This window comes from Ictalurus furcatus, chromosome 1 (genome assembly GCF_023375685.1).
Source record: "Ictalurus furcatus strain D&B chromosome 1, Billie_1.0, whole genome shotgun sequence".
NCBI classification, from domain to species: Eukaryota; Metazoa; Chordata; class Actinopteri; order Siluriformes; family Ictaluridae; genus Ictalurus; species Ictalurus furcatus.
Window position 1 is genome coordinate 1,034,237 of NC_071255.1, and position 140,000 is coordinate 1,174,236.

Below are 140,000 nucleotides of genomic sequence, written 5' to 3' on the forward strand. Positions count from 1 at the left end.
TTTTCATTTCCACGTCGTCTCAGCTCACATGATTAACATGCGGTTCGAGAGCAGGCGAGGGGTTTACAGCGCTCTCACAACAGGAAGTGCGACTAGAGAGTGTAATGCAACCGTGCTGAGACCAGGACACGGGGACAATCCATTACTGACTCAGTGAAGGAGGTGTGGCCTCTGAGTGTTAGTCTCAGAGAAGGAGGCATGGCCTCTGTGTGTTAGTCTCAGTGAAGGAGGCGTGGCCTCTGTGTTAGTCTCAGTGAAGGAGGCGTGGCCTCTCTGTGTTAGTCTCAGTGAAGGAGGAGTGGCCTCTGTGTGTTGTTCTCAGTGAAGGAGGCGTGGCTTCTGTATTATTCTCAGTGAAGGAGGCGTGGCTTCTATGTATTATTCTCAGAGAAGGATGTGTGATCTCTGTGTGTTAGTATTAGTGAAGGAGGTATGGCCTCTGTATTGTTCTCAGTGAAGGGGGCGTGGCTTCTGTATTATTCTCAGTGAAAGAGGCGTGGCTTCTATGTATTATTCTCAGTGAAGGAGGCATGGCCTCTATGTATTATTCTCAGTGAAGGAGGTGTGGCCTCTGAGTGTTAGTCTCAGTTAAGGAGGCATGGCCTCTATGTATTATTCTCAGTGAAGGAGGCATGGCCTCTGTGTGTTGTTCTCAGTGAAGGAGGTGTGGCTTCTGTATTATTCTCAGTGAAGGAGGCGTGGCCTCATAATGTTACTTTCAGTGAAGGAGGTGTGGCCTTTGTGTGTTCGTCGCAGTAAATAAGGCGTGTGTGTTTGTTTTAATGAAGGAGGCATGGCTTCTATGTGTCACAGTGAAATAAGGCGTGGCCTCTGTGTGTCAGACTGAAGGAGGCGTGGCCTAGCACTCCTCAGCGCTAACACATCTGTGCATGGAACAGCTCCGTTTCCTATGAAATGGTTCACTTCTTCCATGCGTCAGATTTGGAGAGGAAGAGTCACACACCCCTAGCATGCGATAATCGTGTGTGATTTAATTAATTAGCTGAGCACATCTGTCACCGCTGGCTCACTTCCACATGGCTTTAATTCCACCGCTGCGTCCGGAGCCAGAGAAATCTGTCAGGAGATCAATAACCCAGTTACGACGTCTTCAGCGTGTCTGAGCCGCCGGACCATCTTTCAGGATTTTATATCACAGTTACTGAATGTGATCACAATTCATGGCTGTGTGTGTGTGTGTGTGTGTGTGTGTGTGTGTGTGTGTGTGTGTGTGTGTGTGTGTAGTCTTGCAGGTTATGTGGAAGCTCTGGCCTGTAGACTCGGCATGCAGATTCCCGACCTGAGTCCTAAACAGGCGGACATGTGGCAGACCCGAGTCAGCTCTCAGATGGTGAGTAATACATCACCGTCTCCATCATGTCCCTGCTCTACAGCCTCGTCATCGGCACGTCTGTCTTCATGGCACGGTTTATTTTTAACCATGCTGTCTGCACAACAGTGTTCTCTGAATGTCAAATTCTCGGTTAACAGATGATTTATTTTTATATAATTTACTGATTTCCTTCCAAACAAGTTGCAGAAGGCTGGTGTTTTTCAGTAAATCAGACTTTATTTTTGTAGTAGATTAAATACATGATAAAAATAGGAGGTCCTTCTCTCTGGAAAGATATATAAAATGTGTAACGGTAATATTTCATTTAATGAAAAATGCCTTTTAAAGGACGTCTTTATTGACCATTCCATTTATGGTTATTTGTGGGCGTGTCTTGACGTGCCTGGTTTCGGACAGTCAGAGCTCTGTATCTTACGGTTAATAAATGAAACTGAATAATTTATTAGCTTAAAATGAGCTAATGTCCGGCGTGAGTGGGGTTTTCATTAAAGCGCTCCGGTTTAACGTTGAAAAGGTCACTATGTTGGCATGGCAACCCTAACAGGTGAAGTCGATCATCACATACATCATCACCGGTGCTTTCGTCTTTGCCGGTCTGAGGAACAATCTTCATTTCACAACAATTGTGTTGCAGGGCAAAGCCATCGGAGTGGGAATCGGCTGCATCCTGGGAATGTTTCCTCTCTTCTTTTACAAAGACGACGAGAAGAAGAAGGAGGACGGAGCGCAGGACCCGCCTCCTCCTCCTCCTCCTCCTCCTCCTCCTCCTGACTCCGCCTCCAAGAGCGCATGATGGAGAACGGCGCTCCTCCCCGACGTCCTGTAAACGAAACGAACTGATCAAACCGCGAGCCGAGCTGCCGACCGCAGCGTATGTTCATCCACACGTATGCGCATGGTTTTCTTTAACCGCGTCCTTGTGCTGAAATTATTTTCAGTGATCCTGAAGTTCCTGAGAAACGAGAGCATGAAGGGAATCTTCAACCATTCTGCCTGCTTTTTTTTTTTTTTTTTTCAAATTGACTTAAAGTTGTTGTTTTTTTCCTCTTTCTAGAAATCCATCACTAATAATAAGCTGATTCGTCCATTTCCTCTCACATTCGCGATTCAGTTTTGATCTTTGTTCTTTTTGTCGCTATTCACATTTAGTGCGTTAACGTCTTTTTTTTTTTTTTTTTTTTTTGAGGACGTACAAAAGACGTTTTGTCGTCAGGCGTAAAGTCGACCAAAGAAGAGCAGTGAATTTACTCGACGTTTAAAGACGACGTGAAACACCAACCGTAACACGTTTTTATTCCTCTTCTTCTTCTTCAGTGTGGGGTTTGGGGATGGGGCGGGATTACGTGATTATTATTGCTTAATATTATTTTCCTTATTTGCACGTGCATGGTGATGTAACCCAAAAATAGTGTGAAAAAATCGTTTTTGTAAAGTTATTGCGTTTTGATGGAAGATTTTGGAAAACGTGGCGCACGGTGGCGTAGTGGTTAGCACGTTCGCCTCACACCGCCGGGGTTGGGCGTTCGATTCCTTGTGTGTGCGGAGTTTGCATGTTCTCCCCGTGCCGTGCTGTGGAGGTTTCCTCCCCCAGTCCAAAGACATGCATGGTAGGCTGATTGGCGTGTCCAAAGTGTCCATGGGTGTGTGAATGTGAATATTGCCCTGCGATGGATTGGCACCCCATCCAGGGTGTACCCCGCCTTGTGCCCCATGCTCTCTGGGATAGACTCCAGGTTCACCGCGACCCTGTAGGATAACCGCTATCGAAAATGGATGGATTTCGGAAAAACTAAAACTTTGTATTTTACGTGACACTTAATGAAAAATTAGTTTTTTAACATTTTTGTTGCGGCTTCATTTATTAACAGCGTTATACTTTTTTTTTTTCGCTTTCCTCCAGTTATTGAAATAGTTGAGTTGAAATCTCTGATTTCGTAATAACGCACTAACTCACAATTGTACGTATTTAACATCGTAACATGCGACGCACTCCCTCTCTCCTGACCGTCAGGGAACTTATTACAATATCAATATCAACAGTTTCACTTCTGCGCACATGCTGATGTCAATGGATTGAAATGGAACCGAATGTGAGTCAAATCCTTAGTTAATATCACGTCACTGGAGTGAGAACGCGGATTTTTACTCCCGGAAAAATACTGGATCAGCCTGTTACTTATTTAATCAGGCGTTTACTTCCGTGGGACAAAATATCATCTACTGCATCATCAGTGTACACTTTAATTGAAATAACTCAATATCTCTGTGCATCATAGACACTGGAAATCGGGACTTTATAAGAGTTTATGCTGTGTGTTTGAGTGTTTCATTTGGGAATCAGTTTAGATTTAGGAAAGCAGTTTAATCAGATCGACGTGATTTCTCCTCCGGGTCACTAGGGGGCAGCAATGAAGACTGAAAGAAGGAACTGTACAAAATGTGGGAATCTGAACAAGCGCCACGTATTGTTCTGAGTCAACGCACAAAAACACACACACACACACACACACACACGCACATTAAGCTAGCACATGCTGATTTACCTGAGTGACAGGTGTCCCAGGGGTCGACATGGGCGGAGCTTAAGACAATTGCAGATGTGACCGGCGTGATTTAGTGCTTAATATAAAATACTGTTTTGCACAGTATGGTACTTTAGCAAGAGTAGCTAAGCTTCGTTTCGCTTGGCTAACGTTAAGATCGTGACTTCAGCTAATAAACATTGTAAAGCTATTTAATTGCATCATTAAAATCAGTACAAAAGTTTCTCAGCAAGCTCGCTAATATTCAGCTACGTACAACGTCGCGCAGTGAGCCTGTGCAGTAAGCGTTATTATAATCAACCAGAAAGGGACTACGGATAATAAAAAACAAATACGTAAAGACGATTCATAAAATGGCGTTAGCTTTTGAGCAACAGAAATACAAAATGTATAGAGTTGGAAATGCGTTCAATATTTTCCCAAAACGCACTCCAAATTTAGAAGATTGGAAGAAGCAATGTTAGCCTCGGATAACTATTAGCTAACCGTTAGCATTTTTGCTGATCCGATGTTATACGATCGAGCCTGTGATTGGCAGATTGGCGAATTCAACTTAAGCTCCGCCCTCGTTAGCCAACCTCGCAGATTCAGGATATCCTTACGCACACTACATAGACACTTCATATACACTAGATGAGCATTCCGCAGACCTCAGGCATGCTTCTGTGTTATTACACGCCTTAATGCAGAGGCGATGTGACGAGAAAATCTTTATTTACACCCGTGATGATGTCGTCGTGATAAATGTGGCTTTAGCATGTTATAAATATATCTAGTTCTGTTATCACAGCATCACGACTACAAGCTGCAAAACTACACTGAAGGCTAAAATGCTAGCTGTAGCGTTCCAGTTAGAAAGCTAAGCTAGCTTAGGAAGGGTTTTTAAGTACTTATTTTGGCCAGAAAAGGTGTGTTTTTTGTTTTGTTTTGTTTTTTATCTCATAAGCTAAAAAAAATATTTTTTTGCTTAAATAAAACCGGTCCACAAGTTATTTAGCACGCTAGTTAATATTAGGCTAGCTGTTTCACTGTTTTGTTTTCACTAGGAAGCTAGCAAAAAGTATGCTAATGATTATAGTTTGCTCAAACAGTACAAAACGTCATTTATTTCTAAAACTCAAATGCTGCGAATCGCACTGAGTAAATAAAAAAGAACTATTTAAACGAATTAGCTATATGATTCAAATGCTAGTTAGACACGGTTAAATCTGTAGCGATCATGTGACCAAGTTCCACACAAATCCAAAAGATTTTCAGCCTTTGGTTTTAGTGAAACGTTCACCGTAGTATTAATACTGAATATTATTTGTTATGGTTTGATTGTGGTTGTGAGATAATGGGACTAAAATTAATTTAAGATTTTGGATTTTTTCGCACATCTCTCTCTCTCTCTCTCTCTCTCTCTCTCTCTCTCTCTCTCTCTGCACACTCGGTTAATCTGCATGTTACACTGATGTTTTTATTTCATGTTCGTTATTTATTTGTGTGTCAGTCATGAAATGCTGTTATGTTTTATTCAGAGCATATTGACCATGATTTAAAGAGATCAAAACTGCTCGAAATTGTGAAGTGTTGTCGGATGGCGTAACCGTGGCAACACCACGTCTCTTCATCGGAGATGGAACGAAGGTGTGCGGGATCTCTCTGACCTCTGTGACGTTACACTTACATTCGGGAACAAAGAAGGAAGCACAAGCGTTGAGAAGTGTGTGTGTGTGTGTGTGGGAGAGAGAGAGATTTGTGTTCATTAGTGATTTAATCAGAGACATCATTAGCTTGTAGTGACTATGCATTAAAGGTGAAAAACGCCACAGAATGTTTTTATACCTGCATGCTGAATTATTTATTAAACTTCTGAAAGGAGATAGAAATGTTTTTTCGATTATTTTATCTTGGAATGACTTCATCTGTAATTAAATTTCGAGATGACCTTCAGCCGCTCGTTTCCAGTTTAACTTTTTGGGCATCGTTGTAAAAGATACATTTGGCGGCAAAGAAGCAAGAGAGCTCGTCACCCAACGAACACCATGGCCACTGTGAAGCATGGTGGTGGCAGCATGGTGCTGCGCGGCCGCTTCCCTTCAGCTGGGACTGGGACTTCAGCTACGGATAAAATGCCTGTCTCTCTGTCCTAAAGAATTCAGAGGTTTCACAGCAACGTGGGTGATAAATAAATAATTCATTCATTTTAAAAAAATATAAAACTATGATTGCCACCACATCGACTCCAATATTATGGACAACTTTATGTTTATTAATAATATTCTTTGTAATGAATTTGTAATACTTCTGAGTATCTTCACAATTTACCTCACACGTAAAAGCTTTTAAGCGTCTATGAACACATTTAAGATTTTTCTTGTGTGTTATTGGTCAAGCTGGTAACTTAAAGAGCGAATAAAGAGACGCTGCTGAGAAAACGTGTACAGCTGCTGGAATGTAAGAAATGGTCATTGTTGGCAAATTGCTGTGGTATAAGAGGAATAAACCACTCGTTTTAAGGTTTGTAACGTACCATGATTTCAAATATTCTATTTCAGGATGTGTGTGAGTTTAATTAACTTCCTGTGATTTTCCTTCCTGCAGAAACAGCTGGACAAATATATCATATTTAAGGAAATGCTGTTGCTGACTCAGAGCTCAGTACTTGGTGGAAGCTGGTGTTTTAATTTGCGGAGCTGGGCGTCAGTCATGTTTACTGCGTGTTGATTGGTTGAGGTTTTGGCAGTGGGCGGGGCACAATCTCGTGTACAGGTGCAGTCACGTGGGCTTTTGATTGGCTAATTGTCATAGCGTCGGCTAACAGAAAATATACAAAGGGGCTGTAAAAGAAAACCAAAACTTTATATTGAATTATATTGCGTGCTCTGTGAGAGTTGTGTAGAGCTCTCATTGCTGTGGTGTTTCTGACTGCACTGAAGGTTATTTGATGTTTCTGCTCAGTGGAACATGTACAGCTACAGGTCTGGAATGTGACCTGAGCAGGAGAAGCAGCTCCACGCGTGTAATCCGGAGTTCGTGAAGGATTTCTCCGAGTTTGTGTTTGTGCCCCGGGGAAGCGTTAGGGACCGTCGCTAAAGTGCAGCATTAAAAAAAACGTGAAAATTTGAAAGCTTCAACCGCCTGAGTTGAGTTCCGTGAAGGAGCTGAGGCAAAGTTTAAAATCTTCAGTTATGTTTAAAGCTTATGCTTTAATGTTTGTTTGTTTGTTTGTTTGTTTGTTTGTTTTGTTTAAAGGGTCAAATGTTGTTTAAAACATGTCTAAAGGGTAAAACATTAAAAGGTTCAAACGTGTAGTTAGTTATGGTAGATATCTAATGCCACATGGTTGCTAGGTAGTTGCCATGGTATTCATGGTGGTTACAGTAGTGACTCAGTTGATTGTTGCTACACGGTTGCTCTGATATTCTAGAGGTTCGTTCGAGTTTGTTACTGTTATCCTAGCATCCCTTTTTTCCCTCTTGATACCAAACAAAAAACAACGCAAACTCCTCTGTTCATAAAACTATCCTGTAAGGTAGTTGTTAGGTGTTGAGAGGTTGCTCTCCTGGTGGTTCCTGTGTTTAACCCAGTTGTTGCTAGGTGGTTGCTAAGTGGTTGCTAAGTGGTTGCTATGCTGTCCTAACTGGTTTCTAGGGTGTTGCTGTCATAGTCTAGTTGGTTGCTATGGTACACCTATGGTGAACCTAGTTTGTTGCTAGGTGGTGACTATGATAATTCAGGTATTCCAAGTTTCACATGTGTAGCTAAAAGATACACCTAGGTCTGCACAGCCTTCTGAGTAAAAGTAAAAGCACCCCTATGTCTTTGTTCTGGAAAAAAGAACATGCTCTGTACCTTCTCCAGAATACATCCCAACCCTTATTTTGGAGATTTTCATGCGTTTGTGGTTGATTTACTTTTTCTGAATTGCTGCAGTTGTAATGCTGGGCTTTTATTTGTGGTTTGTCTTACATGTTTTTGTGAGTTTTCAGGAATCCTAAAGCTTTAATAAAACGCACGGTGTGTTGGGGTTATCCTGCTGGTCCTAACACTGTAGACTTTCTGTCTTTCCTTCTAGCTTTTGTATTCTTGTTTTGTGATGGATATGAATGATCAATTCCTCTGTCTGTCTCTCTGTCTGTCTCTGGTTTGTGTTGTAGCAGGTGTGTCTGTGTCTGGATGAAGGGGAATGAGTGGTGTGTGTTCACAGCAAGCAGGTTGCTAAAATAATTTGCTCCCCGGAAGGTGAGATGATGCACTAAAGTAAGTGTGTGTGTGTTTGTGTGTGTGTGTATGTGTGCATCAGCTACCTAATCAAAATGCATCTGTTCTATGCTTTGTGCACAGCCTCAAACCCCAACAGAAACTCCACACACATTCTGATGTTGAATATGAAATATTTTTCACATTTACATATCAAACACCATTTCATTATATTTCGGGATTTTACTGAGTGATGTTCTGGAGCTCGTAGCTCCAAACGCTTTTATTCACTCCACCCAGGGAGACAATCATTTAGCGTCTCAGGAGATTCCTCGTGGTGGTAAAATCCCAGCACACGCCGACGCAGCTCTTTAGAAAGAAGCGGAACATATTTTCACAGCATCGCCCCATCATCCTGGCATTAACTGGAATAGGGACTGACCTTTTAAAGCAGTAAAGTTATGTTGTTCAGGTCATCGCAGGTGAGAGTCATTATACATCCATTATTTGGTGCTTCATCTGGAGCATTTGGAGGGAAATGCTGCACTAAAGCCCAGATGAAACCCTTCTGGGGTGGTATATGGAGATTAATAGCAAATGGCTGGAGGCTGGAGGGCACCATGTAGGGTGTAGGAGGAATTATCGTTAATGAGCTTTATCCTGGTGTCCTAGTTTAGTTTATAATTTGATGATATAACATTAATAATTTGTGTGTGTGTGTGTGTGTGTTAAAAATAAAAGCCTGACATTTGCTATAGAATAAACATGAATTCATTAACATTTAAGCGAAGCACCGAGTCCATTGTCTGTATCCTCTGCCTAGGGCACTTTCTCTATTTTAAGTTCCAGTGACATTTCTGTGTTCCATTCAGCATGTAGTGCACTATATAGTGGCTATGGGTCACTGTAGTCACTATTTCATACCGTGCATCATGCACTTGTGTGTATATACAGTCTGGATAGCTTGTAATCCAATACATAAGGTGATAAACTGTAGAAGCTATTATTTCATGCCCTATGTAGTGCACCTAGATGGGCAGCTGACTCCTAAACGGACAAGTAGTGTAAAAGCCTTTGTTACATACCACTTGCAGTTTACTGGCATATAGGGAGATAAACTATAGAGACCTGATTCCCAAACGCTTCCTATAGCGCACGACGTGCACTAAGTTAAGTCTAGATGCCATTATTATGCATCCTATATAGTGCACTTTATATTACAAGTTAGGACCTGGCCCTAAATGACATCCCACTGTGTGTGTGTATATATACTATACTTCATAGGGCATAGGATGCATGGTGTAGTGCACTACAGGAAGTGGGAAATTGAGTCACTGGGAAACTGTGTCCTATTGGACATCTAGTGCACTATGTAAGGTGTAAGGCCACAATTCTGTACGCTTCTACATCTATATAATGAGTGAGGAGCCAAATCAATGTTGCTTGTGTGTATATAGTGCACTAAGTACACTTGTACCCTTTATAGTCCACTTGTATGGCAAGCAAGGAGCCAAGTCCCTATTAGATACGTGTCTAGTGCAGTAAGTAGTACATGTATACCCTTTATATAGGTAGCTAATTCCCAAATTGGATATGGAGTGCACTATGTAGGGTGTAAAAGGAGCATTTTAGTGCATTTGCGGATAGGGCTGCACGATTACGGCCAAAATGATCATCCTGATTATTTTGATCAATGTTGAGATCTCGATTATTTATCAGGATTATTAATTAATTTTAGTGACAATCTTTATTGCACTTTCACATTTATTAAGTTTTCTCATGCCACAATATAACATTCATTCAATCGTGGACAGTCAAAATCGTAATAGCGATCGATATTCGATTAATTGTGCAGCCCTCGTCTGTATGGAAGGAGTCAATGATATAAGAAATGTGTGTATTTGTTTAAAAAAAAAAAAAAAAAAAAAGAGGTTTATTTCAACTGAAATATTTTCATTTGAAAATACAACACACACACAGTCAAGAAAATCCTGTGAAATTATTTATCAAATTTTACTTCCTAAAGATCAGATAGGTCTTCTGAACTATCAGAGGAGGAAACTTGTCCTTAAACACGTTATTCTAAAAGTGCAATGTTACAATGTTTCTCTTTTTGTCATTGTAACCGGAAAAAAATTGAAAATAGAAACAATAAAAACTGACTAAAACACACTTTCTAACCACTCAACAGCTCCTCGAATTCACTTACAACCACGACACAAAATATCTTCCCCTGACTCTGTAACAGCTGACCAGTGGGGAGGCGTGGCCAGGACAAAACCTTCATCCTTTTAATCCGTTTAACTTAAAATTATTCACACACTGAAATACGTCTACAAATTAGTAGAATGTACTTCAATATTAGAGTAACGCACTCAAGCTTAAATAACTTAACAATTTAATTACAACATACTTAAGTAGATATGAAATCTGGGCTAACAGTGCAATATGATGTATGGGTTAAAGAATGAGCTTTCCCTGAAAAAGGTAGTTTTAGTCTCAGACAGTTAGAACTACAGAAATTTAATTTGGAGACGAGAGAGAGAGAGAGAGAAAGAGAGAGACCCCTAAGAGAGACTGGAAGGCAATAGATTTAAAAAAGATATAGTGCATTATAAGAGAACAAAGTCAGTGGTTCCCAAACTTTTTACAGTGGCGTACACACTCGGGGCTGTTACTGATGGGAAATCATCTAATGTGACCTGCATTTCTTCCACCAGTTTGAATATAGTGTCCAGGTTCTCTTTCTCCAGGTCGCTCGTCCCGGACTCTGGAACATCACCTGCTTTCCAGTATGGATCCTGATCGATCGGATGAGCGTATCCAACTGAGTAGTCCTGAGGAATGAGTGGGAAAATTCATAGTAATGTTATTTACACATCAAGGTTTTACTTTGAACTGTTTGACCTCCCAGAATTCCCTTCATACTGCAACATGTACCATCAAACCTTAACATGCCTACACTGGCTAAAATAACGCCACTAGCCATTTTTAGTGATCAGAACAGTACATAAACTTAAAAAGGGTTCTCAGTTCTCACAGGGTAATAGCCACAAGGAGAGTAGGAAGCAGCTGGTTGTTGAAAGCATGGCACTTTTGAATCCAAGAAGTCTGGGCTACAGCACTGATACACTGGGGGTGGGAAACACTGAAGGTTAATAAACCAGTCATTTCTTGGTAAGACATAAACAACACATCACTAAGAGAGATTATTCAGGAAGGATATTACATATAATACAGCTCCTGCAGCTCCTCTGCACAGTTTTTGTTCATTCTTTGCCTACTGTATTAAATAACATGTTGAAATGTCAATCTTTAAAGGTGAAAAAGTCCATTTGTTTTATTCCTGAGTTGTACAAATCACCTGGAAGATATGTAAAATGATAAACCATGAATAAGCCATACTAAAACAACGACAATGCATTAAGCTGTGTCTGCATCTGCTGCATAAAGCAACAGAATATGTTTGTTTTTTTAAAGCCCACCACACTGCCAAGCACCACGGGGTAATAATCACTCAATTAATGTGAAAACTGAGTTCATGCAAGGCATTGTGGGACTTCCTGCTTCTAGTTACAGACGAATGACATGAAGGACAATCATGTTCTGAAAATGGACTGTAAAGGTGTTATCTTAATTTTTATCTATTAAAAATGGATATTTGGGACAACAGACAGACAGACAGACAGACAGACACACACTGAAACTGTGAAACCAGGCTCCATCCTAAATTGCACACAATTAAACTACACGTCAGAATAATGCACTATATTACTGTATTTACTAAAGCAACGTGCAAATCGAATGCTTATACTAATTAAGGCTGATCTCACAACTATTATAAAGGGGACAAAAAGTATTAAATCATCATCACCTGGTGTGTAAAACCCGTACTGTGAGTGATGAGGCAGGACGCCCTGCTGCATGTGCATGACGCTGGAGGGAGGTGAAGTCAGAACGTCGCAGTCCTTCTCCTGCTGAGGGCCATTACAGGGATGGTGGTAAGGGGTTCCCTGATGTCCAAGCGAGACTGAACCTGAACAGATAGAGACAAGTCAAGTATTAATAAACTAAAACTACACATGATGACCGAGGCCACAAAGTTATCTAGCTGGTAATGTACTAGCAAAATGACTTTTCTACACATTCCTATATATGCATAATCTTTTTTTCAAGGCTAATGGATTTCTCTATCCAGTCTTTCAAAGGACATGGGCTAAAATGTTTCCAGATTTAAAGAATTCGCACAGTGGCGGAGAAACCTGTGGACTAGGGTTGAGGTGGGTTTCTTCCAGGTTCCAGGTTATAAGTGGAGTGTTTATGGTAAACTGGCACTGTGTGTGAACGAGTGTGTGAATGTGTGTGTGTGCACGGTGCTTTGTGAGGGATTGGCGTCCCATTCAGGATGCCCAGTTTTCTCAAGATAGGCCCTGGATCCGTCATGACCCTGACCAGGATAAAGTTGTTACTGAAATGAATGAATGAATATATTCTGTCTATTCTTTTGATCTGCTTGTTGAAACACTACCAACCTGTGTTCATTAAGGCTGAGGTTTCCTGCGGCGAATTCAGCATCGCATGATGGATACGTTTTGATTTCCTCCTGGGCACCTCTCTCCCGGCGAGCTTGGCCTTGTTGAGAGGCGTGAGTCGCTTTAGTTTGACTAGAAGCTCGGGCTTATCCCGTTTGAAGTACGGGTTGTGAAAGTGGTGCAGTTGGGCGTCAGTGGATGAGATGTTGGGTTGATTGTCTGAGACGTCAAAGTCTATGCGTTCTTTTCTGAAGCCGTACAGGTTCAGCTGGCGAACGAAACTGAGGAAGTCCGTCGTTCTGAAGTACTCGGTCACCTGCCTGGGTACTTGAAGCACTTCAGCTTCGAAGGGTAGCTGATTGACAAGTATTCCTTCCCCGCTGGCGTCCCACCAGATTGAGCGAATCTGAGGATCGTTCACCAAACGCCACAACTTGCCAGGGAACTGGTTGGGGTTGATCGAGGTGACAAACGTTGTTTCATCATTTTCCATACCAGCAAAAAAGATTTGTAGCCAGCTGGGTGAAAAAAAAAAGGAGACTGAATGTAACAATTACTCTCTAGCACTAACTAGATAGTAGGTGGCTAGCTAACACATAACACATTCATCTTCAGTAACAGCTGAAAATCACTGACAATAACAAGCTATAGCATTAATGTTCTCAAAATTGACCGTTAGAGTTGCCAAGCAACCTGGCCATAGCCTAAATAATCAAACAAAAACAGACCCAAAGTAATTTCTAAGAGCTACATGATGACATGTGAAATATTTCTTATATATGAGCACATACACCTGCTATGTGCTTCCTTTTGGGAGTTCTCTGATCCCTTATCGCTTCTCGGAGCCGTTAAAACTGGTCAGGAACCGTTACGCGCATGCACCGGACTCGAGCGTTTCAATTCAGGAGACTGGGCAGGTGGAGTGGCCGGGCAAAGTCATGAATATTCAATGAGCTCGCGTGTGTTTATCTAATCAGAGTAACCCGTGCCTGTGATGTTGTTCAATCCCACAGTAAAGTGCTGGTGTGTATTAACGTGTATCAGAAAAGAGTGACGACGCTATTCGTCATATTTTGTAGGAGAAACGGTGAACGTTTAGGTCAGCAGTGGCAAACATACCGCCCGCGGGGTAAAATAAATAAATAAATAAATAAAGCTTTAGGCCATAAATTATGACAAAATGTGCTAATATATAACTCTTCATTAGCAAACCAAAAATGTGAAGCTGTGGCCTTGTGGTGTCTCTCCAATGAATTTAGGGCTTTCACAGCAGCGGGGATGAATACTTATGAAATAACAACTATAATGTTTCATTTTAATGAATTGTGTTTTTAGTGTATTACGTATTATATATATATATATATATATATATATATATATATATACACACACATATATATATATATATATATATATATATATATATATATATATATATATATATAGTAGTGGTTCAGCACAAGCACTTCAGAGCACTCTCATTATTCTATCCTGCTTTATTCTATCCTGTATTAACCATCTTTCTGTAATAAACCTTTTTACCTTCAGAGGACGAGTCTGCGAGTGTTACCTAATTTCCACGACAACTTGACGTCTCCTGGCTGGACTGCGCGAGTCTTTCTGCTTTTCTGTACAACAGTAGCCTCACAGCTGACTGGTAGGAAACATCAAGAATTTAGAATTTAGAATTTGATGAAGTCATTGTGTATTGTTGCCTGTGTTAGGGCTGCATGATTATGGCCAAATTGATCATCCCGGTTATTTTGATCAATATTGAGATTTCGATTATTTATCAGGATTATTAATTGATTTTAGTGACAACATATTTTTATTGCATTTTCACATTTATTAAGTTTTCTCATGCCACAATGTAACACACGAGTAGGCATGAGAGAACTTGAGCTGGTCAATTATGACAGAATTTAGGAACATAGTGTGAACCACGACACATTAATTTACCTTCTGATAAACTAAATCTAATATTTCCAGTTCATTTTACAGACTGTATGCAAAAAACAACCATTAACCTGTTCACCTTGTAAACAAATACAATAAACCTCAATGTTCAGTGTTTGAAGTCTGCTCCTCTGAAATATATTTAAAGCTACACTATTAGCATGGGCGTAACCACGCATTCTTTGGGGGGGGGGGGGGTCGTGTTCTCCCAATGTAGAGGAAATACCAATCTGTCCCTCCAGTATACAGTACAAAATATTTTCTATATGTCCCCCTTTAATGAACCCTGCAAACGGATCTGTCTGTTCTTCATCTATTCTATTTATTTATGTCTATTCCTTTTCAATATATTTCCGTTTGTTAAGGAAAATAGGTGTAACCCCCCCCCCCCCGATTGTACACTTGGTTTCGCCCAAACTCAACACAAGTTGGTTGATATATTTGAGCAGCTCAGTCTGTCAGAAATGGAGACAGCAGGCAAGTGTAGAAAAGTACAGCAGAGGATACGAGCTTTTTTTCCAGACAGTAAGAAACTAGATTCCTAAATAGTAGGTAACTTTAGCTTAGTGTAGAAGGCATCATACCATGGCTTGGTTTGTTCGTAAGAACGTCAGTTAACTGTTGATATTTGCACACTCACGAAGTAGGCTAGGCTAACGCCAGGTCCAGTTTTTGACCATTAACGTTACATTCACGTGCACATCCTCCCGCCGAGTTTGCTGTGACAGACTGTTATAAATGCGAGTGAAAGTGAGGAAAGTTGCACAGCATTTCGTTCCTTTACACTACATTTGGGCTAAGGACAACTCCGTGATTTTACAGATATAAGGCTCAGCATAATGCTGAGGTGTGCTAGCTTAGCAACGAGAGAGATGGAACTAACATCTGAGTTGTGACCATATTGTAGTTCTCCATTCAGAACTAGTGATGGCAGTTTGTCTTTAGATTTAAGAAAAGAAAACTCCAGGACCCTTTACATAGCTAACGTTTCAGGTTACCACTATATATTGTTGTACATTTTATACCCTTATTACATAGCAAGCTAAACAGGATGATGAGATTAACATAATAAATGACACCAGTTACACAAACAGAATATTCAGGTGCGATTTCTTGCATTTTAGCACCATCTAGTGGGTCTTGTTGAAATAGAAGAATATTTGAGTAAATGAACCATTTCTTATGTTGATAGCGTTTTCTTGACTTTGTAAGAGATGAACCGGAAGTAGCCTGCTTGCATGTGTCTGTAAAGATTTTACATCTTTGTATCACATTCTTAGAAAATTTCCTAAAATGTTCTTCCCTTTGAACGCCTTTGCTTGGAGGCATCCGTGGGGAAATTGTATTTACAACATATATAGTCTTGAATTTAGTTTCATAGGTAGCCATCCTTTCTGAGTTTGTTTAAAAGTCGTGATTGCGTGTTTAAATGTTAATGGTTCATGCAGTTATGAGAGAATACGTTTACACACATACACACTGTGGCTGGGGATTTTCTTCACTGTCAGCGTGTGTAAAGCCCAAAGGAATAGATTCCTCATCATATTTGCACCTCTTTGATGTTTTTTTCTGTTAATTGCTGGTGAAGAAGAGATGGTGTTTCATCTTCAGATACACTGCTGTGTGTATCAGTGTGGACTGGGCTAGTAACACTGGGTACACTTACACTCGCTACAAATGCGGTGTTAGAGGGACCTGGGCCACTGCTATCAGAGGACTGTGGATCAATGGGGCTTGCTGTGGTTGGGGGCAGATATCTTTATATTTCTCCACTTTAATGTTATGAGCTATTACTTAACTTCATCACATATCCGTGTGCTGGTGAGAGAAGACCTGTGGTAAGATGCGCACTGATGCATGACTGAGAGTGGATGCAGTTTTGACCGTGAAAGACAGGATCATTTGATTGGATGTCATGTATTTGACCTTTAGAACATTGTAATTCTGCTGTTTGTACACTAGAGGGAGCACAAGTTTATTTTGCGGGGTGAGAACAACATGAATTAGAATTGTAATGTTATTTAGTGAGGCGAATTAAATGAACAGTAAATCTCAGCATTTTGCTCCCGTACCCCCTCAGTCACCACGCGTACCCCCATACGCGTACCACAGTTTGGGAACCACTGCAAGTCATAAATAAAAATTTTAACCAATAATTTCAAGTTAAACATTATTTCATTTGCTTGCTTTAAGAAATAAATGTTGTTGTTGTTTTTTTCCAGTTTCATTTTTATTGAACATTTCTGCTGAACATTTCTGCTGAACTAAACATTTCTGCTGAACATTTCTGTTGAACTAAACATTTCTGCTGAACATTTCTGCTGAAGATTTCTGCTGAACTAAACATTTCTGCTGAACATTTCTGCTGAACATTTCTGTTGAACATTTCTGCTGAACTAAACATTTCTGCTGAACATTTCTGCTGAACTAAACATTTCTGTTGAACATTTCTGCTGAACTAAACATTTCTGCTGAACATTTCTGTTGAACTAAACATTTCTGCTGAACATTGCTGAACATTTCAAGAAATAAATGAAGAAATAAATGTTTTTAAGCAAAATTATCTGCCAATAGAATACCTTTAATAATAATAATAATAATAATAATAATAATAATAATAAACCTTTAGTGATAAATTTACTGATTAATGATCATTTGCTGCCTATTTTGGTTATATCATATAAAATCAAATGATATTTGGATTCTAATTCAAAAATTTATCTCACATTGGAGATTTCCTGATCTCGAATATGTATGATCACATATTATCCTGCAACACTGTTGAATTCTTGAATCTGATTGGTCAGAAGGTGTTGATTCATTCATTGTGAGCAATATTCTTGTAAGGAATCATGCTGGACACACCGTGTCAGTGTGAAACACCAAGGCATGAGAACCTGGACATGAGAAGTAAAGCTTGTAATATTGCCTTTTTCTACCGGTTGCCTTTATCACAGTTTTAACAGCTCTGTGTTTGGATTGTTTTACATCCTGTTTCTAGGTCACCTTGTACAAAACTGTTGCCAATAGTAAGTAATAAATAAGATTTATAAACCTATTTCTAGACATTTTAATCATTTTCAAGTTGTACATTGTTTATTGCATTTGCTTCGTTTAAGAAAAAAAAAATTTGTTTTTAAGAAAATATGATGTGCCAATAGAATACTGAAAAAAATGGTGAAATGTACTGATCATTAAGGATCATTTGCTACCTATTTTCTGTTATATCGTATCAAAGGAATATACCTGGAAAGCGTCATGTGAACCAGTGTCAGGAAAAGGATTAAAGGCAACGTTTCCTGTCATTACATATTTATTTCAAAATAAAATGCACTCCCTAGTCAAGCTGTCTTATCAGGTCGCTACGGCAACTTCCGGGCATCAGCATCAGCCTGAATAAATAAAATATATAGAAAACACCAACATTAATGTTTCACATTACACAAAACATACAGTAGGGTGCGTCTCAATCAGCTCCCTAGATCCCTAGGTAGTGAATCAGTATATGGTGTACATGAGCTCGGGCACTGGTAAAGACCCTGACTGACTACACATTAGGACACTGATGACTCCATTTCCGGTAACATGACTATGTACTTGCGTTGTAAAACATCACCACTGGCACTTAACCTCAACATGCAGGACGGACATCTTTCTAACATTACATGTCATATTAATTTGTCTGTCATGGTACTTCAAGTAGGATCGTAGACTAGTTAGTAGATTTTTAAAAAATCATTAAAGTCGTTAGACTCAAATAAACAATATATAGAACGTCAAATAAAGTTAAAAATCGCTAACGTAAGTAATTATTTGAGAGCTACAACAATTTTCGTCCGCCATATTTTTCGAGCTGAGAGGCTTCTGAAAACATGATGTCATTTTCAGTAAGGGAAAATCTATGCTCCTTGGTTTTCGTGGTGCATTGTGGGATTTTTTAGGGAGCAAATGTCCCAGTGCACACTGGTAGGATTTCGCAATTGAGACAGCCCTTCAAATGGTCCACTCCCTGATCAGTGTCCTGACTATTGACCTATGGAGCTGATTGAGACGCACCCATAAACTCAAATCCATTACCTCACAAACAAATCTAGAAGCTTCTGATTGCAAATTCATGACAAGAAAAAAAAGTTTTGTTCAGTCCTGTGCTGATTATTTTAAAACAGGTGCAAGAACAGAAATGAGGAATGAATATAATGAATAATATGGATTAACAATGATGGCTACACACTGATTTACACTGCACACATTTTATGGTTACACTATGGTGTCAGTGTTTTTCTGTTCCTAATTCAGTTTTCCTGAAAGTCAAATCAAAATTGCATAAATTGTGCAAATAAACAGGTTAAGAAATGAAAAACTCCTGATAACTGGCCAAAGATTTTGGTGCATCACTACAGTTGAGTATTAAAAAACAACAAGAATTAACAGTGTGTGGTAGAAATGCTAAATGTTAGCATTTGGTATGATTTCTGATGAGTTTGATATGAGAACGTGAGATTTAAACCACATACTGTCACGATCTCCCCTTCTGGCAGCGCGCTTGGAGAGATGAGGGGGCGCTCGCATGCACGAGCTACGTGCACGAGTGCTCAGCGAGCGCATGCTCTTCGGATGTTGACAACCGTGACATTGTTTACTGTGGACACGTGCGTTTGTTTTGTTTCTGTTCTGTCTCCTCCCTGTTTTGTCATTGGTTGTTGTTTGGGGGTGTCTCTTTAATGTTATCAGCTGCCAGCGCTTAGCGCTGATGATATTGGGGATATATACCGCTCGTGTCCCTGTACACCTCGCGGAGTATTAGGGTAGATATAGTAGAGTTAGATACGTTGTTAATGTTCTGTTCCTTGATAGATTTAGTTAGTTTAAACTATAGATTAATTCATTTAGTCCCCGCTGGTGTTTCCGCTCCCAGTCCATAGTACTAGTTCATGTTTCTTGTTTTGTGTTGTGACCCTGTTTTCCGTGACCGCGACTCTGATTCCTGCTTTGCCCCGTTTACGCCTGTTTGCCGATCGCCCGACCCTTTGCCGGTCTTGACTACGTTTTTTGGATTACGATTTGGATTTGTCAGCCTGCCCTTAAATAAATACGTCTTTACCTGCTTCCGTACTCTACTCCCTTACGTCTCGCAACGTGACACATACAGAGCCCTCCACTAATATTGGCACCCTTGGTAAATATAAGCAAAGAAGGCTGAACAAAAGATCAAAAGGTTAAACAATGAAGACAAATTTTCACAGCATCCTTTGCTCATATTTACCAAGGGTACCATTATTACTGGAGGGCACTGTATGTTCTTGAACCATGTAAACAGGTCTTGGTCCTGGATTCAGACTATTGGACCTTATGGTACTACGGCAGCACTGACTACACTGTAAGCACAGATACACACTCAGGGCTGTTATTGATGGGAAATCATCTAATGTGACCTGCATTTCTTCCACCAGTTTGAATATAGTGTCCAGGTTCTCTTTCTCCAGGTCGCTCGTCCCGGACTCTGGAACATCACCTGCTTTCCAGTATGGATCCTGATCGATCGGATGAGCGTATCCAACTGAGTAGTCCTGAGGAATGAGTGGGAAAATTCATAGTAATGTTATTTACACATCAAGGTTTTACTTTGAACTGTTTGACCTCCCAGAATTCCCTTCATACTGCAACATGTACCATCAAACCTTAACATGCCTACACTGGCTAAAATAACGCCACTAGCCATTTTTAGTGATCAGAACAGTACATAAACTTAAAAAGGGTTCTCAGTTCTCACAGGGTAATAGCCACAAGGAGAGTAGGAAGCAGCTGGTTGTTGAAAGCATGGCACTTTTGAATCCAAGAAGTCTGGGCTACAGCACTGATACACTGGGGGTGGGAAACACTGAAGGTTAATAAACCAGTCATTTCTTGGTAAGACATAAACAACACATCACTAAGAGAGATTATTCAGGAAGGATATTACATATAATACAGCTCCTGCAGCTCCTCTGCACAGTTTTTGTTCATTCTTTGCCTACTGTATTAAATAACATGTTGAAATGTCAATCTTTAAAGGTGAAAAACTCCATTTGTTTTATTCCTGAGTTGTACAAATCACCTGGAAGATATGTAAAATGATAAACCATGAATAAGCCATACTAAAACAACAACAATGCATTAAGCTGTGTCTGCATCTGCTGCATAAACAACAGAATATGTTTGTTTTTTTAAAGCCCACCACACTGCCAAGCACCACGGGGTAATAATCACTCAATTAATGTGAAAACTGAGTTCATGCAAGGCATTGTGGGACTTCCTGCTTCTAGTTACAGACGAATGACATGAAGGACAATCATGTTCTGAAAATGGACTGTAAAGGTGTTGACACCCCGCTCCTGTACACTCCCACAGCCCTTTTTAATTTTATGCTGAGAAGTTTGAGCTGGTGAAAGGGGACACATTCCAGTAAAATATTAGTTGCTAGATAGATATTATTAGCTGTTAATAGATATTTAAATCCGGCATGCGCATGTTGTGTGCTTTTTATTTATTTATTTATTTATTTATTACAGCATTTATTTTCTATTCTAACTTTAGAACTATGTTGTTCAGGCATTAAACATATAACAGGTGTTCGAATGACTCGTTAGAAGACTCTGAATATCTGAATTATGCACTGAAGGTTTAATATCAAAACATAGAATTATATTGACTATCGGTTATCTTAATTTTTATCTATTAAAGATGGATATTTGGGACAATAGACAGACAGACAGACAGACACACACTGAAACTGTGAAACAATGGACCGGGCTCCATCCTAAATTGCACACAATTAAACTACACGTCAGAATAATGCACTATACTACTGTATTTACTAAAGTAACGTGCAAATCGAATGCTTATACTAATTAAGGCTGATCTCAAAACTATTATAAAGGGGACAAAAAGTATTAAATCATCATCACCTGGCGTGTAAAACCCGTACTGTGAGTGATGAGGCATGACGCCTTGCTGCATGTGCATGACGCTGGAGGGAGGTGCACTCGGCGAGTCCACTGGGAAGTGGTGGGACACAGGGACCGGCACAACGTTGTTAGTATTTAAAGTAACTGGAGAAGGATCACCATGGCCCACTACAAATACTTGGGAGGATTTGGACGTTCTGTCGCAGTCCTTCTCCTGCTGAGGGCCATTACAGGGATGGTGGTAAGGGGTTCCCTGATGTCCAAGCGAGACTGAACCTGAACAGATAGAGACAAGTCAAGTATTAATAAACTAAAACTACAGATGATGACCGAGGCCACAAACTTATCTAGCTGGTACTGTACAAGCAAAATGACTTTTCTACACATTCCTATATATGCATAATCTTTTTTTCAAGGCTAATGGATTTCTCTATCCAGTCTTTCAAAGGACATGGGCTAAAATGTTTCCAGATTTAAAGAATTCGCACAGTGGCGGAGAAACCTGTGGACTAGGGTTGAGGTGGGTTTCTTCCAGGTTCCAGGTTATAAGTGGAGTGTTTATGGTAAACTGGCACTGTGTGTGAACGAGTGTGTGAATGTGTGTGTGTGCACGGTGCTTTGTGAGGGATTGGCGTCCCATTCAGGATGCCCAGTTTTCTCAGGATAGGCCCTGGATCCGTCATGACCCTGACCAGGATAAAGTTGTTACTGAAATGAATGAATTAATATATTGTGTCTATTCTTTTGATCTGCTTGTTGAAACACTACCAACCTGTGTTCATTAAGGCTGAGGTTTCCTGCGGCGAATTCAGCATCGCATGATGGATACGTTTTGATTTCCTCCTGGGCACCTCTCTCCCGGCGAGCTTGGCCTTGTTGAGAGGCGTGAGTCGCTTTAGTTTGACTAGAAGCTCGGGCTTATCCCGTTTGAAGTACGGGTTGTGAAAGTGGTGCAGTTGGGCGTCAGTGGATGAGCTGTTGGGTTGATTGTCTGAGACGTCAAAGTCTATGCGTTCTTTTCTGAAGCCGTATAGGTTCAGCTGGCGAACGAAACTGATGAAGTCCGTCGTTCTGAAGTACTCGGTCACCTGCCTGGGTACTTGAAGCACTTCAGCTTCGAAGGGTAGCTGATTGACAAGTATTCCTTCCCCGCTGGCGTCCCACCAGATTGAGCGAATCTGAGGATCGTTCACCAAACGCCACAACTTGCCAGGGAACTGGTTGGGGTTGATCGAGGTGACAAACGTTGTTTCATCATTTTCCATACCAGCAAAAAAGATTTGTAGCCAGCTGGGTGAAAAAAAAGGAGACTGAATGTAACAATTGCTCTCTAGCACTAACTAGATAGTAGGTGGCTAGCTAACACATAACACATTCATCTTCAGTAACAGCTGAAAATCACTGACAATAACAAGCTATAGCATTAATGTTCTCAAAATTGATCGTTAGAGTTGCCAAGCAACCTGGCCATAGCCTAAATAATCAAACAAAAACAAACCCAAAGTAATTTCTAAGAGCTACATGATGACGTGTGAAATATTTCTTATATATGAGCACATACACCTGCTATGTGCTTCCTTTTGGGAGTTCTCTGATCCCTTATCGCTTCTCGGAGCCGTTAAAACTGGTCAGGAACCGTTACGCGCATGCACCGGACTCGAGCGTTTCAATTCAGGAGACTGGGCAGGTGGAGTGGCCGGGCAAAGTCATGAATATTCAATGAGCTCGCGTGTGTTTATCTAATCAGAGTAACCCGTGCCTGTGACCTCGTTCAATCCCACAGTAAAGTCTTGGTGTATTGTGACCACAGGCCGGCGGCCGGCGTACAGGAAACAAAGATCGCTGATCCCGCGACTGCCGCGGTGGTGCTGAAGAGACAGCTCCGCTTCAGCGCCACCAACGTTTTGGACGGACGGAGAGCACGTAGCGGAGGGGCGGGGCCGCCGACACACCCACGGCTCGTGAATGGTGCGCGGAAGAATTCCACCATCCAGCGGGCGAGGGGAGAGTATAAAAGGGCGATATTCCACTCGCAAGGGGGAGAGAAGTATCTTCGAGCGTGTGCGCAAGTTTCTGGAGTGGTTTAGGGGATTTTTGCGACGGGTGCATGTCTGATAATCGCTGTTGTGTGTTTTTTTTTGTTTCAGACGACTCCAACGCGAGTGTGGACTCCGCCCTCTGGCTGGAACCGCAGACGGCTGATCGCACTTCAATACACACACGCGCGCGCGCACCCGCACTCCCCTCACTACCCGATCGCACTTCAATACACACGCACACACACACGCGCGCGCACTCCCCTCACCACCCGATCGCACTTCAATACACACACACACGCGCGCGCGCGCGCGCACCCGCACTCCCCTCACCGACCGTCTTAAATAAAGATTTCTCCACGAGTAACACTAAGCGGCCTCCTGTGTATCTGTGCTCCGCCCCTAAATTCCCTACAGTATTAACGTGTATCAGAAAATAGTGACGACGCTATACGTCATGTTTTGTAGGAGAAACGGTGAACGTTTAGGTCAGCAGTGGCAAACATACCGCCTGCGGGGTAAAAAATAATAATAATAATAAAGCTTTAGGCCATAAATTATGACAAAATGTGCTAATATATAACTCTTCATTAGCAAACCAAAAATGTGAAGCTGTGGCCTTGTCTCTCTCCAATGAATTTAGGGCTTTCACAGCAACGGGGACGAATACTTATGAAATAACAACTATAATGTTTCATTTTAACAAAGTGTGTTTTTATTGTATTACGTATTATATATATATATATATATATATATATATATATATATATATATATATATATATATATATATATAGTAGTGGTTCAGCACAAGCACTTCAGAGCGCTCTCATTATTCTATCCTGCTTTATTCTATCCTGTATTAACCATCTTTCTGTAATAAACCTTTTTACCTTCAGAGGACGAGTCTCCGAGTGTTATCTAATTTCCACGACAACTTGACGTCTCCTGGCTGGACTGCGCGAGTCTTTCTGCTTTTCTGGACAACAGTAGCCTCACAACTGACTGGTAGGAAACATCAAGAATTTAGAATTTAGAATTTGATGAAGTCATTGTGTATTGTTGCCTGTGTTAGGGCTGCACGATTATGGCCAAAATGATCATCCCGATTATTTTGATCAATATTGAGATTTCGATTATTTATCAGGATTATTAATTGATTTTAGTGACAACATATTTTTGTCGCATTTTCACATTTATTAAGTTTTCTCATGCCACAATATAACACACGAGTAGGCATGAGAGAACTTGAGCTGGTCAATTATGACAGAATTTAGGAACATAGTGTGAACCACGACACATTAATTTACCTTCTGATAAACTAAATCTAATATTTCCAGTTCATTTTACAGACTGTATGCAAAAAACAACCGTTAACCTGTTTACCTTGTAAACAAATACAATAAACCTCAATGTTCAGTGTTTGAAGTCTGCTCCTCTTAAATATATTTAAAGCTACACTATTAGACATTTCCACTGTCATGGTTCTGGGCTGGAGTCAGTTCTCGAACCACTCTGTGTATATTGTGTATATATCTGAATAATCTCATATAGGATGTGATTGGGTGAGTTCATTTACCCGTCAGATGCAAAGCGCTTCAGTTTAATGGTGTTCATTAGGGATGCTCCGATCAGGATTTTTACAGATGATACCGATCCAGATACCAATCTTTTTTTATTTAAGCTTTATTCAGGAAGTCTATCATAAACAGTTAAATGTAAGCTCTCTGCTCATGGTCACTGTTAATTGAGTTAAAATAATAGCAATGAGAAATACTGTTGGTTAATTGATAAATAAACAGCATGAAATATTTATTTTTAAATATCTTAAACAATAAAGAGTCCTAATTAAAAGTAGACTAACACAAACATGATCCATGTTACGAAAAAGGCTAATAGCTTTCTAAGAAAATAGCGAATTAAGATTAATGTCAAATTGATATTAAATGCAACCCATAGTAATTAAACATTATTTCATTTCTCATTTTATTTATATTTAATGAAGTTATTATAATATCTATTTTTTTATATTAAATGATTTATTTATAACTAAGCACATTTTCTGTCTTTACATTTTAGTAGTTTTATTTTTGTTTGTTTATCAGTTTTAGATCGGTTCCCCAGTACAGTGTCCATGTCTGCTGATGATATTGTGTTTTGGGGGGATTGAATCAAAACATGGAAACTGGAGTAGACTTTTCTTTTGATATCTGGCAACCGTGAGTTTAAATGAAGTGAATTAGTTAGTGTACTGTATGTTTACAGACTGAACAGTTGCTAATATTGATTATGATTGGTGAGGAATTATTTAATAAAGAAGTTTGAATTAAACCCACCTTGTAGCGTTAGCATTATTATTAATTTACTCCGCGCGAAGCCACTGTGTCTACACAAGCAGGTGCAAGTTCAGGTCATTTTGCGGGATCAATAAAAGATGGCGGTTTGTGAGATCGGAGAGTTGACAGAAGCAGATGATGTACAGAGTTACTTGTCATCATAATGGCTTCTCTGCAGTATTTCCACACTTGTTGGGTTGACTGAGGAGATGAAAAGCAGTGTGAAAGTAACTGTTGCGCGGTGTAGATGCATTTTGGACTTCCTGTAGTTTTTATTCCGATTGTATTATACAACTCTGAACAGGTCACTCGCACCGGTGTAAATAAATATTTATTCACAGTCGCACAAAACACTTTTCAGTCACAAATGCGAGTGAAATGGTCGCACTGTAGAGCTCTGAGTTTATCTGCAAAGTTTTTTCCTGTTCGGCGTGATGAGGTTTAATGTCCCCGACAACCTCTGTAGTGCCATTTAACATCATGCTATTGTCATGATTTCCCCTCGTGCAGAGCGCTGGTGCTCGCAGCGAAGCTGGTAGCCCGAGGGTTAAAATGCTAACTCCGTTTCGGGGTTTTGGCACTACAAAATGACGTCATCCCTGCGCCGCTCTATGGTGATTGGCTGTAAGTTTAGGAAGCGCTTGATTTGATCTGCAGCGGAGTTTTCTAATAGCGGAGGATGAATTTTAAACATCAATATCGCAATCGATCATGTTCATTTAATCGTGGGCAGTCAAAATCGTAATCGCGATCGATATTCGATTAATTGTGCAGCCCTATTTGTGGAGGAATAAAGCTTTCTGTGTATGAAATATGACTCACTGGAGTTTAAAACACAAGTTCCTCTTTAACAAAGAGTGCAAATTGCTGCAGAATTGTAATTATGCTAACGAAGACACACGGCACACGGTCCGTTTCGGCATCGTTTCAATCATCACTGCAAATGATCATCGATTTACGCGCATTAGCATCACATAACTCCTGAAACAAGTCCCAGAGAAATGACCTGCTGTACTTTCACCCGCCTTTCATTTTCATTATTACAGTGAAGTGCTGCTGGGGGAGAAGTTTTAACAGTCACCCTGACACTCGTGGATCTCATTCATTCTGTTTTAATTCCAGCTCTGGGGTTTTCTCTGATGTGATCACCACCACACTGCTGTTTCTACAAATGAGTAAAGGCACAGCCATGATTCAGACCATGAATCCCCTCTAAATTCCCAAGATGAATTCTGCAAAACGTACAAACCTGAATAATTCTCTGTACTCTATATAAGTGCACTTTCTGAAGGTTCTAGCATCGAGTGTACACCTGTAGAACCCTCAACGCTGCTATCTGCTACAGTCTTTCTGTAAGGCCCAATTACATGGTACGCGTACTGTAGGAGCTCACTACTCAGTAACACAACTACTTGTGAGTCCGTAATCTGAACAGTCGGACGAGGGCTTCACCTGGACGTGGAGAACAAAACCACTAAAACACACCACCTGTTAGACAAGTGGCTCAGTGGTTTACACACGTGTCTATTGTGGCGTCAGACTGCAGTTCAAACCCACACACAGGTAGCGTGTTGCTGTTGGTTTCTCTTCTTTATGGTCACGCAGCTCTGTGGAAAAATTAATAAATAAATGTCCCAAAAAAAAGTGGTTGATCTCTAAGCACTGCTGGCTCACTGTGTGAGAAGTGTGTTTGTGAGTCATGGTGTCGCCTGTAGAGAGCGCATCTGTGGTTAAAATGAACTCAAGAAGAAATCCGCTCCATCTCATCTGAGGCTGGTCTCAAACCACAGCCCTCACAGAGTGCCACACAGTCTAACCAACACACCAACCGGGCTGATAGGTTCATGGGATGTTTATCAGGTTCTTATCTTTTTATATTTCACACATGGATTGATTAGAGTTTGATGTTTGGTTTAACTGTGGGTGGAAATTTTGAATTTGGGTCTCAACCACACACCACACAGACAGACGTAACACTTCATCACTGTCATTGTGACCAGGAGGAACCATGCAGGAACCAAGTTTAAGATTCTATGGCTGTCACATTGCGCCTCCTAGCCACTGCTGATTTTAAAGTTGTGGAATGGAATTGCAGTTCATTAGTAGTTTGTTTGTCTGGAAACATGATGATGATGATGATCAAATGTCCCTGAACAAACCCAGATTCAATCCTGAATTAGTATTTGTGACGTGTGAGAACTTTGTGCTGTTGAAAATATTAAAAAGAAACATTAGAGACCGAAGCAATATGTCTAATGAGATTTGACCTAATAGTGTCCATTAAATACCAATACTGAACAAAAAATGTAAAGACCTGATTCAGTTACAGATCCAGAATGTGTTCAGAGTGTAATTAGCTGAATTGTTGTATTTTAATGGAATATTTGCAGTTCTATACGGATAACGATAGAACTGTAGCTTCATTACAGATTTACAGACTACTAATCAGACTCCATTAAAAACAAATCAAGAACCACTAGAAGTCTGTAATGAGTTCTGTTACTTCTCTCCAGCAGTCTACTGACCTTCAAACCTTTTCAGGTGAAGGAGCACCTCACAGGTTGAAGCCTACAGTCAGTAGATACTGATTCAGTCTCTCTTAACGAGTCACTAAGATGAGTGAATCAGTAGGAAATGAGTCGTTTGTTTTGTTCGGTTGCCTTTGCACTCATCAGACCCCCAACAAACCGCCTCAAGCATTAGCTAATGATCAAATAACCTTGATTTATGATGATCAAACATCACAATTACACAGGCTTGTGATGTATATTTTATATGGCGTGGGTTTAAAGCGAACCTTTTAAAACGTAAACCATAAAATGATTCATTTGAATCTTTGGCTCATGACTGAGATTCTTCTGTCTCGTGTAGCAGATGATAAATGATTCGGTGAATCAATCTGAACGAATCGTTTAAATGGAGTCACTGAACCGACTTAAAAATGTCTAATATTGGGCCACTTCAAGCAGGTATAAGCACAAAATCAAGTACATTCGTGAAGACCATTAGCAGCTGTTAGCTAACGAGCTTACTGGCGTTTGGCTTGAAATCAACTACACTAATAGATATGGATTAAAATTCCTGTCAGGAATCCAGGTTAGCTGGCTTGCTAGCCACTCATAGCTCATTAAGACTCGGTCAAGAAGTGAATGAATCAAACTATAAAACAAACAACAACAAAACCCTAAATCATGAAGAAAGAAAAGTAATAAAAACATGAATAAAATAGAACAGAGTCGCCAGTTCTAGCATAAATTATTCCACCAAGTTTCAAGTGTTAGATGAAACTATGGTAGCAGTTAGCATGCAGCAGCAGTCATTTATAGAGATTCTTAATGAGTCATTCAGTTTGATTTATATTCTTTTATTAAGCTGTATTGGCAAGCATGAGTTCCGATACCATTTGCTTAAAGGCTACAGCAATATTAAACAGGTGAAGGTTAAAACAATCATCAGACATCGAGTGATTTATCAGGTAAAAGTAATAAAAATGATGTAGAACCTGTGTGCCGATGCAGTGAGCTGGGGCTGCCACCAGGGGACACTGTAATCCTGCATGTAGTTATCAGTGAATCTCATGACACTTAGCCTCTACAGTTTTCACTAATGTTTTCATCTATTTCACTGTTTTAATTATTTATTCAGAAATTTATGTAAAGGAATGAAACTTTTTAATTTGAAATACTTGTTAACTTAATCCAAATAAATGTTCAGTGATTGCTCATCACTAGATTCTAAAAACCAGCTTCATACACGAATGCAGCTCTACAGGTGTAAAAACGGTTTGTTTTCAAAACAATATATATTTACAGAATTGTTAAAGTACATCAATTGATGAATGAGTACGTTATAAACCCATAAAATTAATACGAGCGTTATTTTGTTCTGCATCATGTCCTAGCTGTACATTTAACCTGTTTAACTGTGTGCAAAAGCCAACAAATAAATAAAACAATCTGCAGTATTTACACTCCTAAATAAAAGTGGAAAGTGGAAATTAAATAATATGGGTGGGGTAATAAAATTAGGGGACATGGAAACACAGGAGAATTCCAGCTCTGTGATCCAGGTAACATGGCTGACTCCTGTCAGTGCATTATGGGTAATGCGCACACATCATCACCACTAAAACGGAGCCTGTGTGTCGAAGCATTTGAGGGAATTAAAAAAAAGAGTAGTAGGACAGAGTCTGAGAGAACCAGAGAGAAGGCAGGAGAAGCTGAGGACGTGTCAGAGTCCAGGCCAGTCGTCCTCCTGCGGCTCGGACCTGAAGGGCTCGGATCTGAAGGGCTCGGACCCGAAGGGATCACTGAAGAACGTCATGCAGGTGTCCGGCATGGAGAAAGCTGCACATTTCTCTGATAGCATGTTCACTGAGACGCCGTCGCACTCGAGAGTGCCGTCGACTTCTACAGCACAGGGTTTTTCTGAAACATCAGACATTATACACATTACAGCTTTCTTCCTTTCTGTACCTTCATTTCTTCCTTCCTTCATTTTTATGCTCTTATTCTACCTTTACTTCTTTCAACTGATTTCTTTATTTCTGTTCTTCCATCCTTAATTCTTTCATTTTCTTTCTTTCTATTTTACCATCATTTCTACCTTCTTTTTTATTATTGCTTGGTCTTTCTTTCCTTTCTTCTGTGTCATTTCCGTCTGTTGAAAAAAATATCTTTAGTTCCTACACCTCTCTTCTACCTTCACTCATTTTCTTTCTTTTTTAATATCTTTTCTTCCACCATATCTTTCTGCTTGTTTTTCCCTTCTTTCTTTCTTTCTTTCTTTCTTTCTTTCTTTCTTTCTTTCTTTCTTCCTATAGTACAATTTCTTTTTTTTTCTTTTTTTCTCTTCCTATAGTATAATTTCTTCCTGCTTTTATTTTTCTGCTTGTTCCTTTTTTCTCTCTCTCTGCTTCATTTGTTCTTTCATTTGTTTTCATCTATCTTCTTTCTTTCTTTCTTTCTTTCTATTTTACCATTCTTTCTTCCCTCTTTCATTTTCTTCTCTTTTTCTTTCATTCTTTGTTTCTTTAGTACAGTTTCTTCCTTCTTTTTTATTTTTCTGCCTGTTTCTTATCCTCTCTTCTTTCTTTCCTTTTATTTTCTTTTTCTTTCTTTCTTTCTATCATCCTTTCTTTCCTTCTGTCTATACTATCACTTCTAACCTCTTTCTCTAGTTATTTTTCTGCTCGTTCCTTTTTCTCTTGGCTTCTTTTTTCTTTGCTTCTTTTGTTCTCTTTCAATTCTGTTATCTGTCATCTTTGTTTTTTTCTTTTGTTCTTTGTTTCTTTCTCCACTTGTTCACTCTGTTTGCAGAGTTGAAGATTGTTATCGAGAGTATAAACTGCGTATAAAAGCTGAACCCGTGCTCTGAGAGAGAGGGGTGAAGACCATGAGCAGTTTTCACACGAGTGAATGTTTCCTGGAAGGTCGTGGTTCTGAACGCTTCAGTGACCTCGAGGCGATTCCTAGTGCATCACACGTCACTAGGACTTCCAGAGCAACAGAACGGGTCTCTTGTTGGTTAGTGTGACCTAAAACACGAGGAGGTGGGTCAGAGGAAACTGAGGGTGAGGGTTAGTTCCTCTCCTGCGGTGCGCATCAGCGTTCTCACACTTACACTTTCTTACTGCGACCTTAAATAACTTACTACAACTTACTAAAACCAACTTGCTGATTTAATTAACGGGTTTTCTGTATCCTAGATCACCGACGCGCGCGCGCGCGCGCGTGTGTGTTTGTGTGTGTGTGTGTGTGTGTGAGGGGGGTTTTAGATGAGTGTAAACTGCTGATCTACATAATGTATAGCACCCATGTCACATTCACACTCATTCTGAAACCTGCATGTTTCACACCACCCCTGCTGATACTTTAACTACCTAACTAACACCCACCCACACACACACACACACACACACACACACGATTAATATTTCCACTATATCTCCTTATTGTAAAATTCATTTTATAATGCTTTTTCATTACTTGATTGTGCAGCACTTTACGCTACAACAAGCTGCTCTGTAAATAAAAGTTTATTATTATTATTATTATTATTATAACTTTGGTACCCTGTGCAGGGTGTACCCCGCCTTGTGCCTGATGCTTCCTGGGATAGACTCCAGGTTCCCCGTGACCCTGAAAAGCATACGCGGTATAGAAGATGGATGGATGGATGGATGGATTATTATAACTCACTTTATTGTAAAGTTCAGAAACATGACTAACAGCGTTAGCGTTTGCGCTAGCACCTATTGTGTGTGGTTACTGAACACTAACAGTACTTCCTGCCAGCTCATTTCCTTTTCCTTAACGAAGACGAGGCCTTTATAGAAGACTGTAGACGGCGAAGGCGTAGAAGGCGCACCACGCAACAGCTTTTTTCTACACTGTACCCCAGATTTTGTAATGGAAATATTTTTTTTTTTTTACATCGCCTATACTAACCTACTTTTTAAACTTTTTTGTTGTTGTTGTTGTTTATTTAAGTGAGTACTGCATATGTAAATAAACAAGATTTAATATTTAAAGTGATTAAAAGTGAATAATAATCTGGGTTAATTCCGGGTCAGAACCTTGTTTCTGTTCATTATATTTTGAAACAAAGGAGACTCCAGTTCCAGTTCGTCCCAAAGGTGTGTTCAGTGGGGTTGAGGTCAGGGCTCGGTGCAGGACACTCGAGTTCTTCCAACCTTCACACACCACGTCGCCATGGAGCTCACTTTGTGCACTGTGTCGTGCTGGAACAGTGTTTGGGCCTCTTGGTTCTTAAGGAAATTGTAACGCTACAGTGTACAGAGACGTTCTATACACTCGTGTGCTTCAGACTTTGTGGTACCAGTTTGGGGAAGAACCACATGCAGGTATGATGGTCAAGGGTGCACATACTTTTGGCTGTATAGTGTATACCTATACCTTGCCAGCATAGATCAGTATCTCCAGAATTCTAGTCAGTTCGTGTTTACTTTCTTGATGTACGCTGTAAGCGCATGTCATTGTGAAGTCTTGCTGTTCTCTTGGGCTGAGGGAAGCCTGGGCCGTGTTTGCCCTGTCTGCGCTCTGCGTTCTGCGTTCTCGTGTATTTCCCTACCAGGTGAACCAGCGAGTGGCCCGGACTCAACCAAGCGTGCTAATACTTTAATCTCTGCAAAGATGTATTAAAATATGACTAAAACACAAGGTTTCTGGTTTTTTGGGTAACTGAATGTGAAATGGTGTTCCACCGGAGGTAAAGTGCAGTAGGTAGGGTCTACAGCACCCCTCTGTTATACCCGGTGTAGTGGGCAGCTACAGTGAATAAGAAGCTTAAGATGGCTCATTTTCACCTGGTCCAGTGGAAGATGTGTTAAAGCATCAAGAGAACAGTACTCTGATTTAATCAAATCCAGTCCAGTCAGAAGAAAGGAAAGTTGACGTTCTGAACCTCCTCCTCTTTTCTGAACTTCTTGTACTCCAGGAGTACCACAGAAGTACATGTTGTGTGTGTGTGTGTGTGTGTGTGTGTGTGTGTGTGTTCTTACTGTTGACAGTGAGTGATTCTAACTCTTGGCTTCCCGGATACTCGATGACGTCTGGAGGAAGAGCTGGCGGGACGAAATTCTGAAAATTCACTGGTGTGATCACTGATGACACACACACACACACACACACACACACACACACACACACAATGACAGAGTAATTATGTGTGTCTTGTTAACCAGTAATTCATTAGAATGAACACTGTGTGTGTGTGTGTGTGTGTGTGTGTGTGTGTGTGTGTGTGTGTGTGTGTGTTTCCTCCACTTGTAAACGGATTTCTGCACGGATGTGGTCTGGTATTGCTGCAGTGTTGTATGATCACTTTAAGCAATGTATTTTGTGTGTGTGTGTGTGTGTGTGTGTGTGTGTGTGTGTGTGTGTGTGTGTGTGTTTCCACATCCTGTATCGTATCTGCATGGTCAGCACAATCAGAACCTATTTAGTAAATGTCTCTAACTGTTACCATGCAACCTGAGTCATGTTTGGGTGATTGTAGCAAGTGTGTGAGTGAAGTTAATGCGTGTGAAGCGAGCGTGGTTAATGCGAGTGTAGTTATTGCGAGTGTAGCGCGTGTAGTTAATGCGAGTGTAGCGCGTGTGTGAGTGTAGTTAACGCATGATTACAGTGTGTGTGTGTGTAGTTAATGTGAGTGTGTGAGTGTAGTTAATGTGAGTGTAGCGAGGGTGTGTGTAGTTAATGCATGATTACAGTGTGTGTGTAGTTAATGTGAGTGTAGTTAATGTGAGTGTAGCGAGTGTGTGTGTGTAGTTAATGTGTGATTACAGTGTGTGTGTAGTTAATGTGAGTGTGTGAGTGTAGTTAATGTGAGTGTAGCGTGTGTGTGAGCGTATTTAATGCGAGTGTAGCGAGTGTGTGAGTGTAGTTAATGCGAGTGTAGCGTGCGTGTGAGCGTAGTTAATGTGAGTGTAGCGTGCGTGTGAGCGTAGTTAATGTGAGTGTGTGAGTGTAGTTAATGCGAGTGTATCGTGTGTGTGAGCGTAGTTAATGTGAGTGTGTGAGTGTAGTTAATGTGAGTGTGTGAGTGTAGTTAATGTGAGTGTGTGAGTGTAGTTAATGCGAGTGTAGCGTGCGTGTGAGCGTAGTTAATGTGAGTGTAGCGTGCGTGTGAGCGTAGTTAATGCGAGTGTAGCGTGTGTGTGAGTGTAGTTAATGTGAGTGTGTGAGTGTAGTTAATGTGAGTGTGTGAGTGTAGTTAATGTGAGTGTGTGAGTGTAGTTAATGTGAGTGTAGCGTGCGTGTGAGCGTAGTTAATGTGAGTGTGTGAGTGTAGTTAATGCGAGTGTAGCATGTGTGTGAGCGTAGTTAATGTGAGTGTGTGAGTGTAGTTAATGTGAGTGTGTGAGTGTAGTTAATGTGAGTGTGTGAGTGTAGTTAATGTGAGTGTAGCGTGTGTGTGAGCGTAGTTAATGTGAGTGTGTGAGTGTAGTTAATGTGAGTGTGTGAGTGTAGTTAATGTGAGTGTGTGAGTGTAGTTAATGTGAGTGTGTGAGTGTAGTTAATGTGAGTATAGCGTGTGTGAGCGTAGTTAATGTGAGTGTGTGAGTGTAGTTAATGCGAGTGTAGCATGTGTGTGAGCGTAGTTAATGTGAGTGTGTGAGTGTAGTTAATGTGAGTGTGTGAGTGTAGTTAATGTGAGTGTAGCGTGTGTGTGAGCGTAGTTAATGTGAGTGTGTGAGTGTAGTTAATGTGAGTGTGTGAGTGTAGTTAATGTGAGTGTGTGAGTGTAGTTAATGTGAGTGTGTGAGTGTAGTTAATGCGAGTGTAGCGTGTGTGTGAGCGTAGTTAATGTGAGTGTGTGAGTGTAGTTAATGTGAGTGTGTGAGTGTAGTTAATGTGAGTGTGTGAGTGTAGTTAATGTGAGTGTGTGAGTGTAGTTAATGTGAGTGTAGCGTGCGTGTGAGCGTAGTTAATGTGAGTGTGTGAGTGTAGTTAATGCGAGTGTAGCATGTGTGTGAGCGTAGTTAATGTGAGTGTGTGAGTGTAGTTAATGTGAGTGTGTGAGTGTAGTTAATGTGAGTGTGTGAGTGTAGTTAATGTGAGTGTAGCGTGTGTGTGAGCGTAGTTAATGTGAGTGTGTGAGTGTAGTTAATGTGAGTGTGTGAGTGTAGTTAATGTGAGTGTGTGAGTGTAGTTAATGTGAGTGTGTGAGTGTAGTTAATGCGAGTGTAGCGTGTGTGTGAGCGTAGTTAATGTGAGTGTGTGAGTGTAGTTAATGTGAGTGTGTGAGTGTAGTTAATGTGAGTGTGTGAGTGTAGTTAATGTGAGTGTGTGAGTGTAGTTAATGTGAGTATAGCGTGTGTGAGCGTAGTTAATGTGAGTGTGTGAGTGTAGTTAATGTGAGTGTGTGAGTGTAGTTAATGTGAGTGTAGCGTGTGTGTGAGCGTAGTTAATGTGAGTGTGTGAGTGTAGTTAATGTGAGTGTGTGAGTGTAGTTAATGTGAGTGTAGCGTGTGTGTGAGCGTATTTAATGCGAGTGTAGCGAGTGTGTGAGTGTAGTTAATGCGAGTGTAGCGAGTGTGTGAGCGTAGTTAATGTGTGATTACAGTGTGTGTGTGTGTGTGTGTGTGTGTGTGGTTCTAGCAAGTGTAATAACAGCGCTGGACCTAGTTTCTCACACACTGTGTATATTAATGTAATTGGGTTAAAGACTTAGCTGCTGTGACGTCACTACACACCACAGCGACACGAAACTAAACCACGCATCCAACGCACAACATACCGCACTCTCACATTGTATACAACACACATCAAAGCAAACCGAGAGGAAATGACACAAACTGGAACAATATTCAGTAAATCCACTACCAAACACCAAGACGTGCTAACACACACAAACACATGCTTATATACACGAACACACTCGAATACGCATCACACACTCCGAGTAAATAAATAAAAAATCTTTATGAATGAATTAAACTGACGGAGGTCTAGTCTCTCCGATTCCTCTGATGTAAGGAGGAGACTAATATATTTAATCATCTGTAATTATCTTTAAAATAAAGGCGTAACCACCGTGTGGCATCAGATTAAAGAAAATGCACATACACACAGATACATTCTCACACATCGCTGTTTTAAAATAAACGAGTGTTACCTGCTTTCCGTCTACGCTTAGACTTCACACAAACAACCCCAATAAAAATGAGGATGAGTGTCACGATTAGCCCCGCCCACAAACTAGCAGGAATCATCCAATGACAACCTATAAGCAGAAGTTAAAAAATAAAATAAAATAAAATAAAATGAAGCTTCAACATGTCTAGCATTTACAACGGCAAAATCATGTTTGGGGTTAATTTCAAAAAATTTTTTTTTTACTCACAAGACACAAAGTCTCCACATTTAGTGTCCCTTTCTGTCGTTCCTTCTGATAACACGGACCGGCCCAGATCCAAACACCTAGGACAGAACGCGGTCAAAACCACTAATCAGTCAGTAACCAGGGCAGAATAAACAGCGTGAATGTTTGTGTTTAATGGTCATGAGATGGAGAATGTTGGTCATTGATGGAGAATGTTGGTCATGTGATGGAGAATGTTGGTCGTTGATGGAGAATGTTGGTCATGTGATGGAGAATGTTGGTCGTTGGAGAATGTTGGTCGTTGGAGAATGTTGGTCATGTGATGGAGAATGTTGGTCGTTGATGGAGTATGTTGGTGTTTGATGGTGAATGATGGTGGTGTTTGATGGTGAATGGTGGTGGTGTTTGATGGTGAATGGTGGTGGTTGATGTAGTTTGTAGTGACTGTTGGTTTTGGTGGCCTTTCATAATGAATGATGTTTGATGGTGAACGATGGTGTTTCATGGTCTTTGACGGTGAATGTTGTATGTAGAATTGTGGGTTCTATGGCAAATGATGGCATTTGATGGTATCTCGTGGGAGGTGTGTGTGTGTGTGTGTGTATGTGTGATGTAGCTCTATTCACCAGGTGTGAGTGCGACAAGGTGTGACATAATCAGTCTCATTGTTGAAGGTTCCTGGAGGACAGGGCTTACACACTGTGTCATGTGTGCTGTTGGCTGAAGAACAAAAACAAATCACATCTCATTTTATTCAAACTGATTAGGTCAAGTCAGTGTTCATCATCATCATCAACATCATCATCATATCATCATCGTCGTCATATCATCATAATCATCATCATCATCATCAACATCATCAACATCATCATCATATCATCATCGTCGTCATATCATCATAATCATCATCATCATCATCAACATCATCAACATCATCATCATATCATCATCGTCGTCATATCATCATCATCAACATCATCAACATCATCATCATATCATCATCGTCGTCATATCATCATCATCAACATCATCAACATCATCATCATATCATCATCGTCGTCATATCATCATCATCATCATCATCATCATCATCACATCATCATGCAGTGAGATAAAAGTCCAGTATAAAGTAGAGTTTGTTAGATAAACATGTCGTCCTGCTGACTGAACTTTTGCTTTAAGTTGTTTCTCCACTCATCTGAGGTTCTCCTTAATAGTGGGTACTGTCTTCTGCTTTAACCCCAGTGTGGGATTTAACACCATGGAGGTGTGACCTGGCTTGAAACCGCTGAGGTTAACGTGTCAGAATGGAGTGGTAATTCAGCACTGATTTAGATTGTAAGCTAAACACTCTTTTCCTGCACAGTAGTCATCGATGAACCTTTTGAATGATGAGTCTAGTGAATTTAGTTGTGTGTGTGTGTGTGTGTGAGAGAGAGAGAGAGAGAGAGTGTGTGTGTGTGTGTGTGTATTAAACTCACGGCGAGCAGAAACTCCATGTCCTGGTGGGCAGCGGTGAACTGCCTCACATTTCTCGCAGTGATCTTCGACATTTCCAGAAGGTTGTGTGCAGTAGAAACCCTCCACACACCCACATTTTCTGTTACTTATTTCTGTGCAGTCCTTCGACGTTTGCAGATGATGGTCTAACAATTATTAACAATCATAGTAACAATTATTCAACACTCGCATGGTTATTATATTAATATAATCTGGCATGTTTAACTGTGTTAAATGTAATAACATTTTGAAATATTCTGCTTACATCATCACATTTTGCAGGTATAAGGTTTCTACTTCGCATGTGAAACGTGTCTGACAGCAGTATGTTACCTGTTAATAAACTCAGTTCTAATGACCGCTAGTTCTGAATCAGACCTGTTACACTTTTGGTAAACGGCATTGCAAAATATTATAATTTGTTCACTTGGTATCATTGAAAAGAAGTTATTATCTCTGCATGAAAAATAATTCAGAACGACTCGTATTTATAACGTACTGTTTTTTTTAATGCTTTCAAATATCTAAGGGGTTAGATGTAAACTCTGGTACACTAAATTAAATTAAAAAAGAAAATAACAAATAATGGAGAAAATGCCTTCTTATGTTGGTATGATGGTGTTTGGTGAAGAATGTTTGTGTGATGGTGTTTGGTGAAGAATGTTGGTGTATGATGGTGTTTGGTGAAGAATGTTGGTATGATGGGTGTTCGGTGAAGAATGTTGGTGTGATGGTGTTTGATGAAGAATGTTGGTGTATGATGGTGTTTGGTGAAGAATGTTGGTATGATGGGTGTTCGGTGAAGAATGTTGGTGTGATGGTGTTTGATGAAGAATGTTGGTGTATGATGGTGTTTGGTGAAGAATGTTGGTATGATGGGTGTTCGGTGAGGAAGGTTGGTATGATGGTGTTTGGTGAAGAATGTTGGTGTATGATGGTGTTTGGTGAAGAATGTTAGGGTCTGATGGTGTTTGGTGAAGAATGTTGGTGTGTGATGGTGTTTGGTGAAGAATGTTGGTGTGTGATGGTGTTTGGTGAAGAATGTTGGTGTATGATGGTGTTTGGTGAAGAATGTTGGTGTATGATGGTGTTTGGTGAAGAATGTTGATGTGATGGTGTTCGGTGAGGAAGGTTGGTATGATGGTGTTTGGTGAAGAAGGTTGGTGTGATGGTGTTTGGTGAAGAATGGTGGTGTATGATGGTGTTTGGTGAAGAATGTTAGGGTCTGATGGTATATGATGGTATATAATGTTGGTATGATGGTGTTTGGTGAAGAATGTTGGTGTATGATGGTGTTTGGTGAAGAATGTTGGTATGATGGTGTTTGGTGAAGAATGTTGGTATGATGGTGTTTGGTGAAGAATGTTGGTGTATGATGGTGTTTGGTGAAGAATGTTGGTATGATGGTGTTCGGTGAAGAATGTTGGTGTATGATGGGTGTTCGGTGATGAATGTTGATGTGATGGTGTTCGGTGAGGAAGGTTGGTATGATGGTGTTTGGTGAAGAAGGTTGGTGTTTGATGGTATGTAATAGAAATCTGTGTTTGGGTGAGGAGCATCAGTGTATGCTGAAATTTGGTGGTGAAACTTACGAGGGTCACATGATGTACATGCCAAGCAATTGTCTATATAATTCTCATTCTCTGTGAAGAAGCCATGAGCACATCTTTTACACTGTGTCTCTGAAGATTCATTACAGTGAGATGACATGTGTGTCCCTGGAACAGAGAGAGAAATAAACACACTTTGTATTATTATTTTGGTATTTTTAAGAAGAATCTGATTACTAGTCTCTTATTTCACTGTGGTTTTAAATACGTCACACTTCTTTATTACACACAATAACAACTTTAATCTGTTAATAACTGTGTACTATTGAAGATTATACAAGTTATGAGTTTGTTTCCAAAACAGAATGTTACAGCAGTGTTGTAGGAACATTTTATACATGTTATAAAACGTAAGAACATCTTCACAACAATCCAAAAACCCCAATCTGACGGTCTGAAAGTTTTACAGAGCGAACATTCCCGCGTGAGGAAACCTTCTGAGTAATGTAGAGTTGTTCGCTGGAGCACAGATTTCAAATGGACTTTTAATCATACTATTAAAGCACACACGTAGAGTATTATTTATGAATAATGATTCATAAATAATAGAGAGCAATTTTTAACAAATAAGTACTTTATACATCAGTGTGTTTTTTAATCTAAACAGTAAAATGTGTGAAAGTTATGTCCGTGTGAAAGTTATGTCCGTGTGAAAGTTATGTCTGTGTGAAAGTTATGTCCGTGTGAAAGTTATGTCTGTGTTCCAAACAGAAAGCTTTTGAGTTGTAGAGAGATTTAATGGGATCATGATGAATTAGTTTACAGAAGTTCTGTGTAAGAAATACAGAGATGTCTCGTACTCCGTTCATCACGCGGAATAGGAACATGAACCGTTTCTGATATTTTTCTGATCTATATATTCTGAGCCTCACCTTTTGGACATCTCTTGCAGCAGACACCGTTGTGTTCGTGTTGGTCCGGGGAACAGGTCGTCGTTAAAAGTTTTCGCATTATAAGGTTATTGAATTAAAAAAATTCAAACTGCGTCTCTCGTAATGTTCCTTCAAGCTCTGTGTTTGTGGTTTCTCTTTGTTCTAGAATTGGTTGCATTTGACGTGCTTTATGCCGTCTCTGTCACTTCCTCTGTCTCACGCTGATTGCATTATCCCGCCCTCTCTTTCGCTCTCTCTCTCTCTCTCTCTCTCTCTACATCTCACAGTTGAGAACATAGTCAAGAAGAAGGTGTGTATGATAGAGAGAGAGAGAGAGAGATGAAGAAAACCCAGAGGTCATATCTGTATGTCTAGCTGAACATAAAGAACCTCTGAAATCCTATTTTTAACACTTTCTTTTGTCCACTTCATCAGGATTTTTAAAAAGAAAAATGACTGATGTATGCAAACCAACCAACCTGCATACGAAACATAGAGATATTTGGGAGAATTTCTTCATTCCTAGCTTTCATTAGTGACCGACACTGCAGTAGGCCTCTCGCTGGATATTTATTAGTGGTTAGAACATTAAATAGTTAACTAAGAACAGAAGAAAAGCCGACAACAGTGTTACAGTAAATAGTTAGGGGTTTATACTGAACCACAGACCACAAAAACAGGAAGTAAGACAAAAATCCACCAGGGTGTCCAATTCCTCTTTTTGAACCTGCGTGTGTGTGTGTGTGTCTGTGTGCCTGTGTGTTTGTGTGTTTGTGTGTGTGTCTGTGTGTGTATCTGTGTGTGTGTGTGTGTGTGTGTGTCTGTGTCTGTGTGTCTGTGTGTGTGTGTGTGTCTGTGTGTGTGTGTCTGTGTGTGTGTGTCTGTGTGTGTGTGTGTGTGTGTGTGTGTGTGTATACTGCCCCCATCTGTGTTTCTGTGGTAGTACTTCTAATGTCTGTCGGCCGTTTCAAAGATTACTCTGTGAATATTTAAGGAGTATCCTTTTTAACTTTTAAAAGTGAATTTCCAAATAAAAGGAAGTGGGAATAATTACTCGTTGATGGAAAACACTGCCAACTTTATAGTGCAGGAATTTTAGGTTTTTGAGGACACTTATTAACCGAAAAACAAAACAAAAAAACCCTCCAGTTCAGTTTTGGAATCCATTACATTTATTTTTATGCGAGTGATAAATGCGTGGATAGTTAAACCTGAATGAGAAGATCATAGAGGATGTGTCGACGTCAACCATTACAGTGGATGGATGAATGGAACATTCAATAACGAGTGGAATCCTGGATGGATTTGGCATTGAGGTTGGAAAATGTCTAGCAGTAACGGTGAGGAATGCTACCAGTTTGACGTTAGATCATATCCTAAAAATCAGATGTGGCGAAAAAGGTTGATCGATTCAGTCTCACTGAGTCACAGAGTCCTGTTAAGCTGCTTTGTGATTATATCTACTCTTAACATTGAATCGAGAGGGCTTACTTAACGTATTTCATCCATTGCTAGTCTGGAGAAGAATGGGACCGTGGTATGGACAATAACGAGGAAGGAATGCTTTTTTTTTTGCTCCATGTACCGTTAAAGAACTTGGGGAAACTCAGGATGCTCTAGTGGAGAAGGTGAAGTTCAAAGGTTCAAGGAGATATCAGTGCCATAACATGTAAGACCAATTGTGTCACCATGCTGGTGAACCACTCGTTATGTGCATAGTGGTGGAAGTCTGGGGAATGGATGCTATCAGTGAAATATTGGGGTTTCTGGAATTTTAGGAAATCTCAGGCAACGTGATGCTGGTGGTTTTTCCGTTCCAGTAGGTTGTGGTGGTAAGCAAGATAACAGCAACTGAGGGTTTTGCAGAAGGAGCTACAGAGCAGGAGAAGAGTAGAATTGACTAAAATGGCCAGGAATTTAAGGAACACAACTGATGCAGGGAGATGGTGACCCCTGTGACGGTCTTCTCTCGTCCGGAAAAGGGTTTGGCTTGTTCACAGCTTTAGACATGATGTGAAGTAGCCTGGCCTTCTGTAGGAGATGCAAACACTTCTCGGTTTCTGGCTTGACAGAGGAGTCGTGTACCCTTTCAACCTGTTCATCTGGGTCTGAAGAACATTCCAGAACGTTCTCGGCAGTGCTGGATTTGACCGTGGTCTCAGAGGATCATGAAGAGATGTGACAAATGGTGAGGAAACCGAATTAATTCCGGGAACAAACAATGCTGTAGTGTGTGTTCCAGTGTCTCTGTGACAGCGCGTCATCATGTTGATCCTCCATGCTTTTTCTAGTAACTCCCAAATAATAAGAGCTTCAAGGCTAACATCAAACAGGATTGCAAGAATACGTTTGCGCTCCCATATTGACACAAAACATACCAAAAAAACCCCAAACAAACCCCAACCCATTATTCTGTGTAACTGGATGGCATTAGTGCTTTTGCAACATGAACCTCAAGCTTACAAACACAGCTGTGTACAAAAGTAACATCAGAAGGCAAAGAGTGAGGGGAAAAAAATCTTTGAAGTGGATAAAGCTGTAAGAAGACTGTTACTGGGCAACTGGTAAACATAATATAGCCAGTGATTGAGGCTAACAACTTAACTAGCTAGCATACAGCAGTGGACTGTAGAAACAAGATGGAACCATCCGAAACATCAACATTTACCTCAGATATGTTGATAAATTAGTAAGAAAAGACTCCATAAGTCAAATTACACTATAATTTCACTCAGCGTTGACCACTAACCCAAATTTAATGGATTCTGCCATTATTTAATACTGCAGAACAAATGCTTTAAGAGGCTGTTGCTAAGTGACAAGAAATACATGCACAGAGCATTTGCTGGTTAATGACAATGTTGGATACAGCCTTGAAGTCTTTTATACAGACAGTGTAAAGGGACGGAACCATGCAGAACATCAACATTTACCACAGACCTGTTGGTAAATTACTAAGAAAAGCTTCTGTGCTACTAAAATTGCACTTTTAGTTGTACATTTAAATTTAAATTATGGATGGCATGGACTACTAAGCTAAGCTTAATGGGTTTCTCCATACCGAGAAATGTCAATGTTGTGGCACGGGTGTTTTAATTCGTCCGTGTGACCTTAGCGCGCTAGCTAATGGTCGATTGAGAATGATAAAGAAGCTAGCTAGCTAGAACGTAGCCTTGAAGTCTTTTATACACTGTATAAAGACAGCGTGTCAGCAGAAATGAGACAGGATTGTCTGGAACATCAGCATTTACCTCAGAAATGGTGTTAAATTAGTAAGAATATATTTTTGTTCGATTGAAATTACAGTTAGCATCAACTTTTAACCCAGTTTAATGGGTGCGGTCATTCTGACTAGCTTCAATATTGTAGCACAAGTGTTTTGTACACTATTGTTAAGTTTGCTAATGATCGAGGTATACACTTTAGCTAGCTAGTTAGCGTGCATGTAGGCTCTAAATAGGATTTTCTACAGACAGTGACCATGGAAACAAGACAGAACTGTCCAGAACATCAACATTTACCTCAGATCTGTTAGTAAATTAGTGAGGAAAGACTCGGTTGAACTAAAATGAGATTTTAATTGCATTTAGCGTCGACTTTTCACTGGTTAAATCTGTAATCTTCTCATATACATGAACACATGGCTGCACTTGTATCTAGAATAAGAACAATAAATTAATTGTTCATTTGAAACCTCGCTTTATTTTTTTTATTCAAAAAGATATCTTTTAAAAAAAGGTAGCTCTCAAATGTTTTATCAAAAACTCAATGTTATACGCACACACTAAAATATATATATAAGATAAAACAAAGGCAACCTGAGTAAACACAAAATACAGTTTTTAAATGATAATGTTATTTCTTGAAACAAAAAGTTATCCAATAACAGCTGGGCCTGTGTGAAAATGTATTTGCCCCCATAGTTACTAATTCCCCAAATCTATGAAACTGCTTTCATAATGGGGTTCAGCTGGACTAGACACAACCAGGTCTGATTACTGCAAACCCTGTTCAATCACATCTACACTTAAATAGAACTTTCTCAACAGCAGGAAGTTGATTAAAAAGTCTTTGCTGCTTCAGGTCCTGGGTCCTCAGGGAAACATGAATTCTGCTCTCTACCAGAGAATCCTAAAGGAGAAGTTGAAACTCAAGCGTGACTGGATTCTGCAGCAAGACGATGATCCAAAGCGTAGGAGTAAATCTCCAGGTATCAGAAGTGTTTAGTTGCAGTTATTACTGCTAAAGGTGGCACAACCGGATTTTACGTTTAAGGGGGCAATTAGTTTTTCACACAGCTGATAGGTGTTGGATAAGTTTGTTTGCTTCAATAAAAATGTATGTTGAATTGCATTTGAAAATCTAAAAGTATTTAGTATGAGATATACACAACAACAGAAGAAATGAGAACGGGGGGCAAATACCTTTTCACAGCACTGTGGGGTTTTTTTTTGTTTGTTCGTTTTTTATATATAATAAATACATATTAGACATTAATGTATAATTAATACTCTGGTCCCTGTGTAATACCCCCAGTTTAAAGTTTTAAAAACACTTAGCAATGACACAATTAATATACTTAGTAAAGACGTGATGTGTCCATTTTGTCTTCATAACAGTTAGTGCAGCGTGGCATGATGATGCAGGGCTGTTTAGTCCTTTTTCAGACCTACAGTTTAGTCATCATCGTCCGTGAAGAGAGAGAGAGAGTGTGTGTGTGTGTGTGTGTGTGTGTGTTCATGAACCGCGAGTAAGGACACATTATGGCAGGCAGTTACGCTCTGGCCCAGCTCGCTTTGTCGGTCACACAGAGCGTCCTTTGTGCAGCCCTCATGCCATTGCAGTTTCACACACACACACACACACACACACACACACACACATGGCGAGGTATTTATTCTCCCTTCACGTTATTGTTGGAGTGCTGGGCATGGAGAGCAGGCCTCCTGGGTCTGTTGGGCAGGACGAGCACCGCCAGAATGCTAATGATGTGCACAAGGAAGTACATGGACCTGAAAAACAAAACAATTATTTACTTTTATTCCCCTCAAATATTCATTTAAAGTTTTCTAAAATCAATTCCACAGAGTTACACGGTTAACTCGTCTTCTACGCTGGTTCTGATGCCCAGATTTGGGTTTCGTTTCAAACCGGCTTTCTCAGTACCTCTGTGTAAAACCGATTCAGGTCGTGATGTCATGAAATGATGTAAATTAGTACAGAGTTACAGCGATTAACGAAACTTTTAGCTGCAAATGTTTGCCGGTGATGAATGGAGATGATGGTTGTCATGGCAACGTAAGTATATTCTGACAGGTTTAAATAAATCGGTGAGGATGTAACGAAGTGGCTAATTTGAGCTACTAGCACTTCGCTAGCTAAGTTATCTAAATCTAAATCTAGCAATGTTAGCTAATTTGCATATTCGTTTTCATTCCAAGATTCTGGTATTTTCTTCTTAAAAGAAATGTCACCCATGAATGTACCAGCTTGACGTAATAAACTAATTCTATATGCACACATGACATAATGATAACAGGCGCAATGTTTTTATAAAATGTTGTAAAATAATAATAATAATAATAATAATAATAATAATAATAATAAAAATAAAGACTCAGGTTTGAGATGAGGAATTAAACCCGAGCGTTGCTTGCCTGTAATAGATGATGGTCGGCTCCACGGCCAGCAGTAAGAACGGCATGACGGTGTAACAGATGGTCAACTGCGTCGCCGCCCAGGTGATGACATCATACGCCAGCTTGACGGCACGCGTGCGCAAGAAATGGTGGCGGAAATTCCTGCGGACCTGCCGACCACGACACACAGGAGAGTGTAGAAGTGAGTGTGTAGAAACATGCAGAATTTTTTGAAAAACTATAAAAATGATTTTTTTTTAAAAAACTCTCAAAATTAAGAACAATCAAGAATTGTGATGTCACTCAGGTGACTTGCCTGACCGTCTTATCGTTTAAACCATTTTGTGTTTAGGTCGTCGAAAAAGGGAAACAACAGACACGCAGACAGTGTGTGTGTGTGTGTGTGTGTGTGTGTGGACTCACAGCACGGGCGGTGAGTGTGATGGGGATGCCTGTGAGGAAGGTGAAGTAATATCCAGGGTAAACTCCGTGCCACAGCGCCGACAGTAGGAATGTCAATGGTGTCCGGAAATACGGCACACGATCGTAACACACACTATATATATATACACAAACACACACAGGATTAACATCATTAATAATAATAGTAATAAAAGTAATAGTAGTAGTAATAATAATAATAATAATAATAATAATAATAATGAGGAGAAGAATAGTTTGTACCTTTTGAGCCACACCCCTGTCTGAATGTTCCAGTTGTCTATGAATGATTTGAAGCTGGTCGCTGTCTGTTTATGGAAATAAAATGATGTACACACTCATTGTTTATCTGGCAGAGTGAAAAAGAAAGAAAGAAAAAAACCCAGGAACGTCGTCCAGCCAGATTATGAAAAAAAGTTTGAATCTGAAACCTTGTCTATCTTGCAGAACCCTACAATAAAGGGTTTTTCTTTGAGCTAAAAACCTTCAACTATATATAATAAAAAAAACAACCACTTGAAGATGTTGCGTGAGGATTGGGTACGATGGGCGACATCTTAACCGAGGTATAAACCAGCACTTTAGCTTTATCATCCATCATTGCTTTTAGCATGCTAGGATTCGCAAACAGGGACAACTCCTGTACTGTAGTCTGAGATGACTTAGATGTATGTGTGTGGCTTGCTAGTTAGCATTAGCTTGCTAGATACATTCGTGTTTTTGTCAGAAGACGGTTGCTAGGCTTTCTAATGATTGAGAATAATGATGTAGCTAGCTAGGAAATCCTTTACTCAAAGGGAATTATCCGGAACATCAACGTTTACCTCAGATGTGTTGGTAAATTAGAGAGGGGAAAAATATTCTGGTGAACTATAATTACATTATAAAGAGTTTCAAAGTGAAGGAACTCTGTTGCTAGATGACCAGGAAATACATACAGTGAGCATGAGCTAGCTAATTATTGAGGCTAATGGTTCAGCTAGCTAGAAGTCTTTTATACAGTGTAAACTAACAGTGGAAATGAGACAGAACCATCTGGAAAATCATCATTTACCTCAGGTGTGTTAGGTAAATTACTAAGAAATTACACTTCAATCACACTTAGCTTTTGGTGCTAACTTGCCAAAGCTTAAACAAGCGCTAATTAGCGTCAGCTTGCTAGCTATATTAGTCCTCTCAGTTGACGGTACAGAAGCTAAAAATTTTAAAAGGTCTAGCTGCATTTTTACGTCATAGTCTTTCTCGTATTTACATTTAGCTAGCAAGCTAACACTAACTAGCAAGCCACATATGTTGCCTAATATCAGCGAGTTAAATATAGATGAGAATGAATTTAGTGAGCTATAACCATAAAAATGACCATTATTCAAATTTCATGATGGGTGTGTCATTGGAGCAGATGGGCGTGTCATTAGGGACAGATAGGTGTGTCATTATGGGCAGATGGGCATGTCATTGGGGCAGATGGGAGTGTCATTGGGGCAGATGGGAGTGACATTGGGGCAGATGGGTGTGTCATTATGGGCATGTCATTGGGACAGATGGGCGTGTCACTGGGACATGTCAGTACAATATTTATAAATACACCTGCGTGCATAAAAGCGGAAATTATGTCCACGTGGGTCCTCAAAGACAAGCGCACGTTCCCATTTATGGCCTTTAAGCCACGCCCACTCAGAGCAGAGTCCATTTCCTTATATGGATTTAAAGACAAGTTCATATTTGTATTTATACTAGTGTTAGTGTATCCAATATTGTGAATGTTGTACATCACAATGTATTGTAAAACTTGCCTAATCGTGAACTTTAAATGAATGAATAAATAAATAAATGAATGAACTTGCCTCGATTTCCCAGATGTGGATGTTCGAGACGAGGTCCCAGGACACTCGGCCATTCTGGTCTAATCCTCTGATTCCGTATCCCGCTGCGTTATGGACTGCATCAGCTGAACAGAGGAACATCTCATACACTCAGACGGCATTGAGATGCACACCACACACCACACAAGTGGCCACATTGTGTAGCGACGTCACACCTACACACACTTATATTGTGTTCTTATAAAAGCCCCATTAAAACACCACGCCACTGCGCTAACAGTACCCGCTCTGAGTTAGCATTACTGAGTACACAATAGGAACAGTAACGAAGACTCGCCGAGAGTCCATGCGAAGTAGAACTTAGGCCGAGCCGCCTGGGTGGAGACGAAGGCGTACGCGAGCCTGCTGAGGAACGAGGCCTCGCTAATGAACTGCGGGTCCACGTTGTAGCCGATCGGGAACCTGCTGGTGATTGTGAAGTACCAGAAGAGGCAGCCGACACACACCATCAGCTTCTGACACACGGCTCTCTGTGGAGGGAGGAACAGACGTCCCGCTCATCGTACACATGCTAACAATCCTCACTTGCTTTACAGTGTAAAAGCAGTTAGGAATCACGGTACCCACAATGCACTGGGCTGTATAATGGTCAGACATGTTACACACAAAAAATTAGTGTGTGTGTGTGTGTGTGTGTGTGTGTGTGTGTGAATAAGACTTTGTCTCTCACCACAGGCGAGGGTTCCGCTTGTGCATCGTAGCCGTTGTGCTGCAGTTTGTGTCGGAGTTTGTTGTGCACGTTGTGTCCCTCGATGAACTCGGTGTAGTCGCCGTAGTTGCTGCACGGCCCCACAAGGATGCTCATGAAGTTCAGCGTGTAGCTCAGGTACTCCAGCAGTGACGGCCGGGTGCTGTGGCAAAAAAACGCACGCTAAATCGCATTAGCTTAACCTCGTCAAGCTAATCAGTTTAGCACTAACAGGCTAAACCTGACCTTACAGCAGCACTTTTCCACACAAACAATGTGAAACCTTACTGTAGTCACGGCTGATGGGTTTAGCAATAGCGGGCTAAAACGATAACTTTCATGCTAACAATCAGTCACAATGCTGTGTTTGTTTTAAGATTAAAGCTCATTAAAGCGGCAGTTACGCTGAATTTTAGTTAAATAATGTGTTAGCATGCATACTTTGATGCTAGTTTCTATGTTAGCATGTTTACTATAATGCTAGTTTGTATTGTTTGCATTTTTACTATATTGCTAGTTACTGGGTTAGCCTGATTTACGCTGATGCTAATTTACAGTTTAACATGTATGCTAGCTCATATGTTAGCCAGCATCAACGTAAACACTAGAATTACTTCATTTTAACTCGTTTTTTAACGTGTTGCCTTTACTAACATTAGCCTGGCCGCTTAATTCAGTCACGTAATTTCAATACTTCGGTAAATTTGCTACAATGCTAGTACATGTTTTAGCCTATTTACTGTATGTTGTGGTTACTCCATTTAACATTCACCTACGTGCTGTACTGCAAATTCAAGATTTAGCCTGCTTACCATAGTGCTAGTTCATGTTTTAGCCTGTTTACTATATATATAAAAATGATATTCCTAGCATGGTATTTCAACATGTTTGCTATATTACTAGATCATTTTTTAGCCTGTTGACTATTATGCTAGTTCATATTTTAGCATGCTTAATGTCATTGTCTTTTAGCGTGTTTTTTTTTTTAACAGGTGAGCTACACCGTTGATAGAACAATGAAGTGTACGCACTCGAGTTCCCGTCCTCTTCACAAACTCATAATCCCGGGAATAATCTCAGGAGTAATCTCGGGTTTGAGGTAAATGTTGTCGAGCGAACGTTCTTCCATAACACTCTCAAACACACCCTAAGCACTGAGTCACGCTAATCTCAGGCAGTTAGCGCACATTTAACACAGGTTAGTTCACATCTGAGCTCACTTTAATCCACCATGTTCACCCAACCATGACCTCTGGCCTAATTTCAGAATTATTGGCACCCTCAAAAAAAAAAACCAGGGTGAAATGATTCAATAAAATAAACATTATGTGTACATGATTATTTACATTTACCACAAAAGTGGTAGTTCCTCTATAAAAAAAAAGTTCCAAAATAATTGGCACCCCTCAAAAATTATTTTGAAAAAAATTTCTCTCTGCTTTGAGAAACATGTTGCTTATCAGGAATTGTTTATTTATTTTTTACATTTATATAATTAATGTTTAGATGTTTATAGGAAACATGGACTCTCAGTATATATATATATATATATATATATATATATATATACACAGTTCGCATTAAAGCTGAAATATTCACTACACAGTGTGTAACAACGGCATTGTAGATGCTGCATAGTGCACTACATAGAATAGTGTGTGTGGGTTTGTGTGTGTGGGTGTGTGTGTTTATGTGTGTATATGTACATACATTACAGCCAGACGTCTCTGTTCCGCAGTGAGCTCCTCCTGCTTGTGACACTTTCCTGAAAATAAAACACACACAGTATTCAGATGTATAACGCTAGTTTATATGGTAGTTCACCATAATACTATACAGTTGTTTATACAGTAGTTTACCAAAGTACTATATGGTAGTTTATACAGTGCTTAACTATAATACAATACGGTAGGTTATACAGTAGTTTACTTTAGTACTGTACAGTAGTTTATATAATATAATTTATATAATACTGTAATACTATACGGTAGTTTATACGGTACTTAACTATAATACTATATGGTAGATTGTACAGTAGTTTAGTATAGTACTATACTGTAGTTCCCCATAGTACTGTACAGTAGTTTATACAGTAGTTTATATAATATAATTTGTATAATACTACAGTACTATACGGTGGTTCACCATAGTATTGTACAGTTGTTTATATAATATAATTTATATAATTGTAATACTGTACGGTAGTTTAGACGGTAGTTTACTATAGTACTGTACAGTAGTTAATACAGTAGTTTACCGTAATACTATAAGGTAGATTATATGGTAGATCACCATAGCACTATATGGTAGTTTATACCGTACTTGACTCTAATACTATACGGTAGTTTATCTGGTAGTTTGCTGTAATGCTAGTTTGTGGTTTGCCTTTTTACCATGATGCTAGTTAATTTGTAAGTTAGCCTGTATACTACAGTGTTAGTTTGGTTTGGATGTTTACTATAACGGTAGTTTACTATAATGGTAGTTTGTGTTGTGGTTAGACTCTTTACCATAATGTCAATTTGCAGCATTAACCTGTTTATCTTCTTGTTTCTGGTTAGAATCTTGACAGTAGCCTGTGTACCATAATAATGCTAGGTAGTGGGTTAGCCTGTTTACCATAATGCTACAATTTTGGTTCGAAATATATATAATGCTCTACTATAAAACATTATACTAAAATACTAGTTTACTATTATGCTATATTACTATGTAGTTTACTATAATGCTAGACTAATGTAATGCTAGTTCATCCATTGGTCTGTTTATCATAATGATAATTCGAGTTATGCTAGTTTGTGGTTAGCCAGTTTATCTTAATTCATGAAAACATAGTTTGTATTCATGCTAGTAAAAGCTAATTCACTGATGAAAATTTAAGGCTTTTCTCTTCACTATAATGCTAGTTTGTGTTTTCGCTTGTTTCATGGTGTTACTAGGGAACTAAATTCCGACCTACGGATGTCACAGGAGCTGTGACTCACTGACAATGACCTCATTACTTTTGCAGAGATTCCGAAACTTTTTTTGTTTTTGTTGATTTTGTTGTTGACCACGTTTTTGTGGTCCTCACACCTCCAGCGTTGTGGAGGGAATCTTACCATCGTGAAGCTGAAAGGCCAGAGTGGTGATCTTCTGCACCATCATCATCAGTGGCCTGAGGAGAAAAAAAAACAAAAGAAACTATGGAATAAAATAATGTGCTGATACGTGGAAAGGGGAATTGAGTGCTTTAGTCACACGGAGTGTTACGTTACGTGTCAGAACTTAACATCTGACAACTGCATGCTTGGGTGGGCGTGGCCACTTCCTGTCTGAGAGTGAGGAAATCACAGGGTCAATATGGAAAACAAAAGACGATGTATAAATACTGGAAAATTACCTGTGGATTTTTATCCACAAGAATGTAGCAGTGACTCGACTGCTGGCAAATAAATACATTAAAATGTAATCTGATTCGTAGCAGTATCTTCTCTCCTGAAGATGTCAGAACACTCATTTACAGCTTTTCCTTGCCTGTTAAACTGGAGACTCCTTCCATTAACGGTAAATAAACGTCCTCTGACAGGGAACTTCACAAATGGAACTTTATTACATCCACATCACTTCCTGTTTCTGTTGGGAGGTGGAGCCTAAGGGTGGGTGGAGTGATGCCAAGCTGCGGGGGGGAAGTGGGGGGGGTATTCTGTGCCCATGTTGAGCTTCATGGTGAAGTTTAATTCATGTATACAGATGAGAGAGAGAGTCGGTGGAGACGCCCCACCACTTTGTTTTGTGTTAGAGCGTCACTGTTCTCCTCAGCCTGGTGGAGCTGCACCGTGTTCACGTGGCTGATAAAACTCTGATTGTTCAGGGTATGAGGCATTCAGGTGAAACTCCTGCGCTTTGGTAAACATCATCTGACCTCTGAAGTTGCAACGTTCTCAAACATCAGCCTCGAGATTTATTATCTTCCTCATAAATCAATAAGATACGCTGGTTCTAGAGTTCCACCATCTTTCAAAGATGACATGCTTTTTACACCACAGTATTATCGAGTTCTGGATTCTGATTGGTCAGAAGGTGTTGATTTATTTTTATTCTCTATAACAGCAGCTCTGACAGTAACGCAGGTGTATATTAATGCGCTCGTTCTGATACGTTATCGTTTCCATGGTTTCCACACTCTACAATGAGAAGTGTGCTTATTTAACATTTATGGAAGGAGTCTCCAGTGTCAGAACTTTGTAGCAGTCGGAGATAAAGCTGGAACTTTAGGTTTTTCTAACACCGAAAACATCTCTACACATTTATCCTCATTAAAAATACCCAAATCTATGGATATGCAAATTGGAAACCTCCCCAGGTGCTCTTGTTATATGAGTAAACTAGCTCACGTTACTGGAATTTCAGTATCGGCGTCTCGAGTTTCTCGCCAATTATCACACCTGCCACAACAATAAGGTTACCGTGACAACCCGGATTCTGTGTTTCCGCCAACATTCGCTAAGTTAGCTGGCTAAAAGTTTATGCAGTGAAAAGTTTCCAGGTATCATTGGTGTCACTCCACATCAGCATCAGACTCAGGTAAGGGGCGTGGCCTAAAGTCTGAAGATTGAATTATACATACTGTTTCTTTAACAGCTCCATTATCAGATACATTTTTAGCCAAGTGAATAAGTGTAAATACAGGTCTCGGGCAGCGCTCTGACACAACAATGACAGTGGGATATCTGAGCCAAACAAGCACGGCGAGGACGGGTGGCCCTCCCGGCTCGGCATTACCTCACACCTTTGTTGGTTTAAGGGTGTGGTGCAAACTTTCAGCAAAAGAGAACCAACAAGATCAGTAGATATGGGGCAAAATCCAGGCACAAGGTGTGGCGGAGGTGAGTAACTGAGTTGTTTTTACTCAATGTGTGTGTGTGTGTGTGTGTGTGTGTGTGTGTGTGTAAATGTAAAGCAATAACAAAAGCCTTGATGTTTAAGTAATTACACGCCATGATACTACCCCATGGCTCTTTTCTTTTCCTACATAATTTACATAAGTGTGCATCCAAACTACACGTGTACCGGTATTCACCTCTAATATATATATATATATATATATATATATATATATATATATATATATATATATATATATATAATATAATATTCTACACCCAAGATCCTGTTATCGTGGACATTTTTAATATAAAGGTTAAATTAATCCCTCATTTATTTATTTATTTTAATATACGGGTCAGGTTGAAGGTTCATTTTTAAATTCAACACCATAATAATGTCCTAAAACCGTAATAATATGTGAGGAAATTATCGTGATATGAAATTGCAATAGCTCCACATTCCAACTCGTGTATAGTTTAAACATTTTATAAAGGTGTTATGATATATTATTAAGATATTCTATCTATTTTTTTTAATTGAAGTATTAATCTAGGAATGCAAAGGTAATTTGCATTAATATATGCATATTTTTACAGGTCTTGGGAGATCTTGTTAGCTAGTGTGAGCTAACCTGACAGGAATTTTACCTCACGTTTCACTGACGTTCATATATTCACTGCTAACGCCATCCAGCTAACGAACATATGCTAACCTGACAGGATTTCGGAGTCATATTTCTGAGAAGTCGTGTTCATAACCTGTACTGCTAATGCTAGCTACGAGCTTATTTTAAGTCATATTTATAAGTGTTCAGAATTTTCACCGCTAGCATTAGCCGTGAATTAAACTGACAGGTTTTCTGCGTGGATTTTTCAGTCATATTTGCAACTGTTCATAATCTTCACTGCTAACGCAAGCTAGCAACATAACATAACATGACAGGATTTTTGAGAGGATCTTCAAGTTATTTCAGGTCAATTTCTGACTATAATCCTTACTGCTACTTCTAGCTAGCTAACACCAGCTAAACTGACAGGATTTCTGAAAAGATATTTATATCATATTAACATCCATCCATCCATCTTCTACCGCTTACTCCTTTTCAGGGTCACGGGGAAACCTGGAGTCTATCCCAGGGAGCATCGGGTACAAGGCGAGCATCGGGTACACCCTGGACAGGGTGCCAATCCATCACAGGGCACAATCACATACACATTCACACACCCATTCATACACTATGGACACTTTAGACATGCCAATCAACCTACCATGCGTGTCTTTGGACTGGGGGAGGAAACCCCCGCAGCACAGGGAGAACATGCAAACTCCGCACACACAGAGCCACGGGAATCGAACCCCCGACCCTGGAGGTGTGAGGCAAATGTGCTAACCACTAAGCCATCATATTAACACACATTTTATAATTATTACTGCTGAAGCTAGTCGGCTAGCCTGACAGGATTTCTGAGAGGATTTTTAAGTTATAATTGTCCATCTTTACTGCTACTGCTAGCTAGCTAGCTAACAAAAGCTAAACTGACAGGATTTTTATTAATACCTATATTTATAATTAATCACTGCTAATGCTAGAGGGCTAGTGTGACAGGATTTCCGAGAGGAAATTTAAGTTTTTAGTGTTACCACTAGCCAGCTAACATAAGCGAACCTGAGAGGATTTGCCACAAGATTTTAAAATCGTTTGTAAAACTGTACTACTGCTATGGTAAACTGACAGAATGAGATATTTCAAGTATATTAAAATATGTTTAGTTATCACTGTTAAAGCTAGTCGGCTAGATTAACGAGATTTCTAAGAGGACTGTTTTTGGTAAATATATTTGTAAATCTTTACTATATGTTATTATTATTATTATTATTATTATTATTATTATTATTATTATTATTAATCACCAGCAGAGGCCTAATTAACTCTTCTCACTTCAGATTTCTTTTCTCCTTCCACGTGATTCATCTTTTCGTCATGTAGTGTTGGGCTGAACGGTTTTAGCTGTGTGTCCATGCATCACCATATTGTGGAAAAAAGACGGCACCACCATTTTGAGACCCACCCTGAGAAGTCTGTGGCCAGGATACCGTAGTTGAAGATGAAGACCCTGCTGATCTGGCACATCGTGAGGTAGCCCATCGCCACGATCATCGTGTACCTGAACCAAAACATGTCAAACGTTAGCAGAGCATTAAGAATAAATAAAGCTAACCATACTGACAGGATTAGGCTCTGAATGGCTACATACATACATACATATATATATATATATATATATATATATATATATATATATATATATATATATATATATATATACAGTATATATATATATACACACACACACACACACAGTGGCCTCCACTAATATTGGCACCCTTGGTAAATATGAGCAAAGAAGGCTGTGAAAAATTGTTTATTGTTTAACCTTTTGATCTTTTGTTTAGATAGCTACACAAATGTAACCCGTTCCTTATTTTGGCCCAGGTGCGAGATGTAAGGAAATAGAATGCTGTTAGAGTAAAATACTGAGTGGTGTGATGAAGCGGAGTTACTGTTACCACCCCGAAGTCGATTATTTTCGTCCACAAGTGTTTTTATATTATTATTATTATTCCCCTTATGCCACAACAACTTAACAACAGTTGCGATTTTTATTTATTAATGAACGACCATCTTACTTTTGATCTATTTATAGTTGCGTTCAATGTTGTGGATCGTCGACGAAACAAGTCACTTCCTGTTCTCACTTACGTTATAGCAGCTATAATCCGTTCCCTCACCAAAAAAACTACATCTCCAAATGCCTGATGTTGTAAATATTCTAAGAGTATACCCTCTTCAGTTTTTTTCTTCCTCTGGAGGAACTCTTAAAGGTTAAAAATAGAGTTTCCCTATCAGAAAGGGTTCCAGGTAGACAGCTTTTTGGAAGCTTAGAACCTTTAATTATACAATGAACCCTAAAAGCGTGCGTATTAACTGGGTACGTGTGCAGTACAAACGTCAAATTTTTGCTTGTTTCATTCTTCATAACTTCTAAAACCTGTCAGCAGTTTAGCGATTAGCTTCTTGGTACTCTCTTCGTACAAAAAGGGCTGATCGGATAATCACGGGTAAGATTTAAGGGGAAGGGTTTGACTTGGAAACGCTTTCTGACAGCTAAACACTAATTTTATGCAATTTTTATTTAACAATAAGAAATACAGCGCTTATCCCAGGCTGCTGTTGAGTTCTGGATTCTGATTGGTCAGAAGGTGTTGCTGAATTTTCTAGAACAGCAGCTCTGACAATAGTGCAGGTTTATAGCAAAATTATTTCTATAGCGACGGCTCGTGAACAGGGACTCGCACGGCCGACGATCTCCATAATCAAAAGAATTTTCTCAGAAATAAATGTTAGTTAGCAAAGAAAATCGTACATTTTACACATGCAGGGAAGGAGTCTCCAGTGTCAGCGATTTGTACCAGTCGGAGGTGTCCCCCCCCCCATTAAATGTAACTATAAATGGATAAAAATTATGACGGGAATGAAACACTTGGGAACGTCAGGGTATCAGCAGTAGCTCCGGTTTGCATCACGTCACTGTTGACTGCCGTTGATTATTTTCCTGTAACAGCGTGCCGCATCGTGTGTTGGTGATGATGTCACCAGCATGATGAAAACGTCTTGTGAATTGTATTTGTCGGTGAAACCTTCACCGCTCCAAACATTCCGCTCATTCTGGAGAAACCGGGTCTGGAGTGACCACCGTACCTCGCCCACATTCCTTATCTTTTAAAAAAAAAGCCCCAACAGGCAGCAGAACGAGATTCTCAGGTGCACCCACACGCCTCTCGTCCTGTTCTACAAGACGACGTGTGAAACAATGACTAACATCCGTACGGCGTGTTTGGGAAGCGTCCAGCTGATGAGGTTCTTACCAGTGAACATTGTGTACGCTCGCTCTGTGCAGGATGACGTAGCAGATGAGCGTCAGGACGAAGACGTGCGAGGAATACCTGCAGGACGAGACGAGGTTTCAGGTTGTGTGTAATTAATGAACAGCAGAGGAAGTGGGTGAGCGAGGTCACAGGACAGGTCCTGCAGGTTTCTCACACGCTCTCAAAGAATTGCCAAAGAATGACACTGCACCGCTCTTACCATCCAAAGGAGAATATAACGAACAACGACCCCAAGAAACTAGCGACGGTGTGGCGCACAGCTGGGCCGACCCGCTGAGGTCTGAGACACAGCCGAAACCAGGAGGCAGCAGCCAGGCCGAACATCTGGCACATGATAAAGTTCACCTACGGTGGAGGAGAACAGGCAACGTTCTAGTCTTGTATACGCAACACACGCCTTTCACACCGGCCCAGATTCATCAAGAACCAAATAAATGACCCTCATGAAACTGAACCCAAACTACACATTCATCTCAGACACACTTCTGAGAACTTCACCAGGGTTCTCACCTGATCCAGAGGAATTCCCAGGAACATGCTGATGGGACTCAGCCATGTGCAGCCCGTAGTTTGAAGCAGGTCTGATGTGGGATCCATTCTGCATCCCTAAGCTCCTGAAGATCCTAAAACTCCTGAAAGTTCTCAAACTCCTGCAGTCCCTTTCATGCGCGTGCGGGCTGGAGATCCGAGTCATCAACACCAACACGAGGTGTTTTTTAACACACAAATAATATTCCTTCCACACAGGACCTGAACTTCAGCTCCATCAACATCATCCAGATTGGTGTCCAGCACTTGGAGAAGTTGGAGCGGGTTTGGGAAGGCGCGGCGCAGAAAACTGAGCGGGACGGGCGCGCGCCCGGGTTGCCATGTCGAAATTAACTCCTCATACAGTCTGTACAGTTTTCATGACAGAACAGGTTTAGGGAGTTAATCACTAGAAAGATGATTATTATAAACTTGCCTCAATAATCAAATCTTAAATGGGTACGATTTAGGAATAAAACAGTGTGGTGCCTTTGGTCATTTTTAATCATTTATAATAAACCGAAACAAAAACATGATGAACAAAAGTTGTCACTATTCGATTAGACAGACCGTTAAAACATATGAATGAACATAACAAAATTTATATATCAAATAAATGACATGCATAGCAGTTTATAAAACAGTGTTAATTAAAAAAAAAGCATAATTAAAACTGCAACAATAACGGAATAAAAAATAGTCGCCTTCGTCTTTTTATTATCAATGATATTATTAATATTATGGCACGGTGTGAAGTGAAAATTGTGAAGTTTCTTACCAGATAAAGCATGATTAAAAAAAAAAGCAATCAAAAAATCAACAAAAGCATCTAGGTTGTATTAATATTTTCCGAAATACTTTCATCTGGCAACATCACTTTGGCCCCGCCCATTGTTTTCTATTGGTTACGCCCACCAGACCGCCTTGGCATGCTCCTCTTTATATCTACTGCGATACTGGGATTTTTTTTTTATTACCCCCCCCCCCCCCATTAACTGGGGTGCTGGTGGTGAGGGATAGGGTGTAACATATAGAGTAAATGGCATTTAATTTAACTTTCATTTAATAACATTGACGCTTTGACGTTTCCATGGTAACAGCGGCGACTCTAGACTGCCAGAACAGCGTGTGGGATTGTGGGTAGTGTGTATCTGCCTTCATTATAGAGGTAGAAATAAAACATTTTAATTATATAGACTCAAAATGCCTTTACCTGAGCACATCATGGCTCGTAATAATTCCTCATTGGACGGTCAAGGTAACATCATGGTTATGAGTCGGATTTTTCCTTCCGGAAAAGTTTTGTTGTTCACAGAGCGCCCTCTGCTGCTCAGCACTGAGAATAACCACAATCTCTCAAATAAAATATATTATTATAATGAATAACAAATATTAAAGGATAAAGTATCGAGACTTATCATAATAATTTAACACTTATCAACAAAGACTGTGACTATCCGTGATTAAATATGGGTATAAAATCATGAAAAACCCATTTATGTTTTTAAAAAAATGCATTCTTTTAAAACAGTTCGGGTTCATTTCATGTTACATTGTCAAGTACACACAAAATTATTTCATTATTATTATTATTATTATTATCCTTATTAAGGCAAACGTTATCTATATTGTTCTAGTTACATTTAGTGCCATAAAGGCTTCAGAGGGTTTCTCTTCCTTCTTTCTTTTAACCCTAGGTAGAACTCATTTAGAGAGCTAGAACCTATAACCATCTAAACATTCTCCTACTATCGTCTGTGATGTTTTTATTTATTTTAATAAACCAGAGATAAATCAACAAAATGAGGACAGTATATACATATACAACAATGTGAAGAATATAAACAAATAAACAGTAAGGTGTGGATATAATTACAGGCTAATGTTAAACAAACAAACATTAAAAAAAAATAATACAAGAATGTAAACTAAAATGCCATGTTTTAACAGCTTTCTTGCTGCATATTTGCATATAACATTCCTCAGGTTCAGTATTTAACACCTTACATCTATTCATATAATACTTAACTAATAAAGTAAATTACAATCAAATATTTATTTTATTACAGTGCTCTTTCATTGTTAATAAACACAATTCTTTATTTATTTAAATGCAGCAAATTCAAACAGTTCCAAGTAGCAAAATAAATAAGCATGACAGCGGTACAAGCTATAAGGATTTATTAAAAAAATCTTTTGTTGTTGTTGTTGTAAAAAGTGACTTTCATTATAGTGTCATAAAATGTGAGCAGTTTTTAGGCTTTTCTTGTTGCACATCAATCTAAATGTGTTAATTAGTGACGCAAAGTCTGTTTAATACGGAGATAATGTTGAACAATTTGGCACTTGTATATCTCTATTTTTATTATGATTATTTCCGCAGTTAAAATCATAATATTGCCATTGTTTATCTTTCTTCCGCCTCACTCCGGTGACGTCACCGTACACGTGCTGCCCCTGACCAATCAGCGGCCTGCACCCACGGCGCGCCCTTTCCCCCCTGATGATTGTCAACGTCGCGCAGCCCGAGTGGCAGCGTGTGCAAGGGAGGGGGGTGGCTTGGTGTCCACGCGGCCAATCGTGCGCGACATGCAAATCGGGTTTGAAGTGTTCCGCGGGAAATCCGAGTTTCGCGCGAGCGCCTTTCGCGCTTCACCCGTATCCCCCCTCATTCATTGTCAGCTTCCTGGAGCCATTTTTTCCTCCCTCCAGCGAGCGGCGCAGTGGCAGCGGAGCTCGGCGGTAACTTTTTAAATCCGAGCCATCTGCGCGTTTATGACACTAATATCACCTGAAACCTGGCTGCATCGGTAGTTAAGAGTCTCATCTTTCATGCGAAGTCAATATTTGTGGCATAAAAGCAGCGCGTTGGTGTAAAAACGCGGTTTAAAGTGAGGTCGGAGAGAGAAGCGACACACACACACACACACAAGCGCCGCGTCGGAGACGATGAGAAGAGCGATCTCATCCTCGGCCCCGGAGAGTGTGATCATCACCGGGGTTGGAGGCTCTTCGCTGGACGAGAACGCGGTCCTGACGGCCCTGGGCTCTAACACACGCACAACCACCTACATCCACATCATCACCCCGCCGCCGCCGTGCCTCACACACACTCCCGCCGTGTGCGTGTCCGAGTCTCCGGCCGCCAGCCTGTACACCACCCCGACCGGGAGCGGACAGAGACCTGCGCTGGGACGGCCTCCGGTAACCGCCGAATAACTGCACGCGCACAGGGGGCAAAATCCACCCCTTCACTCACCCCTACACTCAGGCTAAAGCTAACTAGCTTCCACACAACTGCAAGTTCAGACACGCACCAAAACCCGGGCTGTACCATCACCGCTCGCGCGCGTCTGTCATTTCCGTCAGTTTCTTCCTAAACTGTTTATTTGTAGCTGTTAGCATATCTTCAGTAGCTATGGAAACAGAGCCAGGTTTAAACAGGAAGTAGTTATGAACGATAAACAAATTGGTAAAAGTGACGTCAGCAGCGGTTAGTCTAACTTTTTAATAACAAAACAAAAACAAACGGATTATGAAGTGGTTCCTGAGGCACGAGGAGCTTCTGTAGAGCGGCTTGATACTGGGCGGAATATCGTACCGCGGTTATTTTACCGTCACCAAGCTGGCATGCTGTGTAGAAACACTGGGTGACATTTAAACAGGAAGTGGAAAAAGTCACGTAGGAAGACATTAAAAAATGAATCTAAGTTTTAACGTAAAGGTAGCACGTTAGCTTCCGAATAAGTTCGAGTTTGGACGTGTACACAAATCAACCGAAACCGTTTGTCGTTGTTCAGTTCTGTAATTTCTTCTTGTTTATTTGTAGTTATTATCATCTGTCCAGTAGGCATGTCTAAACAGGAAGTAGTTTGTGCAACAACACTATTAAAAAAAAAAAAAAAAAAAGGTGACCCAGGAACTGGAAAAGTTTTTAGTTTTGCGTTTACGTAACAAAGGCGTTAAACAAAACAGATGAACGTCACGTAGGAAGTCGTTAAGGACTCCTCTAGCTTTTAAACTACAATTTTTTTCCAAAATGCTATAATATTCTTGCTATAATTTCTCTGCAGTTATCGAAATATATATTCAGTAGCTACGGAAAGTTAAACGTAAACGAGTCGTTAAACTCGGCTACGTTTTTTACAGTAACGGTAAAATAAACGCGCTCGTTCCTGAAGCGTGATCGGAGCGAAATGTCGTACGGTGGTTATTTTTAGCGTTGTCGTAAGGTTCCCGTATCTTCCCAAATCTACATTAAAGACTTGTTTAACACGATTTCTTTTTCCTGCACACAATCTTTGCAGTAATCTCGAGATCAGCTTAATACGGAACAAAATATCGTATGGCAACTTGGCACGTATACCATGCGATATATTAAACGAAGCAGATGTTCACACAGCTGTTCTGTTTACTTGGTTAACTCGCTAGCTAGTTAGCCAATAATCTATCAAGTGCTTTTTAGTGTATTTGTATTATGTTACAATTTAGCAGTGCTAAAAGAAAATAAACTAATTACAAACTAAGTACTTTTTTTGGATTTCGGTCACCACGTGGCCGTGCTTTAGGGTTGCTATAAATAAAAATGAAAATATGATTTTTAAAAAATGAGTTATGTTTTGTGAGTCGTACATTCTGATATCAGGATCACGAGAAATAGCTGGAGATTCTGGTGTGAGTTTATTTCCTGTCTTGCTCATAATCCTAATATCAGACTGTACAAGTTCTCCACGTAGTCGCAATGTAATATTTGATTAGACCTGTTCCTTGGAATAGTAAAATCAGCTCTATGACTTTTTTTTTATTTTAATGATTTTGATATCAGAGGCCACGTTATTTCTCATAATATTACTATCTAAACATAATCTACTACTTCACTTGGGATAACCTTAACACCACAATGTGCCACTTTATTTCAGTAGTGAGCTCTGCTGCATAATTATTTATTTATTTATTTATTTATTTATTTTTACTGAGTCCTTGTTGCTTCTGCGTAGAATATTCCAGTTTAACAGGAGTGGATGGAAGTCCGTGATGACTGGGGGAGGTGGGGGGGGTGACTGCACCAGCAACGTGGAAATTTACTTAATATTTGCAAAAAAAAAATTTGCCTGATGAATATGCAAACAAGGTTAAACTGAATGTCAGACAAGGAAAAAATTGGACTTTTCCCAGCTACGTTTTTGCATGTTTTTTTTCCCTCTAGCTTGGTTTTGTTTTATTGCTAATCTTACATTACCTGATTTGTGATGGCAGCATGGCTGCCAATCTTGTCTGATTGTCTTGTGAACGTGTTCCACAGGCGAAGAGGCGCTTGGCTCTCGACGACTCGGACCACTTGTACACAGCTGAAGTAGCAAAAACCCCCAAGACCCAAAATGGAGGCCCGCTAGCTGTGCTAAAGGGCAACAAAAGTAAGAACAAACCCAATTCTGACTGGATTACTACTGTATGCCAGTACAATTATTATTTTTATACTTAATTACTGTCTTAATTGATCAAATCTGTTAATTCGTAATGAAGTTAAACACTGGTGTGATGTTGTGGGGGGAAAATCAGATGCTACGTTACTGTTACCACCCGAAAGATGATTTTCCTAGAACAGCCAGTCCTGAAGTGTTATTAAGCAATGAGAGTTTAAATTCGATCAATTGATTGTTCATTTTAACATGTTGCATGTAACAGTAAGGATTTGCCGTAGTCTTTGCTAGCAATCTGCGTACATTGCTGACACCGTTACTATCTAAATGAATCATTTGTCCTGATGAAATGGCCAGAAATTTTGTTGGTGTTAATATCACTGTCTCTACTTTTGAGTTGAGAAGTTAATGCGCTAATTCTCCACGTAGCTCCAAAGTCTCCATCAGAGAAGACTCGCTACGACACGTCTCTGGGTCTCCTGACGAAGAAGTTTGTGCAGTTGTTGGGCCAGTCTTCGGATGGCGTCGTGGATCTGAACCAGGCGGCCGAGGCGCTCAACGTCCAGAAGCGTCGTCTCTACGACATCACCAACGTGCTGGAGGGGGTGCACCTCATCAAGAAGAAATCCAAAAACAACATCCAGTGGATGTACGTACCGTGGGACAGGGCGAATGATGTATTCATTTCTGTTTACGCCTCTCATGGATGCAGATGGTTTGTGAACAAGAACTGGTCATTAGTATTTCTCAATTAGAATGAGAGAGATGTAACCCTACAGACGTTTTATCACATTTCTGATAATAAGATACTTGAGATGAAACATCATGTGTAGGTCTGCTCTGCACCCAGTGCACGTAGACAGGATTACCCCACTTCCTGTCTGTAAGCAGGAAGCGAATATACAGAGGCGCTGATAGTTTTGCAGATGTGGTAATAATGGTTTGCCGCGTGGCTTACTTACGCTGTGATATGTTTTTGAATCTTTGTATATGCTAACTAGGAGTGTTCGGGTGTGGAATTTTCATGGTGCGAAGTCCAGGATCATCCAGGAACCTGCAGAGAAGCCAAGAGCCAGGTCGTAGAAGTGTAGGGAATTGATTAAGCGCACACAAAAAGTGGAATAAACGAAAGGAAGTGATTTGTAATAATGGTCTGATCATCGAGGAATAAACAAGGAAAACATCCCACAGTGGTATTAAATGACTTTTAAAATGCACAAGCTAGTGGAGAAAATTAAAGGAAATTTATTGATTGTTTATAAATTATTACATCTGTATTATTTAGTTAGCTAATTGGTGGTCTTGGTCATTATCCAGGTAGGATCACTGTATACTAGTATAGTGTAATGGACTCTACAAGACTCCACCAAGTCTTCAGCAGCAGATCCTTAAAGTCCTGTAAGATGTGCGATGGAGCTGCCATGGGTTGAAGGTTTTGTTCCAGCAGATGCTCGATCAGATTGAGATCTGGGGAATTTGGAGGCCCAGGCAACACCTTGAAGTCTTCTTCATGTTCGTCTAGCCATTCTCGAATGTGTCAGGACGTGTTAACCTGCTGAGACAGACCACTGCATTCTGGGAATACCATTACCATGAAGCGGTGTACCTGGTCTGCCGCGATGTTCACGTAGGCAGCACGTGTCAAACTGACGACTAATTGAGTTTTTGCAGATCAGTGTATAAACAATACATCGTGGTAACCTTGTACACGTTTCCCCTCCCTTCTGTGGGCATGGTGCTAATAAACCTGGCTTATTAGCATGCTAAGTATGCTTATAAACATGCTCCATTCTTGTGTGGTTTATTTTAGGGGCTGTAACCTTTCAGAGGTTGGTGGAGTACTGACCCATAAACAGACTCTGAGCAGCGAAGTGGCGCAGCTGGTGCAGGAGGAGCGCAGACTCGATGAGATGATCCAAAGATGCACGCAAGAAGTCAAGCAGATGACGGAATCGTCGCACAGTCAGAAATATCCTTTCTTCATGCTGGTGCAAGATGACGACTCTTCTCTTCTAGGACGTGTGTGTAGTTTATGTGGCATTGCTTCTTGACATGCTGCGTATCTCTTGAGCGTGTGAATTTCTGTTTACTGTTCAGACTTTGAAGATCAAAGCCATGATAAGGGGGAAAATTGGGTGAAGTCAGGGAAAGGCGTGGGTAGTTTAGGTAAAGGGGGAAACTTGATTATGCTTGGTAAAGAGAAAACCTGGGTAGGATTGACATGGGGAGAACTTGGGTGGGCTTGGTATGAGAGTGGAGAACCGGGTCGCCTTGGTATTTTTTTTGGGGGGTGGGGGTGTCAACCTGGGCAATTTTGGTAAAAGGGGGACATTGGTAGTTCGGGGAAAAGCTTGTTAATGGGAACATGGGTAGTCTTGTTAAAGGGAGGTCTTCAGGAAGTGCTGATGAAGGTAAAAACCTGAGCAGTATTGGTGTGATCTATACCACTGTAGACTCTGCTATTTCACTGTGGTTCTTTAACTTCCCCTACGTTCGCTTATGTAACATATCAAGACCTCCGGCGGGACCATAGTCTGAAAGATCAGACGGTCATCGCTGTCCGAGCGCCACCCGAGACCAAGTTAGAGGTTCCCGATCCACAGGAGGTCAGTCATCACTGTGGTGCATTTCTCCATCTTTCGCACTGTCAGACTAAGTGGATGCTTCCAAATAGATTTTTTATCTTTGCTATCCAAGGGGTCTTTTTATTTTATATATCTGTGAATCAAATGCACTCTACAGGGCTTGCAAGTTCACCTCACCAGTACGAAAGGACCTATAGATGTCTTCTTGTGTCCTGATGAAAATACCCCCGACAGTCCGGTGAAGAATGAGAATTCCAGTTTGAATGGAAACTCCTCTCCTTTTATGAAAGTGTTAGAAGGTGGGTTTGCTGTGGAGGTTTTCTGTGTTTAAATAGGAGCATCTCTGAACCCTGGTGTTTTTGTTTTAAGTCCGTGCATTTTGTTTCGCCCTACCTGCAGATGCCAACTCCAGTCGTTCAGGACCAGCGGTAACGGTCACCAACCTCTCACCCATTACGTCCCCCTACACCAGCCTGCTACAACAAACTGAGGACCAGAACTCCTACTCTGAACCGCCCTTCATCAGCCTGGGTTCACCACCACTCAGTGAAGACTACCTCATGAGCCTAGGAGAAGGCGAGGGCATTTCTGACCTCTTCGATGACCTCGATCGCCTCCCCAATCTGGATGATCTTCTATGCAACTGAAGGGAACCTCTTGCTTGGATTGACTCGGTCAGATGACCACTGATAGGAGGGTGCAAATTTATAGGTGCCCTTGACTCAGGAGTCTGGTGAGATGCCAGTATTTTAAGCTTCCTGTGCATCCTGAATTGAGGGATGCTTGGAGAACGGTCTACCCTTTTCCAACTTAAAGGTTCCTGTGAGACTCTGATGAAGGAGCCAAGTCTTACTCGAGTATGTGTTTCCCATCTGATCAAGTAAGTTGTTAGAAAATTTGCTTGCAAGTGTCCCCTGTCTTGTGCAAGTAAGATTACACCACCGTTCCTACAGTGATAACTGCAGATTTCAAATGCCCATGAATTGGAGATTTGAGGGTTTCCGGTTTGTTTCTACACCCTCTTGAGCAACCTGGATGCCTCTGCTAACCAAGATCTACCATCTTCCAACTTGCAGATGCCTTGATTTGGGAATTGCTGAGCATTTCCCTTTACTTCCTTGTCTTTCCATCAGCATTTAGGAGCTCCTCTCCAAACTTTGGTCGTACCAATAACGCTGGCTTTGGATCGTTCCTCCCTATACCCGGTCCTCAATCTGCACACGTAAAATTGGCCGTGTGCAGATGTAGGAATTATCATTGTTGACTTGTGCATTTCAGCATACCTGAAGGTGAACATGAACTCGTAGTGAAGACCCAGGTGACTGGGTCGGTGGAGTAAATCAAGTTCTGTGTAGAATTACACAGCGACGCCCACATCATGTGCTGCTGTCTGTTTTATTCCCATGGTGATGGGATTCAAGCAGATGGGATTGATAAGCTGCTCTTTATTGTGTTCAGTGCTGCTGCGGATTTCTTACGCTCCCTCGTGTGAGAAATCATTTCATCGTTCGCGTCGACGCTTCGAGACTGTAATGATGAAGTATAGATTTGTCCATTTTAACTTTTTATCCTGGATCCAAAGGTCTCTAGAGACCAAAGGGCAAATTAACTCGGTGTTTTATTTGACTGAATATTGATGCCACTGACAGGCTCTCCAATTGATTTGAGTTCAGTTGGATTTGAGGAATCCTGCATGTCCCAGTGGTGGGTTTTATTTCAGTTTTGGAAGTGCACTTTAAAACTCCCTGGCCTGGATGTATGTTTACCGAGCTGTCATCCTATTAGAAGTCATTTTTAGCCATTTTTAAATTGGTCACTTTGGGGAATTTCTTTTCCTTTTTTTTTTTTTTTTTTTTTTTTGAGGATCCGGCCGATGTTCTCGTTAGCTATCTTTACGCAAAGGCCTGGTGTCCCAGCCATTTGTTATGTACATGCGGTACAGTACGCTTCAATTTTAAAGGTTCACGTTTGGAATTTCCCCGTACCACTAATCGTCAGCCGAGACGTATTTAGTGTCTTTTTATGTTCTTCTTTAGTTTAGTTTTGCTTCTCAGTTTTTTGCTCCATAGCTAATTGCTAACTTTTTTTGTTTTCTCTATTGAAAATGTTTGCGTGACCTACAAGGGTCAAACAGTCTCTAGGAGAACCAGACAGAAGAATTGTCCATTGAAACATGCACCTCCAAATTCCTGAGCGGTCGTGGAACATCCAGATGTGCAAACAAAAATTGAAAATTGTTCTAATGGGAAAAATTTAAGTAGAAGGAAAAAAAGAGAGCTTTTGTGGAGTAGAGCTCACATTGGGTCTAGGAGTGTGACCTTGTTCTTTATATTTTGTGAAACAGACCAGAAATAAGTGTTTAAAATCTTTTTCACCTGTAGTGTGGGGTCTGAAACTTACCTTGGTGGTACGGGCAAAATTATTATTATTATTATTATTATTATTTTGGTGAATGAATGATTCCTTTAAGTAGGTGCATAGTAATTCAACCAGCTGCTTAAATTAATGTTGTATGTGTCTGTACGTTACGCTAGAATAATCCCACAAATATCTCATATCTTAACCTAAATATGATAAAAGAATTATTCAGTTCAATTAACATTGCCCAATCAGTCCATGGAAAATAAAATAATGTTATTGGGCCAAATTCTGATTGGTTCACCCCATGCGCTAGGTAATAAACTACCTACGTCCAAACCTGTTGTTTTCACTGATCTATCTATCTGTCTTTATATATAAACAGGATAGCTCATAGAATTTGAAAGTAGGTGAAGCCAACGGAAGTGCTCTGGTGGCAATTTTACGATTCCCTGCCAACAGAGGGCGCCAGACGAAAACAAGTTGACCCGATGTGCTGCTTTTAGCAAAAACCGGTGGTTAAACACTAATATTTAAACACTTAAGCAATAAAACACTTAAACACCAACACTTCAGCACTACTGTAATCTGCTGAGGGAAAACATGCAGAAAATTATGGATAAAAAGTGCGTGAATAGAATGAACCGGTCCTGGAAGGCACATCGTCCCTGTGGCGAACGAGTTTATATTTGTGCAGTAGTGTTGAGGGCTTTCTGACTTCCTTTGGGATGCTTTGGCTCTGAGGATCTGGCAACCCAGAATCTCATACACTGAGCTAATATGCACTATAACACAAAGCTGTACAAAATACCTGATTGGTATAATGAAGTCTTTATTTTCTGTATCTTTTCCTTCAGTAGATTACAGTAGTGTTGAAGTGTTGGTGTTTAGGTGCGAGTGTTGGTGTTTAAGCGTTTAGCCGCTGGTTGTTGCTAAGCTCTCTGTTTAGAACACAAAGCTGATATTCTAACGGCGCGGAGTGAAATCTATAAAAAAAACACCAAAATGAAACGCACATCATGCTTAACGGCTAAATATTCTCTGTACACAAATATCCGCTGTATTTCTGTGTTTGTTTTATGTTTCAGAGCTCCGACCGCTGATCTTATACACGGGTGCATCTCAAAAAATATAGAAAAGTCAGGTGGAAAAGTTCGGGGTTTTTTCCATAATTTAATTCAAAAAGTGGAACTTTTATATATTCTGGGTTCATTATACACAGTGAAATATTTCAAGCCTTTCTTTTGTTTTAATCGTAATGATTATGGCTTACAGCTCACGAAAATCAAACACCCAGCATCTCATAATATCAGAAAGAATTTATAATACAGAAATGTCGAGCTGAGAAGACTCTAATCAGTGAATTAACTTAAAACACCTGCAAAGGTTTCCTGAGGCTTTAATCTCTCAGTCTGGTTCAGTACACAACCACAATCACGGGGAAGATGAAAGGAAATGTTGCATTTCATTTGGAAATCAAGGTTCCAGAGTCTGGAGGAAGAGTGGAGAGGAACAGAATCCGAGCTGCTTGAAGTCCAGTGTGAAGTTTCCACAGTCAGTGATGATTTGAGGTGTCATGTCATCTGCTGGTGTTGGTCCAGTGTGTTTTCTCAAGTCGAGAGTCGATGCAGCGTCTACCAGGAGATTTTAGATACTTCATGCTTCCATCTGCTGACGAGCTTTATGGAGATGCTGATCTCCTTTTCCAGCAGGACTCTGCACCTGCCCACAGTGCCAAAACTTCTAGTAACTGCTTTACTGACCGTGGTGTTACTGTGCTCGATCGTCCAGCCGACTCGCCTGACCCGAATCCCATAGAGAATCTACGAGAGACACCAGACCTGACAATACAGACGAGCTGAAGAGCGACCTGGACTTCCAGAACACCTCAGCAGTGCCACAGGCTGATCGCCACCACGCCGTGTCGATGCAGTCATTCCTGCAGGAGGATTAAAACCTTGACCGAGTATCAGCGCATAAATTAACACACTGTTCACAAGGTCCACATTTCTGTATTATAAACTCTTCATTCTAATATTCTGAGATACCGGATGTTTGATGTCCGTGAGCTGTAAAGCGTAATCATCGAGATTAAAATAAAAAAAGGCTCGAAATATTTCACTTCATGTGTAATGAATCTAGAAAATATGAAAGTTCTACTTTTTGAATTAAATTAGAGGGAAAAAATGAACTTTTCCCACGATATTTGAATGTTTTGAGACGCACCTGTACACAGATCAGTGATTACGACCCACAGTGAGTGGAGAATGTCGGTGAATACACAGATGGCAGTGCCGTAGCTTGAGCTATCCAGATTTTTATAGATAGATAGATAGATGGATCAGTGGACGTTTTATATTATAAATATTTTGTGGTTCCAAAAGTCTCCTTTCTGTATCAAGTCTTGGCATAAAACCGACTTTTAAAAGAAATAATGCGATATCACTCTGCATTTCACAAAGAGACTGAGGAAAGATGTTCTGGTTTGTCTTATTTAGTTTTGGGGGATAAAAGAACGAAAGGTGTGTGTGTGTGTGTGTGTGTGTGTGTGTGTGTGTGTGTGTTGTTTTGTGCTACATAGCAGTTCAGGTTCAGTGTTTATTACCGAAAGCCATTGCTGTAGTAGTGCCTTCACCAGCTATGCAGAGATCCAGTAAAGCAAACCTTTAACTTCAGAGCCGGCCGTCTACCACGGGTAATAATCCTCCTTTAAATGATAAAACAGCGTCGTTATTTCACCCTTTTACTAGTTGTTCTTGTCAGCGTATTCTCAAGGCACACTCAGTGATTTTGTAACTACAATCATGAACGTTATTTATAATCCACACGCTGCGTTACCTTCCGGAATGATCTCCAAACATACCGACAGTCCAGGCTTGTGTGGCTGTTCATGTTGACTGGTTGACCAGTAATTCCATCATTAGTCATGTTTTTCCATCGTTAAAGAGAGAACTAATTCAGGACGCATCTATCTTCAGGCTGTTGTATGAGCGCGGTCACGTTACGATGTCCGCTGCCATTCTTCTACAGTGTTCGTGATCGCGTTAAATAAATCGGTGCAGTAAAATGTGATGAGTGATAAATCCAGTACGTTAAATGTCACGTTACACCATGGTGTAAGGATATTATTCCAGCTTTATTTAGCGGTAAAGGACATAAAAGTAACTGGAGGAGGAATTCGGTGGGGAATGTGCGTCATGCGTACGCTCAGAACTCGGTTTGTGAAGTCGTGATCGTGACTTGGTAATACGAGGGGATGAGATCTTTCCCTCATGTTACTGATCAGCTATTTAACTAATCCACACTTAATCTGGGGTCACGACTTCATTATGATGTTCCTTTGCGTTATTAATTCATAGCCACGCGTTAGGATCTTGTTCCTTTGCATTAAGGCCAAGCGATATTTTATTTTAATTAAGAAGAAATGTCACCAGTAGGGCTTCGTAATGGCATCATGTACACAGCTGGTTAGAAAAAATTTGTATGTTCTAACTAAAGATCTGATACTGCGTACTGTCAAGAAAACCGTATCTTCTGGTTCACAAGATCTAAATCTCTGCTCATTAATAAGTTCCGTCTTGACGCCAAGAGCATACGCTGCTGCTGTGTCATTTCTCCAAACAGGTACGTGGTATTCGACCAGCTTTCTCTACTGGTTTAGATGGTAACGGATTGGTGTTACGCAGTCTACTCCAGTTTTAGTCTGGAGTCTGGTCTTCAACCTGGTTTTAACACCAGCAACCATTGAAGTGAGGTTCTCCACTCCACTCAGGGGAACCTACTGAGCTCATTAGCTCGTTGTGTTTGGTCAGTCAGGTGTGTGAGGAAATCCTGAAAGGATTGCAGTCTAGTAAGCGGAATTCAAACGGTTTTCCAAATCCGCTCCTTGGAACGCGAATCAAACGGCGGGATCGGGAAGCTCGGCCGAACGTTAGGAGAATCCTCAGGATTTTAGATTAGCAAAAATGTTGCTCCCCTTAAAAAAAAAAAAACTTTACTACGTACGTGTCTGCATTTCCGTGTACTGTGAATTAACAGTAATACATCAGATACTCGCCTTTTCCTTTTCTCCAGTGTTATTGTTGTGAAGGATCCATCATATTTCTTCTTTTTTTTAAACAGATAAAATCAAGCCTTAATTATTCCCAGAATTCGATTTTTGTGCTCATGGATTTCTTTTCGATATGAAGACGAGTTCTTCTGTTGTTTTGGGGAACGTGTGATGGTTTTTAAAAGAGTAGAGTGAGCTGGACGTCTAATGCACGTCATTAAGAATGAACTGTATGAACGGTAAAACCAGTGGACGGATGTATCTGAAGGAAATCCGCTGGAGCGCCCAAAGCATCGCTCTCCCCAGGTTTGTTTCTGATTTAATAGAATGATGATAGCATAAAAAAAAACCTACCATAAGTGATGGGGAACCTCCCGAATATTTATTTACTATAAATTAATCACCTAATATTTAATGTATCTTTGAATTTCAGCTCTTTTTTTTAATTTTTTTTTTTTTGCTATTCATATCCTGTTCTCCATATTTGTGTCCTGTGTTTCTTTTTAATTGCACATTTTATTCTTGACTCTATGGATAATTTCCCTGTGCGTAAAAACGAGTGTGTGCGAATAAGAACAGCGTGCGGTTTACGATGTACTCTGAACATTTTTTTAGCATGAAAGTGGCTGTGTGTAACTGTAACACAAGGTTTTAAACTTCAGTGTGTTTTTGATAAGATTTCACAATATGATGTCATTATCAGCTTTGGGGGGGGGGTTGTAAATAAATGTCTTAAATAGAGCCTCTGTGGGGGGGCGGGGCGGGAGGATTCATGGAGTGTATTGTCCTGTTCTGAAAATTCACCAGATTATGAATAAAAGCAATAAGACACACAACTCTCAGCCTCCTTGACTCCTTGACCTGTATATTTAACCTTGTGTTGTCCTTTAGAGGCCAGTAGTAGAAGTAGCAGGTGTTTAAGCAGACATGACATGGAGGTGGTGCAACGTTAGCAGTGTCACTACTGGAGTTACCTCCAGCTGCTGATGGATGTCGGATCAGGACCTTGTGTGGTTCTACACCTGCAGGTGGAACAGTCCCCACATCACTCGTCCAGATTAAGGATTAGACACGTGCCCTGCACTACAGGGACACTAAATCGGATTTTAGTGAACAACCGAAGTGAAGGAGCTCGATCTTGTAAGTCTTCTGATGTGAAAGAGGGTGGAGCTGTCTGCGTTCCACAGCTCACATCATATCTGGTGTCTATAGCGTACAGAACAGCAGTTCCGTTCAAGAACCTGGTCATCTGATCCTGCCCATGTACTTGTTGTTTCTAATTTTCCAAAAAGTTAAACACAGCTAAGTTATCAAGTACTTACATCAGTTTGAGGATGACAAAATCACAGAGAGTCGTGAATAGGAAAAGCAAGGGTTTATTGCTGCTCACCACACGAGATCCGCACAGAGGGACATCCCAGAGTGATCTCAAAGTCCCCTGAAATGGGGCTTGTAGCTGCTCCCAAACTTATTCTTGTGGTCAGATTAAAACGTACGCTTCAACTGATGTTTGTCGTTTCTTTTATTGCATTCCTTCACAACTTAAGCGCATTCAATCACCATCAAACACCGTCAAAAACGTGTGCGCCTTCCGACCAGAAATCTAGGATTAGCTGTAACGCTTTACTGTTTACTTATTCTCTTCTTTAGCACCTAACTCTGTGTACAGCGTAGCACCAAAAACTGCATGCACATTTTTGCACTGCTATTAGTTAGGCTAATCACGTGACCACAGTAACTTAAATTAAATGCAGCTCACTAGTTTAACCTGTAGGTGTCACTGTTTCTGCAACCCTTGTAAAACAACACTCACATAGGCAAATTATTATTAATATTTACATTGCATTATTGTAATAACAACAACATAACAAATAAATACTTTAAAGGCTTAAAGAAAGAAAAGACCCATACATGTTTTCAGCGACAGCTACAGGGTTCCCTTTTTATACAGTTGAAACACCCCTGGTTTACCCAAAATACCACTACATGTGATGTCTGGGTGATGTCCTGTCTGGGTTTTTTTTTTTTTTTTGCCTCAGACATCTCGAGACTTGTTGCGTTTGCACTTTTAAGTGCTTTGTTTTTTAAGACCAACTTCTGCTTTTTATGGCATGTCTGAGCTGACTCTGAGTGAGGACATTTATCACCTGTGTGCTTTTTCTCCTTTATCATGGGTAACTGTATGCTTTTTCTGCATTGTTATTAGCATATGTACTGTATGATTTAGTAAAATAATCATTAGCCATTACGTTGTTATTCTGATTACTCTGGGTGTGTGTGTGAGTGAGTTCATGCTCTTGTGTGTGTGTGCTGTGTGTTGCACTTCCTCTTTTTGGTCAGGCCCTATGCCTTGCTGTAATTAACTTTTAAGAGACATTGTCTATAAGGAAGAGAGCATGACTCTATTCTTTCCTATATTCTCACAACATTTTCATTCTCCTTATTTTATTACCCTTGTTTTTTATTTCCTTCATTTTTTATACACAACATACTCTCTAATAATGTCTATTTTCCTACCAATACTAACCACCTACCAACTGGTTGTTGTTATTATTACAATTAGGGCTGCTACTAAGTATTATTTTCATAATTAGCATAATCGATTAGTTGGTTGATTAATTTTTTTTCCATTAATCGGATGTTTATTTAAAATAAAATCCACATACTGAGTGTTACGAATATAAACTTCAGACTAAAACTTTACGCAACTGTTTGTCCAAAACAAAAGAACCCAACACACACGAATATATATTATTAATTTAGGACTGTAGGTTAATTCGGTGCTTTTTCTGCATCCATAAAAATAATGCATAAGTACTATAAAATAAAGGGTAACATTGAAATAGATTGAGTAGTTTACTTTTTTCTCCTCTCTCTCCATGTTCCACTGTTAGTCTGGTTAAATCTTTCTCAGACACTCGGCCCTCGCTCCTGCAGTGTTAACAGTCTGACATGATGGATGCTAGTCATGAGAGAGGGGGCACAAACTATTGGAGCATATCAAGAAAACAGTAGGAGTTCACATGTTTTGTACACATTTCTGGCCACAACCTTCATTATTTAACACTATTTAAACATTGTTTTTTCAGCTTGTCGTACTAAGCTATATGTGGTTGCTTGTCATGTGATGAATGCATTGTGCAGTTAGTTTAAATGATAAACACCACATTCGCACTTTGTGTTTTTATCATGTTTTAGAAGTAAGTTATTAAATGTAGGAGGTATTGCGGTGCAGCAGGTGATGTTGCTGTCTCGCAGTTCTGTGTGGAGTTTCATATGTTCTCCCGTGTCCATGTGGATTTCTCCATGTTCTCCAGTTTCCTCCAACCTCCAAAAAACATGCAGGACGGTGTAGTGCTGAATTGCCCCTCTACTAGAGAAAGAGAGAGCGGTGAGGGAACGACTGTTTATAGATGCTATGATGTAAGTTAGAACAGGAACCCATTAGTTTTATGGAAGACTTTGTGGTTAAACTCCTTGTTTCTTTTTTTTGTTAATCATCTAATTTAGCAGATAGGTTAAAAGGGGGGGGGGGTATTTTTGGTTTCCAATTTTAATGAATAAAATAGCTATTGTGTTAATAATCTATATCAGTATTAAGTAATTCTAACATAATAATTCTATTTAGCTAATTTTGTTCTTTGCTATAATTCTGATGAAATAGTTCTGGTACTCGTCCTTATCAAAAACAAATGCAGTTGACTTGCACAACCACACTGTGGCGCTGTTTACTTTATTCCAGGCTGGTTTTGATGGGTCATAAATCATGACCAGGGAATCTAGATGTAAAAAAAAAAAAAAAAAAAAGTTTACATAAAAACGATTTGCTTATAATAATAATTATTATTTTCATCATTCCTCAAATATGTTGCGTCATTGAACACAAATAAAAGTATAATTCAGTGAATCACCTCTGGCTGATAGCAGAATGATTCAGGCTATGGAAAGAAAGGTTACTGGGAGAAAGAATCCTGATTGGTTGGGTCTCAGCACTGTGGGTGAGTACTGTGTATCTACCGCCAAACCTGTTCTTTTATAATATATTTATTTTCTTTTTGATCATCAGGTGTTTGTGTAAAACATAATTATTTAAAAAAAAAAACACGTCAAACTTTTTTTCAAACGTGTAGGAAAATTTGGGCATTATAATTTTGGTTTCTCTGGGAAAGCTGACTTTGCTTAATCTTATGGTTAAAAAAAAAAAAAAAAAGAAGTCCAAACACTACTGGTTAAAGAAGTGTCTCTATCTAGAAGTGTCTTTTCCAGCCTGATGAGGAACAACAACTCCTTCTGCATTCACTTTCCAACTGCAGTAGAGATTTCCAGTAAATCACCTCGTATTTAAAATGGGAGTGGTTGTGGTCATTTGTTTTTGTGCCCCGAGAGAATAAAACTATAAATAGTGCATGAGAGGATGGGTGGTGGGTTCAGATCTCTGCCTGAAGTCTGATTCTCTTTAGATGATTTTTGGTTGGAGGTTTTTAAAGAAACATTATACTGCCAATGAAAAGGAGCTTTGGACTGTTCTGGGATTAACAGAAAAGGTGAGATTATTATTATTATTATTATTATTATTATTATTATTAGCTAAATATGAAGTTGCATGACTAGAAGTATGTGAGGACATTCAGATTAAAACTCCGTGCATGAAAAACACCTGAATATTTGAATTCCTCACTGAATTTCTTTTACATTTCATGTGTTTCTCTTTTATCTATATTTTTGCCCTGACAGAAAATCTTCTTTTTTCATAATTAGATTTAAGCAACAACAACAACTTCCTGCTTCTGTGTAGAAACACCATGGCAGAGTCCCAGTATTCTTCTCAGTAAGGTTTACCTTTTAATTATTCCCCCTAAACACTTGGATATATTAATACCATTTTTCAGACAGAATACAATGACATGGTTTTTTGGTTCTAGTAACTTACTTCCTATTAATCAATCAGGAAAGTCACAGATATTTAAATTTGAGAGTGTGTTCATGCACTTTAATTAGTAGAATTTTGTTTTATGGTGTTATTGATTTAAATGAAATGCACTAGCTACATTAGTTCTCTTGGACTGAGTAGGACTGCAATGGAGACAAATGTGTTTTGTTTTACTGATGGTCATTGACTGATTGGTGAATAGTCATCACAGTTTTTTTTTAAAAACACATCACTCACCTAGAGATGTGTGTGGCTGTTAATGACCTTGTTTAAGATGTTCTGGTATTTGAGGAGTATGTGTAATAGTAAATGTGTGTAGAGAAGAGTATCGGGAAACATGGTCATTAAAAATGAGTGCAAGGTGTGAACCAGTCCAGATTACAGATTCTGCAAGCAGACAAAAATATCTGCTTCTGCACGTATTTCACTCTGTGGGCCTCATTTATCAACATGTATATGAACAAATTTATGTGTACAGCTCTAGTATGAGCATTTACATAAGAAATGTGGTATTCATGAAAATCCTTTAAAACTTCTGAAAAATAGGCCTCATTTACCAGTATTTTAGTAAAGTGGTGCTGTTGCACTCAGTTTAAAAACATCCATCATAATCCTCTTCAAAACATTTGTTAACTACAAATAAGTCTATTTGGATGCCAAAAAATTAAACCTTATATTAATTATTTTTTAATATTTCAAAAAGGGGGGGGGGGCGGTTAGGTTAGGGCTGATGTGACGTCAGTGTGCGCCATGCAACTTTCCAGTTGCCCTGAAAACAAGCGTGAAAGAAGAATTAGACGCACATATAAGACCCGGCAACACCACAACCGTGACTGAGCCGACCACATGGATACGCAATATGGTGACAGTGGTGACAGACGAGACGACATTCGAATATGCGTTGACCTGAGACCTCTAAACCAAGCACCATGCACATCACAACACATCATACCAACCCTAGAATATGTGCAGTGCAAACTGCCCAAGTCACTCATTTTTCCTTTGTGGATGCCTGTGATGATTTTTTTTGCAGTGCAAGCTTGATGAAGAGCGCTTTCTGGGCTCTGTGGGGTCGATTTGGAGTCTCTGTAGCCCCATAAATCTACCAGTTCAAACAGTATGAGTTGCTGGCAGGCTTGGAAAGCATTGAACCAAGGACTAATGACCGGAGTTGAGTTTAACGCATTAATGTAATTGCATTTACATTTTATTTATTTATTTAGCAGACGCTTTTATCCAAAGCAGCTTACACATGAGGAAATAAAAATAAAATGACTTTTTCTGATAACGCAGTAATGTAACGCACTACAATATAAATGGATGTAATTTGATTACAGTTACTGTAATCAAATAAAATTTATTGCAATGTCAATAAAATTGTTACTTGCGTTACAAATTTATTGTTAAGAAAACAATATTAAGTCAAATGCATTTTTTTCATAAATCACATTTTGCCCCGGGGAATTTTTCTTTAGCCCTGAATAATTCTCCATTTGGAGCAGTTTGTCACTACGTAACGGAACGTCAGTAAAAGAAGATGCCTGTAATTTGATATCTTCAGTGAACGGAGGCGAGACCAATCAGTCAGCGTTTACAGGAAAATACGTGGGAACACGTGTCTTATTTTCTGTCCGTCTCTCACTTCTGCTAAACGCTAGCTCACAGTCAGTGTGAGGGGGGAATGGATATACTCCGATTATTTTTTTAAACATGATATGAGCAGAGCAGAAGGAAAGAGAACTCTACATGGCTCTGTAGCAGCTATAAATACATACAGTGATAGCTGTCCCTCCGCTTGGCTAGCAACACCAAACTAGCCTAGTTAGAAAAGGGTTTTTTTTTCGCTTTTTGGGGGGTTTTTTTTTTAAAGAAAAATTTGATCTCTCTGGTCGTCCTATAAACAGTGACATAACCGAGGCAAGTTTTATGATAAATCCGACTTTTTCTGATCATGTCATACATTGACGCTAAAATGACTGAAAGAACTCTGAGTTTCACTGTGTAGTGTATTTTTGTAGGTTTGAGAGGTTTTTGAACGTAACGTGAAAGTAAAGTAATTAGTAATCTGATTACTGTTTACATGCAGTAATCAGTAATGTAATGTTAATGTAATTACTGATTACAGTTACAATTGTACACTTACAATTGTAAGATTACAGTTTTAAAGTAGTTTTTAGTCATCCGTAGTGGATTACTTTTTTTTGAGTAACTAATTTTGATAACTTATATCCTAATTTTGTCCAATTTGTTGGTTAGTGAGCAGGATTACATTTAAATTAGTTTATAGCAGTATTGGCTTTAGATCAGTTAATATACGGTCACATAACTTGGTTAACTCTATAACACTGACCATACGAATCTTTTTTTTTTTTTTTTTTTGATGAGGTAATCAACAACGTTAGAGTTATCTCTCGGATATCTAATGCTAGCTGGCTAGCTTGTTGCTAACACTACTTGTTATTGTCCACTGTTGTTGCTGTACTGCCATTTCAGTCCAGAATCTTGAAGGAAATTTTTTAATTCACTTTAATATAACAGAACCAATAGCCACTCAGGGCTGTTACTGTAAACGTGTGGGTTTTTTTACTTCACACAATGAACGTTGCTAGGTGGGAAATGCAATCACTGCAACTTGCAAATTACCACTTACAAGACAACATAACGTTTAATTTAATAAAAAGTTTCATAAGGTTCTTGTGCATGTGTAGAGGATTGATTCGTGCCTAGACCCTTAACACGTGTGGTACAGATTGGGCAGCGGAATCACAATGTAAATCAAGCAGGGGATGTGTATTAGATAGACACAATAAAAGTTTGGAGAGGCCTACATCTATAAATATTTTGCATTTATGACAACACTTTCATATTCTTCATATTGAAGTTGCTAAACGTAAGGTAAATGTGAACAGTTTTATTTTACTGACTGGATGTTAATAGAACTTACGTTAACATATAACAGAAACGCGAAGATTTTTAAAGAAAAAAAAGTCATTAAACTTTCATTGAATTGGTTATGTCATGTCAAAAAATGACTAGCGGTGCTAATTACCTTTATCCATAAGTGATCATACTCAAAAGCCCAACTGAAAGTAAAAATCTAGAACACGTTGGATGAGAGAAGCAAAAATCCAGTTTATTGTTCAAAATCAACATGAGATCCATTCAGTGAGACCTCCCAAAGTGATCTGAATCTATACACAGACGCAATGCCCTAGTTATAGTCTGATCTTTAGTCTACGTCCAATTATCTCATTCTTTTGAAATCCCAATATACCTTAATGTCCTTTTTGATTTCCCCTTAATCTCTACTTTTCTCATTTTAAAATCCCTTTAGAATAAACTTTTCTCACTTTGGAATCCCCTTAAAACCCATTTTCAGCCATTGGATATCTCCTTATCGCCATGTTTTTCTTTCTGGTATTTAAAAATTTTCCAAGTCCCTCACTGGCATTCCTACTTCCTACTAACTGAGCTGTGCGCATCTCACCGTACCATCGTCCTGAACATTTCTGGATATTTCACCACTTCATTATGGGTGAGATATTTTTATTATTGCTTACTGTTACACACATTTTCTTTCTAATCCTAAACTTGTTATATGTTTTTGGTGCTTCTTAAACATTGTGTGTGTGTGTGTGTGTGTATGTGTGTTTTCAACTTTATGCTCTTTCCATGCAGTGTATTGATACCCGTTTCTTACATTCTTTGCATGTGCTTGTACATGTATATATGGATATATCTAAGTGTTACCACTACTGTTTTAGCTCATTTTTGTCCTTTCTCTTTGTTCTCCATCCAGCTGATGAACGCCCTCCTGCAGCTGGACTCTCCAGCTCTCTCGGCTGCTCAATCTCACAGGCCTGGGTGAATATCTACGTCATCAGCTGGCACATTTGGCAGTGGATGTTACAGCTCCGCTGGAACGTCTCTGCTCTTCACCTGTACCCTCAGGGCTTCCTTATCCTCCCACTTATTGTATCATTCCATCAATGACCTATGCTCATGCTTATACTCAAACTGAGGCTCATCTGTCACCCATAACCTCTGTGGAGGGCCCGTTTATTCTTCCCTCTGATGATGATAGTAGCTTTGCTACAAACACACCACCATATTACCCATCACCTACTGATTATTCTCTGACAAGTCCTGTTCCCTCCCCAGTGTATGATGTGCATGATAGTGGTTCTCAATAAACTACATACTCTGTTACCATTGTGTTTTAAATTTATTCCCACAGTTAACTCATCCATGATTATTTCAGATATTTTTTTTAAACCAAAACTGACCACACAGTGCTCTTAGTGGTCAATATCACATAATAACCAGCGGGGGTATGAATAAGTAGGTAATAAGCCACCTTATATAGATTTATACATGTGAGTGTGAACTACACCTTCAGTCATAAACATAGTTTAGACCCTGGTGAAAGGAAGCGTACATGTGTACAATGCTCAATGCAGAACCGAAGGGCCTCTTACATACAACAAAGTTTCTCGGCAACCTCACTTCACTGCTCCACACTTGCTAACACCTTGTGCTCATTTTTAATGACCACACTTGCTGCTACTGCCCTGCATGCTCTGGATGACTGCTCTAATACTCCTAATTACCATAACAAGCATATGGTTCAAACACCATGAAGATGTTTTATCAGGTTACTTATATTGTAGGAAGATGCTGTAGTTCCTTCTCCTGATGTTTTCATAGAACCGTTCATTAGTGCGACAATGTACAGTATCACATGGTATCACCTGGGTTTGGTTTTTGGTATCGGAGCAAGATTCTGAGTACGAGTCAGTAAGTGTGGTATCAGACCAATACCCGATAATCATATAGGTGTCGAGGCCTCTATCAAAGAATAAAATTCAGTAAAATTTATTCTTATAAAATGGCAAAAAAAAAAAAAAAAGACACAATAGCATAGTTAAGGAAATTAAAATGATCTATTTTTTGTGTAGGAATGAAGACAACTCAAGAGAAGAGCGATTAAATGAAATCAGAGAAAAGAGCAGATCAAAAGAAGGATTCATCACCAGATATATTCTGAACACCAGGACTGTAACAGCTGGTGAAAGACTGAAGAGAGTGGTATTTGGAAAAAAGGACGAGAACAAACCTCACAAAACCATATTAATTGTTGGAGAAACAGGAACAGGAAAGTCAACTATCATCAATGCCATGGTCACCTACATGCTGGGTGTTGGTAGTGAAGACAGAAGTTGGTGTGAGATCATAGAAACAAAAGAAAACCAAACTGGTTCTCAGACAAATGCAGTCACAGTGTATGACGTGTTTACTAAACACAGCCCGTTCTCTCTGACCATCATCGACACGCCTGGGTTTGGAAGCACAGAAGGTATAAAGGAGGATATAAAAATTGCTGAGAGTTTACACGAGTTATTTAGATCTGAAGATGGAGTTAGTGAAACTGATGCAGTGTGTTTTATAGTGACATCACTCACCTCTCGACTCACTGAACGACAGCTGTATGTTTTTAATGCAGTTCTCTCTTTATTCGGCCGCGACGTGGAGGAACACATTGTTGTGTTCATCACACATGCCTCCAGAAAGCCTAATAATGCTATTAAGGCCATCAAGGAGTCGAAAATCCCGTGTGCTCAGGATGATAGAGGAGAGCCTGTGTATTTCAGGTTCGACAACTGTCACTGTGAAGACTTTAATGATGAGGGATTATTAGGTGACTATCAAGCATCATGGGATCTGTTAAAGACAACCATGGAGAACTTTCTGACCTTTCTGAACGAAATTAAACCCATAAGCATGAAGTTGACTGTAGCAGTGCTGAGAAGCCGCAAACAACTGACATCATCCGTCTCCAATTTAAAGGACAAAATAGAATACAACGAACTAAAGCAAAGGGAACTTGAGCAGACAAAAGAGGCTTTACAGAAACATGAGAGAGAAAAAAGAGACAATAATAACTTTGAATGTATAGTGGATGAGGCTTACAAAGAAAAGGTAGCTATAGAATCTAAGTGGTGGCACTTCGGAAGCAAAGAGGCTACTTGCTGTACAGTCTGTGAGGAGAACTGCCATTACCCAGGATGCTGGTGGGTAAGAGATCTTTTCTGGTGTAGTGTCATGTCTGGGGGGAACTGCACAGTGTGTACTGGAAGGTGTCACTACACTAAACATGTTAAAGAGGGGAAAATCTATCAGGGAAAAACAAGGAAGGTCAAGAAGACTGAGGAAGATCTGAAACAGAAATACGAGACAAAGTCTGAAGAGACAAAGAGTTTGATAAGTCGACTGGAGGATGAAATTGCAGAACAAGAAAAAGCAAAGATCAGACTGGTGGAAGAATGTTATCAGTGTGTAGTTAAACTGGAGGAGATCGCCTTAAAGGCTGACTCTGTGTATACACTGCACCATCTGGACTTTTTGATCGAGAAAGTGAAGGAAACAGGAAACATAGATCGAGTGCAGAGACTTGAAGAGATTAAAAAAAGAGCTGATGATCAACAGTTGGCACAGGCAAGAAAATGGTTCAGTGCAGTGGGTCGCTAATAAATGCATAGTTGTGAAAAACAGACGTTTATATGAGTAAATAAAGTAGAATTGTCGGTTATTGTTCATTTTAATCATCATTATTCTTATCAGGGTCTAAAGGTAATCTAAATAATGTGAACTAAAGAACTATTGTTGCTAAAGGAGGTTCTACATGTTATTGAATTATAGAGTGCACTTATAGATTGTATTTGCACAACAAAACAAATAAAAAACAAACGGGGGGAAACAGGAGTCAGTGTTTGTGACAGAACTATAAGAAATCGTCTGAAGGAAATGGATTTGCGTATGGAAAACCCAATGAAAACCAGCACTGACGCCTAAACAGAAGAAAACAAGGTTACAGTGGGCTAAAGAGAAGCGGTCATGGAGTGGATGATTGGATGAAAGTGATGTTCAGTGATGAAGCACAAATCTGCACTGGCCAAGGAGACGATGCTGGAACTGTTGTCGTTCCGGACACTTTTCTCATTCGATTGTTGGAAAATGAAGTGATTGTTCAGGATGATAATGCATCTCACCACAGAGCAAAGAGTGTTAAAGCTTTTCTTCAGGAAAGGCAGATCAACTCCATGACGTGGCCAGCACACACGGGAAAATGGGCCTGTGTATGCCCGTGTAGATATTCCATTAAAAATCAGCTGGAATAGTCTTTTAAAACATTAACAATGTCTAGACTGTATTTCTGATTCTTTTTTTTAAAAAAAATAATTCATTATTTTTGTTTGGTTTGCTTTAAATTTCATCATTTTAACTGTAATTGCTTGCAAAAACCTCCTGTGGTCAGTGGGGCCTCAGGACGAATAAGCTTGGCTGTTTATTTTATATTGTTGTTGTTGTTGTTGTTGTTGTTGTTGTTGTGTTTGAGCAATCTAATGTTGAGGGTGGTATCTATGTTAGTAATGTCTAGTGTAATGTGAGTGTAAAATTTTTTAAATAAATAAATAATCCACAAAGTCAACTGATAATTGTGAAGCTTTGTTAAATCAAATGTAAATTTTAAAATTTGCCAGTTGTGGTGAATTTTATAGGAAAAGATTTATTTAAAGGTAAAACAACATAATTATTAATTTCTCGGGTAACTGTTTGTCATGGCAATTTATTTATTTATTTATTTATTTACACTTAATATGAAAAAGATTGGTGTAGTATTGTAAAAAATAATGTTTAAAATTCCCCTCAATTTCGGGTTGAATATCTCTGGTGGGGGACCAGACACGAACCTGGTTCTTTCCCCACAGAACAATAGTCCTTTATAGTAGCTGTAAAGATTTTGAGTTTGAGATCCCACTGGTTACAGAGTTAGGGCTAATAGAAATCTGGGCTAAAAGCCTACTTTCAGATTTCAGGTTCGTATCCTGTCCCGCACCAAAGATATTCAACCCAAAAGTGAGGGGAGTTTTTAAAAATGGCACTTTCTTGCCCCATAAGAAGAAATAAAAGAAGTCTCAATCCTGAAGAGTTCTGCATGCACTTAGCTAGGTACCCTCTAAAATTAAGACTAAGACTCGAACCCTTCCCATTAAAAATTGACCCTAAATGTAGAGCTGTGAGCAATCTTAAGCATCACATTTGGTCTTAAGTTCTAAGTCTAAGAGACACAAATGTGCAAAATGTTTATCTAGGACCAGCATGAGCTGAGGTATTGGGGTTTCTGTAAACAGTCGTACAACCTCGGTTCCAAAAAAGTTGGGATGCTGTGTAAAATGTAAATAAAAACAGAATGCAATGATTTGCAAATCTCATAAACCCATACGTTATTCACAATAGAACATAGAAAACATATCACATGTTTAAACTGAGGAAACCTACCATTTTAAGGAAAAAATAAGGTAATTTGATGGCATCACGTCTCAAAAAAGTTGGGTTAACAAAAGGCTGGAAAAGTAAGTGTTACTAAAAAGAAACAGCTGGAGGAACATTTTGTAACTAATGAGGGTAATTGGAAACAGGTCAGTAAGATGATTGGGTATAAAAAGAGTATCTTAGATAGGCAGAGTCTCTCAGAAGTAAAGATGGGATGGAATCTGGATGGAAGCAGATGTTGCTCTAAAACCTGTATATACCTTCCAGCATTGATGATGCCTTTCCAGATGTGCAAGCTGCCCGTTCCATAGGCACTTCCTTAAAATGTCTTTATTTTATATGGAGAAGTGGGAATTTATACCATCTATCGATCTACCATGGATTAAGGAAGGGGAAAAATTCTTCATACTTTTTTTAATTTAGAAAAACATACACGGGCGTTAAAAACAATCAATAAACTTAATAAAAATGACCGAATAAGTGAAGAGCAAATATTGACTGATGCATACATTTCTTCCTTTTATGGGAATCTTTAATAAATCAAGGTATTCTGAGAGAAATCGTGATCTTTTTTTCTCCTTTATAAGTGACAAAGTGCCCATTATAGATAATGATATGAAAAACATTAGTGAGGTTGAGATCACTATTTCTGAATTAGATATACATCCCCAACGTACTGATGGTATTACAATAGAATTTTATAAACGTTTTTTGGAAGATATTAGAATCCTTCTGTTCGAAGCATTAAAAGATTATATAAATAAATCAGAATTGTCCACAACAACGAAACATGGTTTGATGATCCTCGTCCCTAAGCCGAACAAAGACAAGTTATTTTCAGGCAATTGGAGAGCAATAACTCTTTATTCATAGTCATATTCAGTTAGTCCGCTATATGCTTCATTGTAATCACTTAATTCCTCAGTCAAGCTTAATTTTATCTTTAGACTTTTTCAAGGCATTCGATATCCTTGAGCATCCTTTTTTGGAAAGTCTTTGGAAATTTTTGGTTTTGTTCCTGTGTTCTGTAAATGGATTCCCATGTTTTATAGTGAAATTTATAGCAGGATGTCCTTTAGTAAAGTCTCATCACCCAAATTTCAAATTGAAAGAGGAATTCGGCAAGGTTGCCCTATTTCTCCATTATTTTTTAATTTGGCAGAACTATTGTCTCTATGGCTGCATCCAAGCTGGGGTGTTACCCTACTACACAGTAAGCGAACAGCAGTACGCCAAAGTTCTCAGTAGACGAGAAATACCCGGATGGTGTACTGCTTCTGGAGAGATTTTGTAGTATGCAACCGATGGACTCTACGTGAGTCAAAAATTCCCATAATGCAACAGGACTGATGTAGAAGATAGTAATCATGGAAGACTCTTTTTAAGTATTAAAGCTTGGTTAAACAGGACTTGTTTAACAATACCTGAATAAAGTGTTAACTTGTTGAAGGTTTAAATAAGAAAACAGTTCTCACAGCGTTTGAAACCTTTTTGTGATCTCCATCATGCCTTAGCCGGCCAAGCTAACGTCAACGAATTTACCTCAGCCTGTTAACCCCGCCCACATTACATCACTAATTCAGTTAACTTTCCTGATGTGTGTTTTGGTGTGGTTGCTTTAATCTGGTGGTCCCTTTAAGAGTTTTGTGTTTATGATGACATCGAAGGTCACATGACAATGCCACCATGGTGGATGTAATATGTCTGGGATTGTAGTAATACACACCCATACTGATTAGCATGTACTGTTTCACCGGCTGTGCAGTAGCTACTGCATCAAATTCAGTACATCAATACATACTGTCACAGTACGTGATTTCGGACTCAGCCTTTGAGCTTTAACCATGGGGAAGTAGTGTTGGAAATCTGATTCATTTCCACGAACCAGATCTTTTGGACGGTTTGTTTCAATGAACCAGTTCAAAAAACCGATTCATCAGTTCCTTCACATCATCAAGCAGGGCTTGATGGATCAGGTGGTAGAGCGGGTTGTCCACTAATCGTAGGGTTGGCGGTTCGATTCCCAGCCCACGTGACTCCACATTCTGAAGTGTCCTTGGGCAAGACACTGAACCCCAAGTTGCTCCCGATGGCAAGTTAGCACCTTGCATGGCAGCTCTGCTACCATTGGTGTGTGTGTGTGTGTGTGTGAATGGGTGAATGAGACAGAGTGTAAAGCGCTTTGGATAAAAGCGCTATATAAGTGTGCCATTTACCAAGCAAGGGCGCCAATGCGTATTTCTGTTCTAACAACGCAGTGTCAAGTTATATCAATGAAACCTTCAAATAAAAATTTTTATTTCCTGAGGAGGCTCAGGTCCTTCAATGTATGCAGCGAGATACTCCAGATGTTTTATCAGTCTGTTGTTGTGAGCACCGTCTTCTTTGCTGTGGAGTGTTGGGGTGCCGGCATCAAAGCCAAGGACGCTAACAGACTGAACAAACTCATAAAAACGGCTGAGTCTGTAGTCGGCACGAAGGTTGTCGCTGTGGAGGAGGTGGTTAGAGACAGAATGCAGTCAAAACTGCTGGCAATTATGGACCACAATTCCGACCCTCTCCACAACACACTAGATAAAATCAAGATCATCTTCAGCAACAGACTTATTCAACCCCGCTGTTTAAAGGAACATTACAGGAAATCATTCCTGCCTGCTGCCATCAAACTTTATAACTCATCTGCCCCGTCAGACCTCACCCGCCCTTGTTAGATGAATCCATCTGAGCCTATTAGACCTACGGTCAGGAACCGGACTTTAAGTTACCTCTCATCTTTTGCACTCCACACTCCACTTAAATAGAATATTTATCATATTTATAATAATTAGAATCATTTGTATATATCTGGTGCATGATTTCTGCATATACCATATCTACATTACATTTATCATATTTATATCATATTTATACAGTATATGGGATCTATTCATCTACATGGCAAGTTTTAAGTCATTTGTGTGAAGGCATATTGTTGATTACTGCCTATCATTCACTGAAGGTAAAGGTGTTTGTGGTCACAGTTTCATTCGCTGATCCTTCATGTCGGATACGACTGATCAATATCGAGTAGCCTACATCTTGGACAATTTTCCTACATGAAAGTTTTGTACCTACAGCACACATTACAGATACTGATGCACAAACACGGATATGTTCTACGCGTTTAAAGTTTATAGAAAGAATAAATAGTCTTATAAACTCCATGATTTAGCTTAACAACTTAAAATATAATCTGCATGCACAATAAACTACAGTAAAATTAATTTATATCTCATGATAGAAAAGTTTTTCAATGTTTTAATAACAATTTTAGACAACTTGTCATAAGCATATTTCCAGTACGTTTGGTTTGTTATTAAAGAAAATTAAAGTTCTTGGAGTCCCCACCGCCGCCAAAATGTTTCATTTAAAATTTTTATTTACTTTAGCGCTTATTTTATTTTTTATTTTTCTCATAATTATGTTAGATGGCTAGTTAAAGCTGTCTGATAGTGAGCTAACTTTAGATAAAGAAAGACTGCTTGAATATTTAAATTATAACCTAGCAACTGTTCAGAGATAAACGCTTATTCTGTGTCGATAAATTAAGTGTACCTGTCACGAGTTCCCCTTTAAGCAGCGCGCTGTGGAGCAGGTGCGCGAGCACCTGCTTTTCCCTTGTGGACAATCGTGACATTTCGACACGTGCATTTGTTTATGTTTCTGTCATGTCTCCTCCCCGTTCTGTCATTGGTTGTAGTTTCACGTGTGTCTGAATTGCCCTCAGCCGTCAGCCATTACAACGCTATTATCTCCGCATATATACCGCGCACCTCCCAGCACACGGCGCGGAATATTGAATGAGATATAGTAGATTAGTTTAGAGTCCTCACGATAGATAACCACAGTCAGTCCATAGTTTCATGTTTCATGTTTAGTTTCATAGTCATAGTTCATGTCATGTTTCATGTTTAGGTTCGTTTGTTAAGTTCACGCTGGTTTCTCCGCTACCAGTTCCTCGCTGTTGTTTATGTTTCATGTTTGGTATATCGACCCTGTATCCCGTGACCACGACTTTGATTCCTGCCTTGCCTCGTTTATGCCTGTTTGCCGATCGTCTGAACTTTGCATGTTACTGGATTACGTTTTTGGATTACGTTCTGGATTTACCTGCCTGTGTGTCTCTCAATAAAACTGTTCACACTGCGCTTGCATCCTACCTTATCTCCGTTACGTCACGAAACGTCACAGAATATTCCGCCCCATCATGGATGCAGCACGAGAACGAAGAGGACTCAGAACCCGGAGGTCCACGCCAATCATCCCCGCCTTGGATTCTATGCAGTTCTCGCAGTGGACTTTCATGGACCTTCCCGATCGGTATGATGGCTTCTTTGGTTATCCGGACTATTTTATGATAGACTGCCAGAGTTACTTCTCAAGCCTGTTTGACCCGAAGCCAAGGGAGAGGCAATGGATTAAGTTCATGATGTCCCGATTTTTTGGCCCAGCACGCAAGTGGGCACAGCGAGTAGCAGCCATGAGACCCCGGGTACTGGAGGACAGTAGGCAGTTTTCGGACCTGTTTCTGAGGGAGTTTGGAGAACCAGGGCAGAGCTACAACTTGGATGAGCTGTTGAAGGGAGTTAATGTGGCGAACAGTGCTGATCTTCCATTCCACATGCATTATGAGCGGATGAGCCACCAAGTTGATGTTAACATGGATAACCAAGTCCCTGAGGTCCAAGTCCAAGTCAAGTCTCTAGTCTCTGGAGTCCAAGTCAAGTCTCAAGTCCCTGAGGTCCAAGTCCAAGTCAAGTCTCAAGTCCCTGAGGTCCAAGTCAAGTCTCAAGTCCCTGATGTCACACCCAAGTCTACTGATACGGCCGACCAAGTTTTGCTCACGCCCAAGTCTACCGACCCGGTCGCCCAAGTTCAGTCCACGCCCAAGACTACCGACCCGGTCGCCCAAGTTCAGCCCACGCCCGAGACTACCGACACGACCACCCAAGTTCAGCCCACGCCCGAGACTACCGACACGACCACCCAAGTTCTGCCAAAGCCTGAGTCTGCGGACACGCACAGCCAAGTTCTGCTCACGCCCGAGTCTGCTGACACGCACAGCCAAGTTCTGCTCATGCCCGAGTCTGCTGACACGCACGGCCAAGTTCTGCTCACGCCCGAGTCTGCTGACACGCACGGCCAAGTTCTGCTCACGCCCGAGTCTGCTGACACGCACAGCCAAGTTCTTTTCACGCCCGAGTCTACCGACACGCACCGCCAAGTTCTGCTCACACCCGAGTCTACCGACACGGCCACCCAAGCTCCGCCCATGCCCAAGGTTCACCTGGTGACCTCAGAGCTTCAGCCTCCCTGCTCGGCTGTGGACGTCGCTCAGCCTCCCTGCTCGGCTGTGGACGTCGCTCAGCCTCCCTGCTCGGCTGAGGTCGTCGCTCAGCCTCCCTGTTCGGCTGAGGTCGTCGCTCAGCCTCCCTGTTCGGCTGTGGTCGTCGTTCAGCCTACCCGCTCGCCTTAGGTCGTCGCTCAGCCTTCCTGCTTCATGGCGAACATCGTTTCCCCCTCCTGCTTCGAGGAGACCCACGCTCCTCTCCCTGGCCGCACGGAGACCCACGCTCCTCTCCCTGGCCGCACGGAGACCCACGCTCCTCTCCCTGGCCGCACGGAGAACCACGCTCCTCTCCCTGGCCGCAAGGAGAACCACGCTCCTCTCCCTGGCCGCACGGAGACCCACGCTCCTCTCCCTGGCTACACGGAGACCCACGCTCCTCTCCCTGGCCTCACGGAGACCCACGCTCTGCCTTCATGCTCCGCCGAGGACTTTGCTCAGCCTGTCTGCCCGGCTGTGGACGTCGCTCAGCCTCCCTGCTCGGCTGTGGACGTCGCTCAGCCTGTCTGCCCGGCTGTGGACATCGCTCAGCCTCCCTGCTCGGCTGTGGTCGTCGTTCAGCCTTCCTGCTCCATGGCGAACATTGTTCCCGCCTCCTGCTTCGAGGAGACCCACGCTTCTCTCCCTAGCCGCACGGAGACCCACGCTCCTCTCCCTGGCCGCACGGAGACCCACACTCCTCTCCCTGGCCTCACGGAGACCCATGCTCCTCTCCCTGGCCTTACGGAGACCCACGCTCTGCCTTCATGCTCCGCCGAGGACTTCGCTCAGCCTGTCTGCCCGGCTGTGGTTGTCGCTCTGCCTACCTGTTCAGCCGGGGACGTCGCTCTGCCTTCATGCTCCGACGAGAACGTTGCCCTGTTTCCCTGCTCAGCTGAGTACAGCGCTCTGCCTTCATGTTCCGCCGAGGACTTTGCTCAGCCTGTCTGCCTGGCTGTGGTCATCGCTCTGCCTTCATGCTCCGCCGAGGACGTCGTTCCACTTTCATGCTCCGCCAAGGGCGTAGCTCAGTCTGTCTGCCCGGCTGTGGTCGTTGCTCTGCCTACCTGTTCAGCTGAGGACGTCGCTCTGCTTCCCTGCTCTGCCGTGTAGGTCGCTCTGCTTTTTTGTTTTGCCAAGAACGCCGTGCAGTCTCCAGGCTCTGCTTGGGACATTCTGCCCAGGGGGCCGGGGCCGCCGATGGAGATGGATGTTTCATGGCGCTTGTACTCGAGTGCCCTTGGGGGGGGGGGGGGGGGGTTGGTTTTGTCATGAGTTCCCCTTTAAGCAGTGCGCTGTGGAGCATGTGAGCGCGTGTGCACGAGCAGGTGCACGAGCACCTGCTTTTCCCTTGTGGACAATCGTGACATTTCGACATGTGCATTTGTTTATGTTTCTGTCATGTCTCCTCCCTGTTCTGTCATTGGTTGTAGTTTCACGTGTGTCTGAATCGCCATCAGCCGTCAGCCATTACAATGCTGATTATCTCCGCATATATACCGCGCGCCTCCCAGCACACGGCGCGGAATATTGAATGAGATATAGTAGATTAGTTTAGAGTCCTTACGATAGATAACCACAGTCAGTCCATAGTTTCATGTTTCATGTTTAGTTTCATAGTCATAGTTCATGTCATGTTTCATGTTTAGGTTCGTTTGTTAAGTTCACGCTGGTTTCTCCGCTACCAGTCCCTCGCTGTTGTTTATGTTTCATGTTTGGTATATCGACCCTGTAGCCCGTGACCACGACTTTGATTCCTGCCTTGCCTCGTTTATGCCTGTTTGCCGATCGTCTGAACTTTGCATGTTACTGGATTACGTTTTTGGATCACGTTCTGGATTTACCTGCCTGTGTGTCTCTCAATAAAACTGTTCACACTGCGCTTGCATCCTACCTTATCTCCGTTACGTCACGAAATGTGACAGTACCAAACAATAATAAAAAAGAAGAGTTATATCTTACCATCACTGTGAGGTAAAACTGAGGATCCACTCATCTTGGCTCTTTTTGACAATTGAGGATTCACTCATCTGGCACATGTGAGTGTGTTTAGAGTTTTCAGGTGAAAGCAAAAAAACCCTGTAATTTGGATTAATTATGAAACTGGGACAATTATGGACAGTGTTTTATGTTTCTAGTAGTAGTAACATCATCGAGTAAAATGCCTACTTCAAATTCTCGAGACCTTAGGTTGCAAATATTTTTCAATAATTAAAAAATAACACAGAAACAAATATCTGTAGGTTTATAAATGTTTTATTCGTCTATTGCCATTAACGTCACAACACATAGCAGGTCTTCAGTAATCCTCAGCAAACTTCAACATTTAGTGGAACCTACTCATTTGGTCCAGTTTGGGTGGGGCATGCTGCAAAGCGAGTTGCTCCGGCTGTGCATCTCGCGTTATCAACCCAGAACTAAAGTTTACTTCAGTTCGATTTGTGAACTTGACCGGCTCTACCGGTTACTTCCTGACAATCGGCTCAAAATGATGATTTGTTCTTGCAAATTTCATGAAAACTGGTTACATAACACTAGATTTGTAAACATACTGGGAATGTGTATGAGGTTTTGTACATTGTGCAAGAAAGTTTTAAAACTTGGAACAATGGGAATCAAAGCTTATAAGTCCCACATGCAGTGAGAAAAGCACAAAGCGGCTGCGGAAACCTGTCAGGAAACACCCGGCATTTCTCAGTGATGTTCCATGATCGATTCACATAGTATTAACATAAACCAATTACACTATGAAATCTGGAGGGGATGTTAGCACTGACAGGTACAATAACTATAGTATTCAAATGAACATGATCAAAATGTTTGTGGTAAAATAGTGGCAGTTGCAGAATGCCGATAATCTTGGTTCGGTCCTCAGCTCAGGTGAGAGTGTGGAGTTGGATTTTATTCAGTCCATTGAAAATATGTACATCAGATCACCTTGGAAGTAATGCAACTCAGTTCAATCACGTTTATATATAAGTATGTGTATATATATATATATATATATATATATATATATATATATATATATATATATATATACACACACACACACACACACACACACACACACACACACACAGCCCTACACTATACAGTTTTTAATAACATTATTTTTTCTGCAGGAACATGCGATGCAGCTGGATTTGCTTCTATCCATTTCTAAGGCTGCGAGGAATGTTAAATGGAGGGTTTTAGGACTGCTCCAACAAGAGCACTGTGAGCAGTTTGGTGGCATCCAGCTGATTGTGGTAGGCCTCCACACCCTACATAATGCTTGAAATGTAGTTTCTCCACGTGGCAGCTGGAGAAGTTTCTGTCGGCTCTTAGTCAGCTCGAAGCGATTTATTTTTGTTTCACTCTTTCTAAATGTCAATATACAGTGTGTGTTAAGGAAGGTAATTGGTTGTATTGTGTGCTTTATGCAAATTTGCTATGAAATTGGTCTTAAATTTTATTCTGCGTGATATTAAAAATGTCTTAAGAAGTCTCCTAAACCTGCAGATACCTTGTACAAATGTTCTTTATAACTACATTTTATTTTACTTTCTTTATCAGATTTAAGCAAAAACAACTAGCTGCTTCTCTGTAGAAACACCATGGCAGAGTGCCAGCATTCTCCACCTGGGTAAGGTTTCCTTTAACTATACACCCAATCAAAGGATCGGGATGCATTGATAAAAAATAAAAAATTTTAAAAAAGATTATTATTTTTCACAGAGCAGTTTATTCAGCTCTGGTTATATTTTCCTGGATTAAAGATTCACACAATTATTCATGCACTTTGGCTACTAGAGTCGTTCTCTATGATGTAATTTATGTGTAGGAATGAAGACAACTCAAGAGAAGAGCGATTAAATGAAATCAGAGAAAAGAGCAGATCAAAAGAAGGATTCATCACCAGATATATTCTGAACACCAGGACTGTAACAGCTGGTGAAAGACTGAAGAGAGTGGTATTTGGAAAAAAGGACGAGAACAAACCTCACAAAACCATATTAATTGTTGGAGAAACAGAAGCCGGAAAGTCAACTATCATCAATGCCATGGTCACCTACATGCTGGGTGTTGGTAGTGAAGACAGAAGTTGGTGTGAGATCATAGAAACAAAAGAAAACCAAACTGGTTCTCAGACAAATGCAGTCACAGTGTATGACGTGTTTACTAAACACAGCCTGTTCTCTCTGACCATCATCGACACGCCTGGGTTTGGAAGCACAAAAGGTATAATTGAGGATATAAAAATTGCTGAGAGTTTACAAGAGTTATTTAGATCTGAAGATGGAGTTAGTGAAATTGATGCAGTGTGTTTTGTAGTGACATCACTCACCTCTCGACTCACTGAAAGAAAGCTGTATGTTTTTAATGCAGTTCTCTCTTTATTCGGCCGCGACGTGGAGAAAAACATTGTTGTGTTCATCACACATGCCTCCAGAAAGCCTAATAATGCTATTAAGGCCATCAAGGAGTCGAAAATCCCATGTCCTCAGGATGATAGAGGAGAGCCTGTGTATTTCAGGTTCGACAACTGTCACTGTGAAGACTTTAATGATGAGGGATTATTAGGTGACTATCAAGCATCATGGGATCTGTTAAAGACAACCATGGAGAACTTTCGGACCTTTCTGAAAGAAATTAAACCCATAAGCATGAAGTTGACTGTAGCAGTGCTGAGAAACCGCAAACAACTGACATCATCCGTCTCCAATTTAAAGGACAAAATAGAATACAACGAACTAAAGCAAAGGGAACTTGAGCAGACAAAAGAGGCTTTACAGAAACATGAGAGAGAAAAAAGAGACAATAATAACTTTGAATGTATAGTGGATGAGGCTTACAAAGAAAAGGTAGCTATAGAATCTAAGTGGTGGCACTTCGGAAGCAAAGAGGCTACTTGCTGTACAGTCTGTGAGGAGAACTGCCATTACCCAGGATGCTGGTGGGTAAGAGATCTTTCCTGGTGTAGTGTCATGTCTGGGGGGAACTGCACAGTGTGTACTGGAAGGTGTCACTACACTAAACATGTTAAAGAGGGGAAAATCTATCAGGGAAAAACAACGAAGGTCAAGAAGACTATGGAAGATCTGAAACAGAAATACGAGACAAAGTCTGAAGAGACAAAGAGTTTGATAAGTCGACTGGAGGATGAAATTGCAGAACAAGAAAAAGAAAAGATCAGACTGGTGGAAGAATGTTATCAGTGTGTAGTTAATCTGGAGGAGATCGCCTTAAAGACTGACTCTGTGTATACACTGCACCAGCTGGACTTTTTGATCGAGAAAGTGAAGGAAACAGGAAACATAGATCGAGTGCAGATACTTGAAGAGATCAAAAAAAGAGCTGATGATAAACAGCTGGCACAGGCAAGAGAATGGTTCAGTGAAATGTGTCGTTAGTGAATGCATTCACATACGGGTGAAACCAGATGGGATTTTCCTCTTTTATGTGAATAATTAAAAGGTAGAATTATCTGGTAAATATTTATATATATATATATATATATATATATATATATATATATATATATATATATATATATATAATATTTTATTTAGTTTATTTAGCACTTCTTCCCCTGCATTAGTTAATCACATGATGTACACAGTATAGGTAAAGCCAAAAGTATTGCCACCTTAAAAAAAATAAACTTACTGTATAAAATAAACATTAGAGACAGTGATTTATGAATGACTGGTCAATGTAACAAATACATCTTAAAAAGTACTTAAGTATTCATCAGTGTCCAAATATAAAGTTCAAACATAATTTGAACTTTAAATAGAGTATTTGATTATTTTTATTTTACACAAGTCTTCTTAATCAAGCTAATGACTGTTTATGATGCTTTGAGGTAAAATGTGTAATTAAAATTCCACTGTTAGGTTTTATGTATATATAGTTAGTGTAATTCCTTAGTAATTAAGTATGGGTGTATTAGTTAATATTATGTTAAGTATGGGTGTATTAGTTAGTATTATGTTAAGTATGGGTGTATTAGTTTATTATTCTTTATTTTTAAAGATGTTTTGTGTCTAGTGGTCCAGGAGTTTGTTTGAAGATGGATGGCATAATGAATTCCACCAAGACCTACTATATTTTAGTAGACCTGGTTGTCTCTGCCAGGAGTTTAATGTGGTAGTAGATCGCTCTTTCAACAATTGTTATGTAGTAGATTAATTTCATGAAAGGTGGCAATAATTCTGGTGGTGACTTTTGGGTCTCTCCTACACCATGTGATGAACTTACTGATCAAAACGTGCAAAACGATCTCTGAAACATGTAAAACCAATTAATGTCTCATTTTGGCCAGTCATTTAACATTATCTGGTCATTAAACATTATAAAGACAGTGACAATTTTATATCTGTAAGGTGAACATCACAACTACAATTGGACATTTTTTAATGAGCTTCTGTCAGTTCTACAGTGATATATATAGCAGTAGATTAAAAAAATAAATAAATAATAAATAAAAAAAACAGCAGAAGATGTAAAGCTGAGCTCTGATAAAAAGCCCTCCAGAGCTAAAGTGGTGAAACATGAGAAGAGAAGAAACTCAACTTTGGTGATGAAGAATCTTGTATACAAAACAAACAAAGGCAAGACAATAACCAAAAACTAGCATAACAAGAACCAAAATCAAGACAGCGCTACAGCAGGACGAACATAACATCGATACAGATGTCTCAGGAAATCAACTGTCACACCTCTCATAAGAGACCACACAGAATGTTAGTAGTTAAATGGAGATGTGCACAAACACAGGAAATCAACTAATCAACCAATTTATTCAGCAAGGGCCCCCTCTGGTGCTCCGGAAAGGAACTGTTCTAGGGGGGTGTGACTGTGAAACATTTCATGCTTCAGAAACCTTAGTCATGGGAATCATTAAGATGTTTCCAAGGAACAGAGGCATTACAACTAAAATACATACAGATTTTCAGACTGCAGAAGAACATCATCTTGAAGGACTGCCTTCCAGACATCATCAACTTGTCTCACCCATCTGGCTTACTTTACTGAGGAAATGCACTACCTCATAGGTATGGAATGGAAAATCCACTGTCCTCAACAGTCTCGGTAAAAAACCCATAAAAAAACTAGAATGGCTTGTAACACACCTCCCATTGTTCTATGTATTGTATATAATTATCACCCAACCCCAGCATCATCTCAGTGTTGGAGCTCTGTTTTCCTGTACTGAATTCTGGAGCAGTAAAGCAGTAGTGGTGGTGAGGACGTGGTTTCCTGCTGTTCTCCTTGAATTTTCAACAGCTGATTAATTTTCTATGACATCAACAGTAGAGCCTGGTATAACACAAATCACAGGTTTATATTACAATCCTATTAACATAGAACAGGCTGGTGTGGGAACCGCTGTTTATAGCTGCAGTAACATATAGTATCTCACAAAAGTGATTACACCCCTCACATTTTTGTAAATATTTGATTATTGTCACGTCTCGAGACGTAACGAAGATAATGACGGATGCAATTGCAGTTTGACAGTTTTATTGATGAGGGACACAGGCAGATAAATCCAAATCGTAATCCATAAATGTAATCCAAAACATGCAAAAGGTCAGGCGATCGACAAACAGGCATAAACGGGGCAAAGCAGGAATCAAGGTCGCGGTCATGGAAAACAGGGTCGAGAAACAAAACAAGAAACATAAACTAGGAACTGGGAGTGGAGAAACCAGCGATGAACTAAACTAACATGGAACATGACTATGACTATGACTCTAAACTAATCTATTCTAAGTTTCTTATCTAGTGTATTCTACTATATTCCGCCCCGTGTGCTGGGAGGCGCGTTGTATATATGCACACATGATCAGCGCGTTTAATTGCTGACGGCTGAAACCAATCTAGACACACGCTAAACTACCAATGACAGAACAGGGAGGAGACATATGAGAAACATAACAAAAAACACGTGTCCAAATCTCACGGTTGTCAACAAAGGAAAAGCGCGCTCACATGCTCTCCCGCGCGCTGCTTAAAGGGGAAACCGTGACAATGATATCTTTTCATGTGACAACACTGAAGAAATGACACTTTGCTACAATGTAAAGTAGTGAGTGTACAGCTTGTGTAACAGTGTAAATTTGCTGTCCCCTCAAAATAACTCAACACACAGCCATTAATGTCTAAACCACTGGCAACAAAAGTGAGTACACCCCTAAGTGAAAATGTCCAAATTGGGCCCAATTAGCCATTTTCCCTCCCCGGTGTCATGTGACTTGTTAGTGTTACAAGGTCTCAGGTGTGAATGGGGAGCAGGGTGTGTTAAATTTGGTGTCATCGCTCTCACACTCCCTCATACTGGTCACTGGAAGTTCAACATGGCACCTCATGGCAAAGAACTCTCTGAGGATCTGAAAAAAGAATTGTTGCTCTACATAAAGATGGCCTAGGCTATAAGAAGATTGCCAAGACCCTGACACTGAGCTGCAGCACGGTGGCCAAGATCATACAGCAGTTTAACAGGACAGGTTCCACTCAGAACAGGCCTCGCCATGGTCCACCAAAGAAGTTGAGTGCACGTGCTCAGCGTCATATCCAGAGGTTGTATTTGGGAAATAGACGTATGAGTGCTGCCAGCATTGCTGCAGAGGTTGAAGGGGTGGGGGGTCAGCCTGTCAGTGCTCAGACCATACGCCGCACACTGCATCAAATTGGTCTGCATGGCTGTTATCCCAGAAGGAAGCCTCTTCTAAAGATGATGCACAAGAAAGCACACAAACAGTTTGCTGAAGACAAGCAGACTAAGGACATGGATTACTAGAACCATGTCCTGTGGTCTGATGAGACCAAGATAAACTTATTTGGTTCAGATGGTGTCAAGCGTGTGTGGCGGCAACCAGGTGAGGAGTACAAAGACAAGTGTGTCTTGCCTACAGTCAAGCATGGTGGTGGGAGTGTCATGGTCTGGGGCTGCATGAGTGCTGCCGGCACTGGGGAGCTACAGTTCATTGAGGGAACCATGAATGCCAACATGTACTGTGACATACTGAAGCAGAGCATGATCAGTATGCAGTATTCCAGCATGATAACGACCCCAAACACACCTCCAAGACGACCACTGCCTTGCTATAGAAGCTGAGGGTGAAGGTGATGGACTGGCCAAGCATGTCTCCAGACCAAAACCCTATTGAGCATCTGTGGGGCATCCTCAAACGGAAGGTGGAGGAGCACAAGGTCTCTAACATCCACCACCATAAAATAATGGTGGCCACACAAAATATTGACACTTTGGGCCCAATTTGGACATTTTCACTTAGGGGTGTACTCACTTTTGTTGCCAGTGGTTTAGAGATTAATGGCTGTGTGTTGAGTTATTTTGAGGGGACAGCAAATTTACAGTGTTACACAAGCTGTACACTCACTACTTTACATTGTAGCACAGTGTCATTTCTTCAGTGTTGTCACATGAAAAGATATAATCAAATATTTACAAAAATGTGAGGGGTGTACTCACTTTTGTGAGATACTGTAAGTGAAAACAGGAACTAATTTTTTTTTAAACTATGTTCCACAGCATTAAATGTAACTATAAATAGATTTTTAAAAAATGATGTCATTCATTAATTATTTGTAAACATTATCGTACTGTTGCGGTGTTAGAGGAATAAAAGTCTTGGGGACGAGATATAATAGGCAAATAATCAACCTCCAACCAGTAACAGTAACTCTGCCTCATGTTGGACAGCATCACAGGGCACCATGCACACGTTGTAGGTCAGACAGTCTGCCTTCTGAGATGTAGTTTCAGAGGAAACTGGAGACACGGACATGAGGAGAACATGTGGAACATCCAAACAGTCTATAATGTGAGCTCAGGATTGAATCTGTGACCCTGAAGCTGTGAGGCAGCAACGACACCCACTGCACCAACATGCTATACCAATTATATACATTTATTAATCACTTCTATCTATCTATATCTATCTTTATTATTAATGAAACTCGTTATTTTTACTTTCAGCGTTGTATCTGTAACTGCATTCAAAAACTTTCTGTGGTCAATAGGGCCTCAGGATGAATAAGTTTTGCTCTTTATGCTGTTGATAGTATTATGATTGTTATTATTATTGCTGTTGTTATTATTACTGTTGTTTTGTTGTTGTTGTTGTGTTAGAGCAATTAAATGCAGTTAAAAGACTGTATCTGATAATTGTGATGCTTTGACATATCATGTCCTTTCAACATTGATCTACTTTGACTCTTGAATGTTAAAAAATATATCTATATATCAAACTAACAATTTAAAGAAAAAATCCAAACAAAATTCTTGGGACAAATTTTAATTTAATAAAATTCAATTTTATGCTTTGATTATCTTAATGTAATTTTTATTTCTGTTGAAGCATATTATCACTTACCATCTGTGTGTTTTCCGTTAATCTGTACAACATTCTGCTTATATTACTGTTATATTTAAATGCTTTTCAAAAATAAAATCTTTAAAAATCTCTCTTTTGTCAGTTTGTTCTGGTGAACAGTAATGATGATTCAGAAGGTAAGGGAAGATGAAAATCTCTTTTAGGGATTTTTATTGTCTTGAATTCTGGTTCTTTCTCATTTCTCTTCAAGCTAGACTTTTTATTTAAAAAAATAAAAGTTTTTTTCTAGATAATTAGTTCTTGACAGGTGTTAATCATATGAAACATGACCACACCTTATATAGTGGTTTATGGATCAAATCAGAATACTCAGAGTATGATAAAGAATGATGCATAAAGAGTGTGACATGTCGTTGTTTAATTCATAAAAACTTTCAAGTTGTGGTGTAAGAGGAATAAAACACTCTGGGACGTGCCGTTAGAGGAAAACAATCAGTTTCCGGTGGTGATAACTACAGAGCCCCCCTAGTGTCAGGTAAGAAAAAAAATACAGCCATGTGTAATCCGTGCCCTCAGATTTGTAAACCGCACACACCGTGTTAAAGTGGGTTTATATTGGACATTCGCTGTACATTCGAGCTTCTCTCTTCTATTTCTCAAGAAATAAACACACAAAAGGACATAATGTGTATTGTCTTAATAATGTGTATTGAGTGGACATAAAACCAATACAACTGATGAAAAGTGATAAAAAGTGCATGACCTGGGCAACTGTATTAAGTGTCGGACACTAATGTGGAAGTCAATCCTGCAGGGATGACGTATTTCTCTAGGTCACCCCAGAAGTTAGCATCACCCCGGTTCCCTTGACACAAAGCCAATAGGATTTTTTTCCATTGGATTTTGGATTATTGCAGAATATAAACTTTGTGACCAACAAAAGTTTACGATTCTTACATTTCATTTATTAAGATAAGATTCTGAAGCCTAAATACAATCGCCAGAACTAAAAGCTAATGGTAGGCTATAAATGAACCACACAACTTCAACTTCACAACCACTACGCTTCCGATAACTCGTTCAATCGTTATTTTAAAAAACAAATAATACAATTGGAAAATACTATACAAGTTGGAAAATTTGAGTTGCAAGAGTACGAGTATAAACACAGTGAGGCTGTAGAAGAGTTTTCCTGTTCGGCATGATGACGTTTAATTTCCCTGACAACCTCTGTAGTCCCATTTAGCCACTTGTTAGAAACAAGTCTTTTTCAAGACTCGTAAAAGCTTTTTAAAAAAATCCTGAGTGGGGTATTACTGATGTATTTTATGTCATAGTATAAAACGTGAACATATCTTGAGCTTGTGTTTACCACAGACCTTATTTCAGGCATTTAATCAAAAACCCCTTTTAAAAAAAATTATAATAAAATAAATAAATAAATAAAAACATGGACATGAGGACAATGGATGTCCAGTACACAGGAAAATTAAGTCGAGATCACAAGAAAACAACAGAAAAGAAATTTACTCATTAATGGCCGCTTAGGGCTTCTGTAGGTCTGGAATACACTGACTACTGGAAAACATTCTGTTTTGGGTTTTTAAATGTCACAGAGCTCCACCTGCATCACGTGCTGATTCTGTTATATTTCAAATATAAACATTTTTAAAAACGAGCGCGCTACAGCGCCAACTGAGACAGACCAACTGACATTTACCTCAGGCTGGCATTTACCTCAGTCTCAAATTTACCTCGGGCTGACATTTACCTCAGGCTGAGCGTCGAGTCTCCACAACCCCACAGGTAAGTTAGCACTTAATATAACTTTTAATTTATTCGTTTTGTCTCTAAATCAGCTTTATGTTAAATTCTGCATTTGCATAAATATATTTCATTTGAACTTTTCTGTATCTTAGCTAGCTAGCTTAGTGATGCTAATTAGTTAATATCGCTAGCGTAGCCAGCATTGAAGTTCTGACTTGTGAGGAACTGCTGTGAGTGTGTGTGTGTGTGTGTGTGTGTGTGTGAGGGAGGGAGAGAGAGAGACGGGGATTTGAGCATTGTGAGATGAAACTTGTAGCATCTATGAACTGTGTTTTATAGGCTACTGGTTTATTATTTATTGGTGTTAATTTATTTATTTTTAAATCTTTCTTATAGTTTATGTTACGCCATGGCCGGCAGATGGCACTGCGGCACAGCCTCAGACGGGACACGTGACTCTTGTTTTGTTTTCGTTCGCTTCCTGCTTGGACATTAAGTTTGAGTATGTCTTTGATTTGCCCCAGGTGTCCATGCTTTGGTTTGATTACGTTGGCTATTAAAACCCCTCGATTACTGCACACTTTGCGCAGTATTATTGTTTGTAACGTAAGTTATGCGTTAGGTTGCCACCAGCGCAATTTCCCACGCCCCCGCTGCCGGAGAGCCATGCCGTGCTGCGCGGGCAACAGAGCTATCTGAACTCCTGGAGCCTCCCACTGCAGGGGAATTGCACCACGCTGCCCAGCTCGGAACCGAAGCCTGGCCTAGAACTTTTGGGGGGGGGCGGGCAACGACGACAGCAGAGCTACAGCTTGAGGCCGTCCCGCTGCCCTGTCCAGCCAAGCCGGCTGTCCTGCTGTCCAGTGCCGCTGGGGATGCCGCCCAGCGTTCCAGTGCTGCCGGGGGCGGCGCCCGGCGTTGCCGTGCCACCGGGGGCGGTGCCCCACGTTCCAGGGTCGCCGGGGGGCGGCGCCCCGTGTTCCAGAGTCACCGGGGGCGGCGCCCCGCATTCCAGTGCCGCCGGGGGCAGCGTCCAGCGCCGCCAGGGGTGGTGTCGTGACTTTCACTCCCACTGGGGGTAGTGCTCCGCCAGTCTGCTGCCCGGCGGAGGCCGCCTCGTTTTCCGTGGCGGTGAGTGTCAGCTTTCACGGCAGCCCAGGACCCCCATTGGAGGGGGGTTTTTGGCGCTCCGGAAGCTGCGCCTTTGGAGGGGGGTTCTGTTACGCCATGGCCGGCAGATGGCACTGTGGCATAGCCTGGGACGGGACACGTGACTCTTGTTTTGTATTTCCCCCACAACTGATCTGTTTATTAATGTTTTTAGGTTCCTGTGCTGCTCATCAGTGGAGAAGTAAGTGAATGTTAACCTGAATCACTTTTTTTTTTTTACCAACAATATAGACTGCTGTTTATAGCTGAATAGGAACAACAGCCTTACTTATTTCATACAGCTAAACTAAGTTATTTATTATTAAAATGTCATTCATGATCACTGGATAATGAGCAGAGCCTCACAAATGTGAAGATCAAAGACCACTTATGCAAAGCTTCTTGAAGTGATCATTGATGCAATGGTAGAAAAGGCCAAAGTAAAAAGTACCAGATTTTTAAAACATTTCCTCTTGGACTCGACTTTCTCCCGTCTCTCTCAGACCCTAAGGTATCATTGGCTAAACCACTATTTGACTTCATTAGTTTGAGGGAAGAAGAGGAAGGCATGCATGGAGACGTATTTCAACAATCATCTACTTCAAGCAACTGGTACAGACGTACAACTGCAGAGTCATTCCAAAACTTGGTGGTTTCAGGAATTCTCCTGGCTCAGGTATTTGCATAACATATATGGTAACATAACAGTGTATTGAATTTGTGCTGATGTTGCCAGGAAAACTGACTTCTTAAAGTGTCATGAAACACTAAATTACATTTTCTGAGATTTTAACAGAGGTGTTCTTGTCGCACATCATAAAAGACAATCTTAGCATCCGTTAACTTCATTTGTAGGAGAAAACATTTTTCCGCTATTTTTGTCTTCCGGGTTTAAAATCTCGTCGTGTCACACGTCACAGGCAATGACATGGCAATGTACTATAGTGCATCGACGACATGTCAGTGTCTCATAATTATTCATGAATTATTCATTCTGCATGTTCTCATCCTATGAATGGATATTGTCTCTTAATTATTCATGACAGCACGTGGTGCTTTCCTACAGATGTAGTACATGAGACAGGTTCTAATGGGTCGCAGGTGCTTGTTTCAGTGGTGTAAGAGTTCGAGTGTGTTTTCTCGGGAGAGCGATGACAACTGGATAAAGGTGGACTTCGGACTTGCTCATGAAAGCAGTTTACGTATACACAATGATGCGGTACTCAATCCCAAGGACTTTTCTATCCCTTCAAATGAGGTATGTGAATAATTTTAACCATGACAGTTTTACTTGTCTTTGGAGCTAATTAAACCGCTTAAAGCTCCGTGGGCGCAGACACATGGAAAACTATGCAATGAGAGTCCACGTTGAATGGAAGAGCCTTCTCCCTTTTATTCGTGAAAAGTATTCCGACACTTCTCTCATCCGCCCTGCCTCCGGTTTTGTTTTGTTTTCCTCCATAGTCACGCCAGGGGCTAATGGTTCAAATAGACCTGCACTACTATCTATTGTGTCTCCATTTAGCCCTGGGGATTAGGGAGGAGAGAAATCCTCTGCCTCATCAGAGTCCTGCGTACTGCAGACACTGCAAACATTTTGTCACTATCCAGCTTTATTGTGAGTGTTCTGAAGGCTCGCCCCCGCCCCGCCTTTCCCTACCACGCCCACTCCCCTCCCATCTTCACACAACCATCTGCGCCCGTTTAAGTTGCATATTTCAAAAACACTGAGAGGTAGACTTGAGCTGAAAGAAGGATGTTTCATGACCCTTTAAGGAGGAATTCTGTCTCTAATTCTGCATCTGGACTTTTTAATTAAGAAAGTGAAAGAAGCAAAGAAAGCAACAGGAGTACAAAAACTTGAAAAACTAAAGAAAAGTGCTGAAGTTGAAAACAAGAAACTGCTGGAATTTATGAGGAAGCTTTTTGATAAATAATGAATCACTGCTCTGATTTAAGGAAACCCTGTAAACCACCATGAGCCAACCCTCAAGTTGATAAATAACTGAACATAGATGCCTTTTTCCCTAAATTTAGCCCATAGTTTATCCTATTAAAGAGCCACCACTCCTCCTCTGAAACATGGAGTGTCACTGCATTGTTTGAATATACACTGGTACCTGGACATATGGAGCCCATCAAATCCTGTCAGTAAAGGTGAAAGGGAACCTCCAGTGGATTCCAGCCACTTCTTTAAAACATGTAAAGACACCAAAACAGTCTACAAAACAAGTTAACTGAGTGATGTACTGGTGACTTCTCCTCGGTTATCCTACACATGCCTGTTCTACATGCTGAAGAGTCACATACAGTCCAGAAGACCTGAAACATCAGTTCATGCTTTGTGGATTTGTCTTTTATACCCATTAGCAAAAGCAAATGCAGTTGACTTACATAACCACACTGTTTGGCGCTGTTTACTTTATTCTGAGTTGGTTTTGATCAGGAAATGATTTCTGGCTGGTCAACTAAATAAAATATATCAAGGTAATGAATTACAACTATATAATATATCATTCTTAAGCATAATCCCTCAAATGTCAAAAATCATTAAATACAAATATAGTCTAATTCAGTGAATCACTTCTAGCCAATAGCTAAATGAATCAGGCCATGGAATGAAATGTTATTGGGACAAATAAATAATCCTGACTGGTTCATAAATGTGCACACCCTTTTATAATTGCGAATGTGGCTGTGTTCAGAATGAACCAATGACATTCAAGCTCGTGTTCAAAATTAACATACAGCTGTAATAAATTAAATTCTTCTGATTAACCCCAAATAAAGACCAATAATATTTCTCAATATGATGTCGTCATTTTGCTACAACCTACAATTTGAACAAGCCTATGAAATACTGGGAGAGTGTCGTCAGACGAGAGCAAAACTGAACTTTTTGGCTGTCATACTACACACTATGTTTGGAGAAGAAATGTCACTGCACATCACCCTAAAAACACTACACCAACAGTGAAGTGTGGAGGTGGAAGCATCATGGTGTGGGGCTGTTTTTCATCACATGGCACTGACAGACTTCATATAATTGAAGCAACGATGAATGGAGCCCTTTACCGGGAGATTCTTGAGAAGAATCTGCTGCCATCCAACAGGATGATGAAGATGAGACGTGGGTGGACCTTCTAGCAGGACAACGATCCAGCAAAGGAAACTCTCAATTGGTTTCAGAGGAAAAATAAATCAAGGTGTTATAATGGCCAAGTCAATCACCTGACTCGAGAACAAGATTTAAAGACAATATGTTTAGAAGAATGGGCCAAAAATCACACATGAATACTGCGCCCCATTAATTTCCATCTTGAAGTGTCATTACAAACAAAGGCTTTTCCAATAAGTATTAAATACATTTCAGTTAGCGTGTTCAATACTTTTTTTTCCTGTGTCATTCCTCTTCATTGCACATAACTTTATTTATGGACTTTAATGTTTGGATTTCTTTATATTTCCAGATTTCTTGAGTTAATACTGATGTCTGGTGCAAATTTCATGTGAATAGCCTAATTGGAAATATATTTACTGAAATAAATGTTTATGCGTTCAATACTTATTTCCCGCACTGTGTTTTTGGCCACCCAAAAGTCTTTTTTCATGGCCTCCTAAAACTCTTCCCATGCCATAAGATTTTGCCTTTGCAACTACTTCTGCCACAACCATTCTGCCACTCCTATACCTCTCGGTTGAATCAGGAGTCATTATTACCTCTGTGTTCAAATCATATGGCCTAATGTGTGAAGATCAATTCTGATCATCTCAAAATTATATTTCTGGGTGTTACTCAGAAAGCCTCCTTTTTGGCTTTATGGCTAATCTCACCCCTGGTGTCCACCAGTGTGGCCTAGGGTTACCACCATGACTGACACCTCTAGCCAGTCTGGCAAGTCAGACTTGGTCCATTCAGACTTAATGTCCCTGACCTCACACAGTACACAGGAGAACTACTTTTTTCGGATGAGTAATTTTAAATTTGTCGCTTACTGAAGCGTCTACCACATTCTCCCAAGCAACCTGGAAGGCTTTACTGGGTTTACCAGGAAAATCTGGCTGGTGCCCTGTGCAATTAATACAACTCTCTTCTCTTTACCCCTGTTTTCAAAACATATGGACTGATGTCTGAAGATCAATTCTAATAATCTCAAAATTGATCATTGACCATTAGCAAAAAATAGCACTTATGAGCAAGTGTCTAGAAGTGTACCAGTGTCATCACATTAACTATATGTAATAGATATATTTTTATTGTTTTACCTACAATTGTACCTATAGTTGAGAATTTTTTTTCTCTTTTCTCACATTTAGACACTAGTGTACACAAACAGCCATGGAAGACGGTCAACAGTTGTCTTGTGGGTAAGGTTTCATCTGACAGAACTACATTATCCACATTATAGCTTGAGTCTTTAAAAAAACACAATGGCAGGCAAGCAAGCAAAAATTTGTTACAAGTAGAATTAAAAAGATTGGTGCAGCATTGTAAAAGCTACAAATATCCATTTAAACAACAACAAAATAAGTGTTTCCAAAATTATTTTACAATTTTTCTATTGTTTCAGTTGTAGATCATCTATTATCTATTGCAATTTTATCTATCTATTATGAGCTTTTACAATGCTGTGTTTTCTTCTGTTTTTTGTGTGCATCTCATATTAAATAGTTTTAGATCTTGAAACAAAATACAACACAAAGGCAACCAGAGTAAACACACAATACATTTATTAAATTGAATAAATTTAGTATTTTATTTATTGAAGCAAAAAACAGTAATCTAACACCTATCACCCGTGTGAAAAACTAACTGCCCCCTTAAACTTAAAATCTGGTTGTGCCACCTTTAGCAGCCATAACTGCAACCTTCTGACCTTCTGATAACTGGAGATCAGACTTTCACAGAGCTGTGGTGGAATTTTGGCCCACTCTTCTTTGCAGAACTGCTTTAGTTCAGCCACAATAAAGGGTTTTTGAGCATGAACTTAAACTGCCCATTTAAGGTCCTGCCACAGCATCTCAGTTGGTTCAAGTCAGGATTTTGAATAGGCCATTCCAAAACATTAATTTTGCTTTTTTGAGTCATTCAGAGGTGGACTTACTCCTGTGCTTTGGATTGTTCTCTTGCTGCATAATCCAGTTGCACCTGAGTTTCAACTTACAGATTGAAGACCAGAAAATCTCCTTTAGGATTTTCTGGTAGAGAGCAGAATTCATGTTTCCCTCAATTATTGCAAGTTGCCCAGACGTTGTAGCAGCAAGCATCCCCACATCATCATACCCCCACCACCATGCTTGACTGGAGGTATGATGGTCTTTTTGTTGAATTTGGTGTTTGGTTTACGCCAGATGTAATGGCATTCCTGTCATTTCTTGAATTTCTTTCAACTTTGGCATAGTGTGTTACTGGGTAAGACCTTCTAACCAATTTCATGCTGTTTTAAAAGTTCTATTTAACTGTTGATGTGATTGAACAAGGTTTGCAGTAATCAGGCCTGGTTGCATCTAGTCCAGCTGAACCCCATTATTAACGTAGTTTCATAGATTTGGGGGAATTAGTAACTACGGGGGCAGATACATTTTCACACAGGCACAGTTATTATTAGATAACTTTTTTGCTTCAATAAATAACATCATTGTCACGTAATATAACGTATCTGTCATGTAATGGAGGTTAGGATGGATGTAAATGCAGATAAGAGCTTTTATTAAAGAGAGGCAGGCAGACAAATCCAAATCATGAGACAATAGCGTGGTCAAAAAACAGGCAATGGGTCAGGCACTTGGCATAAAATAGGCAAGGCAAAAACTCATAATAAGCAGCAAGATCAAAGACCTATGAAACAAAACGAGGAACAGGGTTCAAACGTTTGGTACGGTGACAACACTCAATACTTCACGACGTGCAAAGAGATACAAGGGGTTTAAATGACAAACGTAATCAAGGGTGAATAGAAAACAGCTGAGACTAATAATGACACATACGGGAAACAACCAATGATAATACAGGGGCGGAGACAGGATATAAACCATAACAAATGCACGTGTCAAAGAAAAACAAATTCAGTGTCACTGAAAACCCAAAAGCGTGCGCTCACTTAGAGATCGCTCAATGAGGCTGCAAGCAGGCTGCATGCTACAGCACTAGCTTGAGGGGAAATCATGACAGAATCATGACGGAACCCCCCACCAAAAGCTCCTCCCGGAGCGCCAGAACACACTCCCCTGCCCTGGCGGTCCTGGCCCGCTGGGCAAGATGTCTTCAGCTGAGCAGAAAGGCAGAGCGACGCCCTCAGCGGGGCAGGAAGGCAGAGCGACGCCCTCAGCAGGGCAGGAAGGCAGAGCGACGCCCTCAGCGGGGCAGGAAGGCAGAGCGACGCCCTCAGCTGTATAGGGATGCTGAGCGGCGTCCTCAGTCATGCAGAGAGGCTGAGCGTCATTCTACATTGACTCTGCAGGCTGTACTTGGTTGGCTGTGTCACCAGACTCAGGTGAATACAGAGCTTGGTTGGCCGTGACAGCAGACATGGGTGTGAGCAGAACTTTGTTGTCTGTGTCAGTGACCTTGGACTGGAACTTGGCATGGGAGGTCACCTCATCGATCTCAGAGTGGAAAGTGGTTTGAGAGGCCGTCTCTTCGACCTCGGACAGGAACTTGGCTTGAGAGGCCGTCTCTTCGACCTCGGATAGGAACTTGGCTTGAGAGGCCGTCTCTTTGACCTCGGACAGGAACGTGGTTTGAGAGGCTGTCTCTTTGACCTCGGGCAGGAACGTGGTTTGAGAGGCCGTCTCGTGGACCTCGGACAGGAACGTGGCTTGGGATGTCGTCTCGTGGACCTCGGACAGGAACGTGGCTTGGGATGTCGTCTTGTCGACCTCGGACAGGAACGGGGCTTGGGATGTCGTCTCGTCAACCTCAGACAGGAACGGGGCTTGGGTGGCCACCTCGTTGACCTCTATCAGGAACTTGACTTTATGCTAGAGCTCTGGAGATGAGACAACCTCATGGGTCTCGTGCTGGAGCTCTGGGGAGGAGGTCGCCATGTTGACCTGCGACTGGGGCTGTGGAGTGGAGGTCACCACAGTGACCGCAGACGAGTGTTCAGCAACTGAGACCACCTCGTGGGTCTCAGGTTGGAGCTCTGGAGATGAGGTCGCCACATTGACTTCTGGCTGAAGCTCGGCAGGTGAGACCACCTCGTGGGTCTCAGGTTGGTGCTCTGGATATGAGGTCGCCACATTGACCTCCGGCTGTAGCTTGGCAGGTGAGACCACCTCGTGGGTCTCAGGTTGGTGCTCTGGGAATGAGTTCACCATGTTAATCTCCGGCTGGAGCTCGGCAGGTGAGACCACCTCGTGGGTCTCAGGGTGGAGCTCTGGGAATGAGGTCACCACGTTGACCTCTGGCTGGAGCTCGACCGGTGAGACCCCCTTGTTGGCCAGCACCCTCTTGTAATAGGAGGTGAACGTCTGAGAGGGTCCATCTGATAGGCTGGGCCTTCCTAACATTTTCTCCAGGTCAGATTTGAACCCTGGATGTCCGAACACCTGAACTAAAAGTTTAACCAGCTGAGTGACTTGGCTAAGCTCACCAGCCCACCTAGAAATCAGAAACTCGGCCCAACTGCGGGCTGGGCCAGTGAGCTGTGACAGCATGAATCCCAGCCACTGCTCTTGTGTGGGCTTAGGGTCCTCCCGGCTTGAAAAATAAAACTGGCATTGTAATAGATCACATACAGGATATACCTTAAAATTAGGGCTGCACCGAAATGAAAATTCTTGGCTGATGTCATGATTCCCCCTTGAAGCAGCGTGCTCTAAGCGTGAATGCGCGAGCACCTGCTTTTCCATTGTTGACAGTAGTGACATCTGGACACGTGTGTTTTGTTTGTCATGTCTCCTCCCTGTTCTGTCATTGGCTGGGATTTCACGTGTGTCTGTATTGCCCTCAGCTGCTAGCAGTTTAGACGCTGATCATGTCTACATATATACCGCGCGCCTCCCAGCACACAACGCGGAAGATTATCGCAGAGTTAGATTAGTTCGTTTAGTAGTCATAGTCACGGTCCACGTTTAGAGTTAGTTCATGCTGGATTATCCGCTCCCAGCTCCTCGTCATAGTTCATGTTTCTTGTTTTGTTTATCAACCCTGTTTTCCGTGACCACGACCTTGATTCATGTTTAACCCTGTGTATGCCTGTTTGCCGATCGCCTGACCTTAGCCTGTTTTGGATTACGTTTATGGATCACGTTTTGGATTTGTCTGCCTGTCTCTCTTTTAAAATAAACAACTGTTCATACTGCACTTGCATCCGTCCTATCTCCGCTCCGTCACGATACGTGACAGAATCTTCTGCCTAAACATGGATGCAGCAGGAGAACGGAGAAAACGCAGAACCCGGAATTCGACGCCAACCGTCCCCGCTATGGACTCAGTCCAATTCCCACAATGGACATTTATGGAGCTTCCTGATACATTTGACGGATTTTTCGGTGCCCCAGAATATTTTCTGGTAGACTGTCAATTCTATTGCTCCAGCCTGTTAGACCCTAAGCCAGAGGAGAAGCAATGGCTCCGATTCATGTGGTCCCGGTTCTTTGGACCGGCCCGTCAGCGGGTGCAGCTCCAACTGGATAAGCACTGTAGGAACCTGGACAGTGTAGAACAGTTTGTGGGGGAGTTCATGATGCGGTTCGGGAGTCCGGAGGCGAGGGTCGAGCTAGAACAACTTTTCGGGGGGGGGGGGGGGTAAGTCTGGCAGGCAAATCTGCCCTGCCGTTTACCCACTACTACAGGCAAACTCATGCAGAGCCCCAGCCGGAGCTTAACCTGGCGACCTCTGAGCTCGAACCTGAGACCCACGAGGTGGGCACACCTGCCGAGCTCCAGCTAGAGGTCAACAGGGAGGCTCCAGCATCAGAACCCCAGCTGGAGGTTAACCTAGCGACCTCTGAGCTCAAACCTGAGACCCACGAGGTGGGCTCACCTGCCGAGCTCCAGCTAGAGGTCAACAGGGCGGCCCCAGCATCAGAGCCCCAGCCGGAGGTTAACCGGGTGACCTCAGAGCTTGAACCTGAGACCCACGAGGTGGGCTCACCTGCCAAGCTCCAGCTAGAGGTCAACAGGGAGGCTCCAGCACCAGAGCTCAACCCTGAGGTCCAACTCAAGTCCCAAGTCTCTGAAATCCAAGTCAAGTCTCAAGTCCCTGAGGTCCAAGTCCAAGTCAAGTCTCCAGTCACTGAAGTCCAAGTCAAGTCTCCAGTCACTGAAGTCCAAGTCAAGTCTCCAGTCCCTGAGGTCCAAGTCAAGTCTCCAGTCACTGAAGTCCAAGTCAAGTCTCCAGTCCCTGAGGTCCAAGTCAAGTCTCCAGTCTCTGAAGTCCAAGTCAAGTCTCAAGTTCCTGATGTCACGTCCAAGCCTGCTGATCCAGTTGACCTAGTTCCGCTAATATCTAAGCCTAACAATCAAGTTCTGCTCATGCCCAAGTCTACTGACATGGCCGACCATGTTCTGCTCACGCCCAAGTTTACTGATACGGCCAACCAAGTTCTGCTCAAGCCCAAGTCTACTGATACGGCCGACCAAGTTCTGCTCACGCCTGAGTCTACTGATACGGCCGACCAAGTTCTGCTCACGCCCGAGTCTAACGACACGGCCGACCACGTTCTGCTCAAGCCTGAGTCTACCGACCCAGTCGCCCAAGTTCAGCCCACTCCCAAGTCTACCAACCGGCCGCCCAAGTTCAGCCCACGCCCAAGTCTACCGACCCGGTCGCCCAGGTTCAGTCCACGCCCAAGTCTACCGACATGACCACCCAAGTTCTGCCAAAGCCCGAGTCTGCTGACACGGACGACCAAGCTCTGCTCACGACCACGTCTGCTGACATGCACAACCAAGTGTCTGTTGACACGGACAACCAAGCTCTGCTCACATCCCAGTCGGCTGACATGACCAGCCAAGTTCAGCTTGCAGGCTCAGCCGAGGACGTCGCTCTGCCTTCCTGCTCAGCCGAGGACGTCGCTCTGCCTTCCTGTTCAGCCGAGGACGTCGCTCTGCCTTCCAGTTCAGCCGGGGACGTCGCTCCGCTTTCATGCTCCGACGAGGACGTCGCCCTGTTTCCCTGTTCAGCCGAGGACGTCGCTCTGCTTTCCTGCTCCGCCGAGGACTTCGCTCAGCCCGCCTGCCCTGCTGTGAATGTCGCTCCGCTTTCATGCTCAGCTGAGGTCGTTGCTAGGCCTCCCTGTTCAGCTGAGGTTGTCATTTAGTCTCCCTGCTCGGCTGAAGTCGTCGTTCAGCCTTCCTGCTCCGTGGCGAACATCGTTCCCCCCTCCTGCTTCAAGGGGACCCACGCTCCTCTCCCTGGCCTTAGAGGGGACTTCGCTCCGCTTTCCTGCTCCGCCGAGGAAGTCACTCAGCCTGTCTGCCTGGCTGTGGTCGTTGCTCTGTTTCCCTGTTCAGCCGAGGACGTCGCTCTGCTTTCCTGCTCCGCCGAGGACGTCACTCTGCCTTCATGCTCCGCCGAGGACTTCGCTCAGCCTGTCTGCCCGGCTGTGGTTGTCGCTCTGCCTACCTATTCAGCCGGGGACGTCGCTCCGCTTTCATGCTCCGACGAGGACGTCGCCCTGCTTCCCTGCTCTGATGAGTACAGCGCTCTGTTTCCCTGTTCAGCCGAGGACGTCGCTCTGCTTTCCTGCTCCGCCGAGGACGTCGCTCTGCCTTCATGCTCCGCCGAGGACTTCGCTCAGCCTGCCTGCCCGGCTGTGGTCATCGCTCCGCTTTCATGCTCCGCCGAGGACGTCGCTCTGCCTTCATGCTCCGCCGAGGACTTCGCTCAGCCTGTCTGCCTGGCTGTGGTCGTTACTCTGCCTCCCTGTTCAGCCAGGGACGTCGCTCCGCTTCCCTGCGCCGCCAAGAACACCGTGCGGCTTCCTGGCTCTGCTTGGGACATTCAGCCCAGGGGGCCGGGGCCACCAATGAAATGGGATGACTCATGGCACTCCAGGAGGAGTGCCTTTGGGGGGGGGGGGTTCCTGTCATGATTCCCTCTTGAAGCAGCGTGCTCTAAGCGCGAATGCGCGAGCACCTGCTTTTCCATTGTTGACAGTAGTGACATCTGGACACGTGTGTTTTGTTTATGTTTCTGTCATGTCTCCTCCCTGTTCTGTCATTGGCTGGGATTTCACGTGTGTCTGTATTGCCCTCAGCTGCTAGCAGTTTAGACGCTGATCATGTCCACATATATACCGCGCACCTCCCAGCACACAACGCGGAAGATTATCGTAGAGATAGATTAGTTCGTATAGTAGTCATAGTCACGGTCCATGTTTAGAGTTAGTTCATGCTGGATTATCTGCTCCCAGTTCCTCGTCATAGTTCATGTATCTCGTTTTGTTTATCGACCCTGTTTTCCATGACCACGACCTTGATTCATGTTTAACCCTGTGTATGCCTGTTTGCCGATCACCTGACCTTCACCTGTTTTGGATTACGTTTATGGATCACATTTTGGATTTGTCTGCCTGTCTCTCTTTTAAAATAAACAACTGTTCATACTGCACTTGCATCCGTCCTATCTCCGCTCCGTCACCATACGTGACAGCTAAAGCCGAAACCGAATATAATGAAAAACTTGGCCAAAAGCTGAAGGCCGAATACCGAACACGTTTTTTCGCGTTTTTTCCATTTATTTTACCATTTTTTTTCACCATTGCATAAATTAAATAGTCAAAATGTGCTTTTTACTATTTTGTCTTGCTTTTCAAAGAAAAAAATCAGTTATGAAAACTACAATTTCAAAATATTTATTTAACACTGAACATTTTTTTTATTCCAGCAGGCATAGGCTACATACAAGGCACAATATAACTTTAAATAAATAAATAAATGAGTAAAATAAATATATTTTGATGTGGTCATCTTTGAGCCCCTTGAATAGCCGATGTTAGTCCTATAACTGACTGCTGAAAGAATGGAACACTCTGTAGCCTACAACTAAAAAGTGCATTAAAAAGTGCATTGACAAGAGTGCAAAAAATGGTTCTATTGGGTTCTATAGGGCTGATTATATTGGGGATATATACCGCTCGCTTCCCTGTACGCCTCGCCGAGTATTAGAGTAGATATAGTATAGATAGATACGTTGTTAATGTTATGTTCTGACTACGTTTTTTGGATTACGATTTGGATTTGTCTGCCTGCCCTTAAAAAAATACATCTTTACCTGCTTCCGTACTCTACTCATCGAGGTCATGACATTCGCACGTCTCACTCTGGTTGCTAGGCTATTTGGTCGCGTCATCAAACAGGTCATTGTCCGGTCAAATTTATTCAGCCTTTTCACTTATTCGGCCGAACACCGAAAATGCTTTTTTTGCTATTTTCGGCCGAATAATTTCGGTTGCCGATCATTCGGTGCATCCCCCCTTAAAACCACAGCACGAAGCAGAGCAGCCAGGGGGAACCACTGGGGAATCAAAGGCTGGTATACAGATACCAGCATGATGCTCTCCTTGCTGCTTCCATGTTGAGGCGAAGTATTCTGTCACGTAATATAATGTATCTGTCACGTAATGGAGGTTAGGCTGGATGCAAATGCAGATAAGAGCTTTTATTAAAGAGAGGCAGGCAGACAAATCCAAATCATAAGACAATAGACTGCTCAGAAACAGGCAATGGGTCAGGCGATTGGCAAACAGGCATAAACTAGGCAAGGCAAAACCTCATAACAAGAAACAAGATCAAAGACTATGAAACAAAACCAGGAACAGGGTACAAACACTTGGTATGGTGACAACACTCAATACTTCGTGAAGTGCAAAGAGACACGAGGGGTTTAAATGACAAACGTAATGAAGGGTGAACACAAAACGGCTGAGACTAATAATGACACATACGGGAAACAACCAATGATACAGGACAGGACATAAACCATAACAAATGCACGTGTCAAAGGTAAACAAAGTCTTTGTCACTGAAATCGATCTCGCACATCAGGTTTCCGAGCACGCTGCATGCTACAGCACTAGCTCGAAGGGAAATCGTGACCATCATTATCATTTAAAAACTGTATTTTGTGTTTACTCAGATTGCCTTTATTTTATCTTAGATTTTGTTTACATTTCTGAAAGAATTTAGTATGAGACAAACAAACAAAGAAGAAATACTTTTTCACAACATTTTATAATTCACCTAGAATTAATGCACTATACATGGGCCTGTTTTTAGGAGCTCTTCAAGGAAGGAACAACAAAAAAAATACATGAACACTAGCAGATCAATAGAAGGATTACTCACAAGATATATTCTAAAGACATGGACTCAACGTGATGGTGAAAGACTGAAGAGAGTGGCATTTGGAGAAAAAAATGAGAACAAACTTCATAAAACCATAATAATGTTGGGAGAAACCGGAGTAGGGAAGTCGACGCTCATCAACGTCATGGTCAACTACATGCTGGGTGTCGACAGTAAAGACCGAATTTGGTTTGAGATCATCAAGACAAAAGCGAACCAAACAGATTCACAGACATGTGCAGTAACGGTGTATGACATCTTCACTGAGCACAGCTCGTTCTCTCTGTCCGTCATCGACACGCCTGGATTTGGAAAAACAGGAGGTACAATGGAGGATTTAAAAGTTGCTGAAGGTTTACTTGCGTTATTAAGTTCCAAGGATGGAGTTCATGAAATTGATGCATTGTGCCTTGTGGTGTCATCAAGCACTGTCCGACTCACTGAAAGACAGAGCTATGTTTTTAATGCTGCTCTCTCATTATTCAGCAATGACGTGGTGAAAAACTTTGTCGTGTTCATCACACATGCCTCAACAAAGCCTACAAATTCCATTAAAGCCATCAAAGAAGCCAAAATCCCATGTGCGCAGACTGATGATGAAGAACCTGTGTATTTCAGGTTCAACAACTGTCACTGTGAAAACTTTTACGTGAGATATGATCGTGAAGAGGACAATGAAGAACTGTTGCAAGGTTATCAGGCAGCATCGGATCTGTTCAACGCAAGCGTGAAGAGCTTTTTTTCTTTTCTAGAACGGAACAAACCTGTAAGTTTGAAGAACACTGAAAGTGTGCTGACGCATCGCAAGCAACTCGTAGAACACATCGCTACATTAAGGGAGCAAGTCAAAGTGATGCAACTTGAACATGAATTTACTGAGTCCTACAAAGAAAAGGTACCGATTGACCAGTCCTCAGGTTCGAGCAAAGAGGCTACCTGCTGCAGTGTGTGTGAGTGGAACTGTCATTACCCAGGATGCTGGTGGGTCAGAGATCTTTCATGGTGTAGTGTCATGTCAAAGGGTAAATGTACAGTGTGTCCTGGAAGGTGTGACTACACTGTCCATGTTAAAGAGAGGAAAAAATATGAGACGAAAACAAGGAAGGTCAAGAAGACTTTGGAAGATGTGAAAAAGAACTATGAGAAAGAGACTGAGGAGAATAAGACACTGGTGAACCAGCTGGAGGAACAAAGAACAAATCAAGAAAAGGAAATAACCAGACTGGTGGATGAATGTCATAAGTGTTTGCACTTCCTGCAGAAGATTGCCTTAAAGACTACTCTTCAGGACCTGGACCTCGACCTCCTGATGAAGGAAGCAAAGGAAACTCAACGTGGAGAAATAATACAGAAACTTGAAGGACTGAAGAAAAGAGTTGAGGAGTAGTCCAAAAGGGCAGCGCGCTAGACGTATGCAACAGAATGTTGTTCTTAAAGAAAGTTCCGGATCATTATATGAAAATGAATACATGATGAAAATCAACATCACCCACTAATAGATTACTCAGTAATTTTTACTTTTTTTGGGACGTTCACCAGTACACAAGTTTAAACCACACAAGCAGCTCAAATTTTCTCAATTTAAGGGGGGCACAGTGGCTTCGTGGTTAGCACGTGTGCCTCGCACCTCCGGGGTTGAGGGTTCAATTCTCGCCCTATGTTAGTGGAGTTTGCAGGTTCTCCCCATGCTTCAGGGTTTCCTCCAGGTACTCCGGTTCCTCTCACAGTCCAAAGACATGCGTTGTAGACTGATTTGGCATCTCTAAATTGTCCATAGTGTGTGAATGTATGTGAGATTGTGCCCTGCGATGGATTGTTGGATTTGTACCCGGAGTTCCATATATATATATATATATATATATATATAATATAATATAATATAATATAATATGTATGTGTATGCCTCCAAAGCTACAGCAAAGACAGAAAACCTGTTTATCGTCAGATTTACATGCATCTTTTTTTATAATTTTTTTTCCAATAATAAATCTAAGCTAGAGAGCAAGCGTAGTTAGTTCGCTGATGCTAGCTGGGACTGTTAAATATCTAGGTAGCGTAGTTAGTTTGATTTTGTTGGGGTTTTTTTCTTTCAGAATCATCATGACGTCTTGTCTGTCAGCAATTTTGCTATTGAAATAAAAGCTAAGTGTGAAAGCATCCTAACACATGCACTGTACTTGGAGCACTGGGATTCATCACCAACCCTACACCAGTCTAAACACCAAATAATCCGATAGTAATCCGATTTGACGGCTCAATCGGACTGAAAAGCCTTCATGTAAATACCTTTTATCTAATCCGATTGAGAGGGGCAAACACGACCATGTAAACACTTGTATCCTATTATTTTCTCAATTAGATTCAAAAATACCTTGTGCACATGTACAGTGCATTCCACATCTGTGAATTCCTTAAGAACAACTCTCTCCCACCAATCTTGTCTTCGTACCTTCATCCAGAGTTAGCAGGTTACTGGAGGTGGAATTAGTGTAATGTGGTGAAGCCACAAAAGATGTTGCAACACTGCTTGTAGTTGTCTTCGTTGGCCGAGTATAGTCAGTAAGATTTGGGGGGGGGATGTTACTGACATGTTTATATATGTCAACGAAGCAAATAAATCCTATTAGGTCATTTGATGTCACGTCCATGGCTTTCTTTCTCCGCTATTGTATGGTTGGCATGACGACAGACGCTGCACATATAAATAAATATTTGAATCAGATTGCAGTGTTTAGGGTATACATGAACAGATCTGCAATTGGATTTAATTCATTCAGATTGACGAAAATGGGTGCATGTAAACATAGCCGGTGTTGAAGGCCAAAGTCAAGCATACTGTACCTGTTTCTCTGGCATGGAAGTGGATGTGAAGTGAAAACCATGTGGATCAATGTAAATTTCTCATTTACCAACTGAGAGATGTACTGGTGACCTCTCCTCACTTAACCTACAGTACACATACCTGTTCTATGTGGTGTAAAGTCACCTACAGGCCAGAACAGGATCTTCAATCAGCCAGAACTCCTTGTAGTTATTTACAGAAAGAATCTGAGACGATCTGGGGTATTTACACTGACCTTTGAAGTGTCTAAGAAAACTCTTACACAACTTCAGCTTGAACCAAAACAAACTGTCTGAAAGAGATACTGCAGATTCTTACAGTCACTGTAAAGTCTTTAACTCTTATGCAGGGATGTACAGGGTTTATATTGTATGTGTGCTGATTTCATTCCTTCCTTTTACATTGGAAGCAGTAAAAGGCACTGAATATAATTCTAAGGGGGAATGCTGAGGTAAAAGTATTGGTGTATTTTGAAGGTTTGAAAAGAGAAAGAAGAAGAAATGTGCACAAATATTACTTTTATGGGGTTAAGTATTTCTTAATTTAACCTTTAATATTTTATAGATGCTCACGTTTCTGTTTTACTGTTTCTGTTTTTCTTTATTTTAAGTACAAACTGAACCAAGGCTCAGGGTTTTGATGAACAGGATGTGAACTATTTGGATTGTGAAAACATTTTTACTGTTGATTATTCCTCATAATGAAACAGATTGAGTAGTTTCACTCCTGCAGTGGTAACAGTCTGACATGGTGGATGCTAGTCAGGAGAGAGGGGGGCACAAACTATTGGAGCATATCAAGAATACAGTAGAAGCCATGACACAGTCCATTAAAATGGTGGAAAGGTTTAATGATGATCTAAAACTCCAGAGCACCATCGTTTTCTTCCAGCGTTCATCTGCTTGTGTTCTTTCTTTGAGATGTGAGTGTCTACTGTCTACTGTGTTTGCTGTTTATTTTATTCGACCTGTTTCTGTTTCTATTATTCCTGAACTAGATCATGAAATATTACAAAAATGACAACCTGGTCTGGACTTGTTTTGGTTCCAGAGAGATTTCCCTTGAACTGAGAACCATAAGGGCTTTCAGTACTGGACTCTCTCTTACTTTTTAGACGGATAGTACTGTTGGTCCGTGACCTAGTGAACCAGTCCCAGGACGTATTGATTGATGGAGACTTCAAAGCACGTCTGTAAGTCGCTCTGGATAACGGCGTCTGCCGAATGCAATAAATGAAAATGTTATAGTAAAAACCAATCTGGAGCATCTGATGCACCTTTTGGCCACAACGTTCACTATTTAACACGATTTAAACATACTTTTTTTAATCTTCTCGTTCAGCGTACTAAACTATGTGTTTGCTTGTCATGTGATAAATATAAATAGTGTGCAGTTAGTTTAACTGATAAAACCCCACAGTGAGAACCTGGTGTTTATCATGATTTAGAAACATTAACTATTAAATGTAGGAGGTACTGTGGTGCAGCAGGTGGTGTCGCTACTGTATCTCACAGCTCCAGGGTTCCTGATGTGATCCCGAGCTCAGGTTACTGTCTGTGTGGAGTTCCATATGTTCTCCCATGCCCATGTGGATAGACTACTGATCCACCAGGATAAAGTGCTTTTTGAAGATTCAAGAGAGAGAAAAAGCGCGGCTGGTGAGGGAACGACGGTTTATAGCTGCTGTAATGTAAGTTCGAACAGGAACTCATTTGTTTTGTGGATGTCTTTGTGGTTAAACTCCTTTTGTTTAAAACAATAATCTGATTTAGAAGCTAGGATTAAAAAAAGAAAAGCGGGAACATTAGTTTTGCTTCAGTTTTTATGAATAAAACTGCTATTGTGTTGTGAATTTAATATTGCAATATATATTACTTTTATTTAGCTAATTTTGTTCTGAGGTGCTGTTTACTTGTCTAAACTGGTTTAAATATAATCTCTGAATGTCTAATATCATTGAAAATAAAATTAAAGTGTCGTTTGGGGTTATATTTTGAAAAGAGACAGTTTCTGTTATTCCACTAGGGGGCAAAATAGAGCAATAAACTCAGGGCCAGAAAATCAGCTACTGACAAGATGTGCTAGTGATCGAATTCTTTCATTAGCAAGCTAAAAAAACTGACAAATTCAAGTGAGTCCATTCCAGTTACTCTATAAAATGTGTTCAAGCAGAGTGAATACCAAAGCAGGACACTGTGTGGTAAAAGAATCATTTGGAAACTTCATTTCCATCAATTAACAGCCGGCTCTGAAAGTAGAATTGTAGGACGTTTCACAGAATATCTAACATTTTATTATGTGTTGCTTTGTGCTTTGTGTGAGGGGTGTAAACAGTTTGCTTTCCCTCACAGAACAGACCAAAAACAGCATCTCCAGCTCCATCTGTCAAATCTGACCAGTCAATGGATCCACCTCATAACTTCCAAACATTTCAAATCCCCTGAGGTGAAGATTAATGCAGCTTTAAATATATACTGTATGTGGAAATGGCATAACAGTGACTTGTAGAAATAATTGTTTTCTTAGATATTAGTTTGATATTAGGTGCATTCAGGAGCAGCACTTTTATTACAAGATCTGAATCTGATCTGATCAAGATCAAGATCTGAATTACAAGATCTGAATCTTCAGAGTGGAGTTTTATTTACTTCTGCTGACTGTTATATTCATACAGTATTAAACACAGAGAGTCATACACCAGTCTACAGATGATGGAGCACTTGAGGTGTGGAGTGTGTAAAGATATGCTAAAGGAGCCCGTGTCTATCGGGACACGGTACTTGTGGACACGGTTTCTGTGAAACCTGCCTCCTGTCCTGCTGGACCAAACCAGCCCATGAAGGAAGCTTCTCCTTCCCTCAGTGTAGGAAGAGATTTAAAACTCATCCTGCACCGTATCCAAACGTGGTCCAGATGCTGAAGCAGGATCTTCTCAGTCCTTTTCTTCCTGCTTAAAGCGTCGTTGGACCTGGAGATGTGACCAGTGATATTTGCAATGGTGAGAAGATCAGAGCGGTGAACAGATCTATCTGTGAAACACACCTGAGACAGCCGTACACACCTGAAGTGTCTGGAGCAAAGCTGGAGCCGAGACTGTATCAGCTGCAACACCAAGTCCTGTACCACTGTGAATCTTCTGTGAAGGTGAGTTGTTGAATATAGTCAGTCAGAAGCAGCTATCAGGATTGTGGGGGTTTTCTGTGATTTTGGCTTGTGAGTAAATGTGTGTTTACAACCAACTCCAGAATTATTCCTGAAAATGAATATATACAATAAACATTACACACAATGGCCCTTATTTATCAGCCTTTTAGTAAAGTTGGGTGATGTTTGCAGTCAAAGCACGCTAAATATTCCCACCAGATTTAAAAAAAATCTAAATAAATTTTAAAAAAAGTTTTAGTAACGCTGATTTCCTTTGTACTCACTTATGGTTATAAAACAGCTGTAAATTATGCAATGGCACCGCTGATTTACATTCAGCCACGCCCACTAAACTAAACTGCCTGGTCTCATATTTGATGATGAGCGTTCACATGTCTTGCTTGAAATACAAAGAGAAATATAAACCATCATATTACAGAAATGGACAGGTGTAGTTTCAAAGATCTGCTGTGCACACAAAAAAAAACCAATAGAAATCTTCATAGAATTCGTAATGAGTTCAAATAGTTATACTGGGAATTTGTATTGGTTTTAATAGAAACTGTAATGGTGCCTGTTGGTCTATATTTATACACGTATAATATATTGTTTATTTATTGGGGAAAATAAAATGTTCTTACTGTCACTTATTTATTGCAAGAATAATATCCATACTAATACATTTAATAAATAAATAAAATAAATAATGTGATATGCATTTAGTGGTTGTTCTCAATATTTGTTTAAGTAGCCCAACTGAAAATATGTTTTATTTAGGTTTAATGGATTTAGGGGGAAAGAGGTAGGTGTGTGTAATAGCACTAATATTTAAAATAAATAAATAAATAAATAAATTCCAGTTTGTACTTGAACAACAAAACCAAACACAGGTCAAAATACATTTAATTGTCTTAGTGGATTTACATTACACCACGTGGTTTTACAATAGATATTTACGGTGTGTTTTGATCAGTACCAAAAATAATTTTGGCCTCAGGTTTAGGCCGCGACTATGACGTCACAACGGGTGCTTCTATTCTTCTATTCTATTCTATTGTACTCTAGTCTAGTCTAGAAATTCTCCTCATTTAATCATACTCGAGGTAAGTTGGCTCTCCTTGTACTGAGCAGAGTGAGTTGTCTGATTGATTATAAACGATATATAAGTTTAGTATAAGACTGTGTTTATAACTGAATACACACAAAATGTGAAATATTGTTTAAGTATTAAACTGTCAGTTGCTGTTTCATGGAGCCTCCGCTGGGTGTCAGTGTCGAGCGCGCTGTGTTGATCCAGTGAGCTGCTGCTAATTAGGATGGGATTTTACAGCGTCTAGGCTAAATAACACTCATTACCATTTAAACGAGGAACAGACAAACGTTATAGAAAAGAAGGAAAATGATTTAAACGAATATATCAACACTGGTTAAGTAGCACAATCAGGAGAGAGCGAAACCGCTCACCGTGGTGTTTAAAGTAGGACTGTGATCATGCGATCCTGATGCCATTTTGATTCCCCCGCCGCCATTTTGTGTCATTTCGATATAATTCATACACGGTATGTAAAATGGCGGAAGATTAGCCCACCAGACACAATAATATTCATCATCACAGACTTTTGAACAAACTTATTTACATTCTGGTGAAAGCGACCTCTGGTGGTAAAAACTGGCATGGCTTTATCTCTCCTGTTCATCCCTTATGTTTCTGTGTTAGAGAAACTTTATCATTTTAGAAAATGACACGCGCCAATGCCACCTTCACCTCTGGCTCTCTCATCAGGAACAAACTTATCAATTTAGACCTGGAAGTTATATATTTCTGTAAAGCTGCTTCGTAACGATGTCCATTGTGAAAAGCGCTATACAAATAAAACGGTATTGAATTATATATATATATTTCGCGTGATCTTAAAAACTTTTTGATCTGAAGGTGTATGAGTAAATGTGTGAAATCGGTGTTGTAAAATAAAATATAATTGTGCCGACGTATTCATTTCTTTCATTAGAAAGGCAGGAGATAAGCGTCCGGCGTCGGTGTGAACTCCTTTAATCCTGTTTAAAAAGCATCTCGGCGAAATTCCTCAAGAAATCAGTTGAGAAATGCCGAGAATACATTTCTGGAAATTCTAGGAAAAAGGGCGTCTACCTTCAAGATGCTAAAATACGAAATTATTCTGATTCATTTTGGATTTTTTATCACAACATAATTCCCAAAGTTCCATTTGTGTTACTCCAGAGTTTTGATGACTTTATTATTATTATAAAATGTTGAAAATAATAAATAAATATAAATGAGTGGGTCTAAACTTTTGACTGGTAGTGTAAATAAATGCTATAAACAAACAATAAACATGATATAAATTGCTAATGTTCCACAGATTTTCAGAACGTGATTGAAAATGACTGTTATTACAAAGCCTACCTGCGAACAACGTGCACCAAGTAAGACACACACACACACAGTGCATTTTAGAAGTAGTATAAGACGTTACTCCGTAGCCCTAACTGAGGTTTCGACTCCAGGTCTGGACAGTGAAGATGACTTTGAAGAGGTCCCTAAGTTTCCTGGTCCTCTTATGAGGTGAGACCCGCTTTCTCCTCCCATATAGTACACAGAAGTTAAACATTCATTTGAAGCTGTAAACCGTATTGTTGGGAGTTTAATAATACGTGTGCACAGTAATCCACATAAAGCAGCTGTTCCAACATCTGTTGCAGCAATGACCTGCAGAAGGAGGACCTGATTCGGTTTATCCGGTGGAAAGCACAGGAGTGTTCTGCAGAGCTTTATAAACGTGACCACGCGGAGGCCTATTTCTTATGGAAGATAATGGAATTGATCTTCTGTCGAAACGGAGTAAGTGTTAATCGATTGTTTAAGCAAAGTTCAAAATATATAAAGACATGTAAGAACACATTCTCTGATTGTTCTGAATAATGTACTCGTATTCGGTTACGTCTCCAATACTAACATTACCTAATGATATTTCTTGTACAGAAAGAGATGATGTGTGAAGTTGCTGCAGTGATCTTCAAGGCCTACAGCAGGCTCAGGAATAACTTTCCACGAGTGAGTATATCACGCATCAGTATCAGCATCTGTCTGTACATGATTGTTTTTGGCAGCACCATGCTAACTAACATGACAGTTTGGGTGCCCAGATGGTGAGAGATGGAAGGAATGGTGTCTTCCTCTGGCAGACCTTTTGTGCTCCTCTGCACCAGATGATGAGATCAGAGAGGCTCTGATTAAGATGGGAGATGATCTTGGTATGGATATGCTCCACAGTAACAGCATATGATTACAACATGCTAATTCTAGAAAATATATCATATATCATGCATGTAACTCTGCACTGAGTCATGATTCCTGATCTTCACATGCATGATGGTCTTTCATCTGCAGCCTCCAGAAGATGGACCTACGCAGCACATATCTGCTACGTTGTGGCAAAAGTGGAGCTGGGATCATGTAGTCAGTTTGAACTGATCGGTTGTGACAGGTATTGTGTGCGTGCGTGCGTGCGCGTGTGTGTGTGTGTGTGTGTGTGTGATGATTTTCCAGACGTTTTACTCACCCATTATTCTATTTGCTCCAGAGTGCCATTTGGGTTGTCAGTCCTTCCTGAAACCTTTGTGATAACGGAGACGTACGAATACTTGCTGTCGCTGAGCTCAGGGCTGGCCCAGCCAAGCTTCCAGGTCGGAATTGATCTTCTTTTCTTTTTCACGGGCACTGATCAGTCAAAGTTAACCAGTGTACTGGGAATGAATGACTCTCTTGTCTCTCGTAGATCTTTAAGTTGAGCCATGTCAGCAGGGTGGTCTATTTTGAGCTGAGTCTCTTAAGTGCCGCCACTAAATACTGTGAGACCATCGCTAGGGCAGCCTTCACTTTCCCCGACAGAATCAAAAGGAGCTTCATTGAACGGCTTATTTTGGTAAATAAGATGATAATTAATTCTAGGTTTCAAACGCAAAGTATCATCATCACCAGTTTACGTTCCTGGTCTGTCTTGTAGCTGTCTTGCAATGTGCTAAAAGACCAGGCAGAAGAACCTGCGTGGCTGCTAGAGCTCCGGCGGCTGCACAGAACTAAATTAGCAAATGCTAATGGCGACCCAGTGCAGCACATGGCATCTACCAGCCATGACATGGATTCTGAGATTCAGGAATCAGAATGTTCCCCGAGGACAGACGAGATCCCCGCTCTCCAGTCCCCTGATCTGGAGCAGCACGCTGTCCCACGGGGTACGTTAGAATCCACCATGTGGACAAAAACTAACCTGAACATTTTACACAATTTCTGCATTGTGTAAGCTGTAAGTACTCTTAAGGGCAAGACTGTACTCTGTTTACTAGCTACTCGTATTCAAGGGACTCAAAGAAATGATACCATAATAATGATGCTATTGACAACGCAAGCCTCATTCTTTACTGCAAGAGAGGACACTGAGTGTGGTGCTCTTTCATTCATTATTCGATTAAAATAAACGAAATGATTGTCTGCTCTACAGCTGTGCTTTATTCACGGTACACCTTGGGAAAGGTGCTGGGGATGGGAGGCTACGGATCTGTCTTCGAAGGACACCGGATTGAAGATGGGAAAGAGGTACATGTTCTCCCCCACCCCCGTAAACAAACCGCACGTCCCTATGCTCATTTCCTCTCCAAGATGTCGGCTCAAACAACTAATTAGTTAACTGAACAAAACCAAGACAGAAATATTTAGGAAAGGAGGCTCTTTAAGCATCTAAAGGCCGCTAGACCCATGTCTAAACCTAACCCTGAGTCATGAGGGACTAATTCTGTTCTGTATGTGTGAACAGGTTGCCGTTAAATTTGTAGACAAGGACGACGACGACGACATCATAACAATTGTAAGTAAACTTATTTCACTTCTTGAAGAAGCAGTAAGATCCAAATAACAAGCCCTTTCTAGACCAGTGGCCTGTTGCATCAGCTGAATACATGTTTGGTTATAAGATTATGAGACATTGGACCGGAGCTTGATTAAATCTAGTATGTAATAGACATTTTTATTTAGACCACAGACAATAAGGAATAACTGATCTAGCATCAGAACCAATCCAAACCTTTTCCATTGTAACATTTCCGCTTGGCGTCGTTTAGATTGGTGTGTTCACACCGAACCCGTGTCTGTTCTTGTTTTAGCCTGGAGAGACGCAGGAGCTGCCTGTAGAGGTGGCACTAATGAAGATGGTGTCCAGGCCACCTCGCTGTAGCAATGTGCTGGAGCTGCTGGAGTGGTTTGAAATAGACAATCAGTACGTCATGGTCCTGGAATGGCCCAGCCCCTGTATGGACCTGTATGATTTCACTGATCTTCAGGGCGGCCGCCTGTCTGAAGCACAGGCTCGAGACGTCATGCTGCAGGTGATTCGGGCGGCTCGTCACTGCTGTGACCGTGGAGTGTTACACTGTGACATCAAGTTAGAGAACCTCCTCATCAACACCGATACCTTGGACGTCAAACTGATCGATTTTGGCTGTGGGAAACTGCTGAAGGACAGCCCCTACTACTCATTTGTAGGTAATTTCATGGGATAGAATCGAAGGGAATGCAGTGGAGAATAGGTTTTTAAATGTTTTTGTGACCTTGCTGACGGTGCCCTTTCTCTCTTTTACACTCAGGCACTAAGGCATTTGAACCTCCTGAGTGTCAGATGAATTTAAAGTACGTGGGCATTCCTGTTACCATCTGGGGTCTGGGCATACTCCTGTTCTGCTTGATCTGTGGAAGCTACCCCTTTGAATCAGGTGAAGACTTTCAGCATGTACACCTGGAATTACGTCCTGACATGTCTCGAGGTGAGTCGATGCAGAAACCTCACGCTGTTCAACTCACGTAGCAGAATGACTTTAAAACGCACTCTTCATTCTTTTGTCAACAGAGTGCTTTGAGCTGATAATGTGGTGCCTGGAGATCAACCCTGAAACGCGGCCGACTTTCGCCGACTTGGTCAGGCACGAGTGGTTCACGGAGGCGGTTCAGGCGGTGTGAATTGTGCTGGATCCATATTGAGTTCTGTAAAAGAGATTGATGTGCTTATGTAATTTTACCGAGAACAGGTAATTACGTGAAAGAAAAAAAAATGTAGAATAAAAAGATTCGTCTATTTTAATATCTGTTTTGTTTTGCATATTCCTCCTGAAACCAAAGATCTTGTAATTGCTCCTTGATAACTTTATTGTCTTTATTAATCACATATACATTACAGTGAAATTCTTTTCTTCACATACCCCAACATGTTAGGAAGTTGGGGTCAGCCACAATACAGCGCCCCCTGGAGCAGAGAGGGTTAAGGGCCCCGCTCAAGGGCCCAACAGTGGGAGCTTGGCAGTGCTGGGGCTTGAACCCCCGACCTTCCGATCAGTAACCCAGAGCCTGAACCACCAACCCACCACTGCCACCACTAATCAGAGAAATAATAACCTCATAAATAATAACCTGATAAATATTAAAAAGATACATCATAATTAGATAAAGAATAACATGAAAATCATTAGAAAAATAAATCACATAAATAATAATTAAATAAATAACCTTATAAATAATAATCAGATAAATAATAACCTGATAAATATTAATCAGATACATCATAATTAGATAAAGAATAACATGAAAATCATTAGAAAAATAAATCATATAAATAATAACCTGATAAATAATAATGAAATAAATAATAACCTGGTAAATAATAAATAAATAAATAAATAATAACCTGATAAATAATAATGAAATAAATAATAACCTGATAAAGAATTAGAAAAATAATAATCAGATCAATAATAATTAAATCAATAATAACATATTAAAATAATAATCAGAAAAAGAATAACCTGATAAATAATGAGAAAAAATGGGAGAATTAGAGAAAAAGAAGAATGGGAGAAACTGCCCAAAAATAGGCGTGCCAAGCTTGTAGCATCATTCTCAAAAAGACTCGAGGCTGTAATCGGTGCCAAAGGTGCTTCAACAAAGTATTGAGCAAAGGGTGTGAATACGTATGTACATGTGCTTTTTTTGTTTTTTATTTTTAATAAATTTGCAAAGATTTCAAACAAACTCCTTTCACGTTGTCATTATGGGGTATTGTTTGTAGAATTTTGAGGAAAATAATGAATGGAATCCATTTTGGAATAAGGCTGTAACATAACAAAATGTGGGGAAAGTGAAGCGCTGTGAATACTTTCCGGATGCACGGTGTGTGTGATCAATAAAAACTCTACCATATTATTATCATATATTATTAGATTGAATTTGACCCAAAGCAATCTTCACCGAGTCGCTTCCTTAAAGAGTTTAATAAACACATAAGACATAAAGGTACTTCACAGTAATTTATGTGAAAACAACAAAACAACAGGTGTGCATACATATTATATTATACATATCATATTGAGTGCTTGGACCATGATGGTGTTAACAATGTTCTTAAATGTCCTGAGGTCCAAAACACCGCCTGTCCAATAAAATAAAAATAAAAAATGCTTACAGGACTTTACGAGGAATCAGTTTCTTTATATTCATCTGTAGATGGGTTGTTGACATGACATGGCATTTTCACTGTCACACAAGATTTAAAAAAAAATAAAAAATTAATAAATCGTGTTGTCATCATTTAAAAACACATTAAATGATTAAATATTTCTTTGTTTTACATCCACCTGTTATTATACAAACTGCATTAGATTTTTACTTTTGTTTTTTTGAGCCAAATCTCAAAAATAGTCCTGTGGTATGACCTGTCTGTGTTCCAGTGGTTGGAAAAAAAATCATCAGTACCAAAATGTCGCTATAGCATCTGACGGTCTATCTGCACTATTTTTGAAAACATCACGTAGACAAGAAATTGTTTACCAAATACTTCATCTGCTCCTCATACTCCGTGCTAGGGGGCTGAATGATTCCTTCTTCTGGGTTCCTGCACATGTAGGGGTAGGAGGAATTGAAACTGGATGTACTGGCAAAAAGATCGATAAAACATGAAACAGTTGATATACAAGTACCATTAAATAGAGCAGAGATCAAAACCATTATAAAGGGACACGCATAAAATATGGCAAGAACACTGGGACACAGCTGACACCGGACGACCCCTATATACCACACGAAAACAAGTAGGCACGAGTGTGAGGCAGGGCAGGAACCCAAAGGAAGAGATGATAAGTACGTATATTAGAATAGGTCCTGCTGGATTAAATCTAACAGAATTACAAAATTACACAGAATAGGAACCCCCCCCCCCACTGCAACACACAAGAGACGGTAAAACACATTCTGTTAGACTGCAAAACATACGAGGAGGGAAAAACTGAGCTAGAGATGCAATTGGAAAGCAGAACATGACACTAGAGAACTTGCTGGGGAAAACATCTGGAAAAGTGCACCGTCCCCTAATAAATGACCTGAAAAATACTGGGATAAGTCAGAGACTTTAGTAATGTAGTATGAATATCTAGTATATAATTATTGTTGTTGTTACTTTTTTCCCCTGCCAATCTGCTTCCCACACTCCAGTCCAGTAGGTGGCGGTAATGCACCTTAAGTTTGTTTGCCAATGGCCATTAAAACCAAAACCAAAAAAGAAGAAAAAAAATTACAACACTGGCAGGAGAAAGACATGCTGCTTCACTTGTTACTAGAGGAGGAAGAAGAAAATAAATAAAAAGAGAGAGCGAAAGAGAGAAAGAGAAGATGATGGTCTGTGTGACCACTCAACCAGAAAAGAGCTTACACTCCTTTCCGTTTATTCCGTTTTTTCTTTGACTACCTTGAGAATCAACGGCCCTAGGTCACTGTTGCCACCTTGTGGAGCAACTAAATAGTGCAACAAAATTAAATGTGCATGTGCGACCTGGTTGGACATGTATTCCCACCTTGTGACCAGTATTATTACAACTATGAATTTTAGCTCTACTAAAATAAACCTGCACATGTTTTTTTAATCTCTCTAAGACCACATTTACACAACTGATACACAACTGAGGCCTGTTCACCTGGCCATGAACTCCCACAACCTGCAAATGTGCCTTGAAGCACATCACCTTGTTTTACTAATTCGGAATTTCGTTTCCAGATGTTTTCCTGATTTCCCCTCTGTGCCTCCTGAACAGGCTTGGGAAAGCTTGTTTTCGAACAGTCCACATCAGAGAGGAATGATTTCTAGGATTTATGATTTTATTCTGCCATTAGGTAATGAGTCGAGTACCAGAATTAGGAATGCGTGGGAAATGGAGTTATGAGTACAGATAAGTGAAGAGTGTTGGGAACGTGCTATAGGTAGGATATAGTCTACCACTTCCTGTGCTCGTCTTGGACTCATCCAGTTCAAAGTTTTACACAGAGTCCATCTGTCCAAGTCGAGACTTTCTGTAATATATCCGGATGTAGAGGACAAGTGTGATCAGTGCCATGGCTCTCCCTGTCAACTTGGCCATATGTCTTTCTTCTGCCCTGATCTCTATGGTTTTTGGACTGGTTTTTTTTACCATCATGTCCACTATTCTCAGAGTAGATTTAAAACCTTGCCCATTGATTGCTGTATTTGGGATTCCTGATGCCTCAGTTCCATTGAGCTCGATACAGAAGGATGTTATCGCTTTCACATCCCTTATAGCAAGACGTTCCCTACTGTTGCATTGAAAGTCTGCTAAATATCCATCCATCTCCCAGTGGCTAAAGGACGTGATGTTTTTTTAAAACTTGAGAAAATAAGGTATACGATGAGGGGTTGTACTGACACGTTTTTTTTTTTTTTGTTTTTTTTTTATAAATGGCATCCCTTTATTGCATATTTTATAGAGTTACAGACACTTCCCACTTAAATTTTTGTGCCTGTTGTTGGGTTTTACAATATCTATATAACCAGCGATAGTTTTTGGTTAGCCATGATGAGCCGGGGTTGGGTGGGGCGGGGGGTGGGGGGTTGGTTTGTTTTTGGTGTTTCTACTTTTTAATTTTGTTTTCCTTTGTTAGTATAAAAAGAAAAAAACTGTGAAGAAAGCATGCCTATAATATTTTTTCTGTGATTAGTAATATGTCTAGATCATGCAGATATGGAGGTACTGTTGAATGGTTTGATCATGTTAGATTTTGAGCTTGTTTTACAACGTTAGGTGAAAGGGGTAGCAAAGTTTGCATGGATGAATTGTACTTCTCACCTGTTCCATATAATTTTTACAGTCAGTTTGTTATTGTGAAGAGTAACATGAGTATCCCGAAGGTCTTGGAAGGTGAAAACCTCTCTCTTTTTAAAAATTACGTTTATTATTATTATTATTATTATTATTATTATTATTCAAATTTCAAATTTCTCTTCACTCTAGACTTTTTTTTTAAGTTTGAAATGTTTTTTGTATGATGTTAAATGCATAAAAAGTGTGACACATTCATAAAAATGTTCAAGTTGTGGTGTAAGGGGAATAAAACACGCTGGGACGTGCTGTTAGAGGAAAATAATCCGATTCCGGTGGTGTTAACAGTAACTCTGGTCCATTCTGTTACAACACCACTACACACAGTGTTTATTCTTCACTTATATTATTCACAAATGAACACTTCATCACTTCAGAACTGGAAGCCTCCTCAGAAACAGAAGAAGAGAGGAAAAACGCGCTGCTAGTGTTCGGTGTGAATGTGGAAATTGTCCCACTGCGGCTGCCGTACTTCTATTAGATAGCGTCGTTTTAAGGGTCGATCACAAAATGGCGTCCTGTCCGCTATGTAGTGCACTATACAGCGCGCGACAGCTCACTACTCCGTCCCCTATGTAGTGTGCATATACAGTGCACTAGCTCGCTATTCAGGACGTAGCCGTAGTGTTCATCCAGCATGGAGACTTCTAGATAAACAAGACAAACTCAGCTAAAGAAACGTTTATTTATCCAGTTGTAGTCTGAGACGCTTATTATCGCTTTTTTGCTGAATTTTATAGCGAAAGATTATTTCGAGATAAAACAACACTAATAATCGTTTGTGAAGTAAGTATTTATGTCATGGCGGGTTGTTTTGAGCTTGCATGTGGCTCCAGTCTTGCTAGCTGGATTAGCCAGTTAGCTAGTGAGATTTCAGCTTCAGAGGATTTTATTTACAGTTTATTTTACTTTGAGTCTGGATAAACTTTTAAACTCGGCGTGCAAATGTTTTAAACAATTAGAGAAATTATTAATTTATGTTTTTATGTAAATAAGAAATGTTATTATTAATATTACAGTTTAACGGTCAGTGTAGATAAACATGACGTTTAATTATTAGAGTTAAATTAATATTTATATATTTTATATATTGTCAATATAAAAAAATCATTGTAATGTTACATTATCAACTGCTTTACATGTATATTATTTATATATGAATCTATATAAAATACAACACTTGCACTATAATATTTATATTTATTTATATTTTACATAATGTATATTTAGTAATATATAATTTTAAATATTTTATTTAGAGTAATAAATAAATAAATAATTTTAAAAAAAAATAATGTGAAATGATGTGAAAAAAATGCAAAATTAATTCTTAATGAATTCAATTTGTGCACTCTTTAATTCAATGCATTGTTTTTTTGCTAGTAAGAAAATTAAATAAAGTAAATGGTGAGTCCAGTGATTTTGTGTGTAATGTGTATATATTCTTCATGGTTGGTATCCCGTTATATTTTCTGTGCTGAAATCAGTAACTGAATGTGTTTAAAGAGCATCAGTAGTGTGTGGTGATGATGATGATGATGATGATGATGATGATGTGTTTATTCCAGATCATGCCGTCCAGCTGCGACTCTCTCGTCGACGATATCGAGGACATGGTGTCCTCCAGCGAGCCGGCTCCTCTCCAGCGCTCCTCCACCAGACAGTCCGTCGTTCCCCGAGTGAGGAAACGGAAAGATCTCCTGGTGAACGAGGAGCTGCAGGTGGACAGGTGAGGTGACCGGAGACCAGACGCAGCCTGGCAGTGAGGCGTGCTAACTTTTGATCACACATTAGAGCAAAATGTGTGACTCGGATAGCAAGAACGCACACAAACACACACCGCTTCAGCACAATGCAGTAAACAAACGCTATAACTACACACAGGTTAGGGCTGCACAATTAATCGAATATCGATCGCGATTACGATTTTGACTGCCCACGATTACATGAACGTGATCGACTGCGATATTAACGATTAAAGTTCGTCCTCCGCTCATAGAAAACTCCACTGCAGATCAAATCAAGCGCTTCCTAAACTTACAGCCAATCACCATAGAGCGGCGCAGGGATGACGTCATTTTGTACTGTCAAAACCCTGAAATGAAATTAGCATTTTAACCCTCGAGCTGCTAGCTTCGCTGCGAGTGCCAGCGCTCTGCACGAGGGGACATCATGACACTAGCACGATGCTAAATGGTCGGGGACATTAAACGTCATCACGCCGAACAGGAAAAAACTTTGCAGATAAACTCAGAGCTCTACAGTGCGACCATTTCACCCGCGTTTGTGACTGAAGTGTTTTGTGCGACTGTGAATAAATATTTATTTACACCGGTGCGAGTGACCTGTTCGGCGTTGTATAATACAATCGGGATAAAAACTACAGGAAGTCCAAAATGCATCTACAAATATAGATAAAAAGTAGATATTATAATAACTTCATAAAATATCAATAAAATGAGAAATGAAATAATGTTTAATTACTATGGGTTGCATTTAATATCAATTTGACATTACGCTCAGTTCGCTATCTCCTTAGAACTCTATTAGCCTTTTTCCTAACATGGATCATGTTTGTGTTAGTCTACTTTTAATTAGGACTCTTTATTGTTTAAGATATTTAAAAATAAATATTTTATGCTGTTTATTTATCAATTAACCAACAGTATTTCTCACTGCTATTATTTTAATTCAGTTAACAGTGACCATGAGCAGAGAGCTTACATTTAACTGTTTATGACCTCCTGATTAAAGCTTAAATAAAAAAAGATTGGTATCTGGATCGGTATCGGCTGTAAAAATCCTGATCGGCGCATCCCTAATGAACACCATTAAACTAAAGCGCTCTGCATCTGACGGGTAAATGAACTCCCCCAATCACATCCTATATGAGATTATTCAGATATCTACACAATACACACAGAGCGGTTCGAGAACTGACTCCAGCCCAGAACCATGACAGTGGAAATGTCTAATAGTGCAGCTTTAAATATATTTAAGAGGAGCAGACTTCAAACACTGAACATTGAGGTTTATTGTATTTGTTTACAAGGTAAACAGGTTAACGGTTGTTTTTTGCATACAGTCTGTAAAATGAACTGAAAATATTAGATTTAGTTTATCAGAAGGTAAATTAATGTGTCATGGCTCACACTATGTTCCTAAATTCTGTCATAATTGACCAGCTCAAGTTTTCTCATGCCTACTTGTGTGTTGTATTGTGGCACATTAATGTTACCATCTCTAAAAAATAATAATAAATAAAATAAAAAAAAAAACTTCAACTGTGATTTCAAACTTCACCTGAATGGTTTTCATTTGCTTGCATATTGTTATATTTGATGCATATTTTCATTTGGTTGATGGCATTTTTACTCATCCTATAATTTGTGTACAATTTTATTTATATTTGGCTTCTACGAGATGGTGCACTTTAAGGACCAGTCTAATTTGATGTAAAGATTTGTACATGATCAGGAATGTAGCACAACATGGAGGTGAAAGCAGCGGTCTGTTTATTTAAATGTGAAAGTGCAATAAACATATGTCGTCACTAAAATCACTGAATAATCCTGATAAATAATCGAGATCTCAATATTGATCAAAACAATCGGGATGATCATTTTGGCCGTAATCGTGCAGCCCTAACACAGGTGTTATAATGTATCATTAAAATGGATTGTTACAGGTGTTACCCCCATCAGGGCAGTTCTAAAAATCTGTTATCAGTTTCATACGAATGATTACCAGCCGATTAAAAATATTACTCTTATGATGATTAAATCAGTGCTGATATTCTTCTTTAATAAGATCAAATCTGTGTTTCACTTTAACAATAAAACACTAAAGTTACTGATGTAAAGCAGGAACTTTTTTTTTTTTGCTTTTTTTTAAAAAAAAGCAATTATTACTACTTTTGTTTTAATTATTATTATTTTTACTAATTAGTGTGAAATAAAGAATAAATCTGTATTCATTTGGCTTTTTATATATTTTGTAAATTAAATTTTTATTTTTTATTTCGTATTGCTTTTATTATATAATTAGACTATAAATTGTAATAATTGTATTATAAATATCATGTTCTAATTGTATAATTACAGGTGTTCTCGTTATAATCGAGTTAATTGTTTTGTAATTAAGGCGGTTCAATTTGGAGACATATTTGCATTTATATAAATTTATTTTTAAATATTTAGAGCTGTAATATTATGTAATATTTAATGTAATGTAATATTTGGCAGTAATATTATAATTGTTGTAGTTTAACAGCCACGTTTCTGTAGTTAAAAATGTTAAAATCGAAAAAATGTTTATTTAAAAAATATATATATAAAAGAGCATTTTTTTTCCTTTTAAGTTGTAAATGTTAAATGCAGAAGGTCTTTATCGCCATCTGGTGGCCAAAATATTAAATACATCTTTGCTTTGCTCCTCTTATAAAAAAACATCAGATATTAAAAAAAAGCCATAATTAATATTTTTTACATTTCGTAAGTTTAGCTGAAACAGAGTCAGTTGAATTAAAACATTTTGTAGTAAAGATTTAGCATGTTTTATGCAGCCGGTAGTGTTTATTTAAAAAAAACAAAAAACTTTTCTTTTTATATTATGACGTTCAGAAAGCCAGGTTTTTTTCTCTTTGTGCAAACCGAATTTAGTTGCATTGTGGGAAAATACAGCATGAAAATGCGGCTTGAGAATACTCCAGACTAATCTTCAGAACCCAGGTGTTTAATTGCCGTCCTGGTGTTTATAAGTGTTTATTTCCTCTCGTTAGCGTGATCCCGGGCACACAGAAAGTCTGGTTGAGGACGTGGGGCTGCTCACACAACAGCTCAGACGGGGAGTACATGGCTGGACAACTGGCTGCGAGCGGCTACAAGATGACTGGTAACACACACACACGCACACGCACGCACACATGCGCGCGATCGCGGTCCTCAGTTTGATGAATACATTGTAGTATTTTAACCTTCAGGGCCAGAGAGAGAAAATCAGCAATGGTCCAAAATATCCAGCATCTATAAAATATCCCAATTCTGTAGGTGTGTGTTTTTATTTATTGTAATAAAAAATAAACTTCGTGTGTTTTTAAATGCAACAGTTTTATAAGTAACCACTAGATGGCAGTGAAGCAACACAAGTTCTTTTTCCCCTCTTGCATTTTTAGAATTAAGGGCTCCTAGTTAAATATTGGGATGGTTTAAGGTTCCTGTTTTGGTACGTTTTATGAAATTGAAGTCCTTTGAAGGTCACTGGGTCTGGGTTGCTGGGTCCAGGTAGTTGGGTCGGGGTACTCGAATTCAGGTCACTAGATCACTGGGTCTGAGTCAGTAGGTCTACAATGGAAGAAGATTGGGAAGTAGATGATGGGTCTAGGTCACAGGGTTCGAGATGCTAGGTCCGGGTCACTAAGTCTGAGGGATTAGATCCAAGTTGTGAGGTCTGTGTAGTTAAGTTGGAGTCAGATG

At 40.4% G+C, this 140,000-nt stretch overlaps 10 protein-coding genes and 2 long non-coding RNA genes across 19 annotated transcripts in view; 8 read left to right on the forward strand and 4 right to left on the reverse strand.

Annotated features, from left to right (window-relative positions):
• LOC128620947 (transmembrane protein 65-like) overlaps window positions 1-5,832 on the forward strand; it is a 30,286-nt gene extending 24,454 nt beyond the window's left edge. For both annotated transcript variants that reach the window (XM_053646448.1, XM_053646366.1), the window contains 2 exons: window positions 1,246-1,351; window positions 1,989-5,832. In XM_053646448.1, the coding sequence (XP_053502423.1) occupies window positions 1,246-1,351; window positions 1,989-2,147 (265 nt within the window). In that variant the 3' untranslated portion in view covers window positions 2,148-5,832. The remainder of the gene's footprint in view (window positions 1-1,245; window positions 1,352-1,988) is intronic.
• Window positions 5,833-9,993: 4,161 nt separating this feature from the next.
• Window positions 9,994-14,280, reverse strand: LOC128620744 (heat shock factor protein 5-like). 2 transcript variants are annotated; one of them, XM_053646043.1, is made up of 5 exons: window positions 14,157-14,280; window positions 12,615-13,132; window positions 11,957-12,118; window positions 11,123-11,214; window positions 9,994-10,919 (listed from the first exon to the last, which is right to left on the reverse strand). In XM_053646043.1, the coding sequence occupies exons 2-5, from the start codon at window positions 13,105-13,107 to the stop codon at window positions 10,695-10,697; spliced, it is 972 nt and encodes a 323-aa protein (XP_053502018.1). In that variant the 5' UTR covers window positions 13,108-13,132; window positions 14,157-14,280; the 3' UTR covers window positions 9,994-10,694. The 2 variants fall into 2 exon arrangements, with proteins under 2 accessions (XP_053502018.1, XP_053502108.1); XM_053646133.1 differs by having other exon boundaries at window positions 14,185-14,279.
• Window positions 14,281-17,865: 3,585 nt separating this feature from the next.
• LOC128620544 (heat shock factor protein 5) lies at window positions 17,866-24,585 on the reverse strand. 4 transcript variants are annotated; one of them, XM_053645721.1, is made up of 6 exons: window positions 24,443-24,585; window positions 22,287-22,804; window positions 21,515-21,790; window positions 20,341-20,432; window positions 20,007-20,137; window positions 17,866-17,962 (listed from the first exon to the last, which is right to left on the reverse strand). In XM_053645721.1, the coding sequence occupies exons 2-6, from the start codon at window positions 22,777-22,779 to the stop codon at window positions 17,908-17,910; spliced, it is 1,047 nt and encodes a 348-aa protein (XP_053501696.1). In that variant the 5' UTR covers window positions 22,780-22,804; window positions 24,443-24,585; the 3' UTR covers window positions 17,866-17,907. The 4 variants fall into 4 exon arrangements, 3 of the variants coding, with proteins under 3 accessions (XP_053501696.1, XP_053501786.1, XP_053501867.1); XM_053645811.1 differs by having other exon boundaries at window positions 20,003-20,137; XR_008388179.1 differs by lacking the exon at window positions 17,866-17,962 and adding an exon at window positions 20,530-20,664 and having other exon boundaries at window positions 20,098-20,137.
• LOC128621114 (uncharacterized) lies at window positions 24,461-46,833 on the forward strand. The gene is made up of 3 exons (XR_008388230.1): window positions 24,461-24,557; window positions 46,382-46,556; window positions 46,707-46,833. It is a non-coding gene; the product is annotated as an uncharacterized LOC128621114 (long non-coding RNA).
• LOC128620865 (tumor necrosis factor receptor superfamily member 5) lies at window positions 29,232-40,959 on the reverse strand. The gene is made up of 8 exons (XM_053646256.1): window positions 40,716-40,959; window positions 39,826-39,951; window positions 38,215-38,379; window positions 37,360-37,453; window positions 36,755-36,831; window positions 36,527-36,634; window positions 33,408-33,509; window positions 29,232-30,312 (listed from the first exon to the last, which is right to left on the reverse strand). The coding sequence occupies exons 1-8, from the start codon at window positions 40,792-40,794 to the stop codon at window positions 30,116-30,118; spliced, it is 948 nt and encodes a 315-aa protein (XP_053502231.1). The 5' UTR covers window positions 40,795-40,959; the 3' UTR covers window positions 29,232-30,115.
• Window positions 44,552-59,646, reverse strand: mboat1 (membrane bound O-acyltransferase domain containing 1). The gene is made up of 13 exons (XM_053645584.1): window positions 58,694-59,646; window positions 58,383-58,528; window positions 58,163-58,240; window positions 56,305-56,400; window positions 52,468-52,523; window positions 51,077-51,131; window positions 49,349-49,529; window positions 48,956-49,148; window positions 48,640-48,743; window positions 47,039-47,103; window positions 46,778-46,910; window positions 46,373-46,524; window positions 44,552-45,727 (listed from the first exon to the last, which is right to left on the reverse strand). Exons 1-13 carry the CDS (start codon window positions 58,778-58,780, stop codon window positions 45,610-45,612), a joined length of 1,464 nt encoding a protein of 487 aa, XP_053501559.1. The 5' UTR covers window positions 58,781-59,646; the 3' UTR covers window positions 44,552-45,609.
• A 2,014-nt stretch (window positions 59,647-61,660) lies between these two features.
• On the forward strand, window positions 61,661-73,831 carry LOC128621150 (transcription factor E2F3-like). The gene is made up of 7 exons (XM_053646742.1): window positions 61,661-61,915; window positions 64,014-64,125; window positions 64,561-64,780; window positions 65,942-66,100; window positions 66,623-66,737; window positions 66,874-67,015; window positions 67,116-73,831. Exons 1-7 carry the CDS (start codon window positions 61,661-61,663, stop codon window positions 67,361-67,363), a joined length of 1,251 nt encoding a protein of 416 aa, XP_053502717.1. The 3' UTR covers window positions 67,364-73,831.
• Window positions 73,832-75,178: 1,347 nt separating this feature from the next.
• LOC128621353 (uncharacterized) lies at window positions 75,179-77,262 on the forward strand. The gene is made up of 3 exons (XR_008388267.1): window positions 75,179-75,299; window positions 76,020-76,136; window positions 76,443-77,262. It is a non-coding gene; the product is annotated as an uncharacterized LOC128621353 (long non-coding RNA).
• A 192-nt stretch (window positions 77,263-77,454) lies between these two features.
• On the forward strand, window positions 77,455-97,212 carry LOC128621217 (uncharacterized). Of its 3 annotated transcripts, XM_053646858.1 has the most exons (6): window positions 77,455-77,486; window positions 77,586-77,669; window positions 77,884-77,953; window positions 94,880-95,005; window positions 95,313-95,382; window positions 95,581-97,212. In XM_053646858.1, the coding sequence occupies exons 5-6, from the start codon at window positions 95,354-95,356 to the stop codon at window positions 97,148-97,150; spliced, it is 1,599 nt and encodes a 532-aa protein (XP_053502833.1). In that variant the 5' UTR covers window positions 77,455-77,486; window positions 77,586-77,669; window positions 77,884-77,953; window positions 94,880-95,005; window positions 95,313-95,353; the 3' UTR covers window positions 97,151-97,212. The 3 variants fall into 3 exon arrangements, 2 of the variants coding, with proteins under 2 accessions (XP_053502833.1, XP_053502917.1); XR_008388261.1 differs by lacking the exons at window positions 77,455-77,486; window positions 94,880-95,005; window positions 95,313-95,382; window positions 95,581-97,212 and adding exons at window positions 81,435-81,590; window positions 81,855-82,971 and having other exon boundaries at window positions 77,493-77,669; XM_053646942.1 differs by lacking the exons at window positions 77,455-77,486; window positions 94,880-95,005; window positions 95,313-95,382; window positions 95,581-97,212 and adding an exon at window positions 83,014-85,544 and having other exon boundaries at window positions 77,493-77,669.
• Window positions 97,213-103,568: 6,356 nt separating this feature from the next.
• On the forward strand, window positions 103,569-118,599 carry LOC128615872 (uncharacterized). The gene is made up of 6 exons (XM_053638245.1): window positions 103,569-103,579; window positions 104,710-105,221; window positions 105,523-105,695; window positions 106,134-106,277; window positions 109,337-109,387; window positions 118,248-118,599. The coding sequence occupies exons 1-6, from the start codon at window positions 103,569-103,571 to the stop codon at window positions 118,290-118,292; spliced, it is 936 nt and encodes a 311-aa protein (XP_053494220.1). The 3' UTR covers window positions 118,293-118,599.
• Window positions 118,600-125,325: 6,726 nt separating this feature from the next.
• On the forward strand, window positions 125,326-130,476 carry LOC128621406 (PAS domain-containing serine/threonine-protein kinase-like). Its single transcript, XM_053647183.1, has 15 exons — window positions 125,326-125,405; window positions 126,684-126,747; window positions 126,829-126,886; window positions 127,024-127,162; window positions 127,304-127,375; window positions 127,455-127,575; window positions 127,712-127,808; window positions 127,905-128,007; window positions 128,100-128,246; window positions 128,328-128,556; window positions 128,823-128,917; window positions 129,135-129,185; window positions 129,481-129,859; window positions 129,961-130,137; window positions 130,221-130,476. The coding sequence occupies exons 2-15, from the start codon at window positions 126,705-126,707 to the stop codon at window positions 130,328-130,330; spliced, it is 1,821 nt and encodes a 606-aa protein (XP_053503158.1). The 5' UTR covers window positions 125,326-125,405; window positions 126,684-126,704; the 3' UTR covers window positions 130,331-130,476.
• Window positions 130,477-134,982: 4,506 nt separating this feature from the next.
• cdkal1 (CDK5 regulatory subunit associated protein 1-like 1) overlaps window positions 134,983-140,000 on the forward strand; it is a 207,273-nt gene continuing 202,255 nt past the window's right edge. Inside the window, exons 1-3 of the mRNA XM_053647308.1 lie at window positions 134,983-135,312; window positions 136,095-136,255; window positions 139,307-139,419. Coding sequence (XP_053503283.1) covers window positions 136,098-136,255; window positions 139,307-139,419 — 271 coding nt within the window. The 5' untranslated portion in view covers window positions 134,983-135,312; window positions 136,095-136,097. The remainder of the gene's footprint in view (window positions 135,313-136,094; window positions 136,256-139,306; window positions 139,420-140,000) is intronic.

What these genes read in the sequence shown, in the direction of transcription:
- LOC128620744 (XM_053646043.1), bottom strand. Translation starts at nt 13,107, where the DNA reads ATGGAAAATGATGAAACAACGTTTGTCACCTCGATCAACCCCAACCAG. An exon ending in CTCAGCCTTAATGAACACAG is followed by an intron (nt 12,119 to 12,614) that starts GTTGGTAGTGTT and finishes CTATCTGTTCAG; the next exon opens with GTTCAGTCTCGCTTGGACAT. An exon ending in CTCCTTGTGGCTATTACCCT is followed by an intron (nt 10,920 to 11,122) that starts GTGAGAACTGAG and finishes CTCATTCCTCAG; the next exon opens with GACTACTCAGTTGGATACGC.
- LOC128620544 (XM_053645721.1), bottom strand. Translation starts at nt 22,779, where the DNA reads ATGGAAAATGATGAAACAACGTTTGTCACCTCGATCAACCCCAACCAG. An exon ending in GTACGGGTTTTACACGCCAG is followed by an intron (nt 20,433 to 21,514) that starts GTGATGATGATT and finishes TCCCACCCCCAG; the next exon opens with TGTATCAGTGCTGTAGCCCA. An exon ending in CTCCTTGTGGCTATTACCCT is followed by an intron (nt 20,138 to 20,340) that starts GTGAGAACTGAG and finishes CTCATTCCTCAG; the next exon opens with GACTACTCAGTTGGATACGC.
- LOC128620865 (XM_053646256.1), bottom strand. Translation starts at nt 40,794, where the DNA reads ATGCGAAAACTTTTAACGACGACCTGTTCCCCGGACCAACACGAACAC. An exon ending in ATGTACATCATGTGACCCTC is followed by an intron (nt 38,380 to 39,825) that starts GTAAGTTTCACC and finishes AATAATTGTTAG; the next exon opens with ACCATCATCTGCAAACGTCG. An exon ending in TAAGCGTAGACGGAAAGCAG is followed by an intron (nt 33,510 to 36,526) that starts GTAACACTCGTT and finishes GTGTGTCATCAG; the next exon opens with TGATCACACCAGTGAATTTT.
- mboat1 (XM_053645584.1), bottom strand. Translation starts at nt 58,780, where the DNA reads ATGGATCCCACATCAGACCTGCTTCAAACTACGGGCTGCACATGGCTG. An exon ending in TGGGAATTCCTCTGGATCAG is followed by an intron (nt 58,529 to 58,693) that starts GTGAGAACCCTG and finishes CCTCCACCGTAG; the next exon opens with GTGAACTTTATCATGTGCCA. An exon ending in TCCACATCTGGGAAATCGAG is followed by an intron (nt 47,104 to 48,639) that starts GCAAGTTCATTC and finishes TTCCATAAACAG; the next exon opens with ACAGCGACCAGCTTCAAATC.
- LOC128621150 (XM_053646742.1), top strand. Translation starts at nt 61,661, where the DNA reads ATGAGAAGAGCGATCTCATCCTCGGCCCCGGAGAGTGTGATCATCACC. An exon ending in TGTGCTAAAGGGCAACAAAA is followed by an intron (nt 64,126 to 64,560) that starts GTAAGAACAAAC and finishes TTCTCCACGTAG; the next exon opens with CTCCAAAGTCTCCATCAGAG. An exon ending in AAAAACAACATCCAGTGGAT is followed by an intron (nt 64,781 to 65,941) that starts GTACGTACCGTG and finishes GGTTTATTTTAG; the next exon opens with GGGCTGTAACCTTTCAGAGG.
- LOC128621217 (XM_053646858.1), top strand. Translation starts at nt 95,354, where the DNA reads ATGGCAGAGTGCCAGCATTCTCCACCTGG. An exon ending in TGCCAGCATTCTCCACCTGG is followed by an intron (nt 95,383 to 95,580) that starts GTAAGGTTTCCT and finishes ATTTATGTGTAG; the next exon opens with GAATGAAGACAACTCAAGAG.
- LOC128615872 (XM_053638245.1), top strand. An exon ending in TTTCTATCCCTTCAAATGAG is followed by an intron (nt 106,278 to 109,336) that starts GTATGTGAATAA and finishes TCTCACATTTAG; the next exon opens with ACACTAGTGTACACAAACAG. An exon ending in GGTCAACAGTTGTCTTGTGG is followed by an intron (nt 109,388 to 118,247) that starts GTAAGGTTTCAT and finishes GCCTGTTTTTAG; the next exon opens with GAGCTCTTCAAGGAAGGAAC.
- LOC128621406 (XM_053647183.1), top strand. Translation starts at nt 126,705, where the DNA reads ATGACTGTTATTACAAAGCCTACCTGCGAACAACGTGCACCAA. An exon ending in TCAGGAATAACTTTCCACGA is followed by an intron (nt 127,376 to 127,454) that starts GTGAGTATATCA and finishes CTAACATGACAG; the next exon opens with TTTGGGTGCCCAGATGGTGA. An exon ending in TCATTGAACGGCTTATTTTG is followed by an intron (nt 128,247 to 128,327) that starts GTAAATAAGATG and finishes TCTGTCTTGTAG; the next exon opens with CTGTCTTGCAATGTGCTAAA.